This window comes from Grampus griseus (assembly GCF_964374135.1).
Source record: "Grampus griseus genome assembly, chromosome: 7".
In the NCBI taxonomy this organism is placed as follows: domain Eukaryota; kingdom Metazoa; phylum Chordata; class Mammalia; order Artiodactyla; family Delphinidae; genus Grampus; species Grampus griseus.
This window is the reverse complement of record NC_139001.1, coordinates 33,561,171-33,670,395: the sequence shown is the minus strand read 5'-3', so window position 1 is coordinate 33,670,395 and position 109,225 is coordinate 33,561,171. Positions and strand designations below refer to the sequence as shown.

The 109,225-nt window shown below is 40.8% G+C and overlaps 1 protein-coding gene across 4 annotated transcripts; it reads left to right on the top strand.

Annotated features, from left to right (window-relative positions):
• Positions 1–16,928: 16,928 nt before the first annotated feature.
• On the top strand, positions 16,929–101,428 carry CDK15 (cyclin dependent kinase 15; the record flags this gene model as incomplete). Of its 4 annotated transcripts, none has more annotated exons than XM_082658601.1 (13): positions 16,929–17,051; positions 17,779–17,922; positions 18,130–18,221; positions 24,512–24,591; positions 39,098–39,192; positions 39,947–40,009; positions 47,588–47,711; positions 49,313–49,433; positions 62,475–62,568; positions 69,030–69,093; positions 83,595–83,643; positions 90,645–90,784; positions 101,319–101,428. In XM_082658601.1, 13 exons carry the CDS (start codon positions 16,929–16,931, stop codon positions 101,426–101,428), a joined length of 1,299 nt encoding a protein of 432 aa, XP_082514727.1. The 4 variants fall into 4 exon arrangements, with proteins under 4 accessions (XP_082514727.1, XP_082514726.1, XP_082514725.1 ...); XM_082658600.1 differs by having other exon boundaries at positions 18,127–18,221; XM_082658599.1 differs by having other exon boundaries at positions 17,773–17,922; positions 18,127–18,221; positions 101,337–101,428.
• Between the last annotated feature and the right edge of the window lie 7,797 nt (positions 101,429–109,225).

Sequence of the window (109,225 nt, the reverse complement as noted above, 5' to 3'; positions counted from 1 at the left end):
TTGAATAAAATTTTCTTTTTCTTTCTTAGATTGGCTGTTAACTAATGTTCCTGTTGGCGAAAGTCCTACAAGATTCCTTCTGGGCTCAAAGGGCAAAAGGATTGAAGGTGGTGGTTTACCTGCCCTGAGGCAATCCATGGGTGAGTGTGTGAATGTGTGTGAGGGGTGGTTAGTGGTAATGCACCCTCTGAAGGTAATGATAGTTGGACTAATTTTAATAATATTGCAATATAATATATTTTATAATGTACAGTTTGCAAAATGTTTCATTATATGTGCTTTATCCTCAAAACAACCCCATGATAGGTAATTATTCCTAAAATACAGATGAAGAAACTGAGGCCCACTGACTTGTCCAAGTTAAACTAACTACTATTAAGTGGCAGAGAGATTCAAACCCAGGTCTCCAAATCTGGATCTCCAAACTCCAAGTTCTCTGTTTTGTCCCCTACTTCAACTCCAACTGGATCAATGTGTTGAATATAGAGTTCAGGACTAAGATTAAAAAGTAGGGTTCCAAAAGAGGATGATAGAGGATGACAGAAAAGAAGTAACAGAGTCAGTGAAGGCCAGTATTAGAAACTGAGAATAAGACTCATGGGAGGGCAGGGTTCAGGGATATGCCTCAGAGTAGAATCAGAATGAACAATAAGTGAATGCTGATTTTAGGCTCCCATCCTCTACATGAATGAATGTGAATGTGTGTAGGGGTGCATTCATACACATATGTACATGCTGTTATTTAATTTTATTTTATTTTTTTTTGCGGTACACGGGCCTCTCACTGTTTGTGGCCTCTCCCATTGCGGAGCACAGGCTCCGGACGTGCAGGCTCAGTGGCCATGCCTCACGGGCCCAGCTGCTCCACGGCATGTGGGATCTTCCCAGACCGGGGCACGAACCCGTGTCCCCTGCATTGGCAGGCGGACTCTCAACCACTGCGCCACCAGGGAAGCCCTGTTATTTAATTTAACAGCCATTTAATAGGAATCTGAAAGGAGTATAAGATATAGTTCATACCCTCAAAGAATGTTTTTCTCAACTTGTTAGGAAAACATTAAAAGTAGTTACTAGAGTGTTCAGACAGTCAGTGATCCAGGAGCTCATCCTTGGAAGAGATGGGGGTGTGGAGTGGGGAGAATCAAAGAAGCAAGGAAAGGTTTTGAGCAGAGATAGAACCTCAGCCAGGACTTGAAGGATGGATAGGTACAGGGGAGGGAAGAAGGTGTCAGTGGAGAGACACATGAAGGTTGAGTCAGAACAGCAGGGAAGGTCTGTTGGGCAGTGAAGCTACTGGTGTGACTACAGTGACGAGTAGGGGGATGAGTGGGGAATAGTGGAGGGTGAGGCAGGATAGAGTCAGGTTGTCTGAAGCCAAGCTGAGGAATTTAGACTTGATTTCATAGGTAACTAAGGGTCTGTGAGGATGTATCAGAAATGATCAAAGAGGAATTTTAAAAGTATACCACAGAAACTTCTTCTGGGCTTTCAAAGTAGTTGTAGTCTGTGTTTTTTATTCTACTTAACCATTAAAACAGAGGCTGTGTGTGTGTGTGTGTGTGTTTGTGTGTGGGTGTGTGTGTTACATTTTTTATTCTTACTGAATTAGATTACATTTCTCTCCCAAGTTAAATAGGTAGTTTAAAACAACTTACACCTTCGTTTTTAAAAACGGATGCTGAGATTCTAAGTGGCTGAGATTTTAGAAAAGGGGCACCCAAATCTCATTGACATCTGGGAGCATTTTACTCTGTGGCTGAACTTCATGTAAGAAGATAATGACCAAGATGAGGAGCAAAGGCCTGCTGACGACATATTGTAATTTGGGGGAATGGTTTAAAAAGAAATGCTTTTACTCACCTCATACCAAAAATAGTGAATTAGGGCTTCCCTGGTGGCGCAGTGGTTGAGAGTCCGCCTGCCGATGCAGGGGACACGGGTTCGTGCCCCGGTCTGGGAAGATCCCACATGCCGCGGAGCGGCTGGGCCCGTGAGCCATGGCTGCTGAGCCTGCACGTCCGGAGCCTGTGCTCCGCAACGGGAGAGGCCACAATAGTGAGAGGCCCGCGTACCGCAAAAAAAATAGTGGATTAAATGACTAACCACCAGATGTAGGTAAGCAGGTGCTAACTTGTTATTTTTAAAATGGAAGCACATAGCTGTATGAGATATGTTGAGACATATATTAATAAATCCTATATTATGACATAGAAGTAACCATTAGAGCAAGCATATATTAATTAAAAAGTAAATATCTATATTTAAATGAAATAAAACCTTGCCTGAATTTCCTTTAAAAAAAATTCTTCTGGATTTGAGTTATTGTTATGTAATATGTGCCTAATAATGTCACACTTCTCTCTCTTATTCTTTCCTTACCTTAGTTTTTTGACGAAACCCATTCTACTGGCATAGCTTAGCTTTCTGATCTCAAGCTGGGCATTACAAGTCACTGTTTTTCCTAAAAGTAAAGAGCAGTAGTTTGGGCTAAAGGGCCTCCTTCCTTAGTGTGTATTACACATATAACATGTAAATTGTCATAAATATTTAAAGAAAGCATTTAGCCCCCAGCCTACAAAAGATAGCATCTCAAATATGTATTTGCAGATGAGTTTTTTGAAACTTAGAACATGCTTTTCCATAGTAACAGTGAGGTAAATAATGGATTAGTTCCTGGACTAATCTACAAATGTTATTTGATTTATGATGTCATTCAAATAATGTGCATTTACAATTAAAAATATAACTGAGGTGGGACTTCCCTGGTGGCACAGTGGTTAAGAGTCCATCTGCCAATGCAGAGGACACAGGTTCGAGCCCTGGTCCAGGAGGATCCCACATGCCACGGCTCAACTAAGCCCGTGCGTCACAACTACTGAGCCTGCACTTTAGAGCCATGTGCCGCAACTACTGAAGCCCATGCACCACAACTACTGGAGCCCGCGCACCTAGAGCCTGTGCTCCACAACAAGAGAAGCCACCACAATGAGAAGCCTGCTCGCTGCAACTGGAGAAAGCCCACACGCCGCAACGAGGATCCAACGCAGCCAAAGACAAATAAATAAATAAATAAATTAAAACAAAAATATATATATATATGTATATATATAACTGAGGGACTTCCCTGGTGGTCCAGTGGTTAGAACTCTGTGCTTCCAATGCAGGGGGTGTGGATTGGATCCCTGGTGGAGAACTAAGGTCCCACATGCCATGCCATGGGGCCTATGTACATATATATATAAATATACCTGAAATCAATACTTCTGCAATATTTTACAATTTAAAAAACAAGAAGGAAAACCCCTTGGTATTGAATGAATAATTTTTCATGAATGCTGGTAGTTAAAGAAAGGCAGGTTTTAAGGGTCAAGGAGAAAAGTTGGATGAAAGTTTTGGATTTCCAGAGTGGGAAACAGCGCCCCATACTGGAACCCGAGCCACAGGAAAAACCTGCGCCCTTATACCTGTATAGATCTAAATATCCTCCCATATTTTTTAATCAATCAGAAAAAGTTAATAAAAACCCTATAATTTGGAAAAACATAGATAGATAGATAATAGATAGATAGATAGATAGGAAAAAAATCCCACATTGCCAATCTGCTTACACACCCCTGTCAATCAGCCCTCATAAACTGTCACAGCCAGTTGGGGGGTGGGAGGAAGGGCAGGGGTCAGCAACCACACTGTAGGGGCCAGGGGTTGATTGGAAATGACTGCTCTGTGTGTGCAGAGATGAGAGGTCGTAAATAAACAAGCAACAGCTTGTCTTTGTTTAAAATGTTAATACTGTATTCTGTTCATCATGGATTTTTTGCATTAATTTTAATTTTAATTTAAAAAAATTTATATTTAAAACTATTGCATCAAAAAATATTGCATCAAGATTATGTATCATTTTAATTTGTTTTGATTACTGAGGGTTTGTTTGTTCATTTTTGGTGCCCCCCTTCTTCCCCACTTATGCCTCATCCCAGTCGGGCACTGGCTGGTGGGAAGCAATGAGAAAGGAAACTGCACAAGGGTCTCCCCAGGTTAAGCTTTTCTTCCTTTTTTTCTTTTTCTCTCTGTGTCTCCCTCTCCCAACATTTTTTCATTCTTCCCTCTCTCCCTCTCCCCACCCCCACCTTTCCCTCCTTACCTTTCTTTTTTGTTGTTGTTGTTTTTTTTGTTTTTTTTTTGCGGTACGCGGGCCTCTCACTGTTGTGGCCTCTCCCGTTGCGGAGCACAGGCTCCGGACGCGCAGGCTCAGCGGCCATGGCTCACGGGTCCAGCCGCTCCGCGGCATGTGGGATCTTCCCGGACCGGGGCACGAACCCGTGTCCCCTGCATCGACAAGCGGACTCTCAGCCACTGCGCCACCAGGGAAGCCCCCTACCTTTCTTTTTAATTTTTTAAATACTTTTCTTACTCTGGGTCTCCAGCCCATCAGCTTTCCCCTAGCTGTTACTGAAGGCTCTGCCCTGGCCCGGAGCTAACTGGCTTCTGGGGGACTGGGAGCTGGGGAGGGCTCAGTATTTCTGAGAGGAAGAGGCCTAATCGATTTGCACAGGTTTAAAAACACTTAATTTTTTAAAATCCTCTACATTTCAGAGCCTTGGAGCCAAGTTTGGTTTGCCCAGCCCTAGTAACTGCTAGGCTTTTGTATATGATAAAGGCAATTGGAAGATTAAGAAAAACTTATGAAGTAACTGGGTGAGGAGAAGGAAAGAAAAATATTTTAAAACGGATACGTGTAAACTGGAGAAAGGTTGCCTGAAGTGGAATCACCATGGCTGAGTGGCAACGTCCAAAGAAAATTGAGGTGAGTGTGTGGTGGAGGAGGTTGGGGCATTCTCTTGAGGAAAAAAAGACGTTTGGAGGGAGGAAAAGTCGAGTTGGCCAGTTCTCCACCCTGGCCACCTAGTGGTGCTGTCGGTACAAGGCTGGCTGCTTTCCGGAATGAAAGACTAGGTGGGGATCCGGCATCCTGGAGCAGAGATGGGGAGAGGGAATCTCAGAGTGGGCCACACAGTTTGTGGGTATAAGAAATTTACAAGTCAGGTTTTTGTAAGTTGTGTTTATTTGTATTTATAGACCCACAATATACACATATTTTAAAGTCATAGTAAATTGCAGGAGACGGTTTCAAACAGTTCTAAAGCTACTATAATACTTTTAGTACTCTGGAGAGTGCTACGCTTCAGCATGAAAAAGGATGGGTTTTCGGGCTAGACCATTTTACTCTGACAGAGCAAGAAACCTTAGGACAATGTTAAAGAAGATTATGGGAGCATTTTAATCCATTTCACAGAAATTAACAATGGCACGTTGTACAGCGGTAGCATTATTTTTAGTCACCGGCCTGAGCACTTCTTTAGTGGACTAATTGTTTTCATTGTAAACTGACTGTGAGGGGCTACTGGGAAGAGATGCAGATTGTGCTGAAGACCACAGGAGGAAGACACTCACTTCAGCTTCTGCTTTCAGGGATGCATGTTTCCTGTCAGAGAGGAAGTTCTTTCACATGGCTTAGAGTACCATTCTGGGTACCAAGAAACAAAATTCCTGTCCATGTACAAGAGAACACTGTGCTGAGTTAATGGACCCACTGTATGTCAGGGAAAAGGGTGCTCATAGCACCTGGGTGCTCATTGTGTGGAGACATGGTTAAAAGCACAGATCCTAGAATCAATACCAGTGGGTTTAAATTCTAATTGTGACACTTTATACTCTAAAAAATGTGGGGCAATCCTCAGTTTTCTCATCTAAAATTGGGGGAATAAATATCTATGTCACAGAATTAAATGAGATAATATATATGAAGTGCTTGGTTAGAACAGATCAAAAGATGGTAGCCGTATTAGGTGGCAATGCCTAATGAAAGAACAGAGGACCAGGAACAGGCATGGTAAGTCTTTGGTATGACATTATCTCCCAACTCTTAATTTATATATCAAGAAGGAAAATGGTCAAGTAGGTTTAAAGTACAGACATCAGAGCTTTTCTGCTTTGGTTTAAATCCTGGTTCCACCACTTTTTTCATGTGTGGCCTTGGGCAAATTGTTTAATGCTTCTGACTACAGAACTGTTATGAGTAAATACAGGTAAACCATGTGTTTGCCGTGGTATTATTGTCATTTGTTTTCTACCTTTAGCCAGAAGACTTGGACTAAATGTGTGACTAGTTGCCTCACCATGGAACCTGTTTACGCTATAAATACAAATTTATTCTTTATAAAGAGAACGTGAAATCACTCTTTTTGAAAATCATATTATTATTTCATAATATATTAAAAATCAAAAATAAAGGATAAAATTGGTGTCCCCCATTTTATTGGGCACCAAATCATCACTTCAAGTCATTTCTGGAATTTTCCCTTAATACATTCAGACTCAAGAAATTAAAACAAACAAACAATCATACAAATGCAAATAACAACAGAGAAAACATCTAGTCTGTAGAAGCATAATTTTATTTTTTGCTTATACGGGAAATAGTGTCTTTCCATTTTCCCTGCGTCTACAGATATGCCAAGGATTCCTACAGTTTTAGACAAAGGGTCCTCTTTAGGTATAGCGTTCAGTGTAATTTTATACTTTCATAGGCTAAGCCATTCTGTCACAGGAACACCTTGCAATTAGATTTCTTAACCTGCTTGTGAAATGTCTCTTTTAACCTGTCATTGCTTTCCAGTGGTTTTAAGATATGGACCTATACATATGGAATCACTCAGCATTCCTCAGCGTTCTATCTGTAGTTCACAGTTTTGATTCACAGCACATAAGGCCAGGATGCGAGGAGTCTAGTATCAGAGTCGGGGCACAGAATTTAAGTCTAGAAAATTGTGACTGGGGCATTTGGCATTTCTGAGCAGAAATTCCCAGGACTCCAAAATTGTCTTAAATCAATGAGAACTTGTGAAATTTGGAAGTATGACCATCTTGCTCCACATACTTCCTAATTAACTCATCAGTTTTGAATTTTACTCTTTCTTGAAGGCAATAGAAATAAAATATAACACTAGGATTTACACCATCAGCTTCATTGTGAAAACTGAGTACAAGTAAACAAATAGCACACTAATAGGCAATAATAGTATGATGTAAATAAAGACCACAGATGCATGTAAAGGTGCAAAGGAGACCAGATGCCATGTGCTTGCAGTTCTGCTTACTGTCAGCAGACAGCACTCTGAGCATGTGGAAGTGTCAAGTTAAAGAACTCCAGGAAGAAGGAAGGCATGGGATTTCAGAATCGTACTCTAGCTTGTATTGGGCCGAAGATGATGTCACATGCCTGGTGATTAACAAACTTGAGTCACTTACCTATTACTGATTTATCCTAAATATAATAACTAATTTAAATGTAAGCCTAATAATGAATAAAGAATGAGGCCAAACAGACAGATTTTATGCTCTTTATGCAGATACAATTATCAGTGTGTCCTCATTAAATAAAATCTGGGGAGTTTAGTAGTCTTTGAGCAGCTTTATTATCTTCTACTATTTGCTAGTTTAGTAATCTTGGGAAAGTTACTTAAACTCTCTAAGATTCAGTTCCCTCGTGATTAAGTGGGAATAATGATGGTACCTTCTCATTGTCATGGAGTTGGGAGGATCAGCATGGAGTCTGGCACAGAGCAGGCACTGACATGGTAGCTGTTGCTGTTACTATTACTACTTGACTTTTATCTAAAGCCTCCCCTGCCCTGCCTTGTTGGAAATAGGCAGGGATATAAGGAAATAAATAAATAATCAGAATACATGGATTTCATGTGAATGTATTTTCAAAACTATTATTCTTATTCTACTTTCTTGTTTAGAAAATTCTTAAACAAAAATGAACCTCCATATAGCCATCACTCAGCTTAATCAATTATCAACATTTTTATCAATTTTGGTTTTTTTGTCTCCAGCATTATTTTTCTGGAATATTTTAAAGCAAGGAAATTAAATCATTCCACCTGCAAATACTTTAGCATTCATCTTTTTTTTTTTTAAGGTAGATTTTCTTTTTTTTTTAATTCATTCACTTATTTATTTATTTATTTTTGCTGCATTGGGTCTTTGTTGCTGCGCCGAGCAGGGGCTACTCTTCTTTGCGGTGGTTTCTCTTGTTGTGGAGCACGGGCTCTAGGCGCACGGGCTTCAGTAGTTGTGGCTCGTGGGCTCTAGAGCGCAAGCTCAGTAGTTGTGGTGCATGGGCTTAGTTGCTCTGTGGCATGTGGGGTCTTCCGGGGACCAGGGCTCAAACCCATGTCCTCTGCACTGGCAGGCGGATTCTTAACCACTGTGCCACCAGGGAAGCCCCCTAGTATTCATCTTTAACCATAAGATTGTTTTCAAAACATAATCATTGTGCAAAATTGAAAATGAATTCTTAAGGTCATCTAATACAATATTTAAATGTCCATACTTGTCTAAGAAATGTCATTTTACAGTTGTTACCAGGTGTTAGGGAGTGGGGGAAATGGGGAAATGTTGGTCAGAGGGTACAAAGTTTCAGGTATGCAGGATGAATAAATTCTGGAGCTCTAATGTGCAGCAGGGTGACTATAGTTAACAATATTGTATTGTATACTTGAAATTTGCTGAGTAGATCTCAATTGTTGTCACACACAAAGGTTAACTGTGAAGGGACTGATATGTTAATTAGCTTGCTTGTGGTAGACATTTCACAATGTATACATATATCAAAACATCACCATGTACATCTTAATTACATGCAAATTTTTTGGTCAATTATACCTCAGTAAAGCTGGGGGGAAAAAAAAACATTGTTTACAGTTAGTTTATTCAAATCAGGATCCACACAAGGTCTACATATTGCATTTGTTTGTCATGTCTCCTGACTGTTTCTTTTTTTTTTTGCCATCAATATTTTAAGAGAAATCAGGTTATTTGTCCTTTCTGATTTAGCTGTTTGCTTCCTTGTGGTATTATTTAATTTTTCTGTCCTCTGTATTTCTCGTAATTTGGTTTTAGATGTAGATATTTAATTAGATTCGGGTTAAACTTTTTTCCTTAGTCAAAAATACTTCTCAGGTGTAAGTCAGACAGGGAAAGAGAAATATCACATGATATCCCTTATATGTGGAATCTAAAAAGAAATGATACGAATGAACCTATTTACAAAACAGAAACAGACTTGCAGACTTAGAGAACAAACTTATGGTTACCGGGCGGAAGGATCGGGGGAAAGGATAGTCAGGGAGCTTGGGGTCGACATGTACACACTGCTGTATTTAAAATGGATAACCAACAAGGACCTACTGTATAGCACAGGGAACTCTGCTCAATGTCATGTGGCAGCCTGGATGGAAGGGGAATTTGGGGGAGAATGGATACATGTGTATGTATGGTAGAGTCCCTTTGCTGTGCACCTGAAACTATCACAACATTGTTAACCGGCTATACTCCAATATAAATTAAAAAGTTAAAAAAAAATACTTCACAGGTAATGCTGTGCAATTTTTGTTGTATCACATCAGGAGGCATATACTGTCTGGATGTCCCAAATTTAGTGAGGCTAAAATTGATCATAGGACTCAGATGGTGTCAACCTGACCCTTCATTGCAGAATTCCTTATCAATCTTTCACCTAATCATTTTAGCATCCATTGATGATTGTTGCTTATTGCATTATTGCATTAGGGATTGCATAATAGTGAATTTTCTACTTCTGTCATTTCTTCTGCACTTATTAGCTGGAATTCTTCCATGAAGAAGAATTTCCCCCTCATTAACTACTTGATAACCCTGGAAAAATAATTTGTATAGAAAAGACAAAATAAATACTTGATTTTTCCCTTTTATTTATCAATATTCTGAGTAATGAATTGCTGCACTAGAAACCTCCAAGTGGTCATTTTTATTTAGAGTCACTATGAAGTTATGGATTTTATGTATTTGGTGTGTTTCAATCCATTGCAGTCATTATTCTTTTTGGTGTTCAAATTGTCCCATGTTAAGGCAAACGGGAGTCCTTTCAAGTTGGTTCCCATGTCCTTTTTTTTTTTTTTTTTTTTTGCGGTACGCCGGCCTCTCACTGTTGTGGCCTCTCCCGTTGTGGAGCACAGGCTCCGGACGCGCAGGCCCAGCGGCCATGGCTCACGGGCCCAGCCGCTCTGCGGCATGTGGGATCTTCCCGGACCGGGGCACGAACCCCTGTCCCCTGCATCGGCAGGCGGACTCTCAACCACTGCGCCACCAGGGAAGCCCCCGTGTACTTTTTGACGTGACTCCACTGATTTAAGATGAGCCTTGGACAAATTCTTGATAACTTTCTAGATTTCATCCTCCACACATTCAGCCACCACTTCTCCATGGATCCTTGATTCTTTTTAATGGAAAATGGTATTTAGAGATCACAGATTGAGCACCAGGACTGCTCATTTCTGTTGAGTTGTCATTGTTTCTAATATATCTTTTTGGTTGACAGAGTTTGTTTCTTTTTTTTTTAGGGAAAATATCATAATCAAAATCAAAATATGTATACCAATATTTCCAAATCAAATTTAAGATCATATAATTTTTTTTAGATCATATAATTTTTACTTGATTTCTTCAATCTGATATTTATGTTTATTTTCTCTTAAGCTGAAAAGTTTGGTTTCTAATGACATTAGCATAATTACTTACTTGTCTAATCCTAAAATACACCAATAACAGTTTCAAAATAGTAGTAGTAATATTGCTACTATTAGTAAAACTAATGACTACATTTTATTTTCCCACATTTCTTTGCCACAAAATGTAACACACAAAAGCATTTTGCTTTTTTCGCTTAACAATATATTTTGGGGCTTCTCTGGTGGTGCAGTGGTTAAGAATCCGCCTGCCAATGCAGGAGACAGGGGTTCGAGCAACTGGGCCCATGCACCACAACTACTGAGCCTGTGCTCTAGAGCCCGCGAGCCACAACTACTGAAGCCCGTGTGCCTAGGGCCCGTGCTCCGCAACAAGAGACGCCACCACAATGAGAGGCCTGCACACCGCAATGAAGAGCCCTTGCTTTCTGCAACTAGAGAAAGCCCATGTGCAACAACAAAGACACAGCGCAGCCAAAAATTATTTAATTAATTTTAAAAAAGAGAAAAGAATCAAAATAAAATAAAATAAAAATTTTAAAAAAACAAAAAAATATATTTTGATGACCACTGCATGTCATTATATAGTTTTTTTTTTCAACTTTTTATACTGCTTTGGACTTTTAAAAAATTTTTTATTGGAGTATAGTTGCTTTACAATGTTGTGTTAGTTTCTTCTCTACAAAGAAGGGAATCAGCTATATGTATACATATATCCCCTCCCTCTTGGACCTCCCTCCCACCCTCCCTCAAGCCTCCCTCCCCAAGCCCACCTATCTCGGTCATCACAGAGCACCGAGCGGAGCTCCCTGTGCTATACAGCATGTTCCCACTAGCTATCCAGTTTACATATGGTAGTGTATATATGTCAGTCCTAATCTCCCAATTCGTCCCACCCTCCCCTTCCTGCCCCAATGTCCACACATCCATTCTCTATGTCTGCGTCTCTATTCCTGTCCTGCAAATAGGTTCACCTGTACCATTTTTCTAGATTCCACGTATCTGTGTTAATATACGATATTTGTTTTTCTCTTTCTGACTTATTTCACTCTGTATGACAGACTCTATGTCCATCCACATCTCTACAAATGACCTAATTTCATTCCTTTTTATGACTGAGTAATATTCCATAGTATATTTACACCACATCTTCTTTATCCATTACTCTATTGACATTTAGTTTGCTTCCATGTCCTGGCTATTGTAGATAGAGCTGCAATGAACATTGGAGTACATGACTCTTTTTGAATTATGGTTTTCTCAGGGTATATGCCCAATAGTGGAATTCCTGGGTCATATGATAGTACTATTTTTAGTTTTCAAAGGAACCTCCATACTGTTCTCCATAGTGGCTGTATCAATTTACATTCCCACCAACAGAGCAAGAGGTTTCCCTTTTCTTCACACCCTCTCCAGCATTTTTTGTTTGTAGATTTTTTTTTTTTTTTTTTTTTTTTTTTTTGCGGTACGCGGGCCTCTCACTAATGTGGCCTCTCCTATTGAGGAGCACAGGCTCCGGACGTGCAGGCTCAGCGACCATGGCTCACGGATCCAGCCGCTCCGCGGCATGTGGGATCTTCCCGGACCGGAGCACGAACCCGTGTCCCCTGCATCGGCAGGCGGACTCTCAACCACTGCGCCACCAGGGAAGCCCCTGTTTGTAGATTTTTTGATGATGGCCATTCTGACTGGTGTGAGGTAATACCTCATTGGAGTTTTGATTTGCATTTCTCTAATAATTAGTGACATTAAGCATCTTTTCATGTGCCTCTTGGCCATCTGTATGTCTTCTTTGGTGGAATGTCTATTTAGGTCTTCTGCCCATTTTTGGATTGGGTTGTTTGTTTTTTTGACATTGAGCTCCATGAGCTGTTTGTATATTTTGGAGATTAATCCTTTTTCAGTTGCTTCATTTGCAAATATTTTCTCCCATTCTGAGGGTTGCCCTTTCATCTTGTTTATGGTTTCCTTTGCTGTGCAAAAGCTTTTAAGTTTCATTAGGTCCCATTTGTTTGTTTTTATTTTCATTACTCTAGGAAGTGGGTCAAAAAGATCTTGCTGTGATTTGTGTTAGAGTGTTTTTCCTATGTTTTCCTCTAAGAGTTTTATAGTGTCCAGTCATACATTTAGGTCTTTAATCCATTTTGAGTTTATTTTTGTATATGGTGTTAGGGAGTGTTCATTCTTTTACATGTAGTTGCCCAGTTTTCCCAACACCACTTATTGAAGAGACTGTCTTTTCCCCATTGTATATTCTTGCCTCCATTATCATAGATTAGGTGACCATATGTGCATGGGTTTATCTCTGGGCTTTCTATCCTGTACCATTGATCTATATTTCTGTCTTTGTGCCAGTACCATAGTGTCTTGATTACTGTAGCTTTGTAGTATAATTTGAAGTTGGGGAGCCTGATTCCTCCAGCTCTGTTTTGTTTTTCTCAAGGTCCCTTTTGCTATTTGCGGTCTTTTGTGTTTCCATACAAACTGTAAAATTTTTGTTCTAATTCTGTGAAGAATGCCATTGGTAGTTTGATAGGGATTGCATTGAATCTGTAGATTGCTTTGGGTAGTAGAGTCATTTTGACAATATTGATTCTTCCAATCCAAGACCATGGTATATCTCTCCATCTGTTTGTATCATCTTTGATTCCTATCATCAGTGTCTTATAGTTTTCTGAGTACAGATCTTTTACCTCCTTAGGTAGGTTTATTCCTAGGTATTTTATTCTTTTTCTTGCAATGGTGAATGAGATTGTTTCCTTAATTTCTCTTTCTGATCTTTCAATGTTAATGTATATGAATGCAAGGGCTTTCTGTGCATTAATTTTGTGTCATGCAACTTTACCAAATTCATTGATTAGCTCTAATAGTTTTCTGGTGGCATCTTTAGGATTTTCTATGTATAGTATCATATCATCTGCAAATAGTGACAATTTTACTTCTTCTTTTCCAGTTTGTATTCCTTTTATTTCTTTTTCTTCTCTGATTGCCATGGCTAGGACTTCCAAAACTATGTTGATTAAGAGTGGAGAGAGTGGACATCCTTGTCTTGTTCCTGATCTTAGAGGAAATGCTTTCAGTTTTTCACCATTGAGAATGATGTTTTTTGTGGGTTTGTCATATATGGCCTTTATTACGTTGAGGTAGGTTCCCTCTGTGCCCACTTTCTGCAGAGATTTTTTTATCATAAATGGGTGTTGAATTTTGTCAAAAGCTTTTCCTGCATCTATTGAGATGATCATATTGTTTTATTCTTCAATTTGTTACTATGGTGTATCACATTGATCGATTTGTGTATATTGAAGAATCCTTGCATCCCTGGCATAAATCCCACTTGATCATGGTGTATGATCCTTTTAATGTGTTGTTGCATTCTGTTTGCTAGAATTTTCTTGAGGATTTTTGCGTCTATGTTCATCAGTGACATTAGTCTGTAATTTTCTTTTTTTGTAATATCTTTGTCTGTTTTTCACTTAAAAGTATATATTGATGATCACTGCATGTCATTATATAGAGTGGTGGTTTTTTTTACAGCTGCACTCCATTGGATGTAGGTGGATTATTTTTAATGTTTCTGACACAGACTTCACATTATTTTTCATGTTAATATCTGTTGAATGTTTATGATTATCTACATATTCTAGAAAGGTTATAATTAGACCAAAATTCCTAGTAATCTGGCTAAATCAAATAAAGACAGAATGCAAGATTAGAAAAAGTGCAAACTCTCAACTAAACTTAGCTGTTTGAATACACACCAATTGAGAAAGGAAAAAAGACTCCAAAATTGTAGGGTGGGAGTATCTAGCCTGAAAATATTAATAACCTATAATTTTACTGCTAATTTAAAAAAAATGGCTACCATTTGTCAACACAGATTCCTTGGAAACAGAACCTCAAGCAAAAGCTTACATGCAGGGCTCCCCTGGTGGCACAGTGGTTAAGAATCCGCCTGCCAGTGCAGGGGACACAGGTTCGAGCCCTGGTCCGGGAAGATCCCACACGCCGCGGACCAACTAAGCCCGTGCGCTACTACTACTGAGCCTGCGCTCTAGAGCCCGTGAGCCACAACTACTGAGCCCGCATGCCTAGAGCCCATGCTCCACAAGAGAAGCCACCACAGTGAGAAGCCCGCCCACGCAATGAAGAGCAGCCCCCGCTCACCGCAACTAGAGAAAAGCCCACAAAGACCCAACACAGCCAAAAATAAATAAATTTATAAAAATAAAAAAATAAAAAGCTTAAATGCAAACACTTCATTTTGAGGGGGAAGTGTCATAGCAATCCCAGGGAAGCAGAAATGAGAGGGAAAGGGAAGTAAATGAGGGAAGAAAGGAGAGCATGGAGCATGTTTCTGAGCTGGCTTCAGCTCCACAACAAACATCGCTGGTTTCATAGTGGAAGTCCTTCCGTGGGACTTCCTGCATTCCTCGATTGTGTCACCTGGCCCTTGCAGGTAGTTGCTAGAGAAGCCAGAGCTTCTGTTGGTCCATTCAGACTGGTGGCAAGACACAGGGGTCTCTCCTTGTCGGCTTCTGGTGTGAGGGATCTTTGGTCTATGAGTAAGAGTGGCCGTGCTTCAAGACAGCATAGTAGGTTTCTCCCATTAAGAAGCCAACCAGGCCCTGAGGCAGGTCCAGCCAACCTGGAGTGGCACATGAACTGGGTCTGATTCACAATTCAAAATGAAATCATCGAAGTCTTCTGTCCTTATTCAGAAATCTTTGGTAACAAAAATTGTTTATCACATAGAGCTAGAAAATATCTTAAGTCATTTCCTTGACTTTAAACAAGACCATAAATTATTTTATTTTTGAAAATTCTGAAGGGTATTTCACAGTTTCCCTCAGTAGCCCATTCTAGTATCTAAACATACCGTTTTAAACTTTAAAAAAATCAAACTATTCTGTTTTAGCAACTTGAGACTTAGGTCAATTACCCCTAGTCTAATAAAAATGCTAATCTTTTAAAAATTCTGAAACTTACAATAATTAGAGGGTGATAAAGAATAACTGTCTCAAACCTGGTCTGGGGTATAACTTTTGTATAACAAAATTCACAATCTTTTAGGAAGAAATCAGCATTTCTGATAAAATGTATTATAATCAAATTATGTTCAATTCTAATGGAATTAAACATTTTGAGAAACTAGCTTCTCTCACTCTCTGTTGATTATCCGGCAAAAGTTTAATCGTTTAACAAAATATTTTTTTGTATTAGTGTTAACTAGTCTGTTTGTTGTTGCTGTTGTGTTTACTAAATGTCTCTAATTGGAATGAATCTTTGAATTGACTTGTTTTAGGTCTCTTGTGGCAATTTTGAAATGAAACTTCATACATGCTTATAATTAAATTATCTGAAAAGCTTTTCTTGTAAGGTTCAGATATCAAATATATATAAATATTGTTGTGATAATAGACATGACTTATTTTTTCCTTAATGATTGTGTGTGTGTGTTTATATGTGTCTTATTTTCCATCTCACTCTAATTAGCACATTATAGTGACAATGACCTTAGGAGTCTATGAGAGAGAAAAAGTTCTGTTCAAAGACTGCAAACTAGCTTGAAGTATCCTTGACATGTCATGGTATTAATATAATAAACGTTAATTACATTTATGTGGAAGGAAGGAGGCAGGGAGAGGGGAGGAGAGAGGGAGAGAAGGAGCTATTTCATGCAAACTTCTCTCTCTCCACCATTGTGTAACATTGTTACCTGTTTAGTAATAAGAACAACACAGGTGCTCACTAGATAGTATTTGAATTGGTGAATGAATGAGTACCCATTGGGACTCTTAGTTACACTATTGCTTAAAGGCAAAGAGATGGAGTAGATATCTACCTTTCTTCCTGTTTTAGGGTTCTGTGGTTTCTTTGACTACTAAAAGTTGGCTAGGTTGCAAATTTATTTTGAAGTCTTAAAAATAAAATACTTTCAGATGAAGGGCAGGGGGAAAATACTCCTCAACATATCCACTTTAGCACCAGGAAAGCCTAATAAATATTATCAATAATATGGATAAGCAATGTAAATTCATAAAAACCGTGAATACCAGTAGCACAAACTTGTGACTGGAATAAGAACTTTAATTGTGCCAAATTTTATTCTTTCCCAATATTAGCTGTCCTGGTTTCAGTTGCGCACATATGAATGCAGGCGGCCGCCTTTCTGATGTGTAGTTTCTTGCGATGAAGAAAAACTGCTGAAGTCATGAGGCTGCTCCAAGCAGAGCCCTCATGTGAGTCATATGAAAGCTCCAGCATTGCTGACCTCTGGCAAAAAGGGAGTGAACAAGGAAGGAGAGGCAGAGGGAGAGAGGTTCAAGTGCCGGGTTTTCTCCTTGAACCTAGAAGATTATGGGCCAAGAGCTGTGTGCAAAGACTCTGCAGCCTGGATGCAGCTGCCATTGCTGTTGGGAGGGAGGAGATGCACACAGCCGTCAGAGGAGTGCTCCGGTGATGATGGAGGCTGCGATCAAGGTATTTGTGTTCCAGGAGCAGCATCCTCCTCTATCCATAAACCGAGGAGTTCAGAGGCTCCCTTTCTGTAGCAGGGTCTGGTTTTCCTGCACTAGGTCTAAATCAATAAAAAGAAAATTCTATTAAAGTCACAGAGAATTTGTGATTGTTGTTATCAAATTTGGAGATTTTCTTTTAAGCCAAAAGGGAAGAATAATCCTATGCTTTGGGCTGCATGAAACTCACTTGACTTGAAATCGAGAAAGTTATTCTCTTGAAATCTCTGAAGTACTAAATTAGAGAGCTGAACCTCAAAAAGCAAGCTGCAGTAATGGTACCCTACGGATTAAAAATTTCAGTAATTAGTTCATGTTTATTAGCAATGTTATACTAGAAAATTTTTCCCCTAAAAAGAGAAATTAAGGGGACATAAAAAAAAAGAGTGTAGGTTTAACAGAGAAAAATTTGAAACCACCCATCAAAGAAATTTAGGTTAACCTAAGTGTTTAAAGATATATTTTTAGGTGAAGAGAAAATGTTGTGTTTCAGCAGTTGATATCATTATTTTATTTATTTTTTTTTTAAGGAACTGATGTTCAGGAAAGGTGCCTTTTGGGCGTGTAGGAAGCTTGGAAACCATTTGAAGAGTTAACATCAGGCAAATAAAGAAAAAGTGGTTTATGCTAGCCATTGAGTCTTGACTTTGCATAAATTTTATTCCTGCACTTTCCTTTTTCTCTAGCTAACAGACCTAAAAGAAGCATCATGTTCCATGACTTCATTTCACCCCAGGGGACTTCAGGCTGTCCGTGCCCGGAAGTTCAAGAGTAAAAGGCCACGGAGTAACAGCGATTCTTTTCAGGAAGAGGATCTGAGTCAGGGTTTTCAGTGGGTGAGTGAGCAGCTGATGTTGATCAAGAATTTAATGTGTGCTTGTCTAGAGAGGCTGGGCCTTATTTCCAGGGCAATTACTGAGCAGACCTTCCCAAGTACATTCTGCAATGCTGTCTAATTTCTCTGGGGGAAAAAAAAGGCAACACTAAAAAAATGCTCTTTTCTTTCCCCCCTCTCACTCCTCCTCATTCCCCTTATGCAGAGGAAGAGCCTCCCCTTTGGGGCAGCCTCATCTTACTTGAACTTGGAGAAGCTGGGTGAAGGTTCTTACGCTACAGTTTACAAGGGGATTAGCCGGTGAGTGACTCATTAGATGGGAGAGACTAGAGATAAGGATCTCACCCCCAGGATTTGACATTATGAAGCCAGCTGACACAGGACAGAAGTTCGGGACCTATGCAAGACCCCATAGTCAATAGGGAAAGACATGATTATTGAAGTAGCCTTGAAAGAAAACAAACTTCTCCTGCCCCAATTAAAATCAGCCCACTAATTTATCAGCTTTTCCTTTTTTTGATTCAATTCAAATTAAACTTTCTCAACTACTGACCCAAAGAACAATTACTGCTCTTCACCTGGTAGGAAGTACAGTTGATAAGGTGTCTCTACAGATATTTTCATATCCCCCCCATTCAGCCCAAAACACAATGACAGAGGTTTGCAATGGCAGCCTTGGGTTTTCTCCTTCCTTCTTCCACGTGGCCTTTGTAGAAGAAACTGAAGTTGGTTTCTACAAAGTATGACATAGTACGCAAAGAATGATTAATCCTGGGTATTCTACACTTGCAATTCTACACAAAATGGCTGGAGAATAAAAAGATTGTTAATCCAGAAAGCAAGTGCCCATTTTGGCTAATAAAAACTTTGTTAAACGTATTTGGAAGATTCACGAACTCCACAGCTTTTAGTCAAGGTGGGATAGTCAGAAGGTCTGATTTCTTTAATTTATGTTACTCCAATGGAGAAAAATAATGGCTCAAAGTAGTTAAATGTTAATTTAAAAAATTTAATATAAGTACAAGACTATTATTTATCTTAGGACTTGTGTTATAATTTTTACTTGTTAAAGAGGATTTGGGAGGAGATACCATTTTAAATATATTATGTAAAAACAGGATTTAATTCACTTCCATAAACTATCTTAGGTACTAAGAATATAAAAGATTTCCTTCAAGGAATTCAGCCTAGTAATAGAATGAAAAATACATTACAAATATATACCCTGTCCAAGTGCACAGAGATATATGTAACAGTGTATTAACTGCAGCAAGATTTATAATAGAAAACGTAAAAACCTGGTTACAAATATCCATTAATGGAGGACTGGCTAAATTATCACTATATAATGAAATAGCATGCAACCATCTAGAGTATAAGATGTATGAAAAGATGCCCAATATTTTATGAGAAACAAGCAAGTTACAGAACAATCTAAGATCTCATTTAGAAAAAAAGCACTGTTCATGTACAAATTTGTATGTGCCTAGAGGAATCTGGAAAAATATACAAGGGATTATTAAAAGTAGCTACTTCTAGTGGTTGAAACTGGAATGGAGAAAGGTCACTCAAACTTTTCACTTTATTCCTTACCACAAAAGCATTACATTTATAAGCTTAAAACATATAGAGAGAGATGTCAAAAAGGCATTTGATAAATTCAACATCAATTTCTAGTTTTTAAAACTCTGAACAAAATAGGATTAGAATGATAATTACTCATTATGTTGTAGAATAATTTCAAATCAATAGTCTACATACTTTTTCTTTGTTAAATACTAGAGACATCACCATTAAGTTAGAGGTAGGGCAAGGCTGCCCACTATTCTCTGTTGTTAAAGATTATCATAAGCATTCTAGCCAATGCAACGAGGAAAAAAAGACTGAATATAATTTTTGTGGATTATAGAATTGTCTACCTAAAAAACCCCAAAAGAGTCATTTAAGAAACTATTAGAAGTAGTGAGATAGAACAATAAGGTGATCAGTTACAAAATCAAAATATACTTATCAAAAGTTGTCTTATGTATTAGCAATAACCAATAGCAATAATAGAATTTCTATTAGCAATAATAGAAAATATTATAGGGGAAATTATTCTCAAAAAGCAACAACAAAAAAAATCATTACAATCAAAAACGGGCAGGATTGGGACTTCCCTGGTGGTGCAGTAGTTGGGAATCCACCTGCCAGTGCAGGAGACATGGGTTCGATCCCTGGTCCGGGAAGATCCCACATGCCGTGGAGCAAGTAAGTTTGTGTGCCACGGCTGCTGAGCCTGTACTCTGGAGCCCGTGGACCACGGCCACTGAGCCCGTGTGCCACAACTATTGAAGCACACGTGCCTAGAGCCCGTGTTCCACAACAAGAGAAGCCATTGCAATGAGAAACCTGTGCACCGCAGCTAAGAGTGGCCCCCGCTCAACGCAACTGGAGAAAGCCCACGCGCAGCAGCAAAGACCTAACGCGGTCAAAAATTTTTTTAAAAAAAAGGCAGGATTTATATAAAGATTGAGTAAGGGATATAAAAGACTTGAAGAAAAAGCCAGAAAGGCATTCATTCATTCTACTCATATTTATTAAGCACCCACTCTGTGCCAGGCACTATTTTAGCCAATAAGGACTCATTGGAAAACAAAAGAGACAAAAATCCCTGCTCTTATGGAGTGTATGTTCTAGTGGGGGTGAGAGAGGCAATAAACAAATGAACTCTTTGACTGAGTTTGTCAAAGAGTGAAAATGCTTTGGAAAAGAATAAAACAGGGAAGAGGAATAGGGAGTGCCAGAGTGGGGTGGTGAATTACTATTTTAAATCGTGAGAGAGGAGGCCTCACTGAGAAAGGAACAGTTGAACAGAGACTGACAAAGGTGAGGCATGAGCTGTGTGAGTGTGTAGTGGAAGAGAGTTTCAGGCAGAGGGAACAGCAAGTAGCAAATCCCTGAGGCAGGAGCAGGCCTGGCACTGGGCTGGGAGAATGGAAGGATGTGAGGACAGTGAGGAGCTGCAGATGCAGTAGGGCCTTATATAGGGTCTTGTAGATCATTTCAGGAACCCTTGTAAGGATATTTGGATTAGAATATCTAGTAGCACAAAGATGTCAATGATTCTGTAATTTAGAGTTTTAATGTATTCTAAATATGTTCAAAAGCTACGATAATTAAAATAGTGTAGCACAAATATAAGACAGATCAAAGAAATACGATTTGTAAAAGTTCAGAACAGTCCCAAATCCAAGTATTAGTAAGATCTAATATACAATCATGGTGACATGTCGAATCAGCAGGGAAAATAAATAAATAAATAAACAGTCCAATAAATGGAGTTGGGACGATTGTTAGCAATTTGGAAAAGGTAAATATACAATATAAATTCCCAGTGGATTAAAGAGTTAAATGAAAAAGGAAACATACAAGAGCTAGAAGAATAAACAGGGGAAGTCTGTGTAACTTTTGGACTGGAAAGGTCTGTCTATATGTAACACTTAAGTCACAACCTGTAAGGGAAGATTGGACATGTCCATGGTGCCCCATCTATCCAAGTACGTTCTAGGGACCCCCCCAGTTCTGAGACACCTTAATAGAAGTTTCACTGAAACCATTACCATTGTGCAATTGACACGAGTAACCCTAGAACAAAATAAAATGTGATCCTTTATTGGATCAGCATCTTTAAAATGTTGATGTATACCATGACTCTCTAAAAAAGATGAAGAGGGCTTCCCTGGTGGCACAGTGGTTGGGATTCCACCTGCCAATGCAGGGACACGGGTTCGTGTCCCGGTCCGGGAGGATCCCTCATGCCACAGAGCAGCTGGGCCCGTGGGCCATGGCTGTTGGGCCTGCACGTCCGGGGCCCGTGCTCCACAAAGGGAGAGGCCACGGCAGTGAGAGGCCCATGTACCGCAAAATAAATAAATAAATTAAAATTAAAATTAAAAAGATGAAGAAAAATTTTGAAGTATAAAGCATTTTCTAAACATATTTGAACAGAAAAATTTAGGGTAGGGGATAGGGAGAATTTCACAGAGCTATGTTCCAGGTAAAACATTTTGGAAAATACTGAGCATCATAAAAATTTTTAAGTTTAAAATTTCAAAGATATGATAAGGCAAACAAAAGAAATTGGTGAAAAGTATATGTAAAATATTTCAATAAAAAATGGGCAAACAGGTAAACCACAAAAGAACAGAAAAGACCAATAACCTTATGAAAACTCAGTTCCACAGTTATTTAAAGGAATAGAAATTAAAGTGTGATAATCCTTTTTACCTATTAAATAGGCCAAAAAATGAAGATAAAAACATGCCCCCCCAAAAGAAGCCCCACATTTATGGGGATATGTCAAAGATACCTAGCAGCCAACTGAAAAAGCTCCCAAAGAACGAAGGTGGAAAAATGTGAGCAACAAAATTAATAAAATAGTATTTATTGGGTTGTAACCCAAAGTATAAAGTGACTATGAGTCCATAGTGCTGTAAATAAGTGGTTCAGTTAATTAATAAATGGGAGAGAAGAGACAAATTTCCAGATAATTTATGCAGATAACCCACCCTCAGGGTGGTGGAGCATAACTTTCCAGTGCTTAAGTGTGGGCTACTCATAGTGACATTCTCCCAAAGTTCAGTATGGAAGGGGGTGGGGGGAGAATAACTTTACAGTGAAGAAACCTGATAAGTATTACCTGAGCCAGGTGATTAAGGCCACATCAAAAGCCATAAATTTTGATGACAGTATGTACCTTTAATATGATGTGATGAAACCAAAACCCATAACTGTGGTCTAATCATAAGAAAAACATCAGAAAAATTCCAATAGAGCGTTATCCTACAAAATACTTGACCAGTACTCCTCAGAACCTTTAATGTCATCAAAAACAAGGAATGTCTGGGAAACTGTCACAGCCAAGAGGAGCCTAAAGAGACATGACAACTAAATGCAATGTGGTGTCCTAGAAGAGATCCTGGAATAGAAAAGGGACATCAGGTAAAAACTAAAGAAATCCTGGTAATCATATTGCAATATGTAAATGTATCAAATCAGTTTTTTCTCCAATGTTGAACATTTCAGCTATTTCTATTTTTTTCTATTGTAACTAACACAGTGAATGATATCTTTCATGCACTTGGAATTATTGAAATCTTTGTTAAGTAACTATTGAGAAAAATTCCTGAGTGTGGTAGTTTTATGGCTTTTCACACATATGATCATGTTGCATTTCCCCAAATTTTACCAATTTACAATGCAACCCACAACAAGCAATACAATTTTACTGCAAAACAAAAAAAAAAAAAACTAAAGAATTCCTAATAAACTAAGGGCTTTAGTTAATAATAATGTATCAATGTTGGCTCATTAATTTTAACAAATGTATCATACTGATATAAGATGTTAACAACAGAGGAAACTGGATGTGAGGTATATGAGAATTTTCTGTACTATCTTCTCAACTTTTCTGTAAATCTAAAACTGTTCTAAAATATGAAATCTTAAAGCAACAACAACAACAAAAAACAAACAATGCTGCCCGCTGTTGGCGAGAGGGTGCTAGAATGGCCAGGCTCATGACCAGTTAGTGGTGTGATCACTCTGCGGCACAATTTGGGAACATGTGTTCAAAACAATAAAAATTTGTGCACTGCATACTCTTTGATTTAGCAATTCCACCACGACCCTAAGAAAATAACAGAGGCTGTATGAAAAGATTTATCTACAAATATGAACAAATATGATCGTCCAGGCATTTTTATAATAGCCAAAAGTTAGAAACAATGGTAAAATATTTGGAATTGGCAAAATACATTGTACATATTTATATGATGAAATGTTACTATTCAATGTCAAATAGTACAAGAATGACTAACAGAAAAAGTTAAATGGAGGAAAAACAGGATCCTAATAATACGATGTGAATCCCACTGTATTAAAAACAATATAGTTATACTTACATTAAAATCTTCTCTGTTCTCTGGCATTTAGCTTACATCAGCAAACAGAACAATGAATAAGGGGAGAGTAAGAGATGAAGAGAGAGAGAATGGTGGGACTGGGCAGGTCAGGTAGCACCTAGGAGGCAATTGTAAGAATTTGGCTTTTATTCAGAATGAAATGTGGAGATGACGGTGGGTTTTGAGCACAGAAGTGACTTGTTTTGACTTTCACTTTAAAAAAGATGCCCTGGGCTACTGTTGGAAGTAGACAGTAGGGGTACAAACATATAAGCAGAAAGACTGCTAGGAGGTCATTACAATAATTCAGATGAAAAATAAGAATGGCTCAAACAAGTGCACAAAGGGAAATAAAAGAAACAATATACATCAAAATATGAAGCTGGCTTTGTTGGGTTATTTTTTTCTGTGCTTTCCCATATTCTCCATATTTTCTGTAATAAATATATATCACTTTGGTAAAGAGAAAACAATGGCTTGATATATACATATGACTTTTTAAACTTTTTTATTTTGAGAAAATTGTACATTTCATATACTGGAATAAATTTTGAAGGAAAGCTACTTTTGTTAAACCATCCTTAGTATAAATTGCTGCTGTGGGCCATGTCAACAAATCTGTGTCCTTTCCCCCCACTCTTCTAGGATAAATGGACAACTAGTGGCTTTAAAAGTCATCAGCATGAATGCAGAGGAAGGAGTCCCATTTACAGCCATCCGGGAAGGTAAGAACAGTAGAGTGGACCCAAGAGATATTTTAAGTTTTTGATAAAAATGCATTGAGCCTATCCATTCAACATCTAGCTTTTTTTTTTTTTTTTTTTTTTTTGTGGTACATGGGCCTCTCACTGTTGTGGCCTCTCCCGTTGCAGAGCACAGGCTCCGGACGTGCAGGCTCAGCGGCCATGGCTTACAGGCCCAGCCGCTCTGCGGTATGTGGGATCCTCCCGGACCGGGGCACGAACCCAAGTCCCCTGCATCGGCAGGCGGACTCTCAACCACTGCGCCACCAGGGAAGCCCTAGCTTTTTATATTTATAGAAGTAATGTTATAATTGCAATTTTATTCTTCACACCAGTTTCCCAAATCATTTTATTACTTATTCCTGAGGAAATTAGAATTCAAAACTATTATATTAGTTGACCCAAACTATGAACTCAGTGAGTATTTACTAAATATCTTCTGCAAGTTTGGTCCCATGCTAAGTGCTAAGGCTGTATCTATATAACCCTAGAAAAAGCCATACAAAAGAGAAAGTAAATAATATACTCACACAAATTCTCAGTAAGCAGTTTGCCTGAAAAAAAGTTGTTGAGATAGCATTTGAAAAACTCCTTAGGAAAACGTGTATTTTTAGTGTTATGCCTGTATTTTCTCTGAACCCTGGACAGTAGAGCAAGTGGGTGAGAAGTCTGGTGGCATCAGATAGCCTTGAGCTTGAATCTTAGATATACCAGTTACTAGTGGTGTGACCATGGGTAGATTACTTTTCCTATTTAAGACTCAGTTTATTGCAGAAAGAGGATAATAATACCTATTTCACTGAGTTGTTATGAGGCTTAAATGAGAATATACATATAAAACACTAATCACAGAGTTTTATTTTCATAGTTCAACAAATGTTGGCTATTATTATTATTCCATTTTTTTTACTTTCCCTTAGTGATGTCTTGTTCACTATCAAGATAACTAACAATTTATAATTTAAAAATCAAGAAGCCAGTATAGTGAAAACAAATCATTAAAATGCAATTTATTAACCTTTTTACATAAGCCATTTGAAATAAAATGATGACAGGATTGCTATTCATTTCATCAAAAACCCAGAGAAATGGCTTCTCCCTGGTCTTTCTTTCTTCCCTTTTAACTACTTCATCTTCCCTTCTTTATGGAGCACATCCTATATGCAAAGCATGCTGCTGGGTGTTGTGAAGAATGAGAAGAAAAAGCCTGATCTTTGCTCTCTATCTTTTCAGTTGTAACAGAGCAGATGATTCAAGTTGCAACCAGTGTTATGATGGAGGTAACAAAGACCTTGTAAACTGAGATGAGCAAGTCAGTCTCAATGTGGCTAATAGAGTCAATAGATTTTGAACTGAGCTTGGGAGCATGTGTCATGCAAACAGGCATGGAAAAAGGAATTCAGAAAATGAGTTTATAACTGAATTTGATGCCGTTTTCAAAAGTCTTCCAGAGCCCCTGGGAAATACATCATTTTGAATTTCTGCAGAAGGGCCAAATGGCTATCAGGTTAGCCGGGGATTCAGCCTGGTAGGATCAGGTGCATTCTGGAGGAAAGTGTGGCCTTAAGTGTTTAATATAATGGAAGCTGTACTTACTGATGTATGTATTAGTGGTCCCCCTGAAAGGATAATCAGATTTAGAAAGAGATGTGTGGATAGGCTAAAGAGGATTTCTGAGCATAATAGACATCCTCAGGTCACCAGCATAAGGGGAGGGTCTCTAGGCCCAGGTTCACCCTGTTCTCATGGTGTTTCCTTCGTGAGCTGAGCTTGCCTGTTGCTTCAGGCCTGCCTTGCTCAGATTTTGCCCACAGCCAACTTTTTCGGGATGACATTTGACTTTAACAGTGAAAACTTTTGCCAGTTTTGCTAACAGATGGTTCTTAGCATGGTTCAGAAAAACTGGATGTGTATTGCTCTGTATGCTAAATGTTTCTTTTATTGCATATTTACCAAGGAATTGCCTCTCCATCACAGGTGTTTGCAATTACATTTAGTATTCAACTTTGGACTTTCTTGGTCTGTTTTATGGACTTAACCTTACTGAATGCTTTGCTTGTTTAATATGAAAAACCACAAAGGATTTTTTTGACACATTTGAGGTTGTTAGGCATCCAGTTTCCAACAATGGATGTTTCTTTTTCCACCAGGGTAAAAGCTGAGAGCCCTTCATAGAGGAGCCCTCTCCCCTCAAGAAGACATGAGGCCTCATTTGAAAACTTTGGCACTGTCCCATTTTTCCTGTAAGAACTTTAAGGATGTGAGACCAAGGAGACAGGAGGTTAAATGAGAAGGGCTGAAAGGCAAAATAAGAACAGCTGTGGGCTTCCCTGGTGGTGCAGTGGTTGAGGGTCCGCCTGCCGATGCAGGGGACGCGGGTTCGTGCCCCGGTCCGGGAGGATCCTGCGTGCCGCGGAGCGGCTGGGCCCGTGAGCCATGGCCGCTGGGCCTGCGCGTCCGGAGCCTGTGCTCTGCAGCGGGAGAGGCCGCAGCAGTGAGAGGCCCACGTACCGCAAAAAAATAAATAAATAAGAACAGCTGGAGTTCATTAGTTAAAATCCAGGGTCACTAGCTAAAAAGATAACTGAAAGCCATGTGCAGCAAAACTAAATGAGTAATACAGACTTCTCTAAAAATCCTTGAAGTAGGAAATACTTTTCCTGAACACTTTGGTTGTTCTAATGGTATATCAGCCAAAGATTTATTGAGTAGGATTTTACTACATGTACAGTCTCTCTACATTCAGATAGAAAACATGCAGCAGTTTATTAATCTTGTCATTTGGAATACTATTTGATTGTAACATGTAGTGTTATGAAATTAGCAAAAGTATGAACAGCACTAAGGAAAATACATGTGCCAGATATTTTTCATGTGTTACCTCTTTCAATCTTCTTGATAACCTTCGGAGATAGAGATTATTACGATTCCAGTACAGAGCTATGATTCAAACCAAATCTCTCTGATTCAAAAATCCATACAATCCCTTAGCATTCATTCCATGAGTATTTACTGAGCACCTATTTTGGCCAGGTACTCTGATGGCTGCTAGATACACAGCAGCAGACACAATAGGCGTGTTCTCTACCCTATTCCTCTGCTAATTAAAAAGATTAGCCACCTTCATAGCAACTTAGAGGATCTTTCATAACTAGCTGTATAGTTATATTTTTTTTTCAAGTTTGCAAACATTTTCTTTGTTTTCTTTTTTTTTATACATCTTTATTGGAGTATAATTGCTTCACAATGCTGTGTTAGCTTCTGTTGTACAACAAAGTGAATCAGCCATATGCATACATATAGCCCCATATTTCCTCCCTCTTGAGCCTCCCTCCCACCCTCCCTATCCCATCCCTCTAGGTGGTCACAAAGCACCGAGCTGATCTCCCTGTGTTATGAGGCTGCTTTCCACTAGCTATCTATTTTACATTTGGTAGTGTATATATGTCCATGCCACTCTCTCATTTTGTCCCAGCTTCCACCTCCCACCAACCCCCCTCATGTCCTCAAGTCCATTCTCTATGTTTACATCTTTATTCCTGCCCTGCCACTAGATTTATCAGTACCATTTTTTTTTAGATTCCATGTATGTGTGTTAGCATACAATATTTGTTCTTCTCTTTCTGACTTCACTCTGTATGACAGACCCTAGGTCCACCCACCTCACTATAAATAACTCATTTTCGTTTCTTTTTATGGCTAATATTCCATTGTATATATGTGCCACATCACATATACCTAAACGTTTCGATGGACGTTTAGGTTGCTTCCATGTCCTGGCTATTGTAAATGAACATTGTGGTACATGTCTCTTTTTGAATTATGGTTTTCTCAGGGTATATGTCCAGCAGCGGGATTGCTGGCTCATATGGTAGTTCTATTTTTAGTTTTTTAATGAACGACCATACTGTTCTCCCTACTGACTGAATAAATTTACATTCCCATCAACAGTGCAAGACGGTTCCCTTTTCATCAAACACTCTCCAACATTTTTTATTTGTAGATTTTTTGATGATGGCCATTCTGATCGGTGTCAGGTGATACCTCATTGCAATTTTGATTTGCATTTATCTAATAATTAGTGACATTGAGCATCTTTTCATGTGCCTCTTGGCCATCTGTGTGTCTTCTTCGGTGAAATGTCTATTTAGGTCTTCTGCCCATTTTTTAATTGGGTTGTTTGTTTTTTTGATATTGAGCTCCATGAGCTGTTTGTGTATTTTGGAGATTAATCCTTTGTCCATTGTTTCATTTGCAAATATTTTCTCCCATTCTGAGGGTTGTCTTTTCATCTGTTTATGGTATCCTTTGCTGTGCAAAAGCTTTTAAGTTTAGTTAGTTCCCATTTGTTTACTTTTGGTTTTATTTTCATTACTCTAGGAGGTGGGTCAAAAAAGATCTTGCTGTGGTTTATGTCAGAGTGTTTTTCCTATGTTTTCCTCTAAGAGTTTTATAGTGTCCGGTCTTACATTTAGGTGTTTAATCCATTTTGAGTTTATTTTTGTGTATGGTGTTAGGGAGTGTTCTAATCTCATTCTTTTACATGTAGTTGTCCAGTTTTCCCTTATTGAAGAGGCTGTCTTTTCTCCATTGTCTGTTCTTGCTTCCTTTGTCTTAAATTAAGTGACCATATGTGCATGGGTTTATCTCTGGGCTTTCTATCCTGTACCATTGATCTATATTTCTGTCTTTGTGCCAGTACCATAGTGTCTTGATTACTGTAGCTTTGTAGTATAATTTGAAGTTGGGGAGCCTGATTCCTCCAGCTCCGTTTTTTTTTTCTCAAGATTGCTTTTACTATTCGCGGTCTTTTGTGTTTCCATACAAATTGTAAAATTGTTTGTTCTAATTCTGTGAAGAATGCCATTGGTAGTTTGATAGGGATCACATTGAATCTGTAGATTGCTTTGGGTAGTAGAGTCATTTTCACAATATTGATTCTTCCAATCCAAGAACATTGTATATTTCTCCAACTGTTTATATCATCTTTGATTTCTTTCATCAGTGTTTTATAGTTTTCTGAGTACAAGTCTTTCACCTCCTTAGTTAGGTTTATTCCTAGGTATTTTATTCTTTTTGTTGTGATGGTAAATGGGATTGTTTCCTTAATTTCTCTTTCTGATTTTTCATTGTTAGTGTATAGGAATGCCAGAGATTTCTGTGCATTAATTTTGTATCCCTCAATGTTACCAAATTCACTGATTAGTTCTAGTAGTTTTCTGATGGCATCTTTAGGATTTTCTATGTATAGTATCCTGTCATCTGCAAACAGTGACAGTTTTAGTTCTTCTTTTCCAATTTGCATTCCTTTTATTTCTTTTTCTTCTCTGATTGCCGTGGCTAGGACTTCCAAAACTATGTTGAATAATAGTGGCGAGAGTGGACATCCTTGTCTTGTCCCTGATCTTAGGGGAAATGCTTTCAGTTTTTCACCATTGAGAATGATGTTTTTTGTGGGTTTGTCATATATGGCCTTTATTACGTTGAGGTAGTTTCCCTCTATGCCCACTTTCTGGAGAGTTTTTATCATAAATGGGTGTTGAATTTTGTCAGAAGCTTTTTCTGCATCTATTGATTTGATCGTATGGTTTTTATTCCTTAATTTGCTAATATGGTGTATCCCATTGATTTGCGTATATTGAAGAATCCTTGCATTCCTGGGATAAATCCCACTTGATCATGGTGTATCATCATTTTAATATGTTGTTGGATTCTGTTTGCTAGTATTTTGCTCAGGATTTTTGCATCTATGTTCATCAGTGATATTGGTCTATAATTTTCTTTTTTTTGTGATATCTTTTTCTGGTTTTGGTATCAGGGTGATGGTGGCTTCATAGAACGAATTTGGGAGTGTTCCCCCATCTGCAATTATTTGGAAGAGTTCGAGAAGGATCGGTGTTAGCTCTTCTCTAAATGTTTGATAGAATTTGCCTGTAAAGCCATCTGGTCCTGGGCTTTTGTTTGTTGGAATATTTTTAATTACAGTTTCAATTTCATTATTTGCTATAGGTATGTTTATATTTTATAATTCTTCCTGGTTCAGTCTTGGAAAATTGTACCTTTCCAAGAATTTGTCTATTTCTTTGTGGTTGTCCATTTTATTGGCATATAGTTGTTTGTAGTAGTCTCTTATAATCCTTTGTATTTCTGTGGTGTCAGTTGTGATTTCTCCTGTTTCATTTCTAATTTTATTGATTTGCATCATCTCCTGTTTTTTCTTGATGAGTCTGGCTAAGGGTTTATCAATTTTGCTTGTCTTCTCAACCAACTTTTAGTTTTATTGATCTTTGCTATTGTTTTCTTTGTTTCTATTTCATTTATTTCTGCTGTGATATTTATGATTTCTTTCCTTCTACTGACTTTGGGTTTTCTTTGTTCTTCTTTCTTTAGTTGCTTTAGGTGTAGGGTTAGATTGTTTATTTGAGATTTTTCTTGTTTCTAAAGTAGGATTGAATTGCTATAAACTTCCCTCTTAGAACTGCTTTTCTGCATCCTGTAGGTTTTCGGTCGTTGTGTTTTCATTGTCATTTGTTTCTATGTATTTTTTTATTTCTTCTTTGATTTCCTCAGTGATCTCTGGTTATTTAGTAGTGCACTGTTTAGCCTCCATGTATTTGTGTTTTTTACAGTGTTTTTCCTGTAATTGATTTCCAACCTCATAGCATTGTGGTCAGAAAAGGTGCTTGATATGATTTTAATTTTCTTAAATTTTCCATGGCTTGATTTGTGACCCAAGATGTGATCTATCCTGGAGAATATTCCATGTGCACTTGAGAAGAAAGTGTGTTCTGCCACTTTCAGGTGTAATGTTCTATAAATATCAATTAAATCTATCTGGTCTATTGTGTCATTTGAAGCTTGTGTTTCCTTATTTATTTTCTGGTTTGATTATCTGTCCACTGGTGTAAGTGGGGTGTTAAAGTCCCCTACTATTATTGTGTTACTGTTAATTTCCCTCTTAATGGTTGTTAGCATTTGCCTTATGTATTGAGGTGCTCCTATGTTGGGTGCATAAACATTTATATTTATTATATTTTCTTCTTGGATTGATTCCTTGATCATTATGTAGAGTCCTTCCTTATCTCTTGTAACAGTCTTTATTTTAAAGTCTATTTTATCTGATACGAGTATTGCTACTCCAGGTTTCTTTTGATTTCCATTTGCATGCAATATATTTTTCCATCCCTTCACTTTCAGTCTGTATGTGTCCCTCGGTCTGAAGTGGCTCTCTTGTAGACAGTGTATATATGGGTCTTGTTTTTGTATCCATTCAGCCAGTCTGTGTCTTTTGGTTGGGGCATTTAATCCATTTACATTCAACATCATTATTGATATGTGTGTTCCTATTACCATTTTCTTAATTGTTTTGGGGTTGTTTTTGTAGGTCCTTTTCTTCTCTTGTGTTTCCTCCCTAGAGAAGTTCCTTTAGCATTTGTTTAAAGCTGGTTTGGTGACGCTGAATTCTCTTAGCTTTTGCTTGTCTGAAAAGCTTTTGATTTCTCCTTCGAATCTGAATGAGATCCTTGCTGGGTAGAGTAATCTTGATTGTTGGTTTTTCTCTTTCATCACTTTAAGTATATCCTGCCATTCCCTTCTGGCTTGCAGAGTTTCTGCTGAAAAATCAGCTGATAACGTTATGGGGATTCCTTTCTATGTTATTTGTTGCTTTTCCCTTGTTTCTTTTAATATTTTTTCTTTGAATTTAATTTTTGATAGTTTGATTAATATGTGTCTTGGTGTGTTTCTCCTAGGGTTTATCCTGTATGGGACTCTCTGCGCTTCCTGGACTTGGGTGACTATTTCCTTTCCCATGTTAGGGAAGTTTTCCATAATCTCTTCAAATATTTTCTCAGACCCTTTATTTTTCTCTGGGACCCCTATAATTTGAATGTTGGTGCATTTAGTGTTTTCCCAGAGGTCTCTGGGATAGTCTTCAATTCTTTTCCTTCTTTTTTCTTTATTCTGCTCCTCGGCAGTTGTTTCCACCATTCTGTCTTCCAACTCACTTATTCGTTCTGCCTCAGTTATTCTGTTATTGATTCCTTCTAGTGTATTTTTCATTTCAGTTATTGTATTATTCATCTCTGTTTGTTTGTTCTTTAGTTCTTCTAGATCTTTGTTAAACATTTTTTGTATTTTCTCAGTCCGTGCCTCCATTCTATTCCTGAGATTCTGGATCATCTTTACTGTCATTACTCTGGATTCTTTTTCAGGTAGATTGCCTATTTCCTCTTCATTTATTTGGTCTTGTAGGTTTTTACCTTGCTCCTTCATCTGTGACATATTTTTTTTTCTGTCTCTTTGTTGTTGGGTGGGATTGTGTTCCTGTCTTACTGGTTGTTTGGCCTGAGGCTTCCAACACTGGAGTCTGTAGGCTGTTGGGTAGAGCTGGGTCTTGGTGCTGAGATGAGGACCTCTGGGAGACCTCACTCCAATGAATATTCCCTGGGGTCTGAGGTTCTCTGTAGTCCAGTGGTTTGGACTTGGAGCTCCCACCACAGGAGCTTCAGCCTGACTGAAGCTTGTGAACCAAGATCTCACAAGTGCATGGGATAGCAAAAAAAAAAAAAAGAAAAGAAAAAACAAAAAAGGAGAACAATAACAAAGAGTAAAGAATAAAGTTAGACTAGGAAACTAACAGATATGTTAGAAAGAATATAAAAATAAAAATATAGTTGAAGGTAAAACAGAACCACAATTGTAAAAAAGAGGAGAAGGAAAAAAGAAAAAGAAAAAAGGTGGAAAAGGCCTTGGCTGTGGAGGATGATGCCTACGCAGGGGCGGGGTTTGGGCAGTGGGCAGGGCCTATGCTTAGGACCCAAAGGGCTGGAAAAGGCCCTGCGGGGTGGGGGCAGGGGTGAGGCTTAGGCTCAACAGAAGGGGCCCAGGCATGCCTCTGGTCTCAGAGGGTGGGGGACCCAGCCTGGGAGGCCAGCAGGCTTCCCGGGCCCGAGTGGGTGGGGCAAGCACCCTCTCCTGCTCCTCCGGTCCTGGAGGGCCCCTCCCACCTGCCCCTCCTGTTCTCCCCTGCCCTCCCTCCTATTCCCCCAGGACCACTGTGGCCTGGAGGGGGCCTCTGAGAGCATAGGATCTGGCCTCAGAGCCAGGCAGGCTCCCAGGCCTTTTGGGCAGGGGAAACGCTCGTCACACTCCCCCCGATCCAAGACCCCGAGGGTCCCTCTAGGCATGGGAACCCCTCCCCCCTTCCAGCCACCCCTCAGGGGTGCTGGTCCTGTCTGGCCTCCACTTCTCCTTCCTTCTCGGTTCCCCCATGTCCTACCAGTTTGCTTGGGGGTTCCTCCCATCTCCTTGGGCATCGAGGTCCCCCACCAGCATCTGGCAGGTTCCCTATTGTGGGGAGACACGAACTCCGTGTCTTCCCATGCTGCCATCCTGACTCTGCCCCCCATAATTATATTTTAAATGTTTATTTTTGCAACTAGGAGATAACACCTTCATTTGAACAGGCAAATGTTAAAAGTTTTTATATAAGAACAAGTTCCCTAGTTTTATTAACCTATGTATAAATGTCTTAATAATGTGCATTATTTTGAATATCTTTCTATAAAAATAGAAACTTGGTTTAAAAAGAACTTCCAGGACTTTCAGCCTGTTAGCAGCATTAGTGAGGAAGCAATCATAGAACTAATCTTTTTTGAAGGCTAGGCACATGACATAATCTTCCCCCCAACTCAATCTTTTTTTTGAAACTTTACATCAACTCTAGTTGGTAAAGTGTTATTTTTGTCATAGTGATGAAGGAATATGAACTTCAGAGAGGTTAGGTAACACATCTGAGGTCACAGAGCTAGTAATCAGACTCATTACTTATTCAAATCCATTCTATTATATTCAAAATATCCTTTCTACTTTATTATGATAAATTTAGAAATCCTTAACTCAAGCATTTTTCCTTTTGCAACAGTTAAAATAAAAATAAAAATCTATTTTTATGATACATTTTGTATAAGTGTTAAGCAAAATGCAGGAGAGACATTTTAAAGAAAATAATATACAATATTGTATATTTGTCAATTCTGATTCTTTCATCCACCCTACAGCACTGTAATTGCAAGTCTTTAAGTTAGAAAACTGTTTCAGCTGAGAATCTTTTCATATCATTCTCTAGTAGAAAACATTACAAAGTAATTATTCCCAGTCCATATATGAGAAAACTGAGCCAAAAATAGACAGAGGCACCTCTGCGAGGTCATACAGTGAGGTGGAGGATAGCAATTAGAAGCACTGAGTTGCTGGTTACCACATATAGATTACGATAGGCCTGGTTGTCAAGAAGTCCTCCGTTAAATGCAATCAAATAACATCAGAGACATAACACATTTATATGTGTATAGTTGTATTTTTATAAAACAAAATAATGCCATGTGATTGGGATAACAATTCCGAAGAAGTCAGATGATAACTATTATCTAATATTTGTCTTCATATTTTTCTAAATCTATGTAGGTGATTTCTTAGAATGTATAACTCAGCTCATTGACTTGATTTGTGACACTGAGGCCAGAGAAAACATGGCATCAGGAACTACAAATTCTTTTCAATTCAATGCCCAATGTGGGTTGGGCCTGAGAATTGACTCCATTATTGACTCCTACATAAACTCATGACAACTGTCTGGTCTTCATTAATTCACAAGCACTTACTGAGCATCACATGCCAGGCGTATGCTAGGTGCTCAAGGAGTTCAGAGCCTAGGAGGACTTTGACTACCAGGCACTCACTCTATATAGCTGTGCCCCAGGACTTTGAGAATCAGCCTTGTTCTTTGTCATTGTCATCTTTACATTTTCTTCTAAAGTAGAACAGAGAGTAATATCAAACATCCTGACCCATTTCACTTGCAAAGCTTCAATTTTCCTAAAACTTCACTAAACCACAAACCCCAATGAAATTAACAAAACAAAGAAATTAAATATTCTCATATCATTGCAAGATGAAAATGATAATTTTTTTCTAAATTATTACTCTCTTACATATATGAGAATCAGGTTAAATTTCATTAGCTGGAATTTCATTGGTATTTAGTTGGTGATATTAAACATCTTTTGGGACACTTAAAGAAAGAAATACTTTACATTTTTTAAATGAGCTGACTAACGTTTCATCATGGGTCATTTTTTCTGATTTGGGGTTTATGTTGTTTTCTTCAGGTTTTCTCTTTGGCTTTCTGGGTGTTCTCATGATCATACCAAGTTAGTATATGTAAAATTCTTAGACCAGTGCCTGGCATGTAGTAAATGCTCAATGAGTGTTAGCCATCATCATCATCATCATCATCATCATCATTATAAAAGTATTTTAGAAGCACTTAAAGTAATTCTATTGTGATTCCATTTGTCTGGAGCTTTAAAGACTCCCTTGTTTATCTTTCTGTCGACTTTGAAGAAGAACAAAAATAAGTATATCTAGACTATGTGAATTATAAAACAATAATTTTACAGGAATCAGAATGCTCTGATTTTAGGATTTTTCCTCTTCTCAGTTGGCTTTGCATCCCTCAGCTAATTATCCTGTAGAACACACCATATTCTGCTGTGAAGTTTATGAGGTAGCTTTGAAATTAGAAAAAAAGACCTTTCCTTCCTGGGTTTAAGACCCACACATCTGAGGTGGTAGGCATCTTAGATATCTCTGGTGGATGGACCAAACAACATACCAATATCATGAGAAAACTGCTTTAAACATCATCTACTCTTTCACGTAAATTCCCTATTATTACTTGTCAAAAGTCACAGTTTCCGTATAAGTATTTCAGTGGTTCTGGGGTGTTAAAAAAAAAAAAGCAGTAGTAGACATGTCATAACACACACGACATTTATAACTAAAATAAACATGGAATAAAAGCATCTTCGGGCTTCCCTGGTGGCGCAGTGGTTGGCAGTCCGCCTGCCGATGCGGGGTACACGGGTTTGTGCCCTGGTCTGGGAGGATCCCACATGCCGCGGAGCAGCTGGGCCCGTGAGCCATGGCCGCTGAGCCTGCGCGTCCAGAGCCTATGCTCCGCAACAGGAGAGGCCACAACAGTGAGAGGCCCGCGTACCGCAAAAAAAAAAAATCTAATTTGGTATATGCTTTGTAGTGTGTGTGTGTGTGTGTGTGTGTGTATGTGTGTGTGTGTGTGTGTGTGTGTGTGTGTGTAGAGAGATGAGAGAGAGGGAGAGAGGGAGGGGGAGAAAAAGAAAGAGAGAAGTTCATGAACATAATTTGTAAATAAAAATATACATAAAATACAAGCATTCTCAACCAATTGTCCGAAGTCAGTGTTTTAAGTATGGATGGTGTTGAAAACTCTAGCAGAAACATGATATAAACAAAATTTTAAGATGTTAATCTGGGAGTGGAGGTTTAGTGAGGTTCAAATTGATGGGGAGGCTTAGAAGCTGATGGCTGGGATATTTTAATTTGCAACAGGGGTGATGCTTTATATTTATACATGGGATCTGATTCCATCCACACGTCAACCCTGTGAAGTCAGGTCAGGAAAGGCATTATGTCCTTTTCACAAGGAGTGAATGGAGACTTGGGTTGGGATTCTTTCCTGAGCTCGCTGGGGTAGAAAGTGACAAGGCCAGGATGCCCATTAGGCCTGTGGCTCTACAGTCAGTTCCCTGTTAAGACACCCAGTAAATATATTTGAAAACATGAAGTGCTTACTGTTGGCTGAGCACTGTACTAGGTAATGTGGCAGCATCTGAAAGAGAGGGAAAGTTGCTCCATTTCCACGTAGTCTTTGGTCTGCGACTAGGGACAGTAAACAGATGCCTGTGAAACAATTTACTACGTTTACAAAGCAATGTACTTGTAAAAGTGAAATAATAAATTTAGCTCATAAGAATTCAGGGGGGAAAACTATAAGTTAGAACATTAGTCATTCAAGCAGAGTAGGGTTAGCAGGTACAGTAGGGCTCCTATGATGGTAAGATTCCCAGCTCAAACCGAGGTAAAGAAGGAAATTCACTGGCTCACAGATCTGATAACCACAGGCTTGCAGGGTGCAAAGGACGTCACCAGGAATCTGTCCATCACCCAACACTGTTTTTCTCTGCCTTAGGTTTAGTCCCAGGCATTGGTAATCCGACCACAGCAGCTCCCGGTTAAATCCTACAAACTCAGCCCTTATACTGGAAAAGAAAGCATGTCTTTCCTAATGGCACAAGCAAAGTTAGAGCTCTCTTAAGGCTTGGATTTTGTGCCTGTCTCTGAACCAATCACTGTGGCTGGGGGATGTTGTGCTCTGATTGGCCAGACCTAGGTCACATGCCCAATCTTAGGTAGGGGTGGTATCAGCCCCATCAGAATAGCATGGGCTGGGTAGGGAGAGGGTTGGTTCCCCAGAGTAAAATAGAGGTGTCCCCACTAGAAAGGAGAATGGCTGCCAGGACGTAAAACAACAGGATCATTACAACAGGATAAGATTCCTGAAGGAAGTAATTGTAAACATTTGAGTGTTTGAGTTAGTCTGTTTTTAATCTTATGGAATTCTGGGAGAGAGTAGGTGGAAGAGATTCATAATATGCAGGCAGACCCTGCAGAACACTGATTTGAGTTTTTACACTTCACTTTTCCTTTCCTTTAAGTGTGAAAGACACTATTTCTTCAAGCAGGGATGCCCTGAGCTGAGACTCACCATCTCCTTATTGTGCCTTTTCTGGTCTCCACCCTCCTGAAGGTCTCTTCCTATCTCTGGAGCCCCCAGAGTCATCCTTTCAAACCCTCTCCCAGCCACTCACTGGCCTTTTGTGGTGACTTCTCCCCTTTAGAGCTGCCTTTAGTGACCTAATAATAACCTGTTATCGAAGATGCAAGAGACAGTCCTCAGCCCTTCCCACTCATCTGGGCTCCCCAAGTTTGGCCCTCTCCTCTTTTTAAGTGTGAATTTCCTCCTTTCCACAGGTTTTCAATTCTCCCATTAAGAAATCCCATCCACTTTCTATATTATGATTCAGCAATCCTTCATCCCATGTTCTTATCCCTGCCTTCCATCAGTCATATCTACAGGCCCTGCTGACCCTCTGTGGGACTTTGAATTTTAGAGAATGGTCACATGTTGCAAAGTCCTACTCTAGAAGGCACAGCACTCCTTTTCCTGCTCCTCCAATGGCCTTTATCTCTCCAGGCTTCCTCTCCTGTAGCTCTGAAGCAGAGATGATAAGCTTCCCAGAGGAAGGCATTTGCAAAGTGCTCTGAGTGCTCTGATGAAATTGATTGGGTAAATGGAAACATATTTTTTGCAACTGCCTTAGCCTGTAAGAAAAATAAGTTATGTAAATGCAATGATTCACCATTCAATAAATAATGAAGATTGTTTTATAGCTTTAAATATTATTTCACAGCAAGAGATTTTCTTCCAACATTAAAAAACCAGAATGGTTGATTTGAAATGTTTAAAAAATAAATAGTGCTTGATATTTTTAAAGCAGTACTTCATGATCAATGATTGAATTAAAATTTTGTTTAATTTTTCTAGCTTCTCTCCTGAAGGGTTTGAAACATGCCAATATTGTGCTGCTCCATGACATTATCCACACCAAAGAGACACTGACATTCGTTTTTGAATACATGGTGAGTTGCCCCAGCATTTTATAAAGCATAAGGGAAAAGCCTGGTGCTTGTGTAATGAATCTGTTAATATTTTATGGCATGATAAAACTTCCATTACAATGTGTAAAGTGTCATGGAACTTTTCATTATTGTGATTAGTGGAGCCTATTGTTCTTATGCTCATTCTTTAGTCCTGCTCCTTTACCCGCTATATTTGCTGCCTTTTCCCCCACCTCACCAGCAATGATAAACACTTTAAGGTTGCCTCCTAAATAAAACTTTTGCACTTATTTTTTAAATCTATTTTTAATCACTATCCGAGCAGAACCCAACATTTTTTCATTGACAATAAAGACATAAACCACAAGGTTTTAAAAGATTGTATACAAGTTTACTAAAGAATACATCATTTTGTATTTCTGAAAGAAAAAATTGTTCAAATATTAGCAGAAAGGAATCATGAGGCATGTGTACCTGACTTGCCTCCAAGGACACTGAAGAGTACAAAATCCCCATGTCATTGCGTTCAGGGGCAGTCATTTAAAATGAGCCTCTCTTGTGCCGAGAAACAGGCTTCCTTCTAAGAGCTTCCAGTTAGGAAGGCACACTGTGTTTGACTTTAACAGTGGTGTCTCAGAAAACCTGGTTGTGTACCTCTTGCACCTTATTCTCAAAACTTCTGAACTTTGTAATACCTTTGAGAGTCAAGTGTGTGGTCTGCTTTGAGACACTGACCAAGCACTGCTAATGTCACTCTCTCCACCATTTTGTGTAGCACACAGACCTGGCTCAGTATATGTCTCAGCATCCAGGAGGGCTTCATCCTCACAATGTCAGGGTGAGTACTTTGAGGGTCGGGACTCTCCTCTGGCTTGCCCACAGCAGAAGAATCTTGAAACAGACTACCATCACAAACTGAAGTTCCATGATACTAATAAGAAGATGGATATCATTGATATTCTAGGGGAAAGTAAAAAAAAAAAAAAGATTTGCCTCAAGATATGGAGCAATGTCTGGCTGTTTTCTGGGCAGCCTAACCTTGTCAGTCATTGTCATCATGCAAATGTGTCTTTAGAAGTATAAACCAATGAAAAAGAATTGCATTACAAGAAAAATGTGAAGTTAGGCCATCGTAAAATAAATACTTTCTTCATAGCAGACTACTGTGGTCTGTGATAGTTTGTTTTGTACCTATAGTTCCCCACGACAACTAGCAAACAGAGTACCCTGTTGGATCTTTATCAGTTATCCTTTTGCCTGTTCTATCAGATCCGATTATATGTGGGACCAACTTCCATTTTTCCAGTCATTGGAATAGAAATAATAATAAACTCTTAACTAGCTGTAATTCTACATCTGTTATAAATTTTAGAAAGCATTTGTATTTCATACTTTTCATTCCCTAAGGTTTTATTGGCATTAATTAATAGACTGGCCCTTAACATAACCATATGAGATTTGTATATGATGTACTCATTCATTTAACTAATATTTATGTGTTTATTAATTCATTCATTCAAGAAATATTTATTGACTACTTAGTGCCATGTTAAATCCTGAGGTTTCAATAACGAATAAGTTGTGTTTCTTATTTTCAGTGAGCTAAAGCCCAGTAGGATATATGGACTTAAATAGGTAGTGAGAAGAAAAGTTATAAGGGCTATGGCCATGTTAACTAGGAATAGTCTGAGGACTCATAGTAAGGGGACCTAATCCAGTCGTGGAGGCAAGGGGGAAAGGAAGGTTTGAAGACAGGTGTTTGAAAAGAGTGAAAACATTTTAAAATAGTTAGAGGAAAATGAAATAGAAAACTAACTTGGGAAACCAAGAAGGAATGTCTAGTAGTGTGTTAAGGACGCTGGTGAGGATGAAATCCATTAAATTATCTGCATGATCATGAGATTTCTTTCTTCCTTCCTTCCTTCCTTCCTTCCTTCCTTCCTTCCTTCCTTCCTTCCTTTCTTTCTTTCTTTCTTTCTTTTTTTCTCTCTCTCTCTCTCTCTGGCAGTGCTTAGCAGTTCAAATAGAGGAGCAGAGAAAGTAGATTGTTGGATTGATTGATAATTGGGGTTTTGCCAGACATGTGAGAGAAAAAGACAAGTGGGAAAGATATTGGCGATTGTCAAGAGAGAGGTTAAAGGGGGTGGTCAGAGGCTTCTAAACTGAGTCCAATCTGAGGGAAGGAAATGAAGATAGGCAGGTTGCTGATAGCTAGGGAGAGGGCAGAAGAGTCAAGGAACTAGAGGTTTGATTAAATAGAAGAACAGTTGGAGAAAGAGTAACTGTGAGAAAGATAGAACATTTTCAGGCTTGAGTGACTCTCATTCCAAACACTGTGCTAAGTGCTTAGCAAAATAGAAAGACATAGAAAACATGATTCCTCAAGGGACATAGAGCCAAAAACAGGAGATAAGACATACACACCAATACTATTAAAGGACATTTGTGAATAACACCAAGTAAGAAATAAGACCTAATGTGTAGACATGCAAAGAAGTAAAAGATATCTTCTCATTTTAAGAGGTTTTAATAAGCCAGACCTTTAAAGTTACATTGCATTTCAAGAGGCTGGAATAGGGGAAGATGTTAGAGGAAGAAGGAATGTTTTCAGCAAAGGTACAGAGCAGGGAAGTAGAGGATGCATTCAAGGAAGAGGACCCCAGAGCCATAGATTGTTAGTGTTGAAGGGACCACAGTGTTTTTCACTCTTCAGGTTCTGACCCACTAGTGGGCTGTGAAATCAGTTGGTGATTAGCAACCAGCATTTAAAAAAATGAAATGGAATGGATGAGAAAAGAATAGAAAATATTATGGTATATTACATTTAGTAAGAATAAGTATTATTTTGTGCAACTTTTTTTCCATTTGAAGCTGTGCTTCTATCTATGTATGAATGTGAAAACTGGAAACATATATATTTCTTAGTGGGGGATGCAATAAAAAAAAAAAGGCTTAAAAACACTGGGTTGGTCTAACTTTCTTTTTCTGAAGAATTAGAATCCAAGGTTTGAAAGGACAAATGTTTTGCCTGAAGTTGTAGAACCAGCTTTTGCCATTGCTAAAAAGGATTCTTGGTTAAGATTCTTTTCTACCAGTGCCATACTGCATCTCTGGTCCTGTTGGCCTGAAATAGAGACTATCTTAGTGAAATGGAGTATATTAGTCCGGAGAAATAGATTGGGTAGGTGGCTGAGAGCCTTACTTTCTAAGATGTGGACTTTATTCCTTAGACAGTAGAGTCATTAAAGGGGTTTGATTGAAAAAGAATGACACGATCAGGAGGAAATGTATGTAATTGTGGTCTGTGGGATGGATTAAAGAAAGGAGACTAGAGTCAGGGATTCCAGTTAGGAGTTTATTGATGTGGGCTAGCCTAGTGCCTCTCAAGCTTCAGTGAGCAGATGAATGACCTGGGGATCTGATTCAGTTAGTCTAGGGTGAAGCCTGAGCTTTGCATTTCTAGCATACTCCAAGGTGATACAGATGCTGCTGGCGGAGGACCAAACTTTGAGTTAGCAAATTTCTAGGTAAGAAGTGATAAATTATGGTAGTGAAGCTACAAATAGAAAGGAATGTGAAAAACAAAAACAAGAGTTCAGCCAGGACATGGTGACTAACTGGGCTTGTGGAGGGAAAGGGTGAGGTCAAACATGACTGATTTGGGGTGTGATTTACCTGGAGAATTATAGCTCTATTAACAGAAATAAAAGAAGTCGACTTAGAGAGAAGGCAGAAGAGTCCTGTTTTAGACATGCTGAGCTTCTCATTGAGGTGGGATAGCCAGAGGAAATGAGCAGCAGGCAACTGAAGAGGAGACTGGTTCTCAGGAGGAAGGTGTCTGCTGGAGATGTAGATTTGAGCGTAACTGATGCATGGAGTTTGTAGTTAAAGACGAGAGAGTGGATAATCAAAAGAGCAAACACAAAGAGAAGAGAACCGATGTTAGAACTTTTGCTTTTGGGGGTGAGAAGAGGAACAGGACAGCAAGGGGCAGAGGGAAGCAGCTTTTAGGAATATAGAAGATCCAGAAAAATGCATTTTTATGGAAGTCAAGGCAAGAGACAGTTTCAAGGAGGGCATGGTTGAGAGTGTCACAAAGTTGAAAATCATATTTGATAGCAATGACTTTGTGGGTTTGTGAGGGGTACACTAATAAATAGAGGAATTTATTAGGGGTATATGGAAGCACAAAGGAAGAAGTTATCCAATCAAAGCAGATAGGACTAGGAATGTGTTCCCCACAGTAGAGGCAGCAGTGAAAATGCTGGGATGCCAGGGAGGGTATGGTATATTCCAAGAACTGAAGATAACTTAGGAGTTAAGCCTGGATTAGAATGAACAGAGTTGAGGGTGGTTAGAGCTGAGACTTGAAAGGTAAGTAGGAGCCAGAGCATGAAGGGCTCAGCTATGTCATGCTATTCCATATGAGGAGCCATTCAATCATTTTAATAGGAGGTTATAAATTTAGATTTCCTTTTTGTAGAGCTCATTCTGATGACACTGTGGTGAATAGATTGGAAGGTGAGCAATACTGTTTTTTTTGAAATGTTATGGTCCCCTGACCTCACTCTTCCCTTGTTTTCTCTCTACTCCCACCCCATACTCTCATTTCCTCCAGTCATTCTCTAAATGCTGGTGTCCATTACGGTTCCAACCTTGACAGTGAGGCTAATGAGGACAACAGTGGTGCAGATGTGAATTGATGGTGGAGGAAACTGGATATATGTGCAATTAATTACTTGGCCAGAATTAATGGGAGATGGAAGAGTCAGCAATCCTTTTTCTAACTTTAAGTAATTAGGTGGATGATAGTGCCATTCACTGAAACAGAGAAATGGGAAAATCGATTTTGGAGGGATACAGTGAGTTAAGTTTTGGCATATTGAGCTTGAGGTGATTATGGGATGTCCAGGTGAACTTCAGACTATAGGGGTCTAACAGTTCAGGAAAGACATCTGAGGTGGAGCTAAAGACTTTTAAGTAATCAGAATACAGTTGTTAATTGAGGCAATGTTAGTGGATAAGATGGCTAAGGGAGCATGTAAAGTGATAATAGAAGGTCAAGGATGGAACCCTAAGGAATATCAATATATTAGACATCAGTAGAGAAAGTGGAACCTATAAAAAGAACAGTCAGAGAAGTAGGAGAAAAATTAAGAGATTGTGGTACCAAAGTGGGGAGAGAGCTTCAGGAAGGAAGACGGTCAATAAAGCCAGATGCTGCAAAGAGAAGGAGTGAAAGGTATCCATTGGATTTTTGTAGGAAAAGACATTGGTGACCACAGTAAAAACATTATGAATAAAGTGATTGTAGCAGAAGCCATTTTGTAGGGGGATGCATTTCACATTTCAGAGGAAAAACAATTCCATATGATGGCAAGGCCCAGTGTGTGACCATGGGGAGTGAGGGGCTAAAGTGTGTTGGAGAAGCAGATCGTCGGAGTGTGGAGGGTGACTGGACATGTCCACATGGGCACTGATGTTAGGGAAGCAACAGCTGGGATCCGGGTGCCCAAGTCTAGAGTGAATGATGGAGAACGGTGGGGGGTCGTGTGGATGACAGTGAGAAGAGGGATAGAGGAAGATGTGGCTCAATGGCATGAAAGTCCAAACAACAAGGGTTTTTACTTGAGGGTGGAGAAGCAATGGTTTTGAAGTGGTATTGGGAAGTCACCCAGTACCCCACCTCGCAGTAATCAAAGGTATGAGCAAGTTATAGAAGAACTAACATCCACTTGAGAATGCTGTAGGGAATCAGTGAACTCAAGGTCTAATTTAAGCCAAAGGAGACAGAAGGAAGTTCATCAGAGGGTGGGTTTTAGGAAGTTTTAAAACCAGGATTGAGGAGTGAAAAGTGAACAGTGAAAAGGTTTGGGGGAGAGAGGGGCGATGGATGCTGGGTTAAATGAGAGGAAGCAGAGAGCAGTATGGAGATGAGCTTTAGAGACGAAAAAGGAATAGTCAGAGAGGCTTATATTTTTAGTGACCACAGAAGACAGGATGGGAATCATAGTGAGATTAGCCTGTGTCAGATTTCTAATAGAACAAATCCCAGGAATTCCCTCGTGAGTGGAAGGACTCGGGCTTCCCTGGAAGAGTTGGCTGACTGATCTGATTGTGTTTTTGTGGGACTCCTAGCCCAGAAGGTACTAGCCCAATGGAATTATTTTGTTCCCAAGAGCCTCACTGTGTTGGAAACAGGACTAACCCCTGGGCTATGGGAAACCCCTCTGGAAAGAGTCATGATGTGGATGGTGACTGAGAAAACACCATCAGATTGGGTCGTATTACTGGTGAAGTTTTGGCAGTGGGAAAGGAGGAATACAGGTTGTAAGGGATTAAAGAGTAAGTGGGTGGTGAGGTTACTCAGCACACACTGCAGTTTTGACAAGTGTGGCTATGAAATCTCATACCTTAAGACTGCAGTGTGTTGCCATTTACAAATGCTTGTAGACATGCGGAGCCAGGGAGGAAAGGAGCTAAAGAGCAAGAAGGTGAGCGGCAGGTGTGTGACTAATCAGTGAGACAGTCTATGCTTGGGACGTGAAAGGGATTTCAGGCTGGCTCACTATGAAGCTCTGTCTCTGACTCAGCTAGCCAATTCTCTCCTTCCCTGTCAGGTTTTAATTTTCTAACTTTTCTCTGGTTTCTCAGGATGGTGTCATGGTGTCAGGCAGATCTGAATTTGAGACCTGGCCCTGACTCCTTTTAGACATGTTTTTAATATTTCCCTGAGCCTTATTTTTCTTATATATAAATCGAGGACAAGCGTATCTTCCTCACAGGGTTGTTTTGAGGATTACAAAAGGTCCTGGGTATTCAGTACATGTTCTTTCCCCTCCCTTCCTTCTGTCTCTGTCCCTTGCTGGTCACCATCTCTCTGTCTTCTGTCTCTCACCTGTCTTCATCTCCCTCTTTCCTTACTACTATCACACTGAAAAACATATGTTTAAGCACCTACTATGGCATTTTATCTTTTACCTGGAATTTAAGTTGGTCCTTTTTATTGTCTTTTCCATGAACATTTATGTTTATAACCAATCGGAGGGTTGAAATGTCGTTATGGGACTCTTGTGCTTTGGCAGCTGAGTGATGTGATGAGCAGTAAAATGAATAATACAGTGTGTGTGTTTGAAGCACCAGGAAGAGAAAGAATTGGGATGAGAAAGACTCATAGAACCAGTGAACATTGGAAGTAGGAGCCTCAAGAAAATGTTAACATTCTTAAACGGCTTGGGGACCCTGATATGGGAACTGCATGGAGCCCATGCAGCCACAGCTGTGCAGTGGGAGGTAAACTCCCCAGGATCCTGCTTTGGTCAGACCATGGCACTCATCAACTTGATTCCAACGTGTCCAAGTCATTGTTAGGTCATTGCAGGTTCGAGCATCTCTGAAGTTCCTAGTTTCCAAGATGTGATGGAAAAAGTGGATTTATCTGCATGGCTCTGCATCTACTATTTTCCCCGTGTCCCAGGAATGCGGGGGCTGGCCTTGTCTTTTCAAAACTGCCAGAACATGTTCTCAGTTGGCATAGGTCTTTGTAAACACTAATGTTGGTGTTTGAATTCTCAGTTGCCAGTGGCACTGGAAAATAGCAAAAGACACTTGGAATACTAGCATTCTTTTTTTTTTTCCTTAAGCTTGTGTTTTGGTGGGAACCTAATAATGTCTTTCGTTCCTCTGCCTTGTAACCACAAGCAACATTTTAAAATTTAGGCCTAGAATGTATTTTTCCTTTTGTTACCCCCCGCCCCCTTTTTTCTTCTCTATACTATTTATTCCTTATTCTCTTTTGATTTTTTTTTTTTGGTCTAATTTATTTTGGTATCTTTTCCCTCTGAATCTCTACTGTATATTTCCCTTGTTTTCACTTTGAACTTAATACTTTAAAAATTCGTTTAAAAAGATAATGGTTCCTTTATTTCCTAATTCCATCTAAGGATATATTTCCCAGTCTGGTCTCCCTGTGTTCTGTTTTTAAAAGGGTTTTATATCAGAGAGCCTGGAAAACGTAAGCAGTTGTAAATGTTAGAATATCATTTCCAGGTCAACTTTGATCTTATATGCCAAGTTCATCAGTGGGAAAAAAATTAAATCTTTCACATCTAAATGAATAACTAGTGTTCCAACGGAAACTTCAAAGTTTCACTTTAGATTTTTAAGGAAAGGTAATTCCTTCAGTGTCAAAGAAATGAGATGTCAGGAAAAGCCAGAATCCCTTTGTTTAGGACATGGTCTACTTACTTGACTTTCCTTGTCCTTCTTTTCCTGTTCGAATGCAAAATCTTCCATTTTTTTTCGTCTCTCAAGAGACCCTTTTACTATATTCTTTCAGATGACTGTTTTTGATTTAGAGGAGAAATCAACACATAGTGGCTCAAATCTGCTTAGATAAGGTGTTCATTCCTTCCAGCTTTTCATGTTTCAACTTTTGCGGGGCCTGGCGTACATCCACCACCAACACGTTCTCCACAGGGACCTGAAACCTCAGAACTTACTCATCAGTCACCTGGGAGAACTCAAAGTGGCTGATTTTGGTAAGTCGCCTCCCGAGTCTCTTCCTGGGCTATGAACAATGATGCTTTTGTGTGCACATGTTTAAAGCATCAACTAGGGCTGGCTTTTGAAAAGTGGGAACCGGGGAACATGATGCTTTGTCAGGATTTCAAACAACCATATAGGAAGATTGAGGCAAGAAATAGGACGAGATTTGGTAACTTCTTAGGGTTCCATCAAGCCTCAGTCTAATCAGATCCTAAAACTTGGTTACCCCTACTACCTCACTGCCATTTTTGATGTAAAGACTTTTGTAGAGTGAACGTACTTGGTAGGTTTACCTAAATCTAGGTGGATGTACAAATTCCATCAGACTAGATCAAAGTTATCCCAGGATGACATGATAAAGAGGTTAAGCCCAGATTGTAGGATGGACTCCTTCTGGAATGGAGGCTCCAGGACACCTGTTCCTGCTCACCTATGTATCTATATAGTGGGACTGTATGGGTACCTGAGGCTTTTATTCTCATCAAAGTGATGCAGATTTCCCCTGAGTATCACTGTGTCTTTCCATTTTAGCACGTATCACAGTTTATAATTATACATATATACACACATATATACTTCTGTGATGATTCTGTCTCCTCCACTAGACTATAAGCATTATGAGGGCAGCCTGGATCCGTTTTTGCTTATCATTATATCCCTAGTGCCTGGCACCATAGCAGTTGCTCAATAAATTTTTGTTGAAAAACTGGTTCTGTATAAGCTGAGGAACCACTCTTCTCTGTTTGGCAGATGTCAAATGATGCTACTACAGCTGCAGTAAGCCTTTAACAGACATTCATTTATCAAATTCCCCACAACAGTGAACTCATCTATTCAGGTTTTTTTCTAGCTGTAGATCACGTGATCCAGTGAGATAAATAGCTAACTGATGAAAGTACTCTCATTTTGTAGAGGAGCACTTGAGAATGATCCAGCTAAGGTCCTGCCAAATAAGTAATGTGGATCAACAGCCCTCACCCTGTATCTACTAAACTGGGAATTCCTGGACTGCAGAAATGGAGGGTGGCCCTAGTAGTAGTGAATCGATTTTCCATTGCTGTTACAGAAAGCCCAAATTACAGAGGTGTATACATGCTCGAAGCTTCACGTTCTCTCATGTAACAGTCTGACCTAAGCAGTCAGAGCTCTGTAGTGGCCCCATGGTGTATTGGTCCACTCTCCTTCTGTCATGAGGCCCCACCACCCCTAGGTATTGCCCCACGGCCTATTTCAAGATGGCAGCCACTACAGCCTGGAGGAAGGAGAAAAGAGACCAACACTTAACCCCTCCATGAAGTTCACACATCACTTCTATTCATATCAAATAGGCAAAAATTTAGTTGCCTTGCTACACTTAGCTGCCAGGAAGCCCACATCTAGCTGCAAAGTAGGCCAAATTTTGAGAAATTCATTTGATGAAGAGGTACGTAAGAATCAAGATAGTTGAGTAGCTCTATTAAAAGCACCAAAGTTTGTGTATTATTTTTTAAATGTTGTTTACCCTGCCAATTATACTCTCCTTGGCAGACTGTATCACTGTGGCTCTCCAGAAGGTCTCAGGACAGTGAGTTCTGTGCTTTCCCCCTTCGGTCAGGTCTTGCTCGGGCCAAGTCCATTCCCAGCCAGACATACTCTTCAGAAGTTGTGACTCTCTGGTACCGCCCTCCTGATGCCTTGCTGGGAGCCACTGAATATTCCTCTGAACTGGACATATGGTAAGAGCTAGTGCCAAGAAAATGTGAGTCATCCTACCCGTGAAGGTTGTTTTATTACCTGTATTACATTTTAGATAATCATTCTAATAATGACAATCACATTTGTATACAGAAATATAAAGTACTTTCAAATATATATCTAATTTGATTTTTACAATGCCCCTCCTTCTAGCTCTTCTCTTCAATCCTTTGTCTTCTCCCTTGTCCTCAGGGAAACATACATATACTCCCAAACCACACACACACACACACACACACACACACACACACACACACACACACACACACACACACACACACACACACACACACACACCTGTCTGCACATGCCCAAACACCGTTCAGAGCCTGGTGAAAAAACCATAAATACCAAGACTCGGTAGACCTGATTTTCATGCCAATATTTCTAATCAGTTACTCTGCATTACGTTATCTTCAAAAAAGCCATGTATCCTCTTTGTGTCTATGCTTCTTTGTTTTTAAAATAAGGGTAATAAACTCTCCCCATGAGGGGTTAAGGGGGACTGTAGTGCAAATGCAAGAACCCGATAGCGGCTATCAAGTAGAGCCACACTGTTGGAGAGGCTCTTGGATCAACTGGGTGCAGTGGTGAGAATGGGCTCTCAGCCACTCATCATCCTGGAGCAGTGGTGTTATGTAATCTGGCTCTGATCCCTGGAAATATCCCAGTCATCTGTGTGGTAAATTTGTAGTCACAGCCACCTCCTCAAAGGTAACAAAATGTATGGGCTTCCTTCAACTCCTTAGATGGCCTTATATAAATAGAAGGCCCTGTTTAAAAAAAAAAGCAACACTAAAAGGCTAAACTAAGCTTTTGAATTTCCCAAAGAATTGAGAAAAGTTGAAGAGAATTTCCTCCAGTGTATCTGGAGCCATTGATTTCCTGATACCCAGTCGCACTTCTTGAAATATCACCTGCTAGTCAAACCCCCCTGAAACTGTCAGCTCTCACTGCTCTGCACTGTCACTTCAAAGGCCTTCAGCAGGCTCTGGCTTTCTCAGCTCTTAATGATCACTTCCTAGTTGTGCTTCACAGACAGTGAAACTTCTTCTCGTCACTTTTAAACTTTGTTTTATTATAGAACATTTAAAACATTCAAAATATATAAATATGTACATCAGTGATTCTTAACCAGGATCAATTTTGCTTCCCAGGGACCCTTGCAGTGTTTGGAGACATTTATTGTCACAGCTGGGTGGTGGTGGGGTGCTCCTGGCATCTAGTGGGTAGAGGCCAAGGATGCTACCAAATATCTTATAATGCACAGGACAGCCCCCTATGACAAAGATGTAACCAGCCCAAAATGTCAATTGTGTCAAGATTGAGAAAACTGATGTAGATTAAAAGCATAGTAAAGTGAACTCCATGAGCCCACTACCCGATGTAACAACCAGAAACATCATCAGTACTGTCACATCCACTCGTGTCCCTTTCCCATCAGCCTGCCCCTCCACCAGAGGGGCTTCTACCCTGAATTTTTTTCCTTGTCGTCATTCCCTTACCCTTTTAAAAAATAATATTTCTACATTTTTATATATTTTAAAAATATTATTTTATTTTACTTGCTTTTGAGTTTTTATAAAAATGATATTACATTGTTTTTAGTCTTTTGTGACTTGTTTTTTCTTTAACTCAGTGTGTTTCTGAGATTCATCCATGTTGATCTATGTGGCTACACTTTATTTTCTGTTGATGAACATTTCAGTTATTTAGTTTGCCTTTTGTTTTATTTCTTCTTGCTATTTTGAATATACTTGGTACTTATATTTAAGGATATGTCTAGAGTACTTACTTAAGAGTAGATTTGCTGTGTCACAGGGTATATGAATGTTCAACTTCATGAAATAGTGTCAAATTGTTCTCCAAGTGGTTGTAACAATTTATGCACCAGCAGTGTATCATAGTCCCTTACCCACATCCGCACTAACTTCATAAAATCAGATTTCTTAATTTTTGCTAAGTTAGTGGGTAGAATGGTAGCATGTTGTGATCAAATTTGCATTTCCCTAATTACTAATGAGGCTGGATGTCTTTTCATGGATTATTTTCCATTTGTGTTTTTTCTCCTATGAAATACCTCTGTGTGTCTTTTGTTTATTTTCTTTTGGTCTCTATGTCTCTGTGTCTCTCCTTTTCTCTCCCTTCCTCCCTTTCTTTCTTTATTGATTTATAGGAGTTCTTATACTCTGGATACTAATCTTTTTTCAGTTATGAATGCTACAAGCAGCCTCCCTAGTTCATGTTGTCTTTTTAAACAAAAGTTCTTAATTTTAATACTGCAGACTTTATCAGTCTTTTCCTTTATGGTTAGCCCTTTTATTTCTTGTTTTAAAAAATCCTTCCCTCCTTGAGGTCAAAATGATATCCAGTACATTCTTTTAAAAGTTGTAGGGCTTCCCTGGTGGTGCAGTGGTTGAGAGTCCGCCTGCCGATGTAGGGGACACGGGTTCGTGCCCCGGTCCGGGAAGATCCCGCATGCCGCAGAGCAGCTAGGCCCGTGAGCCATGGCCACTGATCCTGCGCAACCGGAGCCTGTGCTCTGCAACGGGAAAGGCCACAACAGTGAGAGGCCCACGTACCGATAAAAAAAAAAAAAGTTGTAAAATTTTTCCTTTCACTTTAAATCCTTAATACATTGGGAATTGACTTTTTCTATGCTAACCCAGTGGTCTCACCCTAATTTCTTCAGCAATCTGCATGCCAAATCTCTCATATATCAGGTTTCTATAAATGCATAGGTCTGTTTTGAGCTCTCTGTTCTACTGGGGTCAGTTTATCTGTCCCTGTACCAACATCCTAATGTATTAATTTTTATAGCATTATAATAATACTTGATATCTGCTAGGATAAGTCTCACCACTTACTTCATCTTCCTCCTCAGGAGTATCTTGCCTGTTTTTCCCGTTTGATTCTCCATATAAATTTTACACTCAGTCTTTAAAGTTTCATGAAAAACCCTAGTGGGATTTTCATTGGAATTGCATTGAAATTATAGAACACTTTGAGGATAATTAACACCTTTGTAATATCCTCTTCCAATTTTTAAACACGGTATAATTCTCCATCTGTTTAGCTCATTTTTAATGCCGTTTAGTAAAGTTTTATAATTTCCTCTCTAAGCTCTTATATATCTAGAGCAAAGGTCCTTCCTTGTAAGTCTGTTTCTGTTGTTTATTGTTTCTTTTGTTTCTTCCATATGGTATCTTTTTTCCATGTGTGTTTTGTTGTTTTTGCCAATGATATGCTAATTATCCTTGGAATTTTATTTGTGGGATTTTTTTTTTTTTTGAGGACTCGGATGAAGTGTGGTCTCTCAGAGAGGATTCGCATTTGATTCTTCTAGGTACATTTTTTAAAAAAGAAATATATTATTGTATTTTACATAAGTGTTGGTCTGCTACTCAGATATTGCTTTCTTAATGCCATTCCCTACTGAAAAGAACTAGGCCTTTTTGGAGAAGTAGCCAATACTGAGGCTGGGTCAGGGAAAGTATAAGATGAGCTGGGAACATCTTGTTAAGCCAGAACATTTTTTAACAAAGTGACCAAAAAATGATGGGAATATGTAAAAAAATGTGGGAAGCAGCTTGAAGAGACTCCCACTGGCCAAAGCTGGTACCTTCTGAGCATCCTAATAGTGAGAGTAATGTAATGTATTATACCACTGAATAACATAAGAATACATAAGTCCATACTGAAGGTAAACAGATAGATGGAGGGATGGATGGATCAACAGCTAGATAGGAAGGGAAGCTCCTTTATACAGTAGAATGCCAAATAATAACTGGAAAAGAAATGACAGAATTAGAAAATCACTATTTTGCAATATAGTAGTAATTGGTTCAAACAAGAAGCATCGTAGCTAAACTAGAGGGGAAGATTTGATGAGGAATAAAATATTTATTTACATAGTTTCAAAGTACCTCTCTACAAACTACTTATTAATTACAAAAGAAAAAAATAGTAACTATAGTAGAGAGGCTTGGCAGACATCACCTTAATCAAGTGATTAGAGTTAGTATTGTTGATAATGGCACTGACTGACATCGTGTGCCCCCTAATAGGACACACTGGAGGGACAGTATCATATACGTGGTTCTCCTGCAGAAAAAGAGCATAACCTGAGTCACATCATGAGGCAGCATCAGATCAACTCAGTCTAAGGAACATTCTACGATGTAACTAGACTGTACGCTTTAAAAGCGTTGTAGGGAAGGAAGAAGTTTCCTCTGTCCTCTGAGGTTCAATGGATGGGTCTGTGAAATAAACTGACAAAAGACAGATTAACAGGAGAAAAGCACACACATTTTATTTTATGTTAAAAGTTTTATGTGACACAGGGGAAGTGACTTCATGGAAAGAAGAGACAATCCCCAAAGAAACAGCTAGCCTTGGAGGCTTTTATACCATTCTTACAAAGGACAATACACTTGTAGAGAAGTAACAAGACAAAGGAAAGGGGTTTCTTTTATTATTATTATTTTATTTATTTGGCTGCGTCAGGTCTTAGTTGCAGCACACAGGATCTTCATTGCGGCATGAGGGCTCTTCGTTGCGGTGCACGGGCTTCTCTCTAGTTGCAGCTCACGGACTCCAGATAGCATGGGCTCAGTAGTTGCAGTGTGTGGGCTCTCTAGTTGTGGCACGTGGGCTCTAGAGTGTGTGGGCTCAGTTACCCCCTGGCATGTGGGATCTTAATTTCCTGATCAGGGCACGAACCCATGTCCTCTGCATTGGAAGGCAGATTCTTAACCACTGGACCACCAGGGAAGTCCCGGAAAGGGGTTTCTGGACTCTTTAGGGGTGGTAATTGTGGAAGGTGAATATGTATCTGGAGCACCCTGGTGGTAGATAAGGGTTACTTAGCAAGGTTTGCTTACATAGATTCTTCTTGGTGCCATCTCTACATGTGTTGATAAGGTTATTCTCCCCTCCTGGGATGGGAATGGGGGAATCTTCATAAGGGGGTTTTATGCCCTCCTTTCAGGCAGCTAGGGAGAGGCAAAGAGCTCATCCGGTGTTTGCTTTTTCTCAGTTGCCTTCAGCTCATAACAGTTCTTATGGCAGGGTGGCATATTTTGGGGTGACATTTTCCGTTCCCCTACAGAGTCAAGGTTTTAAAAACCAAAGAAAAGCTGAGGAAATGTTCCAGACTAAAAAGAGATATGCCAACAAAGCACAACGCATGGTCCTAGATTGGAGGCTGGGGGAGATGGAGCTAAAGAACACTACTGGGACAATCAGTGGGATTTAAATATGGACTGTAGATTAGATAGTACTATTGGGATTGATGTTCAATTTCCTGATTTTGATAATTGCACTGTTGTTATGTAAGAGAATGCTTTTGTACTTAGAAAATACATGTGGAAGTATTTAAGGGTGAAGAGTCATTGTATCTGCAACTTACTCTCCACTGCTTCAGAAAAAATAAATGATAGATAGATAGATAGATAATATGATAAAACCAAAGAGGCAAAATATTGGCAATTGGTGAATCTATTTGAAGGATATAAAAGAGTTCTTTCAGGCTTCCCTGGTGGCGCAGTGGTTGAGAGTCCGCCTGCCGATGCAGGGGACACGGGTTCGTGCCCTGGTCTGGGAAGATCCCACGTGGCGCGGAGCAGCTGGGCCCGTGAGCCATGGCCGCTGAGCCTGCACATCTGGAGCCTGTGCTCCGCAATGGGAGAGGCCACAACAGTGAGAGGCCCTCATACCGCAAAAAAAAAAAAAAAAATAGAGTTCTTTCTACTGTTCTTGCAACTTTAAATTTTTTCAAAATTAAAGGTTAGCAAAAAATTGAGAAAAACCTGGTGTTTCACCAAAGATAGTGAACTAGCACTGGCTTTGTTAGAAGCACTGGCCCAGTACATGATCAGTGTTTTCAATTATTTCCTATGTGTTCGAGAAGGGTGTGTATTCCTGAATCGTTGGGTACAGGTTTTTACATATGTTCAAAACTTCAAGGTTGTTAATTGTGTTATTCACATTGTCTTTATATAATTTTTGTCTGCTTAAGCTATCAGGGAAAAATGTATTGAAGTTGTTTGATATATTGTTGATTTGTCAACAATGAACAATTCTATTCATTTTTGCTTTATATACTTTGAAGCTATTTTCATTAAGTGCAAATAAATTTAAAACTGTTCATCATTCCTTCATGCACTTTAAATCTTACTTTTGGAATAATTTTCCTTTCTTTGGATATAAATCTTTTAGAACTTTCTTTAGTGTGGGCCTGTTGGTGGCAAACTCTGCTTCTGTTTCTTAAGGTAAACTCTCATTGTTGAAAGGTAGTCATGCTAAGGTTTTAATTGTAGATTGACAGTTATTTTCTCTCAGAACTTTGGCGATACCATTTCCCCAGCTTTGTCTTCCATTGCTGCTCTTGTGAAGATTGCTCTTAGCCTAATTGTAGAGAAGTTTACTTTTAGCCTTCTTGTCTTTCCCTTTTTTCAGGTGATCTCCCATTTTCTCTGGATGTTTTAAAGAATTTTTTCTTCGCCTTTGTTACTATGCAGTTTTCACTATAAGGTGTCTAGCGTGGATTTTTTTTTTTTTTACTTACCCTGCTTGTTGCATATTGTGCTTCTTCCAATTATGAATTCATGTTTTTCATCAGCCATTTTCTTTTTGAGTGTTGCCTCTATTCCATTCTCTCTTTCTGGAGCTCCAATGAAAGATTATTAGACTATGTCTTTCTATCATCCATGGTTCTTATCCTCTCTTTCATATTTTCAGTCTCCTTGACTTTCTGTGCTGCATTTGGATAATTTCTTCAGCTCATGTACCAATTCTTTAAATCTCTTTTAAACTATGTATCCCTTACTTTTTACTACATATACAAAAAAATATGTTATTCCATTGATGAATAATGATGACACAGAATAAAAATACAGTTGTAAGTTAAAGTTATTGTCATTACTCTTATTGATTTCATTATTGTTGTTTGTCCAGTAAAACTCAAAAAGTAATGTAGAAATAGAATAATAGGCATTTTCCACTGTTTACTATATTTGTTCACTCTCTATGTAACTGTTAGATATTGGGTGTTTACCCTGGGATTCCTCTTCCCCATTTTTGTTTTCTTTTCAGAGCGATAAGAGGGAAATGGGCAGGGAAAAGATTACAACAGTAGAAAAGGGAAAAAAAATCCTATTTTGCTAGGCATGCAACCCTGTAGGGTACAAACTGAATGCCTTTGTAGGAGGCAGGTGACAGTGGGTGAGCATTAGAGCCTTTGTCTTAATGAAACTAATTATAATACGTAGTGCAAGAGCCTCTCATTCACAGTAAACCCTGGGGAACAGGAGAGTCCGTGGGAAGCCCAGAGCAAACAGTTAGATTATGGAAAATATACAAGTAAGACATATTGGCTATTCCCAACACTTACAACCAGCATCCTCTAATCTCCCAACATCTTTTCTTCTCTTTCTGCTACTTTTTCAGACCTTAAAAGATTCCATTAGCAACTTCGGTGAAGAGAAAAACTCAGTGTTTTAGGATGATTACACTGTTTTTGGTTTTGTTTTTACTTTTTTGTATTGTGTTAAAATATATATAACATAAAAATTACCATTTCAACTATTTTCAAATGTACATTTCAGTGGCATCAAGTACAGCCATCACCACTATCCATCTCCAGAACTTTTCATCATCCCAGAATGAATCCCTGTACCCATTAAACAATCACTCCCTGTTACTCCCTCCTCTCAGTCCCTAGCAACCACTATTCTACTTCCTGTCTCTATGAATTTGACCATGCTGGAACCTCACATAAGTGGAATCATACAATATTTATCCTTCCATGTCTGGCTTATTTCACTTAGTATAATGTTTTCTAGGTTCATCCATGTTGTAGTAAACTGGGTTTTGGTTTTTTTTAACATCTTTATTGGAGTATAATTGCTTTACAATGGTGTGTTAGTTTCTGCTTTATAACAAAGTGAATCAGTCATACATATACATATCTCTTCCCTCTTGCGTCTCCATCCCTCCCACCCTCCCTATGCCACCCCTCTAGGTGGTCACAAAGCACTGAGCTGATCTCCCTGTGCTATGTGACTGCTTCCCACTAGCTATCTATTTTACATTTGGTAGTATATATGTCCATGCCACTCTCTCACTTCATCCCAGTTTACCCTTCCCCCTCCCCGTGTCCTCAAGTCCATTCTCTACATCTGTGTCTTTATTCCTGTCCTGACCCTAGGTTCTTCAGAACCATGTAAACTGGGTTTTAAAGAAGGGTTTATTTTGGTAGACAAGTCCTCTATTCAAAACTAACTGCAGGCAGCTGCTGGATTTAGGACTATGCAAAGTTGTCACTGCCTGAGAGATTCTTTATGGTCAGATTTCTTGCTGCAAACTTCCAAATATAAAGAGTGGCCCAGGGAAAGCAAATGGAAATATCGTGTCACTGCCATATATCATGCTGTTCTGAATTAATGTCAATAGTGAAAAATGAAATACTGATTCACTTCTCCCAACAATGTTCTTATGTACTCCTTGCACCTCCCCAAACCTAAAACTCCTGAGATGGTTTATTTCTCCAGAGATTGCCTAAGGAATTTGAGGAATCTTTTTCTTTCTTATGGAAGAATTTGTTCATGCTCAGAATAGAGAAAAGACTAGGAAGAGAGCCAGAAAAAGCAGAAAATATGTAAGCTGTCTCGTCTAACTTGACTGGAGAACCACAGTTGGAGCAATAAAATGACCCATTGCATCTCTCCCTTCTGGAAGGGTTCACTCTTTGATATCACCAGGTCTTTTTTTCTCCTGCATGTGAAGTTCCGCTTCATCTACATGAGCTGCCCCAAGGGTATCTCCACAGAGCAGAAATCCTCTGAGAAGCCTAAAGATATGTAGGGTAAGAAGAGCCACAGGAATGAAGATTTAAGAACAAAACAGAGGAATAAAAGGAAATAGGAACTGGTTCCCTATCTAGACCTGAATGTTCAGATTATTTAAAATGTTTGCTTTAAGGCTAGTCTGGGGTGGGCAAAATAGATGATAGCCACACAACTTATTTAAGAAGCAAATAAAAAATATGAAAGCCACACTACTTGTTTACAAAGCAGATGAAAAAAAACAGTTTTGAAGAATAAATGAAAAAAATAGGAAGATGAATCATATAGTTTTTGAAGAACAGTGCTTACCTGAAAAATACCTTTCCTTCTCAGACTTAAGGTGTACAGCCTTGTTTTCTTACCAGTGCACTGATATTTATGGTACGGATATTCTAGGTCCTGAAATACAATTGATTTAGGAATTTTGTTTGTCTTGTAAGTGTTCTAAGTGCATTGCACATGTGCACACACACACACACACACACACACACACACTATATATATATATATATATATAAAACCTTAGACTCCAGATTGTTAGGTGAGAAAGGTTTTAACCTGCCCCTAAGTGAAGCTTAAAAAGAAAGACTCAAGAGAATGCCTATATGGCACCAAACATACAAATGCAAATACAAATGGGAATTTCAACCACATATTAGCATTTTATTTCTTAGTGCAAATATCTTGTGTTAGACTGCAGTACTTGAACAATGGCCTTAAAGTCCAGCTTTCTCCAATATGTTTACACCGTTGTGTACACTGTCCTAGTGGTACAGAAGGTAAAGGGCACTAAGAAACTGTGTAACAAAAGGGGCTTCCTTCTCGGCTCCCCACAGCCACCAGTATGAAAGGACATTAAAAAGGCAACAAGCTTTTTCTAAGCCATGAAAGCCTTTTGAGGGGAGAGAAAAAAGTGGACTACAGGTTTAAACCTAGCAATGACTATGATTTGAACCTTGTTTAAAATGCCCGCAGGCCTTCTGGTGATTTGTGAGCCCCTGGGTATCTGGAAGGTGTTAGGGTACTGGATGGAGGGTTGGTTTAAGTCTTCAAAAGCTGTTACATTTCCATTTCTATTTTGTGTCAGTTAATAAACAATTACATGTGTTTCATACACACAGATACATAAATATGTGTGTGTGTGTGTGTGTGTGTGTGTTTTGCTTCAAAATGAAATGATTTGAGACCTTTCCAGTATGCATAGACAAGGCATGAGGGGAGGTGGATGGAGACCGTTTGACGGTATTCACCAGCTCAGTTTTTCAGCTGGCTTATCTCACTGTTGACCATTGCTAGCAACCAGGATGTTTTTTAACCATTTGACAGTTTCCTATTACTTTTATTATTCTCCATGTATTGTTTAATTTTTACCTTTTATATCTGTTGCTTTAAAGGCAAGAAGCAAAAAGACCATGGATATTTAAAAACAAGCTAGTAAGCAGTCTTAAAATGATAATAATTCTAAAAATTCACCTCAAGATACTGTGCACCAGATTCTTAAGCTATATTTGCCTGATCAAAATTCTTTTCTTTTTTCTTTTTTTGGCCGTGCTGGCTTATGGGATCTTAGTTCCCCCACCAGGGATTGAAGCCGGGCCCCAGCAGTGGAAGCGCTGAGTCCTAACCACTGGACCTCCAGGGAATTCCCAAAATTCTTATGTCACATATCAAGATGTCTCTTGTACATGAAAGATCAGTAAAAAGAAAATATCGTGGCCATTTAATCTAAATTAGTTTTTTAACAACTAGGGATAAAGACAACCTGTTGTTTGAGGGAAAAAAACAAAAAACTACCTGCAAAACTTAGTCTGATACCTCTTATTTATATGTATACAAAATTCTAAGAATTAGCTAATTGATTATTTTACATGCAAACCAAATATTAGGTCATGAAAATAGTTTTTGTGTCTTTTGAGGTGATAAGATACAGTTAAATGTCAGTCTTTCTTTTAATATATATTCTCTCCCCAAACCAGACACAAGATAAAAATTATTCTTAAACTTGTTTATCAAGAAATCTGCTTTCTCCTACACAAAGTAAGTTAAATAGCATGTGTCTACTGTCAGATGGAAAAAGTAAAAATTTGTCATATGTAATAAATACATATGAATAATATTAAAGACCATTTTAAAATGAACTTCATAATAAATCTTTAATAATATCATGATCTATAATAAAATATTTTACTGAGGGCTTCCCTGGTGGCTCAGTGGTTAAGAATCCGCCTCCCAATGCAGGGCACACAGGTTTGAGCCCTGGTCTGGGAAGATCCCACATGCCGCGGAGCAACTAAGCCCGTGCGCCACAACCACTGAGCCTGCGCTCTAGAGCCCGCGAGCCGCAACTACTGAGCCCATGTGCCACAACTACTGAAGCCCACGCGCCTAGAGCCCGTGCTCTGCAATAAGAGAAGCCACCGCAATGAGAAGCCCGCGCACCGCAACGAAGAGTAGCCCCTGCTCACCGCAATTAGAGAAAGCCCACTCAGCAATGAAGACCCAACACAGCCAAAAAAAACAAAAAAAATGTTTTACTGAAATTTTCTTCTTTATCATGCCACAGCAAAACGTCTAGACGATTAAGGGAGTTTGCGAGATTATGTGTTATGGTGAAAGGGATTTGGCATCAAAACTCGGGAAGTATTAGACCATGGGGATAATCTCTGTAATCAGTCACCTGAATCATTCTCAAAAGATTTGTAAGAGTTGAGACTTCCCTGGTGGCACAGTGGTTAAGAATCTGCCTGCCAATGCAGGGGACAGGGGTTCAAGACCTGGTCCGGGAAGATCCCACATGCCGCGGAGCAGATAAGCTCGTGCGTCACAACTACTGAGCCAGCGCTGTAGAGCCCACGAGCCACAACTACTGAGTCCACGTGCCACAACTACTGAAGCCCCCATGCCTAGAGCCCGTGCTCTGAAACAAAAGAAGCCACCTCAATGAGAAGCATGTGCACCACAACGAAGAGTAGCCCCCGCTCGCTGCAACTAGATAAAGCCAACGTGCAGCAACAAAGACCAAACGCAGCCAAAAATAAATAAATAAATAAAGGTTTGTGAGAGTAAAAATGTGCATTATTAGCAAAATAAATCTTACTTCTTACTCTTCCTGAGGAATTATCCTCCAGTTTGACTAAGTAGGAAAGAAAATTTATATTTCTCCCTATTTAATCTATTTTAAGTTGCACATTCTCTGTTAAATCAGGATGCATCTTAAAATCAGTAGCATCTTACAGTAGCCGTCAACCATGCTTCAGTTATGACTGTAGTTACCATTGTACATGTGTGGACATCAAACATGGCAGCATCAAAACTTGCAGAATGGGTGTCAGTAACTTGGAAGACAGGAGACCTCTTTTTTTTTTTTTCTTGTTAACCCCTAGGAACAATGGTTGTGGAGAAGGCGTGAATCAGACATGTTTAGCAACATTCTTTAAGCTGGAGTCAAAAGTGGGCTAACGTAACTGCAAGGTCAGCTTAGGAGCCCCAGCACCAATGACTCTTGGTTGTTTTATGGCTTATTCTAAGAAATGCTGTATCATCAAACTCCTGCCGATACCGTCAAAGGACAAAACCATGGATAAACACAGACATCAAAGAGTCTGAGTCAAATGCTGAATGTCAAAAAGTTTGATGAGTATCTAAACCAATTTCTTCCACTTAATATTCCATTTTTTTTGCATGTACAAGTATGATATATGGTGAGATAATCTGTCTAATTAAATTTGTAACAGCCCTTTCAATGAATATGTAGGAAACATTCTGATCATCACAGTTTAACTTGTGAGGTTTTTTGTTTGTTTTTCTTTTGGTTTCTTAAAAGTACATACAATAATGATGCTTCTTACAATGATAGCATCTTAGTTGCAGTGAAAGAGGGTATTCAGTTTGGAGATTCAGTACTTTCCCCTCCTCTCAGAAAATAGATTGTTAATGAGCTTGAATGAACTCAAATGCTTGCTTTCTATACTGTGTTCCTAAATGCCCGTTGCGTTCCATTTTAACAAAAAGCTGCAGGCTGTTTTTATTTTTGTTTAACATAGAGACTTTTTCTGCCAAGACTTTTCATACTATGTGGTCCCTATCTAATTGTCCTCAGAGTATTTCTTGGGAGGTGAAATGCTAGTAGTTCAGTTTTGCATGTATGGGTTGGGTTGACTCTTATTTCTTTGTTAGGGGTGCAGGCTGCATCTTTATTGAAATGTTCCAGGGTCAACCCTTGTTTCCTGGGGTTTCCAACATCCTTGAACAGCTGGAGAAGATCTGGGAGGTAAGAGAAGAATTCCTCTTAGAAAGAAAAAAATATATGCATTACAAACTTTGAACCAAATTTTCCTTAGAGACAAACGAAGCAGTCCATCTGCTTTGAGAGAGTAAGCCATATTTTAAGGGTTGTGGAAACTGTGGTATTTGCCAGGGGCATAAGCACCTTGGGAATGAGTGGTCAGGACCCCCCCGTTGTCCCGTGGCAGCCCATGAATCCACTTGCTTCCGGTGATTATTGTCTCAACCTCCCAGGGCAATTTCTGCCATTACTAATTAAACACATCCCTGCCCTGCCACCCCCAGCTCTAAGTCTACAATATATTTGGCCCTGGATCTTTGTCAACTGAAGACAAGGCACTGAATTTTCATAGAACCCTGATAAAACAAAGGCTTCCTGTGTTAGTGTGAGAGAAGTATGCTGTGTATCATGCTCCTCCAAAGCCAGATTCCTAAGGTAACAGGGTGCTTTTGTGTGTGTGGTTCCATTTCTTTATTCATTATTTATCCCTCCCTCATTTGCACCATTATGTACTTCATTTTTATGTCCCTGGTAGCTTATATGCCATGTACTACAGTCATTTATATATTGCTGTCTTTTTTTTGATGATTTTTAAATTGTGGTTAAATATATATAGCATAAAATTTACCATTCTAACCATTTTTAAGGATACAATTCATAGCATTAAATGCATTCACATTGCCGTGGAACCATCACCACCGTCCATTTCCCAAACTTTTTCATCATGCCAAACAGAAGCTCTGTATCCACTCAGCCAGCTCCCCATTTTCCCTGCCCCCAGCCCCTGGTAACCTCTCATCAACCTTCTGTCTCCATGAATTTGCCCATTCTAGGTTTTCATATAAGTATAATCTTAACAGGATTTGTCCTTTGTGCTTGGCTTATTTCACTTAGTGTAATGTTTTCAAGATCCATCCATATTGTAGCATGTGTCAAGTGCTTTAAACTGGGGTGGGGGGAGGGTATCGCTTGTATCCTGGATTCTGCTCCCTTTCAAGTTTGCTTGCTTCAAGCAAGCATCTAGAGCATACTTGCTAACAGCTTCCCAATCGGGTATCTTGGGAAATATTGCAGAGTAGGATTTTTGTGTGCAGGTGAGGAAATTTGTCTTTTCTCAAACTTCTTTAAAAAAAAAAGCTGAGTTTATCTTTAATACACACATGCAGGTGAGGAAAATCCTCAGGGAACATTTAGGAAAAGGGAAGAGCTAGTTGCTAGTGTCTGGAGGGTCAATGGCTCACCGTTATGAAGATGTTCTGTGCAAACCAGTCTAGTGCTACAGGTTCATGACCCAGAAAACATTGTGCTTTGTGAATGTCAAAATAAAGTAAAATGTCCTTTGTGAAATTAAGACATTTTATAGAGATTAATCACTGCCATTAAGCTTTCTTTTGGAAACATTGGGGATATTATGGAGGAACATAGGAAAAATTGGGATGCATTCACAAACTAAAAAAAAAACACTTTTCAAGCCAAAAGTTTTTTTTTCTCAAAACTACCCTGCAAGACCAAGAACTGCTACCTTCAAAAACTATCATTGGATGATATCATCGTCTAAACTGGAGGCAGCCTAATGTAATTAATGGCTTTAGAGTCGAAGACCAGCATTTGAATTCTAGCCACTTTTTAGCGAGACGAACGTGTACAAATTATGTAGTCCCTCTGAACTCCAGTTTCCTCACTTGTTAAATGGGGCTAGCGATAATGACTTTCTAACCTTTCTGTGAGAATTTCATAAGATCAAATGCATAACAAGCCCCATGTGCCATAAGTGATCGATAAATGTTTGCTTTCTCTCTCATAGAAATTATTTTCATAGCGATGTTTCAATGACCAAACCGTTAACAGGCATTTCCTAATACTTCACCTAATTGTTCTGTTCTCCCGCTTAATATTACTTCTTGTCCACATTAGAGGAAGCTCAGCTAGCACTGCCTAGACCAGACCCTGCAGTGATCTTTTACACATTTGAAAAGTTTTTCCTAGCCATTAAATGAGGACACAATATTTATTGGACACTCATTGTCTTATAAGATGTTACAAGGTCTGGAAAAATGGGAAGAATAGGAAAAATGCATGATCTATGCTTTCACCGGTTGTTCAGTCTAGGTGGGGTGATGGGTGGAATATAAGTAAATATATGTAAAACAAACATAAATCATGTATAGATGCAAAAAGATGTATGTATATATAGATAGTTAATAAAAATTATAATACTAGCTAAATTATAATATATAACATAAATCTATAAATATAAATTATAATAATAGCTAAGGTATGCTATTAGGATATTTGAAGAGTTATATACAAACTAATTTTTTTACATTACTTCCTATTTTTAAATGATAGTTTTCTTAAAAGCAATCATTTTACAGTTCTTTGCATTTAGCATAGCACTTAGAAATCATGGGACAGAAAGAATGAGTTAGACGTTTCCCAGGACCTGATGGCTCTCTAGTTATTGGTTCAAGTGTCCGGGACTGGTCTTGGTGGCTGACGCTGGCCATCTGAAGATGTTTTAGGTAATTCAGTAAGTGAAAATTTTGGACTTGTATCTGGACATAAAGGACCAAAACATGAGTGATGCAGCCAAAACAAATGTGTCTTAACAAATGGGTCCAACAGGTCCTGCCCAGGAAGCCATGTTCACGTCTACCATTATTCTTATCACACTGCAATAAATCAGAAGGACTTTATTTTGACATTTATGACAACTCATTACAAATATAAAACAAGTAAACACATTAGAAATAACACTGGCTTGGTGTTAGTAGACATGAGTTCTGAACCCAGCCCTAACTTCAGGTTAGGTGGTAACGCAAGTCTCATAATTTATCTCCCTAGGTCTCTAGCATCTTAAAGTATATTTGATTTTCTGACTCCATGAACTTGTGACCTCTTTGAACAAAGTGTTAAGAGAATAGTGTAGCTGCTATCTTTTTTTTTTTTTTTTGCGGTACGCGGGCCTCTCACTGCTGTGGCCTCTCCCGTTGCGGAGCACAGGCTCTGGACACGCAGGCTCAGCGGCCATGGCTCACGGGCCCAGCCGCTCCGCGGCATGTGGGATCTTCCCGGACCGGGGCACAAACCCGTGTCCCCTGCATCGGCAGGCGGACTCTCAACCACTGCGCCACCAGGGAAGCCCAAGGCCACAGTTTTGTTACCACACATCTGTAGTTCCGTGCTCTGAGGACAAAGAGAGAACCACATTCAGCAGTGTGTTATCTCTTACACTACTACATCCCAAGCAACTTGGAAATTCAAACATTACAAATGGCTCCTGAGTTGTGCTTTACTAAAGGTGGTCTATTTCGGGTTCTATGATACTTGATGTAGGAATTGCTTCTTTGAAAGCAATGGTCTAGTCTACATCTTCCAACCTCTAATCACAACTTTTCTTTACATTTATTCTGAGATCTCACACTTAGGAATAAAGACATAATAATAAGTCCCGAATTTTTATTTTACCATCTTTCTGAAATGCCTCCGTGTGTGTGTGTGTGTGTGTGTGTGTGTGTGTGTTTACATCTGAATGGCTGTCATCGATTTTTAATCAATTTTTTAGAAATCTAATTCTTTCAATAAGTATTTTTAGCAAATAATACCAGATGTGGTTCTAAAATCAGAATAAAATAAACGATGCAGACTTTAAAGCCATTAATCAAAATGCCTTCAGTTTCCATTCCAACAAAGGCAGAAAACAGCCCTTGCAGCCCACTGTGGTTTCAAACACAGCACTCACTAGCTGCCTTTTAAGAGCTTTCAGGGAGGGAGTAAATCAACAGTTTTTGGTTTTCAGTTTCCCGGTCAGTGAAGCGGAGATTGAGTAATTTTCTCAAGTGAAAATGAATTCAATAACTTTCAAATAAAAACTGAGCATCAAATTTCCAAATAAAGGATATTGAATTTTTGTTTAAACTTTTAAAATCTCAGGCTTAAAGCTTTTAGCACAATATTCCAAAATTGTTGGTACCCATTTTGTTGGCTTTAATTACACAATAATACAAAGTAACCAACAATTCTGGTAACTTTCACCTTAGTGAAAATATGGATATGGTCGTTATTTATTTCCTTTATCGCTTTCTCTTCATTATCTTTACTTTCTTTCATTGTGCTTTGCCAGGCAACAGAAGACGTAGGGGTACATGTGAATCATCCCACCCACTTGTTTACATGCACATCTGTGCAAATACATAAGATGGTAGGTTAACTAAGAAGAATTAGCTTCCCATCCTCTGGCCCTCTCCCACAAAAGAAGAATTAGTCCAGTTGGTTTTTCAAAATGGATTCCAGGATTCTTAGTGTTCCCTCCGGCTCAGGGTGGCTGCTAGGAAAAGCCTGTAATCCTCTCAGTAGCTTTTCAGTTTGTTTAGGGAATGGATCAAAGAAAGAAGCTTCTACTGGGTGGCTTAATTTTTTTATTATGGGAGGGAAAATGGCGCTTCAGTGTCTTTTGTTTGAGGACAAGCTTAACAGACACCAAAGAGTGTACTTCTCGGCTAGAGTCCTGGTCAGCAAGCTGGTAAATGTTAAGAGGCTTCTGGATTCCTCATTGATTATTATCAGTCATTGTTGGGCAGTTGACTTCCTGCCATAACAATTGGGCCAGCATCTGTGTCCAGCATTTTACAAATGGATTCACTAGGCTTTTTCTATGAGAGATGCTTCTATAAAGACTTGTACTGAGATATGCTTCTAAAAAGAGTTATATTGTAGCGGTGTATGAAAACTACTAGTGTTTTATTAATATTTCACAAAAACAATATTATTCTGGCTCCTAGATATAACTGACATTGGGCTTTTATGACTATCTTAAAAGAATGGTAAGATTTTGCCTACAAGGGAACTCGCAGTAACAGCACCATCTAAAATCTGAAGTGTTTGTCTTTATACTCCAAAAGACTTTTCATAGTAATTAAAAACTAAAGCTTCAATTTGGTAATCCAAAGCACACGTGAGCTCTTTTTCAAGTGGTGTTGTTAATATTACTATCCAGCAGTTAAAAACCAAATACCATATTCCAAGCCGCTGGGCCACAGAGAAAACAAGCAGATGAGATGAATTTGGTAGAAAAGACTAGAGTTAGGTTTGGGATCATTTTTAGCCAACATTCCACTGCTTAAACGTCAGTAATCTGAATCCTTTTTAATTTGAGCACATCGGGGAACAGCTGAATGCCCATGCTGAGGCATAATTTAAACTGTCCAGTGTCTCCTGTTGAGACATATATATATAAATACAGTCATCTGATGTAAGGCAAAGGGACACTTTATCACTCCTGTCTTTTTCTATTCCTAACTCCCAATGCAGCATCCTAATGTATGGTGATCATGCAGTACAGCAGACATAGCTCGTTTTATTGTGCTTCACTTTATAGCACTTTGCAGACATTGCTTTTTTTTTTTTTTTTTTTTTAACAAACTGAAGGTTTGTGGCAACCCTGCGCTGTCAGATGATGGTTAGCAATTTTTAGTGAGGAAACATTTTTAAATTAAGATATGTACATTGGTTTTTTAAATTAAGGTATGTGCATTGCTCTGTTATGCACTTAATAGACCATAGTATAGTGTAAACATAACTTTTATATGCATCAGGAAACCAAAAATTTGTGTGACTCACTTTACTACAATATTAACTTTGTTTGTAGTACCAAACCCATAATATCCCGATGTAGGTCTGTAGATATTTTGGGATGAGAATATGACTTTAAGCAAGGTTATATGATCTGTATTAGTCAGAGATCTCCAGAGAAACAAAACCAATGGGAGATATGTATGTATTTGTGTGTATGTGTATGTGTGTGTGTGTACGTATGTGTGTGTATCTCTTGTGATTCATTATGGGAATTGGCTCATGTGATTTCATGGAGGCTGAGATATGTCCTCTGCAAGCTGGAGAACCAGGAAAGCTGGTGGTATAATTCAGTCTAAGGGGACCACTGGTTTAAGTCCCAGAATCTGAAGGCCAGAGAACTAGGAGCTCCAATGTCCAAAGGCAAGAGAAGACGATGTCCCAGCTCAAGAAGAAAGAGAGAAAATTTGCCCTTCCTCCACCTTTTTGTTCTATTCAGGTCCTCTACCAATTGGATGATGCCACCCTCATTGGTGAGGGCCAATCTCTTTATTCAGTCTACTGATTCAATTACTAATCTCTTCCAGAAACACCCTCACAGACACCCCAGACATAATGTTTTACCGGCTATCTTGGGCATCCTTTAGCCCAGTCATGTTGACACGTAGGACCGTAGAAATACACTGCAGTTTTGCCCATGAAACTGCAAATGTTGGAAACACTGAAGTTTCTTTCTTTAACACATCAGCTGGCATAATGTGACATACATTCATTTCTTCCGTCTTCCTCCCTGATGTGTCCTTCATGTCTCCATACCTGCTCCATCCACCTCATCTCCCCCTCATCTTTCTTTGTCTTTCTTTGGCTTTATATAGGTGCTGGGAGTCCCTACAGAGGATAACTGGCCTGGAGTTTCCAAGCTACCTAACTACAATCCAGGTAATACTGACTTGAGCCTCTGAAAGCTCTGAGATTAGCAGTGTGAGAGCACTGGCCCCAAAAACAGGGTGTCCCTCTTTAATTGTTAACAGTGTAGATGGCTCTAGACAGATTTTTAGACTCATATTCCCTGACTAATCTTTTTACGAGGAGGACGTCATTGAAATAGTAGTTGAGGTTAGACCAGTTCTCCAACTCTGTAAAACACAAGTAACAAGCTGAATAACAATCTGGAATGACGGTTACTGTGGATTCCACAACCATTTCCAAATACCCAATGGCTTAAAAGGACAACTCAAAAGATGGTCTCATTTTTGAACCCAGTGACTATCATTGAGTTTATTTGCTAGGTTATTGTATCTCATAAAGTATAAAAAGAAAGCTAATACAATAGTGGGGAAGTAAAGGCTCACTGGGCCTAGGACAGGCCAGGTAACATGTCTCTAGATTGTATCAGAGTTCATCCATTGTCTCCAAACCTAACACTTGGTCATTTTCTGTCACACATTTTGTCCTCCAGTACTGGCTTCTGGGGGTGGAAGTGTTGCCATGGGGGATGTCTTTGAGAAATGGTCCCAAGAGCATGCCAGAGAGGTCAGATTACCCAGTTGTCACTTTAAGGACGTTGAGACAGAAGAGAGGAGGCAAGCAATGAGCTATAGGATGAAGGACCATATCAGAGGTTGAGAAGCAAGTAATGGCCATACCAGAGCTGGACTCTTGCAGGAAGGATTAAAGGGGAGGTAAATATGTACAAATTAGGGAGAATGTGGCCCAAGTCTGATTTTCCAGTCTCTATATTATTCCACTGTCCCATAACTAAAAATGGAATTTCCCCAAATTGTTGTCATTACTAACTTTGGTATGAGGTTATCCTGGAAGGGTTTTATGAGAGCAAGAAGTTGTAAAGAGATTTCAAAGACAATTAAAATGGAAAACATGGGCTTCCCTGGTGGCACAGTGGTTGAGGGTCCACCTGCCGATGCAGGGGACACGGGCTCGAGCCCTGGTCCGGGAAGATCCCACATGCCGCAGAGCGGCTGGGCCCGTGAGCCATGGCCGCTGAGCCATGGCTCACGGGCACAGGCGCACAGGCGCATCCGGAGCCTGTGCTCCGCAACGGGAGAGGCCACAGCAGTGAGAGGCCCGCGTACCGCAAAAAAAAAAAAAAAAAAAGGAAAACAAAAGACATAGGAGGATGGGAATTTTTTACTTTTTTCTCCAGCATCTAATAGTTTTGCTCAAACAGCTATACATAGGGTTCAGGCATCTTGAACTGACCAGGATTGTGGAAAACCTACACCAGCTAAAGACCAACTGTAAAGTCATTTCAGCTGCTTTGTGAATGACCTGTATGCATTGCTAAATGCTGTTCGGATCATTTCCAAATAGTTTATCATTTCTAATGATTTTGCTTGAGTTTACTACTTGAGAAAAATGCCACCCTCTCGCTGCAGGGCTTAGAATAATGCCTTTTCCCTTTCACTCTCTGAGTGAAATGGGACCCCTCAGCTTCCTAACATGGATGCAAGCAGAAGTTTAGGGTCACAGATGGGTTGTAGAAAACAATTGAAAATGATCTCAATACAAAGCTGCCATGGTGAGCATATGCTGTTCCCCCAAACTTGAAATGTTTGGGTTTCAGGTTGATTCAGGCAATAAACAGTGATCCTTGATGAGAACAATAATGATAGAAACTTGTCCAAAATGCTTCCCTGCCAGATTCTGTACTAAATAAGATAACTGGGTTCCAATAAAACATTGAGAAATATGTTGCATTTTTTATTTTGCTGTCATTTCAAAGTAATATGCAATTTTTTATTTATGAAGAGAATTCTCCAGGCCCAACATCAATAGGTTTCATACTTTGCATTGTTTTTCTAGTAAGGATTCAATTTAATTCAAATAAGTCAAAAATTTCTGAGCACCTACTATCTGCCAGGCACTGTGTAACGTGCTGGGCCTGCATAGATGAATTCCGCACATTCATGGACCTCTAAGAGGTTGTGTTTGTATTCATTCATCCACACTCTTTCACCAGCTCTCCTTATGGGGGGAGGGGTGTGCTCATTTGTGAGCCCCACTTCCACGGGCTTGGGCAGTGTACAGCTGTGGGCCAGGCTAGGCTTACGAAGGGAAGGGCTTTGTAACCTTAGTCACAGCCAAGATGTCTCAACTTTTACTTGTAAATCTTAAAAGTCCGGCATATCTTGGGCATGGGGTCAGTACTATTGATAATTCAATCGCAAGGACTATGTTTTAAAACAGCCACCCACATCCGTGTTCCAGGAACATCCCCTTATATGAATTAAGAAGTCCCTTCAGGCCACCTCCCACCCACCCCTATCCCTGAGCTGTTGCTGCTGCTTCCAGGGACTTGAGCTCCAGTGATTAGGGGACCAGAAGAGGGGACGGGAGCCAGTAAAATGTCACAGAGGAGAACTGTTAACGCCATTCTTGATGAGATTTTCATTCCTCTCCTTTTCACTCTAAGAGCCTCCAAACCTTGAATTCAGCTGCACAACAACTTTGAGGGAGCTGGAGAGCTCAGAACTTAAGAGAACCATCCAGTGGCCATCTGTGCCCACGCTGCCCTTACCAGGTCTTGTCTCGACTATGCATGAACAACACAGTTTCTGTTTGTACAGGTTTTAAAAAAACACCTGGTGCTGACCCCGCTGGACAGGTTTCTCTGACCAGTTACCTGTTTTCTTGGGGCGCTGATGAGCAGGGCTGTAAGTTTTCTCACCAGAAATTCAGACTCCTGTGCCTGATTAAATCTGGGTGGGGGAAGAAAGGTAGATAATTTTAGACACTGGTCTGGTCTTTCTTTCTTTCTTTCTTTCTTTCTTTCTTTCTTTCTTTCTTTCTTTCTTTCCTTCCTTCCTTCCTTCCTTCCTTCCTTCCTTCCTTCCTTCCTCCCTTCCTTCCTTCCTTCCTTCCTTCCTTTCTTCTTCCTTATCTCCCCCAGCCCCACCCCCTGCTTTAAGCAAGCTGGCTGAGAACTCTTGTGTCTTCCACTTCAAAGGGCCAGTTGTCTTATTTTGATGTGGGCAGATTGAGAAGTAGGCTTTGAAAAGTAGGCTTTTTTTTATTTAATCTTTTCTCCTGGGATAGCTTTCAGAGCAATATATCCAAGTGTCAGTGAGGGGTTCTGACGAGCACGGACTCCCAGACTCTCAGCAGGATCATTCTCTAACAGAAATATAAAAGTGAAATATTAAAAACCCTGGAACGTGAGCTCCATCTGTAGAGTAGCCAGTGTCTTGCCTTGCTTGAACCATGGGAAAAAAAGATCTCCTTGAAAAAAGAGGGAAGAGAAAAAAAGTGCTTTGAGTAAGAGGTTTACAGGTTTAGTAGAGCATAGTAACATCCCCTCAAAGAAGTGGGTGTTGCTCTGTGACCCCCCAAAACGCTCCTCCTTTGACTCAGCCGCCAGAACACTCACCCTCCCCGGCAACACACCCCCTTTTCACATGCTAACTGAGGCGCCTGTGATTGGCTGAACAATAAACTGGTCACACTTGCTAAAGGCCTGCCATCTTGCACACAATTAGCCAAGACACATTCATCAAACTGGCGGAACAGTGTCTGTGCTGGCCTCCTGCAGCGGGGGAGGGGAGCAGTTCGGTGATCCTTGGTGAGAGTGCACAGGAAGCAATAATAAAGAAGGCATGCTGGAGGGGATTCTACTATCCGAAAGTCTAAAAAGGTTAAAGCCCCAACTGATGCCATATCTGGGATGCGCTGTGTTTGTGACACAGAGGATCCCAGAAGCTTAGAGCAAACTGGATATTGGTCTTGACTGAAATCTGCTGATACATGACAGTAGTGTGAATTTAAAGGGTGGACCCCTATAGACATTTTGACAAAGTCTCTCAGCCCTCTTAGCTTCCCCTCCCGCTCCCAAGAAAATGCGCTCAGGAGTCCCTCCCCATTTTAGCCTCAAAGCACTTCGGGCCCAACTGGAACCAATAAGAATAAAGTGTATGTAAGAAGTAGAGAACCATTTAGGATGAATTAAGAGAAAGTATTGACTGGCAAGGTATTGGTCCTAAATTAAATATTTGGAGGACATTAAAAAGAGTTAATTTTGAGAGGGGGGAAAAAAAAGTTAACATTTGCACCTTCAGTGGTAATATCTTCTGACTTTTCCAAATTCCCTTTAAATAGCTCTCCCAATGGCAATATAGACCCAATAAGATCATACCTTAAAGACCAGTTTGCTACAGACTGGTGTAAGGCTTTTAAGGGAACCAACTAAATATTTAGACATTTCTCAGCTAAAGTAAACAGAGGCCTTACCCCTCTGGAGGTTGTCCAGGCACCATCTCATTAGATGCAAAGATCCTGTGATAAAGAAAAACTTTTTTTTCTGCCCACATGATTGCAGCCCAGTTGTGGTTTTTTAATGTGTCATTGATTGTTTCATCCAACTCCTTTTGCTCCACTGAAGGGGTCTGTCGTGGCTCTGTTTGCTTCCTTAAACACGGTTTTTGAAAGCACTCATGCTGTGTGAGCTCAAATCCTAGCATTAATGTACTGCTGGGTTCATTTCACCACACTCAAAAGCGCCTAGTTTAAATCCCTCTCAATTCCATTTGAGGCACCAGAAGACTTTATCCTTCTCCACTAATGGTCCCAAGTTTACATCTAGATACTGGGGGTCAAGGACAGGAGAGGATTTAGAAATAACAGTGCATGACATTAGTCAATGCATTTGCCAAATTGCCAATTAGTTCCTGATGTGAGCGCAAAGCATTTTATTCCCGTCTCTTTGATGCCTGTTCCCGTTGAGAAGGGAATAGAGTCCACAGAGGCCTTCAAACTTTTAAAGAAATATCTGCTGAAAATCATGCCTGATTTGTGACATGAGCTCAGCTGCAGGGAAGCATCCGGGATTATCTTGGTCCTTTCAGCCCCGGGAAAGAACACTGCACATGGAAAGATTTTCCACGGGAGGAACTTGGTAGAAATCAAAAGGCAGGAAAGCAGTACTAAAAGCCCTGCAGCGACCCAGATTCAGATGTCCTATAAACGATAGGCAAATGGATCCTGCTGACACCTAGTTATTTTCAGGACGCCTGCTTTTTCAACTTTTGACCACCAGGTGGAAGCAAGAAATAATGGGGGCGGAATACTGGCATCAGACAGGCTCACAACACAGCAATCTAGCCTTACCCTGGGAACGTTTTATTTTGACCTGAAATCCAGTGTGAGAGCTTCACTTCATCTGACATCATTATAGGACAGATGATAATTAAAAATCTAAAATGATCCTTGTTCATGTCGGGATTACATAGAGCTACCACGCTTTGGGCTCAAAGAGTTCTGAGTGTGTCTTTGTGTGCCTGCTGTGAACACAATCTAAGCTGTGCATCCACTCAATAGAATGAGCTATTAGCCAAGTGAGTTACTCAGTGGGCTGAACTAAGGGAAAGGATACTGATAAGAGAGGTTTTAATTATTGGCATCAATTCATGGAGCGGCAGATCCACACTCCACCTCGTACTCTCTGGGGGTACTTGAGGAAGTTATTTCTTTCCCAGTTCCCTAATCTGCAAAATGGGAGCAATCCTATCATTTAAAAAGTGTCCCCTGTGTGCCAGGCACAGGACATACATAATAGCTAATCCTTATACTGTCTGCTAGGGTCCCTGCTGGTTGGAGTAGCACAGTTTTACACCTGAGGAAACAGAGGCTTTCTCCCGTTTCCACACAGAGGCATTTCCTAGGTTGGAAATGGGTCAGTTTACAACAAACCTGTTCTCCTTCTGTTAACCATGTTGTGTCCCTCTGTCTCATTTTGCAGACAACATAATGATTTGATATATGTATATATTATAAAGCAATAATTAACATCCACAGTGCCTAACTTTTAGGCAATGCCCAATAAAAGTTAGTTCCCATCCTTTTTTTTTTTACACAGGGTGGAAGTTCATTCAGCTGCTCAGTGACTCACCAGGGTTCAGACTCAATGGTAGTTGTGTGAGAGCTGATGCAATGTCTGTTTCTTTCTGTTTAGCTCCCTTAGAGTTCTTGGCTTCCTTACAGATGTCAGGCACACCTCCTAGGCCAGAACTGACTTTGGTTTTTCCTTGCTTGGACCTAAACACTGCCTGAATTCACATACCCTAAGAGCTGACCTGCAGTTTTCAAACACCTACCTGAGTCAGTCTGAGCGCCTGTTAAAGCTGTCCCTTCTGGTGAAGGCTCCTTTCTGCTGCCCATCCTAAACTGCTGTGAGATGCCTGCCCACGCTGTGGCCACAGGGCTCTTCCCCGGGAGAACCCTTATTATCTACATAATGGTGTCCAGTAAGGGCCACTAAATCACAGTTGGTATTCATGTTGTCATTGTTGGTTTCACCCAAAGCATGGTACAGTGGAAAGAGTGCTGAGGTTTTCTACGAAGCAAACCTGACCACTTCCAGTGTTTCTAGTATTTTACACCTGCCCCCATAACTGGCACGTAATAGTAAATAGATATTTGTTAGATGAAATCAATGGCCACCTGGGTTCTAGTTCCAGGTTCTAGCACCTTCTGGACTAATAATCCTTGTTCTGCCTGTTTTGCCAAGAAAGTACATGTAAGTTATTATTCGCCTTGTTGCTGGGTAAAATAACGGTCGTTTATTGAGCACTAACTATGAATTAGGCACTTTTCATACATCATACTACTTGGATTCACAACAGCTCTATCCAACAGGGGCAACGTTACCGTTCCTACTTTATAGACGAGAGAGCTAAGGCTTGGGGAGGTATGTGTCTTGCCCAGGGTCACCTGGCCAGGAAGGGGGTGACCCAGAATATCCAGCCTGTTGAACTCCAAGTTGGTGCTCATAGGTAATTCCACAGTACCTTCCAAGGGCAAATATAATTTGGTAATAAAACAATGCCTTAGGCTGGCATCAGCCAATAACACTTTTCCAAGTTCATTCCCAAATGATTATGTCCTTTAACCCAGACTTGCTTTTAGAATCTGTGAGCTTGGTGACATGTTTCTGAAATGTAATGTGAGTGGAGCTCCCGCCCTGGGACTCCAGCAGGCAACCCCGCCTGCTTCAGGTAATGAAGCCACGATGTTCACCGAATCTATGAACCACCATCAGGCGCATTGCTGTCCCACTTCTGGAGCACGGCAAAAGCTCGTGGGAGTTACTGTTAACATCTTTATTAACCCATCCCCCCAGTCAAGCAGTGAAATTCATTTAGATACGTGGCCCACTTTGATCTTCATTAATAGTTTCTACATTTATTTTTAGTTTTCTCATCTTTATTTGGTGACAATTATTAGTTTTTATTGAGGGGGACTGGATAATCTTAAAGTAGTTAAGATTAGGAAAAGTTACAAATGAAGGAAAGCAGGTTAAAAGAAATTTTTTTCAAGTAAACCCTGCTACGTTTCTTCCCAGTTCAGGAAAAAGGCCTTAAGGTCGCAAATATCATGGATCTGGGTCAGATCAGAGACTTCTTCCACACCTTCGTGGCCTGTGCCTGGCATCATCGATCTCTGTAAGATACAGAGTGGGAATCACAAGTGGGCTCTCTTGAGTCACTTTTACCTCTTAAGAATAAGGTTTAGTAAATTTCATTTTTTATTTTTCACCTAAGCATCAATTTTTCATTCATTCAACAAATATTTATTGAATGCTAGGTGCTAAGACTAAGATGCAAAAATCAATAATACATTGATACCTGCCTTCAAGGCATACAGTCTAGAGGGAGAAACAAATAAATACTACAATGTGGAAAGTATTATTATAGCAGGATCCCCTAGGGACCTCTAGGAACACTTGGAAAAAGGCCTTGGCTTGTCTGGGGAATTTAGGGACTGTTTGGGAGAAAGAGACATGAGCTGGGTTTCAGGCATGGTGAAGTGGGCTTTCTCCAGGTGAGCAAGAGGGGGAAGGACATTCCAGACAAAGGAACTTGACACAGAGGAGTAGGAAAGCAGGTGTACCTGGTAATATACACGCCGGTGAATTGCTCAGGGAAGCTAGAATGTCGGCTTTGTGGCCGACCATTGTCGGAGATTAACCTGGAAGGACAGGTGGGGAACCGACTGGAAAGTGATTTGTAATCATCCTAAGGATTTGGACTCGACTAAGAAGCAAAGAGAAGGCATCGGCTGATTGTTAGCAGGGAAGTGATACGGCAGGATTTCAATTTTAGAAAAAATTGCTTGGAAGACTATATGTAGAATTAAATTGGTGGTAGTCAGTGTGGCAGTGCTCTGGATTCTAGAAGCTAAATAGGAAGTGTCAACCAGAGCAGTAGCAATGGATGAAGAATGTTGGGGCAAATCTAAAAAGCATGAAGGAGGTAGAGTCAAGGGGAGGTTGTAACTGATTGGATTTGACTTGTGAAGGAGAAATCTAAATCCAGTGGGTGAGAGAATGATAATACCATTTACTGGCACAGGAAATAAAAGGGGGAAGGAACAGATTTGTGGGGAGTGTAATGAGTATTAGGTTTGAACATTTCAAGATGAAGATATCTGTGAGACCACCAAATGGAGATATCTGAAAAGCAATTAGAAATACAAGCCTGTGGGGAATTGCCCGGCAGTCCAATGGTTAGGACTCTGCTCGCTCAGTGCCGAGGGCCCGGGTTCAATCCCTGGTCAGGGAACTAAGATCCCACAAGCTATGCAGTGCGGCAAAAAAAAGAAAAGAAATACAAGCCTGTGATTATAGGGGTGTAATCTAGAAATACAAAATTGGAAGTCATCTGCTTAAAGTGGTATTTAAAGCTCCAGGGGCGAGTTCAATCGCGCGAGGGAGACCGTGTGGAGAAAGGAGACTATGACGGCACCAGGGGGACCAGTGCTGAAGGATCCAGTAGAGGGAAAGGGTTCTTTGGAAGCTGAGAAGGAAGAGTCAGAGAGGCTGGAAAAGACCAAAAGTTGATGATAATTACCATCATTGTTGGCATCATCATCCCGTGGAAATCATACGGCTGTAAACTTGGGAGGAGCACCAAGTACCATGTCTGTGCATTTCCAGTGCTGAGCACAACACCTGCACACGTGGCCCTCAAACATTTGTAGAGGCTACAGGGGAGTGATAAATGTTGTCAAATGATGCGTCATTAAATACCATGGACACCGAATGGCATGATCAAGCTATAGCTCAAACATCGTCTGTGGGCGTGGACAGACATTAAACACTGCCCCCGGGAGAGGGGAGACTCCTGACTGAGCCCATCACCTCCACCTTCTCCATCCACACACCAGGAGCCAGGCCCGGCTTCCCCTTCCTCTCCAGAGACCACTGCCTTAGGAACAGGCTTCCGAGGATAGATATTTCTTAGAATCCACAAAAAGTTTTGATGCAGGGTTAGAAGAGTGATAAGCCCCCAGTGAGGGTTGAAGCGCCGGGCTCAGATGCCAAGGAGCGCCCCCGTGAGAGCACTGGCTTTCGGTGTCCCCATGACACTCAAACAGGAATGCCAAGTTCAGACTCCTTGAGCAAAAGACTAAGCCAGCTGCCTGAGGAAGAGGGAGGCGAGCAGCTGTGAGGGCTTGAGTGTGTATAACTGGGGTGAGGCTGAGGGTGAGGTAGAAGAGCTACAGATTTTTGCAAGCCGCTTTAAAGTTCCTGCTTGAGATAGCACAGTAAGGCTAACAGCATTATCAACTATCCAAATATATGGTATCTCAAGAATGCATTGTGTGCGGGGAAATTCCAGAGGTGTAGTTCAGTAGACTGCACTATAAGATAACCTTAGGGGGATTGTGGTAAAGCCTATAGTAACTGGAAAATGTTTCACTTTGAGCTAAGGCTCAAAATGGTCCTGGTGATATTTTATCAACCAGCCAACAAATCTCTGTTGACTTGAATCAGTTGTGAAATGAGCTTTCTTCAAGGTTTATGAAAAAATGCATTATCTTACTATGGTAGCAACAGTTTGGCCCTCATTTTACTTTTACTTTGTTCAGTTGGGAAATTAAAACGTTCAGCTTTTAAACTTGGCTTTTACAAAAGCAAAGTTTACTTTGCTCTTCCTGCCTCAAATTCCAACTGAACTCAAACGAGAACTCCTTTAAAGAGAACTGCAGAAGGAGGAGATGGAGAGGAATCTGGTCTAATGATTAACCGTCATCTTTGGAAGGAGAAGGGAAATAAGCTACCTACAGGCCTACGATTTGAGAGGCTACTGAAGCCAGAGAAACAGACTTCTCTTGAAATGGCGCTGGGTAAAATGGCCTGTTTGTGGATCATTCTCTCATTGATCGCTTGCGGTTTAACTACTGGGAGAAATCAATGGGAAGGAGGCAAGGTCACCCAGCGTCAGGTTATCTGCATAAGAGCAGAGGGCTGGCCACAAACGGGTGCTGGGCTTTGGCTCTGCTTCATAACCAGCAACCTGGCTGACGCTGGACACCTCAATCCTCTATCTGGGCTAACGTAGCTACAAAATAGATGTGGGAAGAGAGTCAGGCACAGTCTATGCAAGACACGGAACCTCAAGTTCAATGTTGTCACATTGCCTCCTCGGACCAACTCTTTTTTTTTTTAATGCGGTACGCCGGCCTCTCACTGTTGTGGCCTCTCCCGTTGTGGAGCACAGGCTCCGGACGCGCAGGCTCAGTGGCCATGGCTCACGGGCCCAGCCGCTCCGCGGCATGTGAGATCTTCCCAGACCGGGGCATGAACCTGTGTCCCCTGCATCAGCAGGCAGGACTCTCAACCACTGCACCACCAGGGAAGCCCTGGGGCCAACTCTTACAAGTCAACCTCTACTGGTAGAATTTACGAGGAATGATTTTTTTCCTTCATCATGCTTCCTCTCTCACATCCTTGAAAAACATGTGAAGTATGCATCAGACACGGTGTTCTGCGATTTTTATGTACATTGATTAACTGAATTTTCACAAGCCTACTGGAGGAAATGAGCCCCAGAGAAGTGTGTGGGAGTTGCTGGGAGGTGCTGGTCGACCCTGCCCTCCTTGATAGACCAGTGTCCTCTGCCTCATTTAGTGCCACTCTAGAAACATCTGGAGACCATTAAACATAACAACAACACAACAACCGACCAATGCTGGGCCCTCCCCAGGCTCGTTGAATCAGACTCTGTGGGGTGAAGCCAGCGCCTCCTTTTGGTTCAAAAACTCTCCCAGGTGATGCTAGTGTGCTGCTTGGCTTGAGGACCACTTGTGTGAGACCAGGTTGCTTCTCCAAAATGAGAGGTAGAAACAAGAAGAAGAAAAAGAAAAAGGAATGAGACTAACATTGATTGAGTCCCTACTACAGGCCAAGTGCTTAATCTTATCTAATTCTCCCAGGCAACTGGAAAAGTGTTCCCACTTTACAGATTGAGAAACTTCTGAGTTACTTAACCAGAGAGGTGAAGTAATTTCCCCCAAAGCCCAGAGCTCATAAGTGGCAGAAAGGAGATTTAAGCCTGGGCTTGTGTTCATGTTACTACACCACAGAGCTAAGGCACACACCTCTGGCCCACACTGAAAACTCAAAAGAAATTAAGCTAGGCTTGTAAGAACTCAAGCTTGGAACACGTTAGAATTTCAGTAGAATGAAACAGCAAATTATGGGTTTCCAAGGAGAACAATAAGCAGAAACCTTATTGAAACCTGAGAGGAGAAATACTTGGTACATAAAACAAGAGAAAGAGGCAGAAGGAAAAACGGCAAAGGATGAGGAAATACTTATACTTCACTCACTGTGCAGTAGGAGCTATAATTATCTCGCTCCGGGCTTCCCTGGTGGCGCTTGGTTGAGAGTCCGCCTGCCGATGCAGGGGACATGGGTTCATGCCCCGGTCCGGGAAGATCCCACATACTGCGGAGCGGCTGGGCCCACGAGCCATGGCCGCTGAGCCTGCGCGTCCGGAGCCTGTGCTCTGCAACGGGAGAGGCCACAACGGTGAGAGGCCTGCGTACCGCAAAAAAAAAAAAAAAAAAAACCAAGTCCAGGTCCCAACTACACATAGTTTGCATTGCCCATCACTTTTCAAAGGAAGAGAAAGAAGGGGAAGGAAATAGGATTTATTTAATGCTCTGAGGCCAGCACGTTACATTCGTTATCTCACTGCATCCATAAATTCAACAAATCACTTAGTCCTTGTGAGGCGACTATGACCTCCAACTTGAGTTATGGAAACAGGCTGGCCATGGCGAAAGTATCTTGCTTAAAGTCACAGTGAACTTGAAGCAGTAGTTTCAAACCCTAGGTTCAGTGTTCAAACCCTAATTCAGCTAATTCCAAACCCATGTTCCACAAGAACAACACTAAAGCCAGCAATTGTATTAAAATACTAAAGGCCAAAACCCCCAGCACATAAAAACAAAACATGGGAGAGTATTGAAATGGATCTCACTATATCAATTGGAAATTGGGATATGACTGAATGAGGAAATATTTTAATTTTGTTTAGCCAGGGAAAACTGTCAGTAGGCAGCAGAAAGTGGTCTGGAAATAAACATTCTGAACAAATGCCAGGTATTCTTATCTTTACTGGTTATTTGAATTTAGGCACAATCACCTGAAGAGAGAGTAAATAACCAGTATAGGCAAGTGCTTCCCTTAGTGCCCACCTGGGACTATAAAACACCAGCAGAGGGCTTTCCTGGTGGCGCAGTGGTTAAGAATCCGCCTGCCAATGCAGGGGACATGGGTTCAAGCCCGAGTCCGGGAAGATCCCACATGCTGCGGAGCAACTAAGCCCCTGAGCCACAACTACTGAACCTGCGCTCTAAAGCCCACGAGCCACAACTACTGAAGCCCGCGCCTAGAGCCCGTGCTCCCCAACAAGAGAAGTCACCACAATGAGAAGCCCTGGCTCAGCAACGAATAGTAGCCCCCGCTCGCCGCAACTAGAGAAAGCCTGCGCGCAGCAACGAAGACCCAACACAGCCAAAAATAAATAAATAAATAAATTTATTTTAAAAAAATACTGCCAGCAGAGTAGTTCACATTTGATTGCATCTGACCTTGAGAACTCAGCTTAAATCATGTTCTTTGATCACAGCTTTCATTCTACAACTCTTAACACCATAATGTCCATCTTTAATTGAACATATTTTTGAAGTTAGACAAGTAATATGTGCTTTTTATTTAAAAATAAATAAATTTAAGAAAATTAGCATAGAAGTGAGAAGAGTAAGCCCTAGTGACCATTATCACGATCAGGTGAGTGGTCTTCCAGGGCTTTTTCTATATACATACAGACATGAAAAGGCCAGTATTGTCAAAACCATCTTTTGCCCAACTATGATTAAATTCTTTGTTGGATAAACAGTCTTGCTGTATTCCATTCCTATAGGAGCTGGAAGAAGAGAGCTTTTAAAACCAAGAGAATTACATTTCAGGCCCAAGGAAAATATAAAGCAAAAACATCCTTTTACATGAGAGTTGAAATACTCTTTTCTCAATTTGGAGTCGGAAATAGAAGGATTTGATAAGCAGCATAAGCTTACATCCTTGTAGCCCCTTTTAGCACCCTTACATAGAGTAAGCATTTAATTAGTATTTCTTGAATGAATAAGAAATTGTCTCCTTTTATAGTGGTTTTATTTTGGGTTAAATAGTGTCAGTATCAAAAAAAAATAGAAACACATGTATCCACATGTAATGTTGTAAAGAGTGCTCCAAAGAAAATTACAAATCTTATTATCATCCATTTTGGATTATTCAAGCCAGGATTCACTTCCACCTTTACTGTAAGTGACATATAAAATTAGTCCCGTTAACTTTTTAACCACTTCTGAGTTTTTAAGACTTTGCCCCCTCATTTGTCACATGAGTTTTCTTGGAAGGGGGTGGGGCAAGCACGTTTTGTTCTCTCCAATGAATTGTAAGCTCTGTAGGAGTGGGGAAGCTTCTTGTGATTACTTTTGTATTCTCCCAGCACTCGGCACATGTTCTGCACACAGCAGACATTAAATATTGTGACTGTATTATTTTAGTTTGCTAGGGATGCTGTAACAAAGTACTACAAACTGGGTGGCTTAAGCCACGGAAATTTATCGTCTCTTGCTTCTGGAGGCTAGATCTGAACTTGAGGTGTTGGCAGGATTGGTTCTTTCTGAGGGCTCTGAGGGAAGGATTTGTTCAGGCCTCTCTCCTTGGCTTGTACATGCTGTCTTCTCCTTCTGTCTCTTCTTTGTCTTCCCCTATACATGTCCGTCTCTATGTCCAAAATTTCCTTTTTTATTCGGACCCTGGTCATATTAAATTGAGGTCCACCCTAATGACCTCATCTTTACTAATTATATCTGCAACGACCCTGTGTCCAAATAAGGTCAAATTCTGAGGTACTTGGGCCTAGGACTTTGACCTATGAATTCGGGAGAAGGACACAACTCAACCCATAATGGTGACCTTCCATTTAAACTTAAACTCATTTAGTTTGCCTACCTGATAACTGAATTCCCTGTTACCCCAAGCCAAGAAGAGCATTTAGAATTTTAATAATATTTTTGGCAACAGGATTTTAGGGTTGTTTTTGTCTTTTAACGTGTCTATGTGTGCTTTCCAGAATGGTTCCCACTGCCTAAGCCTCAGAGCCTTCAGAATGTCTGCAACCGGTGAGTACCGCCTTGGAAAGCTTATCTTTCAGCAGGGTTGAAGGGACATTTCCCTGCGCCTCATCCTGATGAACACCCAGCCCCTGAGCACCTTGATCTGGGGGCCCTCAGCCCCAGGAAGACGCCTCTTGGACAGGCAGCCACCTGTGAGTCTGTTAGTTTTTCTCTGTGAACCATTTTACTTCCCGTGAGTTTGGTCATTAAAATTGTTTTGCGCCCCTCAACCCTGCCCGAGGCCCTGAGAACGAGGGAGCGTTGGCCTGTAAGAAGACCTAGTGGGTTTATTATTCTCCGACACAGAAACCAAGTGACGTCACTGAGCAGCTGTTGGGGGGCAACGTGATTCATGGAGGCCACGCTTTCCCAGGCCCTCTCTACGCAGCCTCCGCTCGGACCAGGGCAGACTTTTATTACCAGCTTTCAACAAGTCCCCGGTTTCTTTTGCAAAGTAAAACAGATAATAGAGACATTCCCGGAATAGTTAGCTAACTAAGCCGTGCCAGGCAACCTCAGAGCTAAGAAGAACTCAGTGTTTTCGGACAATGACCAATTACAATAACCAGTATTATTTGATCTGAGAGTAATTAGCCGAGGCTCTGTTCTTTTTGCTTCAGTGAGGAGACAAACAAGGCAGTGAGAAAAACATCAGAGACAGGAGAAAGGGGCTCAAATGTCAAAGAAAAACACCCTCCTGCAGGTGGGGAGAAGAGAAAGAGACCCTCACTGAACGTTTGAACGTTGCTCTTCCCTGAAAATGTGGTAGGGTTTAACCCAACCAAAGTTTGTTTGATTTTTTTCCCCATACTTACTGTTCATGTGCTTTAAAAAGCCTCCACGGAGAGTGGATATCAGAGCACAAAGAGTGAAATAGGTCGGAAGACAGAACTATGAACTAGCAAAGGATCTTTTTTTGGGAGGGACGATTCTCCCCAGGGCGTCCGCGCGCTGCACTCTTATTTTCAAACGCACTGTATCACCTGAAACTCCCCGTTGTTTTGGAGACAGGTTCCAGGGAACTGCTGTGTATCATTTCGTGCAAGACGTGCAAACTTCCTCTTGCCCGCATAGTCAGGCTCCCTAACCCCTAACTAGAGGGATTTGGATTTTCATGCTGCCCTGTGGTTTTCTTCCATTTCACCACTGGCTTCCAAAATAAACGGTAACTCCAAACCTGCAGACCGCCTTATTACCCTGCACTGCTGCTGTCGTCACTGTCGCACGGCAGGAGAAAGCGCCTGCAGCCGCCCAGCCAGCCCTTCCTTCTAGGCTGAGCAGGACGTGGACTCGCTGAACATCCCGCTGGCTTTTCTGACCATAGACAACACCTCGGCCCACTGCCTCATTCCCAGCAATACCTCTGCCTTAGCTCAGACTCCTGGCTTCTCTTTGCTCAGATTCTCAAAGCAAGGAGTAATGTCTAGAGATGTGCTGTCTCATACCATAGCCACTAACCACATGTGACTATTTCAATTTACATTATTTAAAATTAAATTTGAAATTCAGTTACTCCAAGGATTTACTGTATAGCACAGGGAATTATATCCAATATCTTGTAATAACCTATAATGGAATATAATCTGCAAAACAAAACCCCCAAAACTGAGTCACTACGCTGTACACCTGAAACAAACACAATATTGTAAATCAACTATACTTCAATTAAAAAAAATTTAGCTGCTCAGTTGCAGTAGCCACACTTGAAGGGCTCAATAGCCACATGTGAGTAGTGGCTACCATATGGGACGGGGCAGAAACAGGATTTTTCCATCATCTCGGAAAGTTCTATTAGACAGCACTGGCCTAAGTTATCACTTGAGAAACCTCTTGGCTCTGAGAAGGGCTTTGTCATTGAAAGGGGACTAAGGTTAGGTGGGATGCTTGCTGTGTGCCTAGTAGGGGGCTGTACATGTTATTTCACTTATGCCTCACAAATCTCATTCCCATTTCAAAGAGAAGGAAACTGAAGCTCAAAGAAGTTCAGTAACTTGGCCAAAGTCATCAAGCTAAGTAAGCGGTAGGGCTGGGCTTCATCTGGTACCCAGGTCTCTGTGGCTTTGTCAGTTGAGTCAAGTTGCAAGTGTGATGAGTAAAGAATAGCCTTGTTGTCACTGGCTTTTTTACAATATTTCTGCCAAGGAGCAGAGGAACTGTGAGCGGACTGGAAATGCACCTCGAGGCCTTGTCTGGGGTTTGATGGGATTGCGATTAACATGGGCCTAGTAAGTGCACACTCACTGGTTAGACTGATTAGGAAATTATAGGACAGCTTCTCTGATGCTGTTTCTTTCTAGTGTTGGAGATATTTCTTTTTTTTTTTTTTTTCGGTACGTGGGCCTTTCACTGTTGTGGCCTCTCCCGTTGCGGAGCACAGGCTCCGGATGCACAGGCTCAGCGGCCATGGCTCACGGGCCTAGCCGCTCCACGGCATGTGGGATCTTCCCGGACTGGGGCACGAACCCGCGTCCCCTGCATCGGCAGGCGGACTCTCAACCACTGCGCCACCAGGGAAGCCCTATTGGAGATATTTCTTATTGGGGATATCTGCTTTACCGCATCCTAAACTGACAGCACTAAAAAAGTACCCACTCTCCTGAAACAACAACAACAAAAAGGTCACCATCGAAAAAAGCCAATATTTGATATTTGAGTAAAGTCTGCAGTTTAGTTAATAATATTGCCTATTAATTACTTAGTTTTGATAATTTTACTATGACTATCTGAAATGTTAACATTAGGGGAAGCTAGTGAAACATACAACTATTACTCCTGAAACTCTTCTGTAAACTTAAAATCACTTCAAAATAAAAACAAATTGAAAAATTGGAAAAAAGAAAGTGACCTCCCTATTCCTGCCCTTTTTCTCTTTCTGTGGATCTAGGGGAAAACAACAAAGAACCCAGCTGAACTCACCGTGACCAGCCTTGTGCTGCAAACAGATAAAGCCCTTCCCCCATCAACCTGCTGGCAGCAATGGCAGTGGGAGAGTTTTATACTCAGAGCCAGGCTGTGCAGAGAAATCAAGGCTGTTGCCTTAGGCCCCTGAGAGCCACCAGATTCCAGATATGTTGAGTAACTTTTTATTGTTCATGTTTCTGTTGTGGACTTCTAAAATTAAATGTGGATGTCCTCACACCCAGCACATCTTTCAGGATTGATTTACAATTATAATCCTTTTACCACTATCATGAGCAGTGGGGCCCGTGGCAATTCAGGTTGGCTGGAATGAATTTGTTTTCTTTGCACACACAGACAGCTCTCCCGGAATGCTGGTGGAAATGGAAATTGGGACAACTAGCTGATAATCAAAAAATTTAGAGGGTTTCCCTGGTGGCGCAGTGGTTGAGAGTCTGCCTGTCGATGCAGGGGACACGGGTTTGTACCCCGGTCAGGGAAGACCCCACATGCCGCGGAGCGGCTGTGCCCGTGAGCCATGGCCGCTGAGCCTGCGCGTCCGGAGCCTGTGCTCCGCAATGGGAGAGGCCACAACAGTGAGAGGCCCACGTACCGCAAAAAAAAAAAAAAAAAAAAATTTAACATGTTGTATAGTATCCTTCAACCTGGGAATTTCAATTTCCAGAATTTATACTAAGGAAATTATTGCACAAGTACACAATGATTTATCTTTGAGGATATTTGTCACAGCATGATTTTAATAGTAGCCCCTTACACCCCAACAAGAAAGGAAACAACTTCAATAAGCGTTTGGCTATGTGGACTATGGTATAGCTACATAGTGAAATGCTCTGCAGTCATTAAAACTATGTCCCAGAAGGCTATTCAAAGTCCTGGGAAGATGATCAAGACAGTCAAGTGCAAAAAGTAGGTTGAACAGCATGTTTTTTTGTAAAACAAAAAATATATCTGTATAAAAATAAAGGACTAAAGAATAAATAAACACTAAAGCAATGGTGATTATCTTTGAGTGAAAAGGGTCATCTCAGAGTGATGAGATAGCTTCAGTTTTCTTTCTCTGCATTTTCTAAGTGTTCTACAACAAACGTATTATTCTGGCAATGGAACGCTTCTCAATTCTGGAAATGTTACTAGTAGGAGAGGTTCACCAGAGGATTCTTTGTCTTTATTAACAGACTCCCATTAATTGGGTGGTAGGTTCTCTTAACTTTGCAAGGTACTCCTGGCATGTTCCACAGCTAATATCACAAGCCTAACAAATAATATCTATTAACATTTAGCCTATATGGAAATGTGCTAGTAGGCAAATTAATTTTGCGATGTTCGCTTTTCATGTCAACTTTCATTTCCAAAGCAGGGGTTGTAACCAGTGAAGAATTGTTCGGGTAGGAGTTAGAGGAGGTAGAAAATTGTAGAAATGTGCCAATAAAGGCAATGGATAGTAAACAAGACTATAGATGGCAGAAAGAAGCAGAATTATACAAACATGGAGGTAAATTAACATTTGTGCCCAAAGAAGCAACATCTGTATCCCTAGGGCTCTTTTCTCAGCTCCCAAATAAGAGATCATAGCAAGGTGGAGATTCTTAGGATGCTTGTCCAGAGCAGGTGGTCCTACTATAAGCCTTTACTATGCTACTAGTAAAGGCTCGTAGTCAGGAGGGCACGTATTTGGTTTATACGGGGAAGACCAATGTGAAATTGTCTCACGCGAGGAAAAGCCTTCATGCGTATACTCCGCCTCTACCAGCTGAGAAGCAGAAGTAGGTGGTGGCGGTCACAGTTTGGAGGCCGTGAGATTGAAATAAGTCCCAACGCCACTAAAAGCCTTGACACAACCTCGTGGGAAGGGCGGGGGCCGGGGGGTGGGGTGGGGTTGGGGGAAGGTTGGTTAGTTGAAGAGGAAAGTCCTCAAGAAGAAGTCTCCATATTACTGACCGGTTCCCACTCTCCTTTCTTTCATTTGTCTGCCGGAAGTGGCCTGCTCTGCTTCTATGTGTCCCCACAAGCCCCATAAGCTCCATCAGCCTTTCCTGGCTTCGGCAGCCACCCCACCTAGATACAGTCTAAATGAAACCAGTATGTACGCCCAAGCTAACACGGGTTGGAACAAGTCCCCTAGCCTTCCTTGCCCAATGAGATCGCAGCTCCTAAGCCCCTTCTCCAGAGCAGTTCTGTAACAATTCAGTTGTTATGAGCAAGCTGGGTGGGAGTGTGCCGAGGAAACACATCTCTGACTGGGGTGCAGTGTGGAGGTGGATGCATCGCTGCCCTCCCCGCCCCCCCATAACCACCTGTCCACCCGCCCACCCCCGGAAGTTCAGAGAGGTTTCAGGCCCTAATTTCGGCACGCATCCCACTCCACCACCCTGTAGTGAAAACGGATTTTCCCTGAGTCTCCTTCCAGACGGGTCCTGGGTCCTGCTGATTTGAACCAGCTTCTGCACTCTGGACTCCTATTTCATTGGCCCTGAAAATCTGCGCCTGGGCAGGGCACCCTAGATGGAGAAAAGACCCGCCAGCACTTCAGGCCACAAACGACGAAGCAGGCCTCCACCCCTGGTTTCCTCCTCTTCCAGCTGGCCTGGAAATTTGCAAGGACCGGGGATATGCAGATTTCTTCTCTATTTTAAGTCTGTGAAGCATTTACTCTTGAGTTTGAGGGTAGAATTAGTTATCTGTTTGCAGAAAGAGTTTTATGTCATGGGAGTCAGATACCTGAAAGGTTTTTATGCAAATCTTATGCAAAAATTAGGCAAATTCCAACTCTGGGCCAGGGCTTCCTGCATCACTGCATCATGGCACCTGGGGAGGGAAAGGGTATCTATTTCTCGCTTCAGGTTGGTATGTACATTCAACCTTAAGGAAGCTCATCTGTTTTTGCTTAATTGGGGAGTTGCATGGCCATGCAACTGAATTCTGAACGTCAGGCATCAGTTCGGCAGGTAACTGTCTCTCTGGATCAGCACAGTTTTCTGTCTTGTGCTTTCCACTTGTAAACCTGTCTGTGGGCTCTAGAGATGGGTGTACTTAAATGATTGGCACTAGATTAGCAAAGACTTTCAGCCACTGTAAGTAAATAGGAAGCATGGAAGACCCACAGGGCCTGCAGGGTCAGACCCTTGCCACCCTCCCCAGCTTCATATCAGGCCCCTCTCCTCTTTGTCCCAGGCCAGCAAACTGGCCTTTCTTCCTTTCTTTAAAATAACTCTTCTCCCTCCCACTCTGGAGGTCTGCAACACCTGCCCCTCCCCTGCCCCAGGTCTTCAGCTCTCAGCTCAAATGCTACTTCCTCAGGAAAGTTCTCCCTGACCACCTCCCAAGTCTGGACCTTTTTCTTCCCAATTGTGCTTATGCATTAGTATGACCATTTGATTAGTGTCTGACTCCTCTGCGAGATTAAGCTGCCAGAAGACAGCTTCCCTGCATCTCCCAGATCCAACCGCCTACATAGTAGTTGCTCAGCTAATGGATTTGCTCAACTCCAAATTTATAATTCAACATAAGGTCAACTTGAGGATTTGTCCTTACTGTAATTTGGGTACTTAATTATCTTTCTTGCCTATGCTCTATCTCAGGGGAAACCAATAGAGCTTCTTAGAGACAAACCCTAGGAGCTGAGCTTCAGAAACACTGTAAATAAGGGTTTTTTCCACCCAAGTTTCACCCTCCAGAGTCTCCTCTTTCCCTCTTCCCCTCCTAGGATTCTGTGCTTGCCACCCTTGGAACATATTTCCATCTGGGCTTTTCTGCTTGCTAGAGGCCGCTGTGTCCCTCAAAGAAGAATCCTTAATTATATATTTCTGTTTCTATTACTACAATTCCAGGTCCTTTATGTACACCTGGTACCAAGAGCCACGGTGGAGGGGGCGGGGGTGGGGGCTGAATGGTGGCAATGCTGAAAATTTCCCTTAATCTTAGTAACAGGACAGGTAAGAGTTTCAACTTGCCAGCAACTTTACTAGTCCCAGAAAAATTCTATTTGAAACTCTTCTAGCCATCTCCTTTTCTTTGCTTTTCTTCTTTCCCCCTTGATTTTTCAGAAGTGAGGCCTCTGGAGAAACTCTTTCTCTCTCTCACTTTTCCAGGTTAGACAGGGCTCCGGAAGCTGAAGACCTGGCCTCCCAAATGCTGAAAGGCTTTCCAAGAGACCGTGTCTCCGCCCAGGAAGCACTGGTTCACAATTATTTCAGGGCCCTGCCTGCTCAGCTGCACCAACTTCCTGATGGTGAGCAAGGGAGTGTGTGTGTGTGTGTGTGTGTGTGTGTGTTTAGTGTATTCATGTACACATATAAGTCTCGGTGTCTAAGTATTTTCTCAGTGCACTGGAGAATTACAGAATTTGCAACCAGAAGTGAGCTTAGAGCTGGGAGAAGCGAGATGGGTTCAAATCTTGCCTGAGGTTTTTTTTTTGCGATTTTCTAAAACTCAGAAGTTGAGGGTTGAGGTGACACAGATCTCCTTGTAATGATCCAAACATTTCCCATATACTCACTTACTCTTAGAAACTGGATGAGATGAAAGTTGCCTCTGAGTTTGCTTTCACTAGCATCTGCCAGGAGAAGCAAAACCAAAGTTTCTCACAACTCCCTTTTCTCTTTCAGCAGAGTAAGATGATAGGTGACATGGATATATCAGGAGAGGAGAGCTGGGCCTGTCTTGATTGGTAATCTGATGCTGCCCAAGGAAGTACGGGGTGGGGCATGGGGAGAGGGGAGCGTCCTCCCAGGCTGGACGCTCACGGGAAGCACAAGTTAACCTGAAATCAGCTTTGCTGCCTGGGCATGAAGTCATCCTCCAAACCTGAAAACTTCTGAGAGATCATGTGGCTGGAGCACTCCTCATGTTTCTCAGAAGGTGGCCGGGAAAGGCTGTGCAGAAGTTGTGGGCAGGGCAGTCATGGCCCCGGCTGTTTGTGGGGCACTATCCTTAGGTGGAGTTTCTTTGAAAACATCCAGCATTCAACTGAAAACAGTTTTTAGAAGTCCTGAGCCAGAGAGAAGAAAGCTAATAAGGAAGGTCTAGGGGCTCAGACTGGGGGGAGGGTCCTGGGCTGGGGGGTGTGATGGGGCGAGGATGGGCGTGGGGTGGGGAGCTACTGTTCGGTAGGCTTAGGCATGTGGTCTGGCCAAAGTCTCCAGGGTTTGCAAACGCAGCTCCACTGTAACTGGGACATTGTCCTGCATCAGCCCAAACCTCTTAGTTTGGGATTTCTTGAGGTATTTTATTATTAAAGTGAGTCATTTAGGATCTCCAAAAATAACCATAATCATACAACTGGGGTTAATGTCTTGCTTAATCCTGTAAGAAGAGTCGGTCATCAGTATTTATTAAATTGCCATCAAGTGTCAAGAACATATTAAGTACTATAAAACTTGAGGGAAAAAAGAGGCTTGTCCTTGACCTCAAGGATCCTATGAAGTGGGAGGAAAAGAGGGTGAGGAAGAGGAAACGGGACACCCTCATACACATATTAGCACAAATCATATCTAAACAGCTAAAGCCTGTGCATAATCAGCTGCAGATGTTCAGAGAATATGTGTGCGCTAAAGGCAATTCTTTGGAGGAACTAGAATAACTCAAGTAAGATGGATGAGACTGGAGGTGACTCTGGAGCAGAATTTGGAAGGAGGGGAGGGACGTGGCTTGGCATATGGGTAGAATAAAGGACATTCCACCAGACCTACAATTCTTACGCCCTTCCTGGTACCTCACCCCAAGCTTTAGCCCCATCCGCTCCCCCACTCCCATCTCAATCCCCTCTTCCTAGTCTGAACCCCTAGATCCCCCCTTCTTAGCTTTCTCCTCTTGGGCTTGGGGCTTCCAGCTACCACTTCACGCAGGTATACACACTGGGGGTGTACACACACACACACATTCACGCTCCCTCTCTCCATTTAAAGAAACTTCTCCCATGGGCCCTCCTCCAGGATTTATTATTCTGTGTACTGAGAACCACTAGGGATCTTCAAAGTTTTCTGGGCACCAGCTTTTCCTTGATGAAGAGTAATTAGGAGAAAATCACTGTGCAAACCGATGTGTTGTTAGAAACCTGGGTTTTGATTCATCCTGGTCATCTGAAGCAAAGCCACCGACACAGGGACTCTGTTGTGTGTGTGTGTGTGTGCGTGTGTGTGCGTGCACATGCAGCTGTAGGAGAGGGACCAATCTGTATTCCTTCTCTGTTCACCCAGCCACAGAGCCCAAATCTACTTTGACACTTTTAGAAAAATGAAAAGATGGAATCTTGCAGGAGCCTGCCTCTGCTGTCGGGGAGACAAGGAGTGCTCACAGCAGGAGGGAAGTTGACTTTTCTTTATACATATAGGGGTTTTTCCATGCAGAGTTTAAATTATGCCTGATAAAAGGAGTTTCGTGGATGTTTCAGTTCTTTCAAATTCTCCTGGCTTCCTCCCAATTAAATGAGGTTTGTCAAAGCCACAGGGCTCTGCTGCTGTTGCCTCCGCCGACAAGCACTTCCTGCAGCGACATCTCGAATCCCTGAGGGAGAAGATGAAAGGGCCAGCGCCAACAGACAGGGGAAGGGGGGCAGATCAGGGTGTGTGTGTGTGTGTGTGTGTGTGTGTGTGTGTGTGTGCATGTGGGGGGGTGCAGAAATAGGTTTAGAGACAGATCGACAGATAGGACGTGGACAAGAAGACAGGGAAAGCAAAGGTACCAGGAAAATTGGAAAGAAAAATAGAGTAAGAGAGAGCAGCCACTGGGGCCAGTTCGTGCACCTTGAGAACATTGGCCCTCACCAAGGGCACGTCTTCTAAGGGTGCACTCCCTGGGCCGGGCAGTGCCAGCCTACTTTTTCATTGTCCATGGCAATGAGCCTTTATGAAGAGCCTCCTTTGCAGACAGGAAGAACCGGCCGGTTATCACAGTTCCCAACCCTCAGGGACACAGTCTCCATCCAAGGGGTGGGCTGCCCCAGGCATAAGAACTGTGCAAAAATAAGACATGCTCTTGTGAGTGGTGTGTAAAGAGAGTTTCCCTGCCATAATTATGCAAGAAATTTTGCTCTCTGGTGGCAGTATGGAATCACTTACGGGGTTATATTTGTATTATTTTATTATTCTGGTTTTATTCCGGTTGCAGGATAACAAAGTTGTCACTTTAAAATATATTCTGTTTCCCCTTTGATCTGGGAGATTCCAGCTCTTATTGTCTGCCCTCTGACGAGGACAATTTAAGCATGAAACCTGAGGCTGGGAACCGTGTGAAGAGTGGAAAGACAGCCTAAATCCCAGCGGAAGCAGGGCACAGAAGTTCCCCACAAAATGCAAGGGTTGCTCTCATCCATCCATGTCTGTTTTCACGAAGCCGAGGGGTCCCAAACAACACTGTCCCTAATTTGTGGCAGTAAGCTTATGGCCAGAGGAAATCGGGGGGTCACTTGCCACGAAAATCCAGGAATTCTGGGCTTAGTTCCCTTTCGGAGCACATTCTTAAGTGGAGAAGCATGAATACTAGAATGGCAAGCATGTGGGAATTTCTGCCAAGCGCTGACATTTTCCCTTATTGACTTTTGAACACCTGAAGAAACATTAGTTGAAGGAGAAATAATTGGTAGTCTCTCTCAAAACACACCCAACAGCAAGCTAATTGCTTTTGCAGATGGCCTGGGAGACACTCTACCCACTCAAGTCATCTGCTTACGGCCACACTTGTGGTCCTCACGGCTGAGCCAGCAGTGCAGGACATCATCTGGGGCAGCTAGGACCTAAAATTAGGCCCTTGGCAACTCTCTAATCTTAGCTGCAGGTTCAGCTTCTTCCTTTAATTCCCTTTGCCCTCAGCATGAACTTGGGCTCTGGGAAAGGAACGGCTGCTTAACGACTTGAGAGTGAGGGGAGTAGAAAATCATTAAGCTGCCCATTCTAGAAACTGGCTCCACTCCGTTCTTGCAAGGAGCCTTCCAAATGTTACCCTTGGAAAATTAAGACTGATTTTGGAACCTAGCCATTTTGAACCACAGACACTGATCCACAAAAGTATTTTTTATCTCGGGCAGTAAATGCCACGTGATTTAAGAGTCTGGTCCTTAAGCCATGGTCCTTGATCCTCAGGACATCAAAGGCTGTCTCTCTCTGTGAGTTGGTCCCATTTTGCTTTCTAAATCCCAGACGTGAGTCTCTCCCATTCCTTCCTGGTCTAAATCCCCCTTCTCCTTTAAAACAGGTTTCAGCATCTTAAAACAAAACAAAACAAAACAAAACAAAAAACCCCTACAACTTAAAAGCTTGCAATTGATTTTGTAATTTTGTAAAAATACTTTACCAGAGTCCTTCTTGTCATCATATACTTTGGTACCTACAGGGATGGAAGAAGGCATGGCACTTACCTCTACCCTTCATCGCATCACCCTAGTAGTTCTTCAGCAGGCCTGATTCATATTGCTCCATTAAAATCTGAGTAATTTTTTTTTTTTTCCTTCCGGTACGCGGACCTCTCACGGCCGTGGCCCCTCCCGTTGCGGAGCACAGGCTCCGGACGCGCAGGCTCAGCGGCCATGGCTCACGGGCCCAGCCGCTGTGCGGCATGCGGGACCCTCCCAGACCAGGGCACGAACCCGCGTCCCCCGCATCGGCAGGCTGACTCTCAACCACTGCGCCACCAGGGAAGCCCGAAATCTGAGTAATTTTTTGTTTTGCTCCAATAAAAGAAGTTCAGGACTTCTTTTAATAATATCTCTTTAATATATTTGAAGATCCCTTGATATCACTTTCTAAAGCTCACTTCTCTAGGCTGACTTCCTTTGACCTCCACCAAACATACCCAGTATAGATTGTTTATTTTACCTTTTAACTGTTTTGCTTCATTATTCTATTCTGAACCGATTCCAATTATTCTGCTTATCTCTGAGACTATGGACCCACCCTAGACTCAGGTTTCTAACATACTGGGAGAGTTATTTTCCAGTTCATTCATGGACGATTTACTGAGGGTCTATTAGATATGAGATTGAGGGATACAAAAATGAATTAGTTATGGACTCTGTCCTCCAAGAGCTTACAGTCCTTAAGGAAATGAAACAAGTATATAAACGGCCGTAGACCAAGTGTGAAGTGCTCTGACAGTTCAAAGGAGGTGAGATTAAACTCCAGCTGTAGGGGTCCAGGATGGCTTTGTGAGTGGGTCTTGAAAGGTGACAGGGTCTGGATGGTTGGGGAGGAAGGATATCCAGGGAGAGGAATGTCATCCTCCTCTGAATGCCATCTACTATTATCTGAAGGTATCTTCTCTTTAATAAGTACAATCCTGACTCATATTCCATCCTAGGTCTTAGTCCTCGTCATTGTATGCCTTCTTGCAGCAATTTAAACATTCTTTAACATGTACCAGCAAAGCTTAGTTTAGCTCTTTGTGTGCTAATGATTTCAAATCTACTCTGTTTATTGCTTTTATTGTCTAGTCTATTCAAAGTTTAACCAGAATATTTTGTCATTCCACAGGCCAGGTTTCGGAGGTTGGGTTTCGTAGGGAAGAGGGAAGGGAGATTCCGAGCCAGGTCTCTCAATCCTATTCTGCTTCTAGGAGTTTATAACCTAACTCAGACCACTCTGTCTACCTTTTTTTTTTTTTCTACATCTTTATTGGAGTATAATTGCTTTACAATGGTGTGTTAGTTTCTGCTTTATAACAAAGTGAATCAGTTATACATATACATATGTTCCCATATCTCTTCCCTCTTGCGTCTCCCTCCCTCCCACCCTCCCTATCCCACCCCTCCAGGCGTTCACAAAGCACTGAGCTGATCTCCCTGTGCTACGCGGCTGCTTCCCACTAGGTATCTGCCTTACGTTTGGTAGTGTATATATGTCCATGCCACGCTCTCACTTTGTCACAGCTTACCCTTCCCCCTCCCCGTATCCTCAAGTCCATTCTCTAGTAGGTCTGTGTCTTTATTCCTGTCTTACCCCTAGGTTCTTCATGACATTTTTTTTTTCTTAGATTCCATATATATGTGTTAGCATACGGTATTTGTCTTTCTCTTTCTGACTTACTTCACTCTGTATGACAGACTCTAGGTCTATCCACCTCATTACAAATAGCTCAATTTCATTTCTTTTTATGGTGGAGTAATATATACAGTGGAATATTACTCAGTCTGTCTACCTTTTAAATCCTCCATGAATCAGTACTTAAGAAGCAAGTTAGGAAGTGTCCTCCATAACACACTTCTTTACCTTCTGTGCTCAGTGTTGTCCTCTACCCACTCTAATACATTAGAATACAAGATGTTGGGTTGAGACATGGCTTAAGATGTTGCGTAGAGTTAACATTGGTAGGAAAAGTCTGCGTAAACCAAGTCCCTCAGCTCTACCAACTGCTTAAGTTGGTTAAATTTGTTAGCATCATGGACTGAAAGAATCTCCAAATAAAGATAAATGCTTCAGGAAAGAGTTAGAGACCCTTTGACAAGAAAAGGATCTTGGGACTCATTATTCCATGACTTCGTTATATAGATGAGTCCCTAACACCCAGAGAAGAGGAATAGCGGCTGCCGTTTATTGGGCATCTATGTGTTTTACATAAATTCTCATTCAATCTAGATACTAACTCTCAAATCTGGAGTTATTATCCTCATATTACATATTAGAAAACTGGGGCTGAGGGAGGCTAATTGCTCAAAGTCATACAGCTAGTAAGTGGTAGAGGCAATATTTGACTGTAAAGCAGACTCCCAAGCCACTGTCTTCCACTTCTCATCACTGCTTGCTAAAGATCACAAGGAAACTTAGTACTGTAACACAACCAGGATTAGAACCAAGATCTTGACTCCCAGCCCTGCGACCTTTCCACTCTCTCGTCGCGCTCTATGTTTATTTTAAAGCCTTCCCAGGAAATATGTCACATGTTCCCAGGTAACATGTTCAAGATCTCACAATTAAGAGGGCTCAATTTTATGTTTAATAAAGACTCAAGCCCCTGACCTCTTCCTTAATCCTTAATGTCATCTGGTCTTAGATTGTTCTTTTTCTTTTTTTTTTTGTTTTGTTTTTTTTTTGTTTGTAACACAGTCGCCCTTGGGTTTTAGGATTTCTTAATCAGTGCTGGTTATTGTTTTTCCCTTACTATTACTTATTTAGTTTTGTAAGAAAAATACCAGGATCCAATGGAAAATTGGGTAAAGGCACAAAATAGCAATTTACACAAAGGAAATGAAAAAAACATACCAACACATGGGATAAATAGGCAGTCTAACTAGTGATTAAATAAATACAAATAACTGTTAAAGTAGTTATTTTTTTCCCTCAACTTAATGACTCCTAACTCCCAGTGCTGGGAAGATTGTGGTAAAATGATTCTCTGCAGATGGTGGTGTAAGTTGGGGCAACCTTTGCAACGCATTTTGCCATACCTATAAGGAGCCATAAAAATGCTAACAACATTCAACCCTATACTTTGGTTCCTGGAAATTATCCAAAGGAACAATTGAACAGAAAAGAAAGAAAAAAAAAAAACCAAACCCTAGATGCATAGAAATGTTCATTGTGGTGTTGTCTATAATTTTTTTTAATTCTAAAAGATAAAAGAAACTCTAAATATTCAACACAAGAGAACTGATTGGATAAATATTGTTATATTGACCCAGCATACAGTACTATGTAACCATTTAAGATGATAATTCACAGGAGTGTGGGGTAGTATGGAAATGTTTACCTTATGACACAAGCTAAAAGAAAGGATACAAAATTGCATATTATAATGCACCTGTGGAAATGTATTATGCATATCAACAAAACTGGAAAGTAGAGTACAAAAATAAAAATGCTCTTCTAGTTGAGGGGAATTGTGGGTAATTTTTTTCCTTTTTTCAAAGTTTTCTTTCATGTTGATGTTATATTGCCTTTATTGTTTAAAGGAATAAAGTAAGACAAATGGTACAGGGAGTTAAAGCTCTGGATTGAGAGTTTAAAAACTTGAGTTTTCTTCTTTTTTCCCCCAGCATCACATGCATTATTGGCCCTCATAAACCTCAATTTCTCAATCTGCACAATGGGTTAACGCTAGTTTCCTGCACCCCAGATTGACAGAATATTTATTTTATAAAGCTTTTAACTCACTGATTTCAAGGGTTCACATAAATGCCCTCCTGGGAGAATGAGAGGAGGGTGGGAGAGGAAAAGATAAATAGGCACTAATTAATTTTAAACGGAAAGATCATCTGCTTTAATCGGAAATGCATGTGTGCTGTGCCCCTAGTCAGAGTTTTAAGTGCACTCCATGTTAGTTAGCAACTTCAATTTAAAGTACTGTGTGATCCTTTGGGCTTTGAAGATATGAAGCCTATATACATACACATGAGCTAAAGTTACCGCTCAGTCACGGAGGCTGTGTGCACTATGAATAATTAAATGCACTAAGCAACTCCAGCTGATGGATTGATGATGTGCAAGAGTAGCACGAAAACCACGTGACAAGGAAAATTACAAGACATTTTGAAATGATGGTTTAATTTCCAAGCTTTCTTTTCAACTTGTGCTTTCTCTTTCAGCCATTACAGGCAAGTAGAAGAGATTTGATTGTCTTGTTTCCTGTGAAAGGTTATTTAGCTCCTCAATGCCATTAAGTCACTTTCTGCACTCCAGTGCACTGAGACTTCAGCAGGTTATCAGCCCAGGAAGAGTAAATGGAGACACCAGGATCGGATTTCTAAAGGAAGGAAAGTTAAAGCAAAGTTTGAAAGCGGTGACAGCCAACAGCCAGGAGCTTAGGAACTCAATTAGACTGAAAGACAACTATCTCATTATCTCATTCCGAAATGATCTAAATACATAAGAATCTCAAAGTTTTAAATAAACTTGTCCTACTGACTGTCTAGATGACTGAATTTCCCTTCTCAAAAAGTTTTTAAACACCCACTTTTGTATTTATTTATTCTAAGCGCAAAGCAGCTGCAATAATTATGCTGTCAGATTCAGAAAGCTAATGAGGAGTCAGCAAATGGAGGGTTTTGCATTTGTGAGATGCTGCAGGAGAACCACTCGGCTGCTTTTTTCCTTCTTTCTTTTTTTTCCTCGTTTTCTTTTTCTTTTTCTGTGAGTTGGGAAGGAGAGTCGGGCAGTCCATGGCCAAATTGAAATCCCTTTGATTAACTGGTTGCTTTCCCAGCACTGTTCTGCCACATGTTTCTCTCTCTCTCTCTCTCTCTCTCTCACACACACACACACACACACACACACACACACACATCCTCCTCCCACCCCCACCCCCGTCTCTCTTTTTCTTCCTCTCTCTCTCTCCCTCTCTCCCTCTCTCTGTCTTTGTCTCTTTCTCTCCCTCCCTCTCTCACTCTTTTTTGCTCTCTCCCTCTCTCTCTCCGTCTCCCCCCGCCCCCGCCTCCCTCATTGCTATTGAGGAACTATTGCTTTTGAGGGACATCTTCATGCCACTGTCCCCAAGGTAAGAGGACACTTCTTCCTGAGAGACGTTCCCAGAATGGTTTGGACTTGAGTCGATTTGAGAGTAATCTGTAAAGTTTAATATGCACGGTTTGTTTGAACTGTTTGACTGTTTACACTATGACCCGAGCTAAAAGAAAGTAGACTACAAAACTGCGCGTTATAATGTACCTGGGAAAATACATTATGCATATCAACAAGACTTGAGGTCTCCCCTTTCTAGTCTAGCAAATATGTAACTCCAAACCGAAGGAGTCAGGGCCACAGCTTACCCATGGTAGCCAAGACAGAGTCAGCATTGCAGGTTTATTTCTTCCCTTTGGGTGTGAATAGCTTCCAGCAAACAATATTATTACGGCATTTTATGCTTTCGGTGCACCAAAGCTGGAGCTTCTCTTTTTTGAGAAACTGTGTGGTATTTACAGCAACCCAGTTTGTGCAGCTTGTGAGCCTTGGAAAAGCAGTGCCCAAGTGGAAGGATGTCCTGAGCAGGTTTTGTGGGTGTGCTTTGGTGACGATGTGGCTGTTGCCCCGGATGTTTTTCCTGGATGGTATCTGTGCTAATGCTTGTAACAATGGCTACTGGTTATTAAAGATATATGGTGTATCAGAGCAACTCAAGATGTTTGGCACGTATTATCTTCTCTAAGCTGAGAGCAATCTGCCTGCAAGTTTTCTTATCCCCATTTTGCAGATGAGCCCCTTAAAATGTTAACTTTTAGAGGACGTGGCCCATAAGTTTAGCATAGTAAAGCACCCAGGGACAACACACGTTTAACAAACACAGGCATTTATAAAAATGCAAACTGTCAGCATTCTGTGAGTCTGAGGGCATAGGTAATATACATATATTTCAAAAACATTTTTTAATCTACAGAAGTTGCACCTTAGAGTCTATTTAAATGGACTGCCAAATGTATCTAATGTAACAGAAATTTGAAACTTTCCAAAACATTATGTAGCCCAGCGCCATGCTCACTGCCTGTCATCACCGGGACTCGCATCCAGACTCCTTGGCTTGATTTTGGCCCTTGTTGTTAGTGTGTGTGTGGCTTCCAGTTCTGCTCCTGTTTGGACCACCTTCAGCACCAAGGTGCCTTTACCCAAGTGTTCATTTGGTAAATATGCATTGAAGTGAATTGAACTGAAGTGAATTGAATAGGAGGCACCTGACAGCTATTCAGTAACGTGAGTTATCCATGAGTCAGTATAAATTATTGATGTATGAGTCTGGCTTACATTTTGATGTCTCTTCGGGTGACAGATATTACAACAGACATAAAAAAACACACCGTGAAAGATCCCAGGAGATAATATGTTGGTGCTTTTCTCTTTTCTTCCCTGCAGTGGAGTCTTTATTTACAGTTTCAGGAGTGAGGCTAAAACCAGAAATGTGTGACCTTTTGGCCTCCTACCGGAAAGGTCACCACCCAGCCGGGTTTAGCAAATGCTGGTGAAAAGAAAGGGCGAGATCACCAAGATTTTCCAGGTAAGTGGTTACAACTGTGTGGCTCCTTATGGATGGAATTGAAAATCAACCACTGTCCAGTGAAGACCTGGTTCATGGGTTCAGAGCACCTCTGTCCTGGGCCCGGCTCTTCATTCCCACTCTGGGCACAGAGGCCTAGGCCTCACAGGCTGTGAAAGGAGGATGGCAGTGTGCATCAGCTCCCACTGCCAGGGGACTGATAGGACTCCTGAGACAACCCTTACACGTCACTGTAAGGCCTTGAGCTGACACGTTGGAATACAGGACTCCACTGACATGTTAAATTCCCTTAACTACGTAGTTCTCGCTGTCAGCTGATAGGACAAAATCAGAGGTCAGGATGACCAACTGTCCCCACCTGCTCGAGACCAAGGGGTGTCCCGGGATGTGGGATGTTCGGTGCCAAAATTGACACAGTCCCGGGTAAACCAGGACGGTTGGTCACCGTAGTACTGCAAATTACCACCTAGCCTGCCCCCAGGTGCCAGAGCAGACCTGGTTCAGTCCAGCACCACCCAGGAGGTGGCTTTGGAGGCCTACGAGTGTCCAGTCATCACTGCTACAGGCTTCTGAGGCTGCGCCTTTTTGCACCATTGCTTACAGGGAGTCCTCTCCAGGCTGAGCTCTGGGAACCATGAGGACCTGATAGGGAGGGAGGACCCATCCACAAATGTCACAGACTCAGCTGCTCTCAGCAGTCTCCTCCGTCAGCCCAGGGCAACCCAGCCTTCCAAGGTAATCTTGAAGAGGAAGGGGCGCTGTAGAGGACTTCCCCAAAGCTACCATATCCTAAAGAGTTCTGCTGGTAGGCACAGAAAGCCAGGTGGGACAACTCCAAAAGCCACCATGGTATAGACATCCCCAGATCTTACAAGAGCACTCATCCTGGGCCTTCCATGGTGGGTAGAGGGGACAGCAGTCTAGATGGAGGAATCAAGGTGAGACCCATGCACACAGCCAGCCAGCCAGCCCTGTAAGTGACCCTGGCTCTATCCCAGACCACAGTCATTAACCTATGATTTGGCCACGCATCCGGCAACCACAGCTTGCCGTGCTTCCTAGCAGAACTTTTGGGGCCTAGATGGTAATGACTGGCATACTCCCTGCACCACCCCTGCCCCGACGTCATTCACATGGCAGGATTCAGCTCTTTGCCAGTTTCTCTGTTAAAGGCATATACGCATCAAGAACGTCTGCCTTTTGGATCTTCTAAGATCGTCGTATTTAGAAATTTGGAAAGATCAGGGAAGTTTAGAATGATAGCTCTTCGTCAGAGCATTGTATGAAATACTGAAGTTTATATTTTGACGATATAAAATTGGAATTACAATGGGCAATACAATCATAACATGGTATTTCCCAAGTGAAATATTTTCTAGAGCAGAAATTTTACTGTGTAATTATGCCATCTTAAACCCACCAGTTATGAGAACAGGGTATACTTTAGGATTTGCCCTTCATAAAATTATCAAAGACATTGATGGAAATGGTCTCAGATGGTGGTGCCCCGTAAGACATAACAATTATTTCTATTGTTATTTTGTTTTACTAAAGCCGCCAGGAGGTAGGGAGCTTACCCTGCCTCTCTGAACTACAGTCAGTTTCCGCAAAGAATCATTCATTACCTGTAGATGTAAATTGGTCACAATAGAAAATCAATTAAAAGGAGCGTGACAAACTTGGCGTCTGTGCCAGCTGTTGAGGAAGGGAGGGGGCAGGCGGAATGTGCACTGGAGTAATCTCCCGATGTCCCTGGGCCCTTGGTACTAATGTAAGGAGATAAAACCCACAGGAGATGAACCACAACAGGGAGAAGCTGGAGCAATTAAACTGTTTAATAAACGGCTTGGGATCAGCAAAATCTGGGAGTGCTGGAGTTAGGGACTAAAAGTGGTAATCACATGGACACTTGGGGCCTGTAAATCTTTTCCACTAAATTGAATTTATGTTAAAATATTCACTTTTCAGGAGATTCAAAATGTAAATTGGGATATTAGGACTTATAACTAGCAGCAGTGCCTGAAAATTAAGACTCTTAAAAGATCCTCAGAATGTCAGCTTCAGGTATGGAAAAACTGTATGCTAATGTCTACAATAGAGACATGGAACTAAAATTTACTGGGTATATACCATGTGCCAGGCACTTTACACATATTATTTCAAAGCTTGGTGTGTTTTGAATAGTTAGGGTGTGGTGAGGTATAACGATAATTTGTGCATTTGGAGATAGATTTTGATTACCAGGGGTAAGATGCTGGCTCTGTTAAAATTTATTATCACCTTTTCTATCTATCTATCCATCTGTATTTATATATAATTCCATCAATAACTTTGCAATAATATTTAACAGGTTTCCTTACTCAATCTGTTATTCATGATTCTGATTTTTTTTATTCTTCATTCACTTCCAGGACTACCTGTATTGCTGTTTCCGTTTTAATTTGCTTCCACTTACTAAGAAGCTTCAAATCTAACTCCACACTGGACCAAGGGTTTTATACCATCACCTGTGATGTGGAATATTTTAAATATGATGTCCAAGGCAACAGTGCGTAATACTTGAGGAAAAAGCAATGAAAGGTTATTGCTGCTGTCATTTGCCTAGAACTTAACAGTGATTGGCTCAAAAATTAGACATAGATTGAAATCATCTGAGAAGAGAACTTCTGAATAATTTCATTCATTTCGTTATTTGATAGAGTGATCCTTGGGCCAGAAGGAGAACAGGACAGAAGGGAGACAACAATTGAAAGACTTTGGAGACAGAGCTGGTGCTTGCAGAGGCCTGTCACTCCTGTGGTCACTTACAATTTCCCGCAACAAAAGGACTTCTGTGGCAAGGAGAGGATTAGTCTAAAGTTTAGAAAAGTCTACAGGGAAGGTGGTTTCTTGGATAAAGTTGTCAACGAAAGGAGTCTTGCTTAAGACTCTTTGTTATGATTTCCTAGGGGGCGCTTCTTCCTTCACTAACTGGATTGTCAAAACACATTACCACCCCATCCCAGCCAGATTTGGGGAGTTTGGATTGAGCTGCTGGTTAGAATTAAATTTCAGGCTGTCTCCTTCTACTGAATCCTAATTGTCTGTGATGACAGCAAAAGTGATGAGTAATCTCAGCTCTGACTTGATGGCAGAGATACTGAATAGATAGATAAGAGCAAAGAGTTCCAAAGTTGTAATTCAAGTCCTGTTGCACCATGAGATACACATGCTTGTGTGCACACACATAAGCCTCAAATAAAATGAGAGATCTGTCTCGGCTAACATGTGTTTCATTTTCTACAATGGGTCCTTCTAAAAGAAGCTGGGGAAACTCAAATTACTTCATCTGGGGATGATCTACTCAGGAAATGTAGTAGCCTAGAAACCAGAGACCGCTATATAGCCTTTAGAAGAACAAGGAGGAACTAATTAAGAGAGAATTTAAAAATAGTACCTATGCACTCAGAGTCTGAGATGGAAGGAGGAAAAATGTACACAGATGGTCCAAAGAAATCTACCTTACCGAGTATTTGATTTTAGTAAGGCATTTGACAAAGCCTGTCCAGATATACCTGAAAGATGAAACTGTGTGGGCTGGGTGATGAGGCAGATCTATGTGCTCAAAGAACAGTGGCCTTACTGGAGAAAGGCCAGCAGTGGTGTGGTACAAGTTTCAGCCCTAAGTCCTATTCTGGTCAAATGTTTTTATTATTAATCACTTGAATAAAACTGGAGAAGGCACACAGTTGATTCATATAACTCATTAAAGTAAGTACTGTTATTACTCATTTATTACTTCCACTTTACAAAAGAGGAAACTGAGGCTCAGAGAAGTTAACTAACTCCTTTGTGGTGGGACAGCAGAGGTAAGGTACACACCTGAGGTCTGGCGGTCTCCAATGTCTATGATCTTTCCAGTAATCACATACCTATCATATCTGTAGCATACACAACTCTTGAAGAGGCAGCTGACATCTAGCATTGGATCATGATTCAAAAGCCTGAGATCTTGCTAAAAGCTAATGTGTAGCATTACACACCTATTAGAATGGTCAAATTCCAGAACACTGACAGCACCAAATGCTGCCAGGGATGTGGAGCAACAGGAACTCTCATTGTTGGTGGAAGTGCAAAAGGGTACAGCCACTTTAGAAGACCGCTTGGCAGTCTCTTACAAAACTAAGCATACTCTTACCATAGACCCAGCAATCATGCTCCTTTGTATTTACCCAAAGGAGCTGAAAAGTTATGTCTACACAAAAACCTGCACGCAGATGTTAATAGCAGCTTTATTCATAATCGCCAAAACTTTAAAACAACCAAGGTGTCCTTTTGTAGATAAGTGGATAAATAGACTGTGGTACCTCCAGACAATAGAATATTATTCAACAGTAAAAAGAAATGGAACGATCAAGCCATGAAAAGACATGGAGGAACCCTAAATGAATATTACTAAGTGAAAGAAGCCGATCTGAAAGTCACATACTACGTCATTACAACTATTTGACATTCTGGAAAAGGCAAAACTATAGAGACAGTAAAAAGATCGTGGTTGCTAGGGGAAGGAGGGAATGTTGAATAGATGGTGCACAGAGGATTTTCAGGACAGGGTAACTATGTATGATACTATAATGGTGGATACAGATATACACCATTCATCAAAAATTTGTCCAAACCCATGGAATATACAACACCAAGAATGAATCCTAATGTAAAACGGACTTTGGATGATAATGATGAGTCAATGTGGGTTCATACAGTGTAACAAACGTAGCACTCTGTGGAGGCCGTTGGTAATGGGGCAGGCTGTGCATGTGGGGGGGAGGGGTGTATGGGAGCTCTCTGTACCTTCTGCTGAATATTGCTGTGAACCTAAAATTGCTCTGAGGGCTTCCCTGGTGGCGCAGTGGTTGAGAGTCCGCCTGCCAATGCAGGGGACACGGGTTCGTGCCCCGGTCCGGGAAGATCCCACATGCCGCGGAGCGGCTGGGCCCGTGAGCCATGGCCGCTGAGCCTGCGCGTCCGGAGCCTGTGCTCTGCAACGGGAGAGGCCACAGCAGTGAGAGGCCCGCGTACCACAAAAAAAAAAAAAAATTGCTCTGAAAAATAAAGTCTATTAAAACCAAACCAAAAGAAAAAAACCCAGAAAATAAAAAAAGCTGATGAGCAACAGCCAATACATTCCTATCAAATTTCATCTGGTTTAATTTCTTACACTTTAGGCTTAAAATGTCAACAAGTTAAGTAAGGCTTAGTGGAAGTTGGCACTTTTAACTATAATATGAATTAATAGTATGTCTGGCTGCCCACAAAAGATAATGCTAATACTTGTGGTTGATATAAATGAAGGAATAAGAGGGTGTCCCAGAGAAGGGAATTAGTCAGATCACATCTAAATTATTTTAAATTTCACTCTACCCATCACACTTTAAAAGAAACATCATATTGAAGTAAATATTTATTGTGCATCTATTAGTTTACGGATTTAATCCTGTTTAATCCTCTTAACAAGTAAGAGGTAGGTGTAATTATTCCCCGCCTTGCAGAGAAGAACACAGAACTTAATTTAAGCATCTAGGATTTGATGCTCAGACTCTGTCCCCAAAGTCTGGGCTGCACGCTCCAAGGACGGCTGCTAGGAGAACAGAGGGTACAGAGACCAGGGCACACGAAGGAATACTCCAAAAAGGGAAAACCCAGGGGCAGAGAAATTCCCTTCAAGGAATTGAGGGTTCTCATGGAGCAAAGGGGCTGGCTCTCTGCTGGGTGGCTGTGGAGCCGGGACAAATACGTACATTGAAAGCTCAGAGATGGTATTTTTGATACAGCAGGAAGAGTTCTCCAAAAATTTCGCCTGTCCATCAATGAAATGAGCTCCCACAGCAGTAGTGGACTTCCTTTTTGCCCCCAAAGAGATAGAAAGCTGTAGGAGGGATTCCCATATTGGAAATTAGAATAGCTGACCCCTAAGTTCCCATCTAATTCAAAGATGTCTAATAAGGGCTTTTGAAGAGCTGTGGAGTGACTATACTTGGAATTATAATAAGATCCTATTGTTGTAAGAACAGGTAGGCTCGTTTTGGGGTTTTTTTAAAGGATTTTTTAAAAAGTAAAAATTGACAAAATTATTCTCTTTAATTATAATGGAAGATAAATCATGCTTGTGTTTCCTTCTTTTTCTCCTTTAATGAATGGATTTGCCTATTCAAAAGCTTAATAAAAATTATGTATGAAACACCAAAACATTATTCTAATCTTCATTTCTTCCTTGATTCTATCAAAGGAGCATTCCTGTTTGTACATATTTTTTTCCTCCCATGTTTTTGTTGATTCCTTTGTATAGGCATATACCTGACTTTAAAACACGAGTTATTTTTGTTCAATTAGATGTATTAGTTATTTAATAATGCTTACTTTTTCAGTCACTAGTGCTACTCACCTAGTATTTCTGTCTCCCAGACTCCATAATTGGGTGACACTTTCTGGCTCTCTGGTGGATGAATAGGGCTGTATGATTAGTGCTAGCCAATGAATTGCGAGTGGAAGTGATATGTATCACTTCTGAATCAAGCATTTATTTGATTGCCAGTGCAACACACTCCAGATCTCTCTTCATTTTTCCCTCTGTTACAGTGACCAGCAGCATTCAAGACGGTCCCAGAATGAAAGGATGTAGAACGGAGTCCCCAGATGATGTATAATGAATATATAGTGAGAAAGAGAAATAAAACTTTGTTTTAATCCATTAATATTTGGAGATTATTTGTTACTGCAGTGTAACCTAGCCTATCCTGACTATTCTAGGTCACATAAAACATGTTGGTCACCGTCCAACATGGAAGTTACTACCTACATGTGACTATTTATATTTAAATTTAATCAAAATCAAATTTAGTTCCTCAGTCACACTAACCACATTTCAAGGCCTCCATAGCCACATGTGGCTAGTGGCTACCATAATGCACGATGCAGATATAGAACATTTCCATTATTGCAGAAAGTTTTGCTGAACAGTGCTGACATAGAGTGGTAGGATTTTTATGAGAATTGGTAATGTTGTCTTCTAACATTTCTTGATACTTTAAGTGCACATCCAATACGACCTTGGAGTTATTCTCAAAAATTTTTGCCTTTTTATAATGAAATCTCTAGGAACATCCAATGGAAGTTACTTTCTGGAGGAAAATAAATCACTCTGAGCAGTTACAGTTCCTAGAACCAAAGTGTTCAGACTTTCCTGAAGGTTACACTGACTGACACCTTTTTGTTACTCTCAATGCCTTTCATAAATGAATTCCCAGAACAGTTTTATTTTAGTCCATCCTCTCTGAATCTATTCACATTTTCTACTTCTAACTCCTCTGCATCCCTAAGTAAGTTAATAGGCACCTGGTATAAGATCTGAGGTGCTGGGTAATGAATTCATCCAAGTTTATTGGCATTCTTGTAAACAATTGTTTCTTTTGTAAGAACTGTCATTGGATATTGCAAGAAAAATCTTGCGGGAGCCCAGAATTGAACCAAGATATAAAATAATCTTTCCCATCTATTCATTAATTTAGTCCACAAACATCTGCAGTAGAAATATAAAAAACGTTCCCCCAAGGATCCTGTAGTCAACTGGGGCATTAGTGGAAATAAATACAAGATCCAATGACATTTCAGTCCTCCCTGTCATAGAGAAGATGACAATTAATCTTTGTCTTCAAGTGAGAGTTTTCCAGGCAGGCAATTGGTGGGGGCGTGGGGAGGAGGGTGAAAAGAAGATAGCCCTGTGTGTGGG